Below are 121896 nucleotides of genomic sequence, written 5' to 3'. Positions count from 1 at the left end.
GTTAAGGTATGAAAAAACAGAATTCCTCCAGTCAACCATCCTGATGCTTGAGATCCAACCAGAGCCTGGAAGCAGTGGTCCCACTGGTCCTGTTTGGCCCCCTGCAGCCTACCTGCCCCTTTGTGGGCAGAAAGCCACTGATAGCTGTTCAGGGCTTTTCTTACACCCGGGCTTCCTCCCACCTGTGCCCCTGGTGAGCCAGACCCAGAGGTCTGGCACCGAGGCTCAGTGGGGTTGTGCCAGGGATACAGGGCTAAGAGCCTGATTTGACCAGTCCTGGAACCAGAGACCAAAGCTGAAAGGAGGGAGGGAGGGACCCAGGTGGAAACTTGGAACTTTATTAAATACTCATTCACCCATTTGCCACCACCAACCAGAGCAGGAAAAAAAATTATCAAAATGGAATTTTAAAAAACCAAACCAAACAAATGAAACCCAATCCCCAGTATGTACAGGGCTAATTCCCTGCCTCTCTGCCACAGAGAGGACAGGGGGCAACTGGGGGCGGGTGGGGCTGGCCACCTTTTCTCCAGCCACAGGCCCCTGAGCAATTCTGACTATGATGGCAGGAAATCCCTGCTACCAAATGGCCAGGCATCTTGGCAGTCCTCCAGGGAGGTGGATATTGCTGGGAGGAGCAGGGCTGAGCCTGCTCTGCCCCTACTGGGCTGAAGAGCTGTCTGCCCCTTCCCCTGGTGGGCAGTGACCAGTCAGAATAGAGGACCAGTCCCCACAGCAGTCCCAATTGCCGCCTGAGAAGGGGAGTGGACTGAGGGCAGGAAGGTTGTTCTCTGGAGGAAGGAGGGTGGGCACCCAGCTGATTCTGAGGGGAGGATGCCCCAGTGCAGCCTGGTGACCAGCTCGTCCTCTTTAGCTCCTGAGGATGACACACTCCCCCGATTCCAGCTGTTCGGTCTTCCTCTTGGGCAGGGCCCCTGGACCCTTCAGTGAGGCTGTTTTCCTGTCGCCTTCTCACCCTGGAGACCTATGTGGCCACCTTCTATGTGTCAGCCACAGCCCGGGCTCTTGGAAGCAAGGATGCCTGTGTGGCATGGCACCTCCTCCAACACGGTGTGGGACCCAGTCCCCTGGGACTCAGCAGCCGTTCTCTGGCTCTGTAGCCTCCAGGGTCACGGCCCCTTGCTGCATGGCAGCGGTGGCCACACTGATGGCCTCCTCTAAGGTCTGCTGCTCCTCCAGCTGTGGAGAAGGGGATGAAGGAAGGAGAGAATGAGACACTCCCCACTACAGTCTAGTGTCTACTTTTCTGAATCCCCTCCATCCACTCAGTGCCACATCCTGAGCAGTTAGTAGGGCCCCAATTAACAGGAAGTTCATGGACTAGAGTCCTAGCAGGCTAAGCGTGGCCAGGGAGCCACAGAATGGTCCATGGTCAGAGAGTTGGGCCTGATCACAGAAGGGAATGACTGGCTGGAGGGGACCTTAGTCATCATCTACTTTAGCCCCACTTGTTTTCCTGATGAAGAAACAGACACACGGAGAGACAAGGGGTTTAAATGACCACGTGTGTTGCCATTGAAATTATTCTAAAGGCCAGAGGGGGCTTCACCACTCTGCTTCAGTCAAGAAAGAGCCTGAGACAGGTGTGTGGATGCAGGCAGAAAGGGATTTGTCTTCTGAAATGAGCTCTTTTTGAGCCGAATGCCCTTCTCTTCAACATCTCCACCTCATTCATTTCCCTCCCATCCTTATTCCTTTCTCAGGGTATTGGACCTCTACACCCACCTGCACCGCAATGTGCGTCCCGTTGGCTGTGGCCAACAGTGCCACCTGTTGGTGATGAAGGGATGCTACACTAGAGTCTTCGGCCACCACAGCCCCAGAGGTAATGATTGTAACCTGAAATATAAAAGAAGGTTTTCCTAACCCACCTACATTACTCTCCCTCCCCCAATCCAAATAAAAATGTCTTAAGCAAGGTGGCTAGGAACAAGCCAGAAAGGGATGGATAAAACCACTATAGGTCAGATTAATTAGCACAGGGCTCAGAGCTTAGTGAGATGGTACTTTTCTCTTACAGGCAACTTAATTTAGGGATTTTTGAATCATAGAAGGTTAGAGCTGTCAAAGGCCCAAAGATCATTTAATCCCCTCATTTGGAAATGGACTGGTCCATGGAAAAGTGACTTGCCCATGATAGCAAAGCCAAGCAAATTAGAAGTAGATCAAGATTTAGAAACTGTCTCATGACCCCCCGTGAAACGCTTTTCAAGAGGAGAGTTGCTGATGGCCCAGAGGAGCCGCGGGGGGAGTCTTGGTCCTGTAAAGAAGGCATGACTAAGTCAGCCTGCACCGTAACACCCACCCCACACAAAGGAAGGACAAGAGAACAAGAAACCCCAAGCAAACCGCCTGGTCATACGGGCTGTGTCTGCGTGCCATCAGCGCTGACCATGGTGACCGTATGTGTGCCAGATGTGGCAAGGTCATCGTCCTCACTGGGTATGGTGAGGGTGGTGCTGCTGTGCTGGGTCACCATGCTGATAGCGCTCCCCAGGGCCTGCAGGTCTTCCGGGGACAGGCTGACCTGCCGATAGGAAGGAAGATGAGCTGGCAGTGCAGCGGAAGGTTGTGTGAAAGCCCCTAGGTGGACATACCTGCTCTCCCAGACAAGGGTAACTCACCAATAAGCTAGCCAATTAGCTTCAAGTTATAGAGGTGTAGGGGGACAGGGACAAGCGAGTAAAACCGGTCTCAGGTTGCAAAAAGCTGGCCACTTCTATTTACCACTACTTTGCCTTGGGGCTCTGCTCCATGCAGTTTGGGGTCTCGACCCAATTTAATCCTCATGTCAACTCCAAAAGACAGAAGTGCACTTAACAGTGAGGGTGCTGACAAGGGTCATGTTATACTGCTGGCTAGAAACTCTAGCTTCCAGACCCCACGCCACGATCTGGCCCCCACATCAACATGCTTCTCTTGAGAAGGATATCCAAGTGTCTCACTCAGACGATCAGGACCTGTCAGCCTCCATGTAAAGGGGAAGCTAGTAACTGCGCTCTCAAAGTTCCAGAGGTTGAGGTGAAAGCATGAGGAGAAGAGGCTGGCTTACAAGACTGGCTATCCTCAGCCTCAGCTCCCTGAGATCCACAAGGCTAAAAAGAGAAACTGGGTAGAGGTGGGGCTGTCAGAACTTCGGGACTCCCCAGAGAGAGAGAGAGAGAGAGAGAGAGAGAACCAACCAGAGCGGCCCACCGCACTCCTACCCCAGGGCCTGTACCTGCTGGGCACCATCCTGAGTGATCAGAGCCACCTGGGGGGCCCCGTCCTCCTCGGTCACCATGGCCACTTGGGCTGGGATGGCATCACCTTCTTCTTTCACCTCCGAAAGGTAAGCAATGCGCGGTCGTTTGGGTGGCAGGCTCTCCTCGGCTGCACACGCGGCTAGGAGAGGAAAGCCCAGGCTTACATCTGCCACCCGGTGGCCGCGGGAGGCCTGGCTTGTCCCCACTCTCACCTCCTATCCACACCCCTCACCCTCGAGCTGCTGTTGCTCATAAAGGGCCTGCTCGCTCTCCTCCGTGGCCTCCAGCTCGCCGTGGGCGCTGCGCTTGTGCATGGCCAGGGTGGAGGTCTGCCGGTACGTCTTGCCGCAGGTGCTGCAGGTGTAGGGCTTGCAGTGTGTGTGCACCACATGGTGCTTATACAGGCTCGAGTACTCGGTGAAGCGCTTCCCGCAGCCTGGTACCGTGCAAACGTATGGCTTCTCCCCTGGGGACACTGAGCTGTGAGGGGGGTGGGAACTGGGGCTGGCAAGGGGAAAACTAAGGGGATGGGAGAGGGAAACAGGGCTGGTGGAGCGGGAGCCAGAGGGAGGGAGAGGGACTGACACCCAGGACTCTGAAAAGACACAGCTGGAGATAATGGCCAGTGGAACACAGAGGGGACAGAAGTGTGGGACCACTGAGCCCAGAGATGAGGTAGGGAGAAAATGGGGAGATGAGGGAAGGCTGGGTGAGTGAAGGCACTGGCGGGGGCCGCTGGGGGCTTGGAAAGTTGAAGGCTGTCAACAGAAGAGGCAGGAGATGGGGGTAACCGATGTTATCAGGTGTGATGGGAAAGTGAGGGGACACATGTGGCCGAGAGGTGACACAGAAGGCTGGATGAGGGATGTGACACTGGGGAGGGTGAGGATACACAGGAGTCATATGGACAGTGGAGGCGGTGAGGAGGTAGGGTGACATTTCACTCTGCTTTTCCCCCCTCACGACTGACCCTGGCCTTTCCCCAAGGGCTCAGGTGTGGGGAGCAGGCAGGGAGCTGAGAGAGCTAGCTGTATGTTGGACTTAACCAGGGAGGAACCGCTCACTTCAAGTGAGACCGTGGTTCTGGAGATATGGCCGGAACCACAGAACCCCCTCTCCCCGCCCATGGGCCAGCCTGGACTGGCCAGCAGAAGGGCTCTGGGCTAGGAGCCGAGACCATTTCTCAGGTCAGAAAGCCTGTGGTTGAGGGGGCTGGGGCCTCAGAGGGGGTGCTTCTCGCATGCCAGCTGGCCCACCTGTGTGGATGCGCACGTGATTCTTGTAGTTGGTGGCGCTGGTGAAGCCCCGGCCACAGTGGGGCTCGGGGCAGGTGTAGGGCCGCTCGCCTGTGTGGGTGCGCACATGTACCTTGCGGATATTTGATGTGGTGAAGGAGCGGCCACAGCCCTCAAAGGGGCATCGGAATGGGCGTTCACCTGTGGAAATGGGGTGGGTGAGGGGGACCGCTCAGGAAGGGAGGTTGTGCCAGAGTGAGGAGCTCCAGGTCCAAATGTGAACAGGGCAGGGCCCAGCCTACCAGTGTGGGTCCGGACGTGCTTCTGCAGGTCTCCTGAGGTCTTGAAGGCCTTGCTGCACAACTCCTCTGGGCACTTATATGGCTTCTCACCAGTGTGGGTGCGCACATGGCTCTTCAGCCCATATCCTGTCCACATGTGGGAGGGAGGGATGAGAAGAGGCTCTGTGGGGCCTCATCCCCCTCATTATCCTAATTCAGAGGTTCTCCACCTTAAGGTCTGCTCCAGCCCTCCTCAGGCACAAGAAGCCTATGTCGACCTCTCTCCCAACCCAGCCTGGGCACATAAGAGGGGCTAGAAAAGCCCACACTTTCCTCTTCAGGGGAGCCAGTGCCAGTCTAGAACAAGGGTCTGAGAGCTACGGCTAAAGGTTTCAGAGGGGAAATGAAGGCCGGACAGATGCAATGGACCAAATACCCCACAGCTGATGCAAGAGGCGGGGGTCTCTCTACCAAGCCCCCAGGCTCCTTTGGCTGGCCTGGCTTATGCTGCCTCTCACTTCCATAACCGGGTTTCTTCCAGAGACGGCACCCTACAAGACAGAGTGCTCTGACAGCAGTCTCTCCAGGAAGGCAGGAAATTCCCAAAGCAAATCTAGAACTCTCTGTCCTCAACGGGAAGCAGGCCACCTTTAGTCTTCTTCCAGGTAAGTTACCTGTGGCAAAGGCCTTTCCGCAGCTGGGGAAATCACACCTGTACGGACGGTCACCCGTGTGAGCTCTTTCATGCACCTGTGGGGACAAGCAACCATGGGATTCAGAGGGACGAGGGTAGGAATATGCTCTTTGGTTTTCTTTAGGGCTCAGAGCATCAGTACTGGCCACTACCTTTACTTTGCCTCTTTAGCTGAGAGGCCACCTCCTCCAGAGGGCACTCTCTGATTCTCTTCCTTCCTGCACATGTGTGTCACAGGCCCCTGGGCTGACATTTCTGTACACTCATACCTTCCTTCCAGTAGCCAGTGAGAAACTCGAGAGCAAGGACTCGTTCTAGTTAACACAGGAAGGTGAAATTACAGCCTGGGCGGGGCAGGGGGGAACAGCAAGGCTGAAAGCTGTGTGTGACAACCTTACCTTTAAGTGATGAGCAGTGGTGTAGAGACGCCCACAGCCCTTGTAGCCGCAGCGGAATGCTCTGTCCCCAACCTGCTGTCCTTTGCCGTTATGGGGAGCCTGGCTGTCATGCAGAACCTGAGGAAAAAAATCTTGAGGTTCCTGTATGTATTCTCTCTCTTCAATGATGAGAGGGAAGAGGTAGGATATAGGGCCCAGCTGACAGCTCATAACCCAATAAATAGGGTTAAACCTGCCAGAGGGAGAAGGGCAACCTGGGATGACAGATCCAGACAGACAGGAAATACACAATGAAGCACCCTACAGAACAAACAGGGCTGGCATGTGAAGTCACCTCCCTAATAGATAGAGGGAGGGCTAAATGTCACAGGGGCATGACAGCTATGGAAGAAAGGGCATCCCCTAGACAACTAGGGTAAGGTGGCCTTTCAGGCCACCCCCGAGTGAGGCTGAGATTCAGCAGCCCCCACTTTTGGCCACACACACTTCAGAGGCCACAGTTCTGGACAGTGTTATCCTCTGATGGGAGGAGACCCCTCCCTCCCAGTGGGAAACCTGTGCTCAGAACGGGCATTCACAAGGGGCCTGCTGTGGGGATGAACTCACCTGGGCTCACCAGAGTGAGGTGACCATAAGCAGCAAGCTGCAGAAGTGCCCAGGGCAGGCCAAGGCAGGGGCCTGCAGGTCCTCGCCAGAAGTCTAAGCTCTAACTATAGCCCCCAGCTGACGGGCAAGTCCTTCTCTGTCATGTCTACTGGGAACATTGCTAAAGCCACCTGCTTCACACCAGCCTCGGGCCTCAGGGAGCCCTCACTGCTCTTCTGCTTTTCTGGGCCAGATCCTGTAGGGAGTGTCCCTTAGTATTTGTTTCTGGGACACTTTGGCCTTCCCGGGAGCACCCGAAACAGAACTCTGGAAGTTATGGGGAGTAGGGGGCAGATGGGTGAGGCCAAATTCATGGCAAGGTCTGTCTAGTCAGCTCCAGGTCTGGAGGTCAAGCAGATGACAAAATTTCATGGACACTTAAGCAGCTGGTGAGTGGTGGGGGAGTGTCACAGGCAGCCAGGCCTGCTTGGCGGGCTAACCCACTCAGGTGTTCGGATTTCCCATGTCTCACTTGCTCTCAAGGGAATCAAGGAACTTCAGGGTTGGAAGTGACCTCTGAAGTCATCTAGCTCTATCTCATCCTCCCAGAGGAACGAGCTGAGGCCTAGGAGTGGAATGACTTGCTCAAGGTTAGACTAGGCAGAGGCAGAGCCAGCATGGATCTCAGGGCTCATGACTCAAAGCCCAGCTGTCTTTCTAACAGCAGCAAGTCTCAAATATGGCTTCTAAAATACACCACAGGGAACGGTGGCAGGAGTGGGCATAGCCCTAAGTGGTCCGCTCTAAACTTTTGTGCTTCATTTTGAAAAGACAAGAGAATTTCTTCTCCTTTAACACAGCCACATAGTTTTATTATAAAAACAACTCACCCCAGTCTTTGGGTAACACTAGTGCTCCAGGGAGCCCCACTGTGTCCACCCTGAGGCTCTACAGCTCATTCTAGCGAGGCTGCACTCCAGTTTGGCATGCTCAGAGATCTCTGTGCCCTCTTCCCCCATGGGCAGGACCCTAGCTCCCACGGAGAGAGCGCTGACTGTTGACACTGGGAGAGCCAAGATCCTTTTCCCTCACAGCTAAGCTACTGTGTGGGCCTTGTGTTCCAAGAAGCTCAGGTGCTCTGTTGCATCTGCCCTTGTCGTTGCCTACTGAGGTTATTTTTCCAAATGGCTAAGTGAGTTGCAGAGAAGAAATAAATACCAGAACATCTGACCTCAGTGGCCTGGAAAACTATTAAAAGTCACGGGCAAGGGCATTCTCAGTACAGAGGATTATTACAACAGCAAAAGTGAAGCTGGGTCTAAATTGCCACTATACAGACGGCACCAATTCTTAAAGCCGCCTTCCCTCTGCAGAAGCATCATAAGCCAGGGCAAGTGTCAACAGCTGTTGGTGGCCCCATGTTATGCACACCCTGGATGGTGATGTGAGAGATGAGTCAGGGAGGCAGGGTGGAGGGACAAAGGGGGTAGCTCAGGCCATGCCCAAGCACAGGATGGCCCTCGTCCCCTAGGGTGGTGGCAGTTTTGGCCAAGGGAGCTGATGGGCAGCATCAGGCTTTGTGAGCTCACCTTGCTGGCATACTGCTCCAGGGCCACCACTGTGTCTGCGCCGAAGCCCTCATCGTCCTCTGCAGCCAGGTCCTCCAAGCCCACCTCTGTCTGCACGGCCAGGATGGCGCTGTCTGACGGCACAGCCACAGGGTGATGAATGTAGGCAGTGGAGCCGTCTTCCAGCTGGACGGCCTCCAGGGCACTGGGGTCATAGCCCTCTGCAGGGAACACGCGGTTAGCCCAGATGCTGCACAAAGGCAAGAGATACAGCTGGGACCCTGGCTTTAAGGTAACGAGAGGTACATATACCAAGGAAGGTTTCAGCATCTCCTGGTCCTTCACCTTGGTGATTCACTCTGGCTGGCCCTCCTTCTGGGGCCACCTCTCCTGAGGACAAGGTCTCCTATGGGGCACTGACTGGGAACTCACAAGGTCCATGAGGACCTGAGGGGACCATCATCATCTTGGCCTAGATGACCCTAAGAACCTCCTAACATCACCTCCTCTAATTCCCTCCAGGCAGCACAGCATCCAGAGGGATCTCTGCAGGACACATATGAGATCGTGTTATCAGATGGTTCAACCACTTCCCACTGGTCTCAGGATAAAGACCAACAATAAAGCCCTTATCTTGACACGCAAGGCCCAGTGCACTGGCCCCCGCCTCTCTCATCTTACCCACCCCCCTCCTCTACCTTCTGGCCTTCAGCAGTTCCTTCAAACATGACATTCTTCCTCCTCCCATCTCTGAGCCTCACACGCTGTTCCTTCCTTCTCTTGGGAGTACAGAACCCTCCCTGCCATCCCTCTTCCCCCAGCTAAGTCTACCCTTTAGCTCTCAGCCCAAGCATCACTTCCTCAGAGAAGCCCTCCCTGAGCTGGATCTCCACTTGGGATGATCTGTTCATTGGTGACAGCATGTCTCACTTCTGTTTCCTACACTAGACTCTAGAAGAGCAGGGACTGTGTCTGCCTTTGTCCTCTCTTGTACACTCCACACCTAGCACAATGCCTGGCATGCAGTACTTGCTCAAGAAACTACTTGTAGAAGGAATAAACCGTTATTCCTCATTACCTTAGAGGCTTCATTTTTTTTTTTTTTTAATATTTATTTTTGAGACAGAGCGAGAGACAGAGTGCAAGTGGCAGAGGGACAGACAGAGGGAGACACAGAATGTGAAGTGGGCTCCAGACCCCAAGCTGTCAGCACAGAGCCTGATGCGGGGCTCGAACTCACCAACAGTGAGATCATGACCTGAGCCGAAGTTGGACGCTTAACCGACTGAGCCACTCAGGCGCCCCAGAGGCTTCAGTCTTAAATGTCAGTTAAGTTTTTATTCTTGGTCTTGGATCATGTCCTTGGGTCCTGTTTAAAGCCCTAAGACTTTGTGGCTGTGCTAGAGCTAAAGCTGCTATTGAGGCCCATGCTATTGAGCCCCGAGGCTCAGTTTCCCAGAGGCAGAAACAGCCGCTGATATAGTCTGGACCAGGGAAGGTAAGCGAGACCAGGGAGGGTAGGCGAGACAGCTAATCCAGGTGAGTTTAGGACTATAGCCCCGACCTCTGCCAATTATGCCACCCTCCCTTCCTGCCACTCACGGTGACTGTGACCCCACCTTTGGGTGTGCGGTGTATGTAGGCCATGCTGCCATCTTCCAGCTGCACAGGTTGTCCATCCTCAAAGGAAAGAGGTTCTGTAATGAGAGCAATGCTTGCCTTTCTCTGGAGCTTGGTGCCTGGGAAGGGTCCCTCAGTGGGGGCTGCCTGGCCTCCCTCCATCCGGCAGAGGTGCTTTGGCGTGCTCTCACCTTTCTGCACCGTCACTTGGTGAATGTATGCAGTGGTCCCATCCTCGAGCTGGATCACCTGCCCTTCAAGCAGCTTCTCTCCTGTGAAGGTGGAAATGGAGAGAAGGAGATTAGGCCCCAAAGAGGTGGGAGGGACACCTGCCTGCTTCTAGAAGAGGCCTGCTTGAGGCATAGTCTGCCTGTCTAAGCACAGGTAACATGTCCCCTGCTCCCTGCCTCCCTGGGCCTGGGCCCCAGAGGTACTACACATGAAGACATCTCACCACGAGGAACCTAACAGCTTCCAACAGAATCCTTTCTTCTTACTCAAGGAGGAGCAACTTCATTTATTATTCTATCCATGCCCGGTGAAGTGGGGACTTCCAACCTAGTAGTAAGTTTCTGAGACTGATCTAGAGAACAAAGAATGCCCTGAAAAATACATTCCTCGTCTGCCACTGTGGCACCATGCCCAGAACTAGACCTTCTAATAAGGCAGTATAGCTTAGTGGTTAAAAGCAAGAGGCTTTGGGGGCGCCTGGATGGCTCAGTCGGTCAAGCATCCGAGTCTTGGTTTCAGCTCAGGTCATGATCTCCTGGTTCGTGGGTTCGAGCCCCAAGTAGGGCTCTGCACTGATAATGCGTGCTTACCTGCATGCACTCTCTTTCTCAAAATAAAGAAATAAAAAAAAAGAAAGAAAAAAGAAAAAAAGCAAATGGCTCTGGAACTGTCCAGGCCTCCTGGGTTTGAATTTCAGCTTTGCCTCTTAACAGCTTAATAGCTGTGTGTTCTTAGACAGTTTATTTAACCTCTCTGTGCCTTAGTTTCCTTCTCTTCAAATGAGGATTAAAAACTGTGTCTTCACTGGGTTGCTGTGAGGGTTAAATGAGTTAATGAGTAGAAGACAGTGACAGGAACATGGTCAGCCCTCAGTAAGTCTGTTTTTATCATCATAAACCCAATCTGCATTTTTGAAGGAACAGAAAATAAAGCAACAGGGAGCTTATGTGTGAATGCAGCTGTCATGCTACTGTGTATCCTCTAGGTCTTATTCCATTGCTGCTGTGGGGAATGTCTCCTTCATTCACCTCTGACATTTTTTCTTCTTTTCTCAAGTAGGCTTCGCACCCAGTGTGGAGCCCAGTGTAGGGCTTGAACTCACCACCCTGAGAACAAGAGTTGGATGAGTAACTGACTGAGCCACCCAGGCGCCCTGACCTCTGACATTTTCCTTTCAATTTTCTTATAAAAAGAAAAACAAACCCGACTCACCTAAGGCAACCAGCAAGCAGTATAGAATGTAGCAAGACTCCAGAGTTCCTGAGATATTTCCCATCTGTTATCTCAGATACTTACTGGGGAGCACCTCTAAGAGCAACGAACTCTTCTGTTTAGAAGTAGAATTAGGCCTCTCCTCACGTCCAGTGAATTTCCAAGGGGACGAGGGGGAAAGAGTGAGAAAGGGAGGAAGGGATAGGGAAGAGTTCATGCCAAGTGGTTTGCTTATTCCTTTCTTCCCGAGCTTCAGGTTTAGGAATTTGAGTTCTTATGATGTGGGAAAAGGATGAGGCAGCTGCTTCTGGCCCAACTCTCTGCTGCCTCCCCCGTCAGAAGAATCCCCAAAGTTGCCTCCACACTGAGTCTTCTCGGGTCTGTAACCAATAGTTCTACAAGCCAGCCAAAGGCAGGTAAGGCAGAGACAAAGGTAAGAAGTAGGAGAAAGGCAGTTAGGGTGAGGGAGTGGGATCCCCCACTTCCCTTCCACCAGGAAGCCATGGGCTTCCCCGCATCTAACACTTTATCTGTTGTGGCAAGGGCACCGCACTTGGGGTTCTGAGAGCATTAGCAGAACTTCTGCTAGTACAGTGGCTATTGCTTCAAGGCAGGAGACAAAAGGTTGAGGAGAGTTATTGGAGAAAAGGTTTCAACCTAGAATCACCTCTCATACCAGAGACAACAATGGGGAGAGCCAGGGGCAGGGAGAGCAGTTCACATCCCACCTCATATCCCATTATGGAGAGGTGACCATATGTTCCTGTTTGCCTGGAACGGTTTCAGTGCATTTTTATTCATAGCACACTCTTCCACCCTCAAAAGTGTTGGGCCTGAATAACACGTTTTATGCCTACCCTAATTACAGATAAGTCTCATAAAATTTCAGGGCTTCCTGCTGCCTAAGCTGGACTCAGAAGGAGCTGCCTGCCAACAAAGATGAAAGCACCCTGGTCAAGAGCTTCAGAGGAGCTCACCAGGGAGAGAGATGCCTTTTAGAACAGTGTGGTTCCAGCTCCAGAAGGCCAGCGCGACCCTCAGGAGTGTGCAATCTGTTGTGTGTGAGTCTGCGTACACACACGTGCACACATTGCAGCACCGTGCAGGAGCCAGAGAACAGGGACGGGAGAAAGCTATAAATGGGGAGGTGGGGGAGGCAAAGAGACCCAGACATAAGAAAAGAGGGTGGCTTTTTCAGGCCAAGTGCGGCCACTTGCTTTTTATTCATTCACTCGACCATTAATTCATAGCAGAAGACCAAGTCACGAGAAATAATTGGGTCTGTGCAGCAGCCACAGCCATGTCTATACTTCCTAAGTTCTTCCATCCCACTGAGACTGTAGCGGAGGGGCAACATCTGTGATGGGAAGTCTGCAAACACACAGTTTTGGGCTTCAAAAGTATTCCAGGCACACCTGGGTAGCTCAGTCCATTGAACATCTGACTTCGGCTCAGGTCATGATTTCATGGTTCGTGGGTTCAAGCCCCACATTGGGCTCTGCACTGACAGCATGGAGCCTGCCTTGGGATTCTCTCTCTTCTTTCTCTGCCCCTCCCCGACTTGTGCTTTCTCTCCCTCTCAAAATAAATAAATAAACTCTAAACAAACAAACAAACAAAAAAAAGGTATTACAGGAGCACCTGGGTGGCTCAGTTGGTTAAGTGTCCAACTTTGGCTCAGGTCATGATCTCAGTTCGTGAGTTCAGGCCCCGCATCAGACTCTCTGCTGTGAGCACAGAGCCTGCTTCAGATCCTCTGTCCCCACCTCTCTGCCCTTTTTCTGCTTGTGCTCTCTTTAAAAAATAAACATTAAAAAAAAAAAAAATATTCCAGACAAGTTCCACTCTCCAGAAAACAAAGCCAACCAGACCCACACATCATAGACAGTTCTTGACAAACAACCTTTCCAGAAGGCAACCCTTCCCCCCATATTGTCATATGGAAAGAGCTTGCTGATGAGATTAAGGGGCCTCTTTGTCGTCATCAGGAAGCAGACAATTTAAAATAAAATTAACAAACAATTTATCTGTACACTTGGAAATTAAAACACACTTTCACAATGTATTGAAACGAAGGAGGGTGATGTTGTAATGACAGTCCTTCATGAGGATGTTCACAGAGTCTAAATTTATTTTGAGAGAGAGTGCGCTCGCATGCGCGAGAGCAAGTGGGGGAGGGGCACAGAGAGAGGGAGACAATCCCAAGCAGACTCCTTACTGTCAGTACAGAGCCAATGTGGGGCTCGAAATCACAAACCATGAGATCATGACCTGAGCTGAAGTCAAGAGTTGGATGCTTAACTGACTGCGCCACCCAGGCGTCCCCCCGCCAATCACAGAGTCTAGAAGAGGCAAAATAAAGGGTAGGAACAAGGCAATGTTTGCCCAGTGCTGTCCAAGGCAGGCCATCTGGTGGGCCTGAGAATGCAGGTGGGAAAGGAGGCTGTCATGACTGTGCATAGGCTCTGCCCTTCAATGGCAGTCAGTTCTCACTCCATGTCCACCTTGATTTTCAGTTCCTTGAGAATTGAATTTCAGGTGAATCCAAATTTCAGATAAACAATAAAGTCTTTTTTTTTTAGTGTTTAGTGTTATTATTTTACTATTTTTAAATATTTATTTATTTTTGAGACAGAGAGCAAGCATGCGCAAACAGGGGAGGGGGACAGAGGATCCAAAGCGGGCTCTGCAGTGATAGCAGAGAGCCTGATATGGGGCTCAAACTCACAAACCACATGGCCTGAGCTGAAGTTGGATGCTTAATTAATGGAGTCACCCAGGTGCCCCTATTTTACTATTTTTAGTATTCTGTCCCATGTTTACAAATATCCATCCCATTCAGTATTTGGTACATACTTGTACTACCAAATTATTCATTGTTTATCTGTAATTCAAATTTTTTATTTTATTTTTTAAATATTTTTATTTATTTTTGAGAGAGAGAGGGAGAGAAAGAGTGCAAGTGGGGGAGGAGCAGAGAGAGAGGGAGATACAGAATCTGAAGCAGACTCCAGGCTCTGAACTGTCAGCACAGAGTCCCACACGGGGCTCGAACTCAGTGACCCACGAGATCATGACCTGAGCCAAAGTCAGACGCTCAATGACCGAGCCATCCAGGCTCCTGTTTATCTGCAACTCAAATTCAATGGTATACCCCGTATTTTTATTCCTGGAAACCTGAGTGGGGCCTAAGGCATGAGATCTATAACTGGGTGTCCCCCTCTGTACCTAACCTTGCTTGAAATAAAATAAACTGCTTCTAGAAAGTACTGAGAAACTGGACAGGGAATTATTTGAAGAGCAGGAAGTTATAACCACCACTGTGTTCATTCGTTTCCACAGGTTTTATGAACTACTCTTCACATGTAAGGAATCCTGCCTTCCAGAGGTCTTGGTTGCTGCAGCTGGGCTAGTCTGATTTTCTAGGCTGGCCTGCCTGGATGGCACTTTATTTTAAAGCGTTCCCTTTTTGCCAATTACCTCAAGAAATCCTCATGCAGAGTCAGTTGTGGCATGCAGGTGGGAGGACAGAGTGGGGGTAAGACTCTTAGAAGGGGACACTCCTCTCCAGAGGCTGGGGGAAAGGGCAGGATTCTGAGGTACCTGGAAATACGCACCTTTGACAGCTTGCTGGACATAGGCTGTCGTTCCATCACTGAGGGTCACCGTCTGCAGCCCCAAGCTCTCCATGGCAAACTGCTACTTGTATACTCAGACATGAAGTTGGCTTCTGGCCAGCACCAAGAGCCACAGCTGAGGTCAGAGATTTCCTTCTGGGTCACAAGTCTGAGAAAATGGACAGTCAAATTATGAGTTGTATACCTTCCTCCTGCTACAAGGATCTACAAGGAAAGAGTGGATGAGGCCAGCCAAGAAGAAAAAGAGATGAATTCTTCCAAGTATACAACCGTGTTGGTTTTTTATGAAGAAGGTTCAAAACATACCTATTTAAGAATTCTTAAAGTTGAGCACACAACAGAAGCACACCAAACTGTTTGTAAAACCCACTTTTTTTTTTCTTTCTGAAGTTTACTTATTTATTTTGAGAGAGGGAAAGAATGAATGGGGGAGGGGCAGAGAGCGAGGAGAGAGCAAGAATCCTAAGCAGGCTCTGCACCAGTAGTGCAGAGCCCAAAGTGGGGCTTGAACTCACGAACTGTGAGATCATGACCTGAGCCAAAGTCAGACACTTAACTGACTGAGTCACCCAGGTCCAGTCGAAACCCATCTTTAAATTCACTCTCCTCAGAAGGAAGCCCCATTGAAGGCAGGCTGCCAACCCCAAGCTGCTGATTCTCTCTACACATTCCGACATCTCTCCCACGCTCAGATCTATCCATCCACTGGCCTTGCTGGCCATCATCAGTGAATATCTCACAGGCATCACTAACAGAATGAGTCCCCAACAGAACTCACAATGGGCTCCCCAGAACTGTTCCCCTTCCAGTATTCCCTATGCCTGGACTGGCATCTCTGCCCACCCAAAATCGGTGGGGTCATCCTTGATTCTTCCTTTTCCCTCAAAAATCTCGATACACCACTATCTGCCACCATACACAAAAATTAACTCAAAATGGATTAAAGACTTGAATGCAAGACGTGAAACCATAAAACTCCTAGAAGAAAACATAGGTGATAAGCTCCGTGACATGGTCTTGGTTCTAATTTTTTTGGGTCTGACACCCAAAGCAAAGGCAACAAAAGTGAAAATAAATAAGTGGGACTGGATCAAACTAAAAAGTGTCTGCACAGCAGAGGAAATCATCAACAAAATGAAAAGGCAACCTACCAAATGGGTGAAAATATCTGCAAATCATATATCCAATAAGGGGTTAATACCCAAAATAAAGAACTTATATAAGTCAACACCAAGAAACCAAACAATCTGATTAAAAAAGGGCAGGACCTGAATAAACATTTTTCCAAAGAACACATCCAGATGGACAACAGGTACATAAAAAGATGCTCGACATCCCCAATCACCAGAGAAATGCAAATCAAAGCCATAATGAGATCTCACTTCATACCTGTTATAATGGCTATTATCAAAAGACGCAAAATAACAAGCGTTGGGAAGGATGTGGAGAAAACGGAACCCTTGTGCACTGTTGGTGGGAGTGGAAATTGGTATAAAGTGGAAAACAGTATGGAGCTTCCTCAAAAAATTAAAAATAAAACTACCATATGATCCAGCAATTCCACTTCTGGATTTTTATCCAGAGAAAATAAAAACACTAACTTCAAAAAAAATAAAAGCATCGAGCATTATTTACAATAGCCAAGACATGGAAAATACTTAAGTGTCTATGGATGGATGAATGGATAAAGAAAATGTGGAGCATATATAAAATGGGATATTATTTAGCCATAAAAAAAGGAAATCTTGCCACCTGTAATAACATGGATGGACCTAGACAGTATTATGCTAAGTGAAGTAAGTCAAAGACAAATACCGTATGAGCTAACTCAGAAGTGTCTTTAAAAAAAAAGACCCCAGGGGCGCCTGGGTGGCGCAGTCGGTTAAGCGTCCGACTTCAGCCAGGTCACGATCTCGCGGTCCGTGAGTTCGAGCCCCGCGTCGGGCTCTGGGCTGGTGGCTCGGAGCCTGGAGCCTGTTTCCGATTCTGTGTCTCCCCCTCTCTCTGCCCCTCCCCCGTTCATGCTCTGTCTCTCTCTGTCCCAAAAATAAATAAAAACGTTGAAAAAAAAATTAAAAAAAAAAAAAAAAAAGACCCCAAACACCCAAACTCATAGATACAGAGAACAGATTGGTGGTTGCCAGAGGCAAGGGTCCGGGGTGGGCAAAATGGATAAAGAGAGTCAAAAGGTACAAACTTCCAGTTATAAAATAAGTAAATCACGGGGATGTAATGTATAGCATGATTGACCATAGTTAATAATAATACTGTGTTGCGTATTTGGCAGTTGCTAAGAGAATAAATCTTAAAAGTTCTAAACACAAGAAAGAAAGTCTGCAATTATGTATGGTGAGGGATATTAACTAAACTAAATGTGGTGATAATTTCACAATATATACGAATATTAAGTCACTATGTTCTACAACCCAAAACTTAGTATAATGTTGTATGTCAATTACACCTCAATTAAAAACAATTTTAAAAAACTTAAGAAGTATATGTACCTATTTCAGGTGAGTATCACCTCTCACATCTTGACCATTGTTAAGAGCCTCCTGAAGTATGTCCTCAAATAAACTCTTGCCTGTTTCCTATTCACTTTGTAATACTGTGTCAGAGTGCCCTTAAAAAAAGTACAGGGGCACCTGGATGGCTCAGTCCATTAAGCATCCTACTCTTGATTTCAGCTCAGGTCATGATCTCATGGTTTGTGACTTCCAGCTCCACCTCAGGCTCTGTGCTGACAGTGCGGAGCCTGCTAGGGATTCTCTCTCCCTCTCTCTCAAAATAAGTAAACTTAAAAAGAAAAAAAAAAAGTTCAAGTCTACACCCGCTACTTCCTTGATCAAACTCTTGAGTAGCTTGCTATGGTCCTTGGACTCCACCTTGTCAGCATGGCTCCCAGCCATGATAAATCCCTGCAGCCCTGGGCGCTACCTCTTCCTGGTACTCACACTAGAGTCGCCTACTTCGGTACTTATCACTACCTCTTTAACATTTGTTGCCCACACAAGACTTTGGGCCCCAGCCTGGTTTTGGGTTCACTGTGGGCTCTCCACAAATCCTTGTGGAGTGACTCACCGGGTCCTTGTGTGCAGGGAGGGACGTGCTGTAGCGTCCTGCTGGCAGGACTTCCTTTGCACTGGCATACAGCCTACTTGAGCCAGAGCCCAGACTTATGAAGCCTTGTTCTAGGTTTAGCAGTGAAGATTCTTATTGCCACCCATCCACAGAAACCCCCTGGACTTGGGATTTGGACTGCCTACTTGATTCTCACTGATTTCAATTAGTGCTGCCCAAACTGTTTTCACATCAGGGCACCCAGAGAGAAGGATATTTGTATATGGCGGATGCTGCTACTGGAAGCCAGGAGCAACCAGCTGGGGTTCTGGCAGCCCCAAGGCTGAGCGGGTCAACATTTTTACATGACTATAGCCTACTTGTGACACACCTGTTGGGATGTTCTCCTTTAGACTTGGTGTCCCCACTATGCATAAACATTTACTGAATGGGCCAAGGTACTACTAGCAGTAATAGTGAACAGTGCTGTAGAGCTAACTGTGTACTAGGCATTTTATATATAGTAACTCATTTAATCCTCACAACGATCCTGTAATTAAATAGTATTATCCTCACTTCATAGTTGAGGGAATTGAAGCCTAAGACACTAAGTAACTTGGCTCAAGGTTGCACAGGTAGTAAGTAGGAGAAGAGGATTTTGAATCCAGGCTATCTAGCTCCAGAGTATGCTGCCATATACTCTACTCTGTAGCCTAGTACCGAGGTTTTTAGACGGGCGTTTTTAGGTCTGGCGACCTGAAAACACTTTTTTGGCATGTGAGCTTGTGCATTTTTCTGAAAAGAAGGGAGTTTAAGATTGTCATGAGAGTCTTACAGGGATTAAAGGTAAAGCACCACTGGTCTAGATGGGAATTCTGACATCTGACCCATATTATCTGGTCTACTAGGTTCCTGGCAGTGACCCCAACCTTGCCCAGAGCCATGATAACCACAAGCTCTGGTCCTGGCCTCTCTTGGTCTGCTCCATGACCCTCGACCTTCAGAGTCTTAAGCAGGGAGAGAAATTCTTTTGGTACCCTGCTTCTGTTAACAGCATTGTCAGAAAAAGGATGCATAGGAGACCTAGGTCTGGAAACAAAGCAGATTATGGGTTGAAAAGGGATTACAAAATGGCCTCAAATCTTTATGGCTGGCTCCTGTGGCTGCTGCTGCACTAGGTGGTTTAATTCAGCACATCTGGACTCTACTGAGACATTCTGAGGAAAACCTGTGGCACGGTTAAGAACGCAGGTTCTGGAGTCAGACAGCCTGGGCTCTAACCCAGGTTCTACCTCTTTGAAGCTGTGTACCCTTGGGCAAGTAACTGAACCTCTATGAGCTTCAGATTCCACTTGTAAAAAAATGGGAATAATAGCACCTTCACAGGTTGCTGTAAGGATTAAATAAGGTCACATATGTCAGCATTTAGCACAGTGCTGCCACATAAGAAGTACCCAAGAAAAACTGGCTCTGCGGAGGGGATGGAAGAAAAACCTAAAGAGAAATGCTTTTGAAGCAATGGGTATTCTTAAACGTAGGCAAATAGTGGAAAGAGCCCTGTACTAGGAATCTGCAGAAATGGTTTCTAATCTCAATTCTTTTTTTTTTTTTTTGAGAGAGGGAGAGAGTGCACGGGCACACGAGCAGGGGAGGGGCAGAGAGAGGGAGAAAGAGAGAATCCCAAGCAGGCTCTGAACTGAGAACACAGAGCCCGATGCGGGGTTTGAACTCACGAACCATGAGATCATGATCTGAGCTGAAATCAGGAGTCAGATGTTTAACTGGATTGAGCCACCTAGGTGCCCCTATATTAATTAACTCTTTCAAAATCTTAAAAATAACCCTACACAGAAACAGGTACATTATTTCCATTTTATGGATGCAGTGACCGAGGCTTAGAAGTAATTTATTCCAAGGTCCCACAGCTAGTAAGTGCGGAAGCCAGGATTCAAAGCCAGACTGGCCGGCCCCAGAGTCCATACCTCTCAATATCTGGTGCATTTCTTCCTTCTGCTAATATAGTGTGACACAATGTCAGCACTCAAAACACTTGACTATTGATTGTTTAACTTTCATCTCACCCACTGTAACTTAGACCCAGTCCTCCTGGACCTGACCACAATGGAAAAAGGGAATAGCTGGTAGCCACATTTCCCAAAATAACGCTTCTTAGACTCAAAGAAAACAAATCTCCACTCTTTTACATGTTCTCATGTGCAGGCTAAATATTCAATTTTCCTCCTTAAGCCCATAATATAAACCTTTAAAACAGTCAACTCTTGCTCTTTAACTTTTCCTGATCTCCGATGCTGCCTTCCAACAGAGCCTGACTGCAGGTGGTGAGAAGGTGTTTTGTGGCTGCCAGGCATATACAAGTGTTTGATTGCCATTTTTCTCCCTTGCCTTTGTGAATCGATGCTCTACTCTGAATCCTTCTGTGCCAGTACTGAACTAACAACAATGATACTGGCAGGGCCAAAGAGAGGCTTCTCACTGTCTCAGGATGGCTGTGACTGAGCATTTCCTGCCTGCACTTGACATTTCAGATTCCTAACTCCTGTGGCCTTTTGAGAAAGGATGGAGGGGGAGCAGGGGCAGCTGCTCTGTTTTCTCCTTGTAGGGTATAAGGTTTGCCAGCCCCCCAGTGACCTAAGCTGGGTATTAGGGAGAGACAGACTGGGGGCTGGGGGAGGGGTGGATAATAGCCATGATAAAGGGTAGAAATGAAAAGGAAGTACTCCTGGGGTGCCTGGGTGGCTCAGTTGGTTAAGTGCCTGACTCTTGGTTTCAGCTCAGGTCTTGATCTCAGCTTTGTGAATTCGAGCCCAGCACTGCCAGCACAGAGCCTGCTTGGGATTCTCTCTCCCTCTCTTTTGCCCCTTCCCACTTCTCTATCTCAAAATAAATGAACTTAAAAATTTTTTAAAGAAAAGGAAGTATTTTGGACTCTACCAGAACTTGCAGCCAGCTTCTGTTTGTTGACTTTTTAAAATGAACATGGGACACCTGGGCGGCTCAGTCAGTTGAGTGTACGACTTCGGCTCAGGTCATGATCTCGCAGTTCGTGAGTTCAAGCCCCATATTGGTTCTCGCTGCTGTCAGCCCCATGTCAGGCTCACTGCTGTCAGTGCAGAGCCTGCTTCAGATCCTCTGTTCCCCTCTCTCTGACCCTCCCCGGCTTGTGCTCTCTCAAAAAGAAATAGAACATACAAAAAAAAAAGAACTTAACCTGGCTCTGATGCAGGAAATAGCCCTCTGGCTTCATAATATATAAATGTTTCCTAATGTAAAAACATAAATTATAATTTATCTGGAAGAGATAACATTTGGAAAAGCTTTTCAGATGCTTTGGATCTTTAGGTCTTTCCACGAAACAAGATGTGCTTCAATTATCTCCTCAAAGCAGAAAAATAAGAGTTATGAAAGACAGGAAACTAAACAGTAGCCACATATTTGTTTCTCCACTTTGGCACGGTTCAGATCTAATCTGATCCACACGCAAGCTAGGCTTCGCCTTGACTACAGACACCTGTTCACTATTCCATCATTTTCTGCCAGTCCAAACTCCTCGGACATTTGAAATAAGGCTTTCTGTACTCTGCTTCAGCCAGCCCAGAGGACAACTGTATTTAAAGCCAAAGAAAGGAAAAAAAAGAAACAAAATATTTACTTGGCAAGAGAAGAATGTTCAACTTTGGGGGGAAGAAAAGACTTAAGTTTCGCTCAGAAAATTCCTCATTTGGAAATAAAAGTTCTCAGAGAGGAAAAAGTGACATTAGGTTGGAAGAGACAGAGGCTCAGCAAGTCAAGTGGCAAACAAATTAGAACCAGATTTGGAAGAGCTGTAGTAAAACGATTCAGTATTTGTTATTATAGAAAAAGACTTCAATGCACACACAAAAACCTTGGTGAAAGAGGCTTGGTTCTGTGGGTTTCCAAACACTAAACAGAAAACAGGAAATTAATAACAGAAACTTGCACACATTTAAAACATCAGCTAAACATCTCTTTGCAAATGGCACAGTGATTTTAAAAGCCCAAATCACTTTTTAGTGTGGTTCCTATTTAGCTACTACAATTTTATAGATTTGAATTAGTCACAGAAAAGAGTAATTAGGCAAAACGGATTATTTTTAATTCCAAAAGGGCAATGAAAATGCAGACCCCTTTACTGCAGAACAGAATTCATTTAAACTAAAACAGGTAACTTAAAAACCTAATTTTCAGTCATAAGTTTAAGGAGAATTTTAACATCTTAGCTTGTAAACACCCAACACAGAATCACGGCTATTTCAAATCCACCTTTAGTCCACTGAAAAAATTCCAGAATAAAGTCATTTTGGAGGGGGTGTACTAAGGGTGTACATTATACCAATATGCAAATTAATACAGATATTATCAAGTTACACCGGACTTGTTTCTGGAATTCAGCCTGGGGTCACTGCTGGCTTGAGAAGGGCTATTTGAAAATGAAACATGCCATCAGCCATCAGGAGGAACTGGATCATCATAGTTATTTAGGTACATAGTGTTATTTAAAAAACATCACCCTGGGACAAAAAGGTTAAATTTATGCCATCAGTTCATCAAAATGGAACAATACCCAAATCTCAACTAGGAAGAGAAGGTAGTTTTAGCTTCTGAATCGAAAATCAAGGCAAAAGAAAGTTAGGTTTAAAAAAAAAAATCAACATTAGGGGAAAATATTGAAGAAAGAAAACGTAAGACATGATATTAAAAACACATGCAACTTAAATATACACTTAACAATGGTTAAGATGGTAAATGTTTTTTACATGTATTTTACCACAACAAAAAAAAATTGGGTGGAAAAAAAAAACACACGCAGACATATACAAACCTCCAATAACAGTCTCAAATTCCCACTAGACAAATAAGGCTATAATATGAATTCACATAAGCAAAAACACTAATAGTAAATAAATAACACAAAAAAGGTTCACTGTCATTAGTAATTAAACTACAAGAAAGAATAATCATGGTGGTATATATTTACTCCATTACCATAAATCAAAGTATTAATATCCAGTAGACAATGAGATACCACTACATGCCTATCAGAATAGCCCAAATCCAAAACAGCAATAACATTAAGTGTTGGCAAGGATGTGGAGGAACAGGAACTTTTATTCATTGCTGGTAGGGATGCAAAATGGTACCGCAAAACAGTACTCTGGAAGACAGTTGGGCAGTTTTTTACAAAATTAAACAGTCTTACCAAATGATCCAGCATTCCTACTCCTCAATGAGTTGAAAACTTATATCCACAGAAAACTAGCACATGGATGTTTATAGCAGCTTTATTCATAATTGCCAAAGGCTGGAAGCAACTAAGATGTCCTTCAATATACAAAACTGTGATACATCCAGACAATGGAATATCATTCAGTGATAAAAAGAACGACTGGGGCACCTAGGTAGTTCAGTTGGTTAAGCATCTGACTCTTGATTTTGGCTCAGGTTATGGTCTCAATGGTTGTGAGATGGAGACCCATGTCAGGCTCTGTGTTGGGCCTGGAGCCTGCTTAAGATTCTCTCCCTCTCCCTCTGCCCCTGCCTCCACTTGTGCTCACTCGCTCTCTCTGAAAGAAAGAAAGAAAGAAAGAAAGAAAGAAAGAAAGAAAGAAAGAAAGAAAGAAAGAAAGAAAAAAGCCACTAAGTCATGAAAAGACATAGAGGAAACTTAAATGCATTTTGCTAAGTGAAAGAAGCCAATCTGAAAAGACTACATACAGTATGTTTCCAACTACATAACTTCTGGAAAAGGTAAAACCGTAGAGACAATAAAAGTATCAGTGCTTGCCAAGGGTGCAGGGGGAGAGAGGAAGGATGCACAGATGGAGCACAGGGCATTTTTAGGGCAGTGAAATGATTCTGTAGGATACTGTAATGGTGGACATATATCTGACGTTGTATATTTGTCAAAACCCATAGAATATATAGCACAAAGAATGAACCATAATGTAAACCATGAACTTCAGTTAATAATAATACGTCAATACTAGTTCATCAATTGTAGCAAATATACCACACTAATGCAAGATGTTAATAATAGGAAAAACTGGGCACCGGGGCAGGGAGGGGAGTATATGGGAACTGTCTGCATTTTCTATTCAATGTTTCCATAAACCTAAAAATGCTCTAAGCAATAGACTCTATTAATAAAAACAAAAATCCAAACATCAGTGTTGGCAAGGTCAGGAGGCAGGCACAAATGTGCATTGGAGATGGCACTAGAGACAGCTCCAGGCTCTCCAGGGCACAAACCATCAATGCTTAACCCCACCAGGGGTTAACCCCACGAGGAAAGGTTCAGAATCTGAGATCTAAGAACCTCATCTTCATAGTTTATTCCACAAAGAGAATGCACAGAAAACAGCACTACTTGCACAGGATGCTTAAGCCTTTTAAATAAGAACCCTGAAGCCCATCTGGATTAATGGAAGAAAGTCAACAAACTAACACTAAGTAGTGAGACATAAGGTTGAACATTCACTCAGTTTCAACTTGCAGAAACCTTAACTCCAAGTGAGAGGAGAGGAAAAGAGGCCAAAAAGAAATGGACAGGGTATAACCTTAAAAAAAAAAAAAAAAAAGTCACTGGAATGGAAAGATACCAGCATGGAGTAGAGAGGTGCTTCTCCATTGGACACTAAACACATTTGCTTGGTTATCAGCTCCTCCCTCTTGGGGTTTCCTTTTATTCTTCCCACAGCCTGCCCATCACTAGCTGTACCTCATCCCTCTGATGTCCTGCAGAAAAAGACATTCCTCCTTTAATTCATGCAGTCTAAGGACTAAGGTAGGGAACTTCTTCCTCTAGAATTTTCCTTCTTTCTAACCACAAGAGGTCTAGTAGTTGTTTTTAAATGTGGTATTCCTCGGGGTGCCTGGGTGGCTCAGTCGGTTGAGTGTCCGACTTCAGCTCAGGTCATGATCTCACAGTTCGTGAGGTCGAGCCCCACGTCGGGCTCCGTGCTGACAGCTCGGAGCCTGGAGCCTGCTTCAGATTCTGTGTCTCCCTCTCTCTCTGCCCCTCCCCTGCTCATGGTCTGTCTCTCTCTCTCAAAAATAAACAAACATTAAAAAAATAAATAAATGTGGTATTCCTCAAACTGGGCTGTGTTGTGCTTTGTATGTCTTGTGGCATAGAGTGTCATGGTGGGGCCCTATCATTCAGTATCCTATGGTGATCTCTGGGGAATCTGTATATTCTTCACTCAGAGCAATGTCCATGAGGCTGTGGGGAAACAGGCAGAGTCTTACCTTGCTGGGGACGGGTGGGGAGGGGCAGAGTATACATGGGTACGAACTCTGTGTAGGGCAATGTGGCAGTATCAATCAGAAGTACAAATGTGCCTACCATCTGACCCAGCAGATAGGTCATGTATGACATGTATGTATGTATGTATGTAGACAGAACATGTGGAAAATGGCACAGGTCTAAGGTTCGTCATGGCATCCCTGTATGCAGTAATAGCAAAAACATTAAAAGCAGCATAAATGTTTATCAATATGGAATTTCTATACTATGTAGACATAGTTAAATGAGGAAGGTCCTTACATACAAACACGCAAAGATCCCCAAAACATATTAAATTAAAAAAATGGCAAAATATAAAACAATGCCTTCTGTATGTTGCCACTGGCATGCAAAAATCTGTAGAAAGACAATCAAGAAATTACTAAGTAGGGTTGCCTGCAGAAGGGTAGCAGAGTGACTGGGGAATAGCAATGGAAGGATGACTTTTCACTGGACTTACAGACCAAAAAAAAAAAAAAAAAAAGTTAGCCTCATGAATGTTAAATACACAAATGTATTTATATGTTAAATAAACAAATATAAATAAATGAACAAAAAAAGAAACTCTGGAAGCATGCTTTGCATTCCTTTCGTTGGCTACAGGAATATCTACGGTTCTGCATTTGTGAGGGATGGCTAGTCCAGTGCTGACAGCATAGATTCTGTTATACAGCTTTGCAGCAAAACCAAACCTGAAACCTTAGCTTCACGGCTCATGGATCGTATGGGAAGGTGACCAAGCTGAGCATGAGGCAACAGCAAATCTGCACAGGATCTGAGAACAGGTTGGCTCTAGCACGTGTGTCCCCAGCCTGGTTACAAGGGTCAGTCTGGCTGAAGTGGTAGCTAGGCAGGGGCTGCCTTTCTCCCTCACTGCTTCTGTGGCTTCAGACGGTACTTCTTAGGTTGAGAGGACAATTTTCTCAGACAGAGAGAACTCTGGTCTCAGGTACACCCTTGACATCTAAGCCTCAGGTCAGTTCCACAGTCTCAAGGAGCCCCCAGGTCCTTGGTTCTTATCGTAACTGCATGGGTGTCAGGCTTTATCAAATACCCCAAAGCAGCAGGGACTCCCAACAAATGAAGAGCGATACAGTGAGAAATAGTACCAAACTAACAAGTTCTATCTGTGCTTCTCGGAGATGAACCATTTACTGAGGGCAAGCCAGGGGTAAATGTTAACCCAGAGGCACTAGAAGAAGTGCTCTGACTTCCAGCTGGTGACAATCTAATGTGCTGTGAGGCTTTGAATGTCACATTCAACATCACAGATCTTTGCCGATTCTGAGCTGTAAGTGAGGAGCCTAAATAGGCCCTTCACTTCTACCGGAAAAACAAAGACAACCGTGAGACCCTCACATCAATACATAGTTCTCTACCTTGACTGAGCGCTGCCAGGGCAAGAGGCATCCAAGGTTTCGTCAGTAGCTTTTGGCCACAGTTAAAGACAATAGCTTCTGCTGCACTTGGATTTGTATCTCAGTGGTTTTTTCCACTCACCAGGACAAAATTTCCCCATTCTGTTAAATGAAAGATGATGATTACATATCTACTCTAAACAAATTTTGTGGGTGATCTGTCAGTGAAGATGGGCTGTATCCTGTGCTCTTGTTTAGCTGGTCAGAGACTCTCCTTACAATATAAACACTGACATCTAAATGATACATGGATAAACATGGCACAGCGACTATGCTTCCAGATGCAGTGAAGGGATTACTCTGCCACGGTATGTTTTCCTTAAATTGGACTCTTCTAGGGGGAAAATAACACACTCCTACTTTCTGTTATACTGCTTATAACTTGGCGTAATCAGCACCTAACAAAGAATGTGTCCACAACTGAGCTCTTTGCTCAAATTTGAATCCTAAATCAGCTCCACTTACTGGGAATTCATTCTAATTGAAACTCTCAAGGCTGGATTTGAAACCATCTACTCCAGAACCACGAGCTCCTTAAGAGAAGATCCCAACAGAAGAGTAAATGTTGAGTGAAAGAATGAGGGAGGGAAGGAACGGAGCCCCACTGCCTTAGCTCTGCCCCAGCTCTGCCCCAGCCCCAATGACCACTTGGCCTCACTTGGAACATCATCTTGCTTCATCTCTGACATCCACGTTCACTGTTTTCCCAGACCCAGGTCAGTAACAGGCTTTCCCTGGCTCATGTCACACCAGACCACTGGTGTCTGGCCTGTTTCCTCTGCACTTAGCAGCGAAGCTGCACCAGGCAGCTGGTCTGTACTGTTCGACGAGGGCACAGCTGCATCTTCTCCATCACTGTATCCTCTGTGTCCAGCACATGGCAGGCACTCACTGGGTATTACTTTAGCAAAGGAAGGATGGACTCTTACCACCAACACTGCTAGCTGGATTAGGGCTCAGCAGTTTTCAAAATGCTCTTCGATGTACAGATATGTTATCTTGTTTACTCTGAGCACGAATTCGTGGACTCTCACAATGGGTGTGGGCTGAGAAGATGGCTTGTTTCTAGTCTAATGCAGGCATTCTGCAGATGAAGATATGGAGGCCAGAACTGCTGAAGTTCCAAAGGATCACGCAGCTAGCAGGTGGCAGAGCCAGGCCTCACTCCTGAACTGCTAGTGTTCTACTGTACTGCCCTGTCTCTTGCTCAGGAACAGTGTTCTTTCAGTTCTCAGAAGAGCAGAAATTTACTCATGTCTAACAACTTGTGTATCCAGTGGCTTATGCAACATCTCCATGCCCAAAAAGCACCTGAAACTTGCCACACTCAAAAGTTAGTTCCTTATCTATCCCTTCTCACAACCTACCCCTCCTCCTGCTTCCCCATTTCACTAAATGATAACTCCATTCTTCAGTTGCTCAGGCCAAAAAGGAGAGAGCCATCCTCAACTTCTTCTCTGTTTCTTTTACATGCCATATCTAAGCCATCAGCAAATCTGGTGGCTCCTCTCTCTCTCCACACACACACACACACACACACACACACACACACACACACACACAGCCAGAATCCAACCACTTCTCACTTTTCCACTGCTTTACTTTGGATGCAAGCCACCAACTTCTCTTGCCTGGACTCTTGGAATAGCCTCCTAACCAGTTTCCCTCCTTCCACTCTTGTGTTCTATGGGTCATTCTCAGCAATGCAGCCAGAATGATCCTGGATGTCAGATCACATCACTCATCTGTATAGAGCCCTCCAATGGCTTCCCTCTCACAATGCACAAAATCTTCATGTGACTTGCCACCAATCCACTCATGCTCCCACATCTCTCCTGCTGTTTCCCCTCTCTTACACTACTGCAGCCATACTGGCTGGCGCCTTCATGTTCCTCGAATGTACAGTATACGAGGCATACTCCTGCTCTGGGGCCTTTGCACTTGTTGTTCCCTCTGACTGGAACACATTTCCCCCAAATATATGCTTGGCTCACCCTCTTAACTTTTTGGCTCAAATGTTACCTTTTCAGTGAGAACTTCCTTAACCACCCTATTTAAAATTTAACACTGACTCCAGGAACTCTCTCCCTTCTCTGCTTAATTTTCTCAACATAAATTTTACTTGTTATTTGTTTTTGTATGCCTGTCCCCAACAGGTGAGCTTCTTAAGTCCAGGAACTTTGTTTTATTCACTGCTCTGTCTCCAGGTACTAGAAAAGTACCAGGCCTCTAGCAGGGAGTCACCAAACATTTGTGGAATAATGAATGAATGAGTGAATGAATGAACATCCATACCTTTAAGATGTCCCAGTAATCTAAAGGCCTTAGGCCAAAAATGGAAGACCCTAGTTGAGTTCTGGTCTCCCGTTCACCTCCCCCCACTCCCTTCACCTTCTCACTTCCAGGGCAATAGGTGCTGGTTGCCAGCATGTTACAATTCCTGCGCCACCAAGTACAAGATTCTGCAGGGTGCTGATTTTTGTTTTTAGCGCCCTATCTCACAAACAGAAAAGGTCAGGGATAGGTTAGACTAAATATACTACTTAACCTAGATAATAGTACTGACTCAGTAACATTTGCGTTGAGGTGTTTTCCAGGGAACAGTGCTAAATTTGCACTTGTTCAACTAGCTTTTTTTTTTTTTTCCAACTTTTATTAGGGATTTCAAACATACACAAAACTAGAAAGAACAGTGTAACGTATCCCATGAACCCAAATCCACAACTTCAGCAATTACCATCATTTTGCCAATCTGGTTCCCCCTATTCCTGGACTGTCTTTGCAACCCCCAGTAAAAATTTCACATTGCTGTTTTCTTGAAAACTGGTCTGTATATAACAGACCCTGGCCTTGTAACCACTGTATTCTATCAACAGCGGCAACCAATCTCTCTAGTCTTACCAAACATACAGCGAAAACAAGTACTTACACCCATTCCCTTTTGCAACCAATGACTAAAAAAGGAAGTGTCTAAATTCCAGACTGTTTAAATCAAGGGACTTGCCCATTATGCGTCTAGAGGGATTTGGGGAGGGGGGTTGTTGTGGCTACAAAATGAACATAGACGCAAACTGTTTTTACTTGTTTGTATCTGACGCAGAATTTCTGGGTTCATTCAATCCAGTCAGTATTACTGACTACTTCATAATACAGACACTAGATTAAGATGATATTAGATAAAGAAAACCCAGCCTCTACTCTGAAGGAAATCACAGTGGAACCAGGGAGTAGGTTGAGAAGTACACAAATAACTAAGATCCATGGCAGAATACGTCCTGTGCCCTAAGAAAGATTAAACAAGCCTAAGGCAAAAGCTTATTTTTAAAAATCAATTTGGGAGCACCTGGGTGGCTCAGACTTTGGCTCGGGTCATGATCTCCTGGCTCCAGAGCTCGAGCCCCATGCTGAGCTCTCTTCTGTCAGTGCAGAGCCTGCTTTGGATCTTCTGTCTCCCTCTCTCTGACCCTCCCCGCTTGCGTTCTCCTTCCCTCTCTCTCACTCTCTCCCCAAAATAAATAAATCTTAAAAAAAAGATCCATTTGTAGACCCCAGGGTTTACCCTTTCCTTAACTCTAGTTTTACTCTCTGCTGTTATGTATTATTATATAGCCAACAAGAATATTGTAGAAGACCTGGGAATTTGGTGACCTACAGAAAAGACTCTTGGATGTGGTCTTTAATGTCACATTTTGCTATTCACCATCCAGTCTTCTGGTGGGAGGGCACTTGAAAGTCCTCCCAGAGCTGAGGAAACAATGGGGCTAATTCAATGCAGGCAGAAACCAACTCCAAAGCATTCTACCCTGAGGGCATATATACCAAGCCACTTCAGAAACAGAACAGGATGATGGGAGTGTGTCCAGGAGACGAGGCTGAATCAATTCAGAAGGGTCTCCAAGATCTCTCTCTCTCTCCTTGCTACCTAAAGGACTGTGATCGTGGTGACCTACAATCAGAAGTTCCCAGAGAAGAGTGTAGTTCTTTGGACTAACCAAAGGGACCAGTGAGGTTTGGCTGCACAGTGCTGTGTGAGAAGGAAGGAGAGCTCAGAGTGGCAGGGTCATTTACGCAGCCCTGGAGTTAGATGCACAGAAGAATGGAAAAGAGGAGTTGGGATGAGAGGGACATTTGCATTATAATCAGTGTTATCAAAATGGGTGAAGTGAGAACAGCTGGGAGAAAAAGAGGAAGGATGGAAAAAGGTACTGTGAGAAGGGGCAGGGATGCAGGGAGAGGAAAAAGGGGAAGATTCTGGTTTGTAAAGGAGATCACTGATGACAATGGGGAGGATGCCATGGGATCTGGGAATATAGGAGGCAGAATCTTAGGGGGATACTGGACAGAACGTGAAGAGGAGGGACCTTAGAATGGGAGGATGTATAGGTTATGAAAGATGGGTTCATGCTGGGATGGAAAGGGCTCATTTCATTGAAACTAGGTAAAGGAAGTCACTAGATAAAGAGCTAGTTAGATGAAGTCTTTGGGTAACAGGACAAGCTGTGGATGGTAGAAAGGAGGCAGCTAGAACACTGAGAAGAGACTGAAAATAGGGAATTATATGACTACTGGGCCAGCGGGTTTTAGAGTATATGAATTCCTGGGGGGAAGGGACTTAACAGTATGAAAGGGTTTGGGGGAGAGTGCGTTGAAGTGGCAGACCCCTTAGGGTGAGTGAGATCATGTAGTAAGGGCTGTGAGAGGATATCTAGACAAAAGGTGAAAAGAGGTATTAAGGTGCAGGGGATTCCAGGCACATGGGGTGCAAAGTCATGAACAATGGGTTGAGGAAGTCACTAAGCCATGAGGCAAAGGATAATAGAGACCTTGGAGGGGGGGGATGGTCACGGAATGAGCTGATGTTGGGCTTAGGAATCATTAGAAAATAAGGAACAAGAGGCTCAGGGTGACCTGGAAAACTGTGCAGGTTTGGGGGCAAGAAAGTCAATGGAGCTAGTGGGTTTTGAAGACCATGGGTTCAAATACCCGCTCTGCCACTTATCTGTCTCAGGTTCTTTATTTACAACCAAACCAAACCAAGAGAAATGGGAAATGGTGGTGGATATAGTAATACCAACTTCTTGGGGTTGTTGCAAGGTAAGTTTAATTTATACATACAAAGCCTGACACCCAGTAGGTGCTTGGCCAATCATAATTAAAGATGTGTAAAGAGTAAGAGGAGAAGGCCATAGCAGAGAGAAGAGAACGGGGATTCCAAGAGCTTGGTGGTAGAAAAATAATGTTAAGGTATGGGCCCTGTCTTCATTGTCTGTTGAATCCCTATCACCCAGGACAGAGTAAGACCCTTAAGAGCTTGTCAGCTTAGATTTAAGGGCTCCCATGGGCCAGGCATGGTGCCAGGTACTTTGCATGCACCATCTCAGGCAAGACTACTATCCTCCCTTAGCAGAGGTTGAAGCTGAGGGTTCTTAGAGGCTAAATGGTATGCCTGAGGTGCCACAGCTGAAGAACCAGAGACTAGAACCAGGTTTCTTATCACATCAATGCCCCTGGCTTTGCAAACATGTTAACTGATGGGGCCTGAGCAAGGGAAATGGGTATGGACTATTAAGAGTGTAGAGGGTCAAGGGAGTGAGGGAATAAGGCTCATGAAGCAAGTAGAACCTGAGGTGAGCTTACAAGAGTAAACTTCTAGGGAGGGTACAAAAATGATTGCAAACAAATATCATCTTGACTGAGAACTGTAGAATTTCACAGCTGGAAGGAAACTCTGAGATCATTTAACCCAACCTTATCACAATACAGACGAGAGGCTGAGGCCGAGTGAGGCAGGGACCTCTCCCAGGTTTCCAAAACACAACGGTGGCAGAGCTGGGACTTGAGTCTGGGACCAGACAGACTCAATCCAGAATTCTTTGATGCCTCCAACCATTACTAGTACTTCATATTCATGTCTACATCTTCCTGGGCACTGGCATGGTGCTGGGGCACTTGTAAGTCATGTGTTGATTGACACTGAGGGGCTGAGGGTGCAGAGAGAGAGAGAGAGAGAGATGTCAGTGGGGGTGATTTTAAGATGAAGCGGGAGCATGGAATGAAGACCATGAGGTTACAGGGCAAAGAAGGGATTATCAGATGTAGAAGGTTATGTAGATGACGACTGGGTGGGAAACTATTGGAGTAGGGCTGAAGAGTTACAAAAAAACGTTTGAGGGGATTCACCAAGTTTGTGGGCGAACACAGGGTAGAACCGTGGGAGTTACCGGACCAATGGTGGGGTTACTGAGAAGGTTGGGGGGGTCACCAAGGAGAGGTACGGGGGTCTTGGATCTTGAGTCACTGGACTAGAACTGAGGGAGTCACTGGGTTGGTGGGTCCCCGGGAAGTGGTGGGGAAATTCCTGGGTTGGCAGAGTCAATGAATAAGAACTGAGGTGAGGTTTTAGGGTCAGTGGGTGGGGGTGTAGGGTCACAGAGGTGAAGGCGGGAGTGGGGATGGGAGACGGGGTGGGGTTTAGAAGTCTTGGGGGAGGAGTCGCAGGGCGGAAAGAAGGGGCAGGGATGCGGGACGGGACCCGGGGTGGGGGAAGGGTCAGGTCGCCGTCTAGCCGCCCGGACGCTAGGCTAGGGCCGGAGGAAGGTGGGCACGCCGGGCTCGGGACCTTCCCGGGGCCCTGCGCCCGCCCGGCCTCCCACCTGGGCACGGTGGACCCACTCTTCCCGCAGCCACCAACCTGACAGCCCCCGAGGGCGACTCCGCCGACAGACCGCCATGCACCGGGCCCTGCCACCAGCGCCGGCCCCGCAACCCGCCTGCGCCATAGCCCGCCCGCCCGCGCGCAGCTTGCCTCGCGCGATATCCAGGTTCCAGGGCCGCCGCACTTTCCTCTCCTCTCCGCGCGCCTCTACCGGGCCCCGGAACCCGTATAGAAAATACCGGGCACGCTCCACCCCGCACCCCCTGCCGCCGCGGCAGCCGTCCTACTTATCCAGGTTCCGGGGCCCTGGAGCCCAGGCGGCTGGGCTCTGAACCGTGCCCCTCAGATCCCCGCCCCGCCCCCCGGCCGGGTGACGCACAGCCCGCGAGGCCGAGCGCCCGGGGAGGGCGTGATGACGTCACGACGCCCCGGTCAGGGCCTGGGCGCGGCTGGCGAGCCAGGTCGTCGCTATAGCAATGGGGAGCCGCCACCTGTCCCGCAGGGGGACTCGCGCACCTGAGGCTTGTGGCGGGAGCGGGGAGGAGACCGAGGCCCCGAGGGCTCCGCGCCGTCTCGTCGGCTGCCTGCGAGCTAGAAGGGCTCTTCAGGAGCCAGGGAGGACAAGAGGGTCAGGTTATGAGGGGAGCTGTTCCCGCGGGTTCCGCTGCCTGCACTGAGGCTGCGGACCTTCTCGGGGCTCAGAGCCCCCGGGCTTCCTCCTGCGCCTTACCAACCCCGAAGTGCTTTAGTGTGCGCAGTCCGCAGGCACTGCCTAGGATCTTCGAGCCAGCCCCCTGAAGGAAGCAAATTGCAGGTATTATTAGCTCCTTCATGAAAAGGACGACATTGAGGAGCCGTGAGGGACTTGCCTCTCCAGGGAGGGCGCCCTGACGGTCCTCGTGGGTTCTCTCACTCTCATTCCCCCGTCAGCCCCACCCTCAGGCTTAAAACCAGCTATTCCCCCCTAGTCGGCTTGCTCCGGGGCGAACGAAACCAAGCCCTTTTGCCATTTCCCCCCTCCCACGAGGGAGGGGCTACGATCGGGAAACTTGCAGAAACCCAAGGGAAAATTCAAAGGGAGTGCGCTTTTGGTAAAACATTACAAGGAATTGAGAGGAGTTAGATAAGGGACTGGTAAAGGTTGCTTCTTAGGAGAGGAATTGGGTGCCTGGAGGAATGAAGTGAGAAACTTTTCCCTCTCTGTCCTTTTAGACTTTAACTTGTGTGGCTTTTTTTTTTTTTTTTTTTTTTTGTATCCTCCCTCCCCTCATCCCCAAAAAATTTAACTTAAGAAAAAAATTTTTTTTCAAAGGAAGTATTCCGATAAACTAGAAACATTTACAAAGTACTGGGTTTGGGGTCTATGGGCGCTAAAGATGCCATTGAGGGCACTGACAGTTTCTTTCCTCCCCTGTGGAGCTTAACCAGAAAGCTCACTTTTCAATTTTAGGCATCCCTCTTCCCTATCTTATTTGCTTTGACACACACAGCCTCTCCAGAGGTGGGACTGGGAGCAGAGTTCTCGGTTTCAGTGGGCACTGAGTGACAATTGATGGTCCATGCTTATAGTTAATAATTTAGCCTTTATATGCCTCTTGGTATAGAAATAAACAACCTGATCACTGTGATGCCCTTTATGTTCCTTTCTGGTGGAAGTTCGGCAAGTTATTTTACGTACCTACAGAGAGAATAAATAGCGTGTCCTGTAGCATAAACTCCTGGTTAGAAATAAAGCGGGGAATAGAACTCAGGTTGTCCTAGTTTGTCCCCCAACTACCTTTTTCCGTTATAAAAAATACATTTGTCTTTTCTCACAATCCATGCAGATCCTAATCTGATTGGCTACTCACCTCTCCTATTATTATACAATGAACAAAAACTCTGGGAAATCAGTGTGTGACTTTGAAGTAATGAGATTCTGATGGCGGGTAATTTCAGATACTCAGAAAACTGGCGAGGAACATATTTTGGAGTGGAGGATTGAAACTCATTTCTAGCAGCTTGCCTATGAGTCCCACCCTTACAAGGTGGGAGCCCCGCATCGGGCTCTTTGCTGTCAGCACGAAGCCCACTTTGGATCCTTTCTCCTCCCTACCCCCACCCCTCCACTGCTCACATGCTCTCTCTAAAAACAAATACAAAACATTTAAAAAAAAAGTTGATAGCTAAATTTTCCATCACAAATTTAAGTACCTGTAGAGGATATAATTTCTGATTTATTATAAATTTTGATGTTTTAAACTAAAATCATTATGTAATTCTTAAGTGTATCCAGTGGACTCCAAATACCCTAAATGTTTGGTGCCTGCCATCATCTATTTAAAAATACATGAACAAGTTCTTTAGCAGAAATTTTATATGGTTCCCTTTCTTCTTGAACTTCTAATTCCATTCACTTCCCATTCAGAACTGTATTCTAATTATATTTGTATGTGTTTTTTTTTAAGTTTATTTATTTATTTTGAGAGAGAGAGCAAGCATGGGGGAAGAGCAGAGAGAGAGGGAGAGAATCCTAAGCAGGCTCTTGCTGTCAGCACAGATGCAGAGAGCCTGATGTGGGGTTTGATCTCACAAATTGTGAGATCATGACTTGAGCTGAAATAAAGAGTCAGATGCTTAACCGACTGAGCTAGCCAGGCACCCCAGTATATTTGTGTTTTAAAGACTTATTGATCACTATCGCACTTCTTTGCAACAAGAATGAGTATAAATTTAAGATTATTGGCTGTGACCATAGTCTTTAATTGTTAAAAAAAAAAAAGTCTCATTTGAATTGAATTGTCATTACAGCTATTACTGGTACACAGTTTATCAAACAACATAAATATATTACATAAATTTATAACTTGTGAAACCTGAAAAGTACAATTTTTATTGAAAATGCATTCCTTGGGGCGCCTAGGTGGCGCAGTCGGTTAAGCGTCCGACTTCAGCCAGGTCACGATCTCGCGGTCCGTGAGTTCGAACCCCGCGTCGGGCTCTGGGCTGATGGCTCAGAGCCTGGAGCCTGTTTCCGATTCTGTGTCTCCCTCTCTCTCTGCCCCTCCCCCGTTCATGCTCTGTCTCTCCCTGTCCCAAAAAAAAAAAAAAATAAATAAACATTGAAAATGCATTCCTTGGGGTGCCTGGCTGGCTCAGTCAGAAGAGCCTGTGACTCTTGATCTCAGGGTCACGTGTTCGAGCCCCACATAGGATGTAGAGATTAGTTATATGAATAAATAAATACTTATAAAAAGATAATGCATCCCTTAATAAGAAATATGGTGTTTCTCAATTCAGGTATTCATGGATGAGTATTATCTAATGATAGAAGAAGATAAGGTGCTACTGTTGCTCAGTTCTCTTTTTTTTATTTTTTTATTTTTATAGACATAAGCATTGAGAAACCTTGTTCATGTAGTAATTGGGAAAGGAAGAGATTTTTTACTGTAATATTCCTTGAGTCTTTGAACTACTTCTAAATTACATGCCAATAGTCACAGTGTTCTATTACCAAATACTATTCTAAAGTACTATCAAAAAGAGTCTTTTAATTTTAGTAAAAGCAAAGAATTGGAAACCACTGAACTTGAAAAAGGTTTTGTTTTCAGTTTCAGTCATGTAAAAATTACTATTAGTTACCTGTTACTTTTTCACTCAGAGGCACCTTGTTAATCTGAGATTGATTTTCACACTCTTTTACTTACCGACACAATTTTGGTAAAATTCTTTTATCTTATTATTAACATGTTTTCAGGATCTTTTTGTTAAGATTTTGAAGTGCAGGGGCGCCTGTGTGGCTCATTCGGTTAAGCAACCGACTTTAGCTCAGGTCACGATCTCACAGTTTGTGGGTTCAAGCCCCGTGTCGGGCTCTGTGCTGACAGCTCAGAGCCTGGAGCCTGCTTCAGATTCTGTGTCTCCCTCTCTCTCTGTTCCTCCCCTGCTTATTCTCTGTCTCTCTCTGTCTCTCAAAAATAAATAAACGTTAAAAAAAATTAAAATATTGAAATGCAGATTCACTTCAATATGGAAAATACCTGCCATTTGTGGAATTAGCAAAGCCAGTCTTCTTTCAAACCAGTCAGCCAAATCCGACTGACTTTCTGTTAGGAAAAAGTCTGCCTTTATTCTTCAGTTCAAATAAATACGTTAATATTCACTTTAAAGAATATTATAAAAATCACTGGGAAATAAATTAACAGCTTATAAAATAGATTACTAAAAACCAGTTATGATTAAAATTATATAGAGCTAATATTAACATTACAAAACTGTAAAAACAGGATAGTACTGTTTCTCATTATGTAATTTGGAATAATGCTGTATAATATGTAGCTAAATCCACTAGTTAATAAGTAAGAAGTAGGACAGAAGGTATGTTATCCCTGTGGCAGAAGTGGGTGTGTGTTTGTGCTGAATTCTGATGTTTGGCTTTGGAGAACAATTAAATAAGAATCATGTTTAAAAATCAGAAATAACTCCAAATAAATTTTTTAGACTTCATGATAAATTTCCTATTATGTATTTAATTAAAAAAAAGTATATTGGCTAGGAAATAATGGTTTGAACAGCTAACAAACAATTTGGTTTTGCTAGTAGGAGGTAGAAAATAGTAAACATTTTATAAGATGAAATAAGAGGATTGGTTGTAATAGAAATGTTTTAATATTATTGATTGAAAAAAGAACCCCTCCCTCCTAATGCCCAGGTTTTTATATCCTGGACCATGCATGGAGATTAAGTGTAGGTGAGGGATATGCCTTTCTTTTGTAAAGTAAGGACTATGCTGAAAGAGCAGGTGGAATGGAGAGTATGCATTAAGTAAGCTGGGCTGGTTCTCAAACAGATTCCTTGGGGGGAGGGGGAGATTTCTAATACAAATTGAGGATCTGGGGGGTACCTCGGTGTCTCAGTTGGTTGAGCATCTGACTTCAGCTCAGGTCATGATCTCACAGCTTGTGGGTTTGAGCCCAGCGTCCAGCTCTGTGTTAACAGTTCAGAGCCTGGAGTGTGCTTTGGATTCTGTGTCTCCCTCTCTCTCCGCCCCTAACCCACTGGCATTCTGTCTCTGTCTCTCTCAAAAATAAATAAACATTAAAACAAAAAAAAGTTGAGGATCTGGAAACTTATTACCTTAAAATGCTCCTCAGATTGATTTTCTTGCCTAGTACCTCTTGGAAGGTCTTCACATACCCTTGGAAAGCATTCCTTGGAAAGTCTTTATGTGCCCATTTTAAAGATTGCTTGATATAGTCAGACCCATACTCTACTGGCTCTGATTATACATTAATCTGGGACAGCATCATAAATGTCATGGGAATAAGGTGGAAGACTTGGTGTTTTTGGAATAAAAGAGGGTTCAGAAAGAATTCAGAGAGGATGGCCCCCAGTTGATGTAGTCATAATGGCCCTGTATTGGTCCTTGGCTTTGCAGTTCTAGAGACATGATTTTATCAGTCCACAAAAGTGATCATGTTTTGTCACACTAAATCAAACTTACAGGAAGTTAATGTATAAAATAGAATGCCAGTGAATTAATTTATACTCTTAGCCACCAGGTAGACTGGATTCTCTCTCCTGTTGGGAAACGTATGTGGAAAGATCAATTGTAATCAGAATCCTAGGAGTACAGTTTTTTTTTTTTTTTTTTTTTTTTTTTTTTTTTTTTAAGAGAAAGAGGGCAAGCAGGGGAGAGAGGCAGAGAGAGAATTCCAGGCAGGCTCCATGCTGTCCTCATGGAGCCCATCACGAGGCTCAAACCCACACACCATGAGATCATGACCTGAGCCGAAATCAAGAGTCAGAAACTTAACCCACTGAGCCACCCAGATGCCCCAAGGAGTACAGATCTTGAGCATGGCTACTGTTATCAAGCTATGATAACCTGATGCATGGCACATAATAGGAGCTCAATAATTGTGAAGTGAATGCACCTATCCTTTACAGGTGCTCATGGGGAAGTTTGGGATTCTAGTAGACCAACCCAACATTTGATTAGGTAGATTTTTCCTTGTTCCTTTTAAATTACTATATCATATAGCTATTAAATCCAGTAAAATTTTATGTCAGGAGATTATATAATTGAAACCATTAAGTTTTATCTGTCCTCTCTGAGCCTGGAAAATGGTACCGTTTGTTTGTAAGAGATTGGACATTCCTGTGGTCTAGTGGTAATGGTGGTATGGCTGAATGATATTTTAAAATTCTCTCTGGTGGCCAAGAGTGTACTGCATAAAAAGAACAACCTTGGGTGACTCAGTGCTGGCATTTTGCTGGAGGTAAGACATCTTAATTAGGGAGCCTGTGGCCTGGCTAGATTTGGGGAAGTGTACTATAGTGAGAAGAAACAATACCCTAAATATCGTATACTGCCTTGAAAAATAGAGAGACAAGCCTTTTCAGATTCCAAAATCATTAGGAATAAGATGGATAAATGAAAAAAAAATTTTTTTAAGTTTATTTATTTATTTTGAGAGGGAGGGTGCATGCATGCAAGTTGGGAAGGGGCAGACAGGAAGAGAGGAGGCCAAGCAGGTTCCATGCTTAGCACGGAGCCCAACTAGGGGCTTGATCTCATGACTAGGAGATCATGACCTAAGCTAAAATCAAGAGTCAGAAGCTCAACCGACTGAGCCACCTAGGTACCGCATGAAAAAATTTTAAAAGTCCTATCTGGAAGCCAGAAGACACTTTGTTTCCTCAAACCTTTTTCCAGCTCTAGGATAAACTACGGAGACAAAGGAAAAGATGTCAGGCTGAGGAGTTTTATTTAGTATTTTAATAATAATAATAAAAAAAGACAATACAGAATCCAAACATTTCTTTTTACAAGTTCAGATACATTTTTTCCCCAAGTGCAAAATACTCTATGAACTGCATCATTTACTGTTTATTGTTGATTGTGTAGGAGATGCTTACTATATTGGCAGCAGTGGAAGGCAGATATAAATACAACATTTTGAGATTTTTTTTTTTTTGCATTAAAAAGAAGCCTCCCACATGATAATGATTATTCTCTGAAACTTCAGTTTAACTCACACAGAAGAATAAAGTTTTCAGTTTGTCCAAACTGCTACAATTTGTGTTGTCTAGATAAGCTGATAATAGAACTGGAAGTTCCATTCTCTCTAATCATATATCTTCTTAAAGGGTTCCTAGTCCAAATAATGGCCCAAGCGCAGGGTGCGCGATCTTTGAGACAGGTCAGATTTAAAGATATCCTTGTGTTGTTTGCTTCCACTTTTCTTTTATTGTGCTTTAGAAAGAAGCCAAGCAGGTTAACATTATTTTCTGCTTATGGTCAGTTATACTCTGTCTCCCTTCCCCTAGTTTGAGCCTGTTATATTGAGGTTAAATAGCGAATACAAAAGTTTGAATGCTCTATAATGTTTTCTGACATTTTGATATACGACCATCCAATCCACTACAGAGTCCCTTCAAACATGAATATGGAGAATACTTCTTACATATAAACAATTTCATTAGGGACAGAGACCATGACTGTATTCCTGAATTTGCAGCAACAAATCTGAGCCTTCATTACCTCAAACTAACTCAATCCTAGGGAAGTCAGAGCAGTGTCTGCCTCTGGGGATTTATAGCCCTGGGGCAGGGCAGCTCAAGTCCAGGCTTTGGTCAGTTCTCTTCTGACTGTGAGAGTTCCCTCACGTTTAGGGAATGGACCAGGCCTAATACGGAAAAAGGGAAGCAGAGAAGTGAAAAGGGATTGCTGCATTGATGAAGATTGAAGTGCCTTTCTGATATGCATCACTTGGTGCTCAGAGCCCTTGCAGAAATGGCTTCCCACTCCCAGACCCAGAGCAGCGCAGGTTTTGTACTAGGATAAATGAGGCCTCACAGTACTGCAGTCCTGTTAACACCCCCTCCTGCAGAGAGGCCTCGGGACTGGTTCATGAAAGTTCCCACGTACACCATCTTCTTCCTTCCCCACACTGGTAAAAACCTCTTTTTCTGTCTGACCTGTAAGGGTCTAGAGAATCCCTGAGTGTTGACTCCTCATTCAGTCCACTGAAGCCCTAGTTTGATGCCCTAGGATTGGCTTCCTCCTAGGTTCAGCAGCAGCTTTGCCTGGATTGTTAACCCCCAAGTGGGATGACCTAAATTAAATGTGGACATTAGCAGGTCATTCCCTGCTCACCAGGATCTGTCTTGACATCAGTTAAGAAGCCTAGTGGTCTATACTTTCCATGCTGTGGAAATCATTTGCAGTTCCCAGAAACCATGGAATAAATTATCGGAGGAAGTAGGTTTATGTGTATATATGGGGTGACAGGAAAGGAGGAGAGCAAGAAGCAAGACCCTGAAGGCATAAATTGGGAACTACTCTGTTTAACTTTTTAAGAGAGATGCAAAATGGTAGGGAGAGAATCAGAAAATTATCCTGGCTTCTGGTGGAGAATTAAGATGGTCAGAGCTGATTCAAGCAGTTTTCATGGCATTTCCTGGGAAGTGTGGATACTTCTATTAAATGACCATTTTCTTGCTTGGAAGTAGGTATTTTGTATCTTTTGCAGAGCACTCTTTGACTCAGAGAGACAAAGGAAGCCAGATATTCCACTCCTAAGAGCCATGGCATTGGCTAATGGATATCAGGGGAACTATCTGGGACATTGGTTACCTACTGCCTAAGGCTGTCTTTGGCTGGTGAATGCTACTGATTAGGTAGTGAGGGGATGGTGTAGGCTTCTTTATTTAGTGTTGCCTCTCCTGGGAGGAGCAGTAGCCTGGACGGTCAATTACAAATGAACCCTAGGAGTTAATTGGTAGCCTTTGATTGAATAGGACTACTTTGATTGAATAGCTTTGGGGGAACTAAAAGGAGCAAATGGGAAATAATTTTATAGGCAGCAGCAGAATGAGGGGAGAATGTGTGCACGATGTGGGCTTGGGCATGGACTTGATTCTTCCTTTTGAAAAGCAGTAATGGAGGAAGCTAGGCTTGAAGTCAACGCCGAGAGGGAATGGCAAACAGGTAAGGTAGGCAGAGTGGCTAAGGTCAGGCAAACTTCATGCCTGGGTAACTGTCCGATTCTTGGTTCCCATAGCCATAGCTTGTCTCTGGCCTCAGGGGCCTGAGTCAGCCCATCCCCAGGGGGTTTGTCCTGTGCACATCGGGGAAAACAGGATGAAGGCAGGGAAAAGATGGAGGCTTTCCCTACTTGGGAGTAGAGAATCACTGACCAATTCATCGGCCTCTACAATCATGAGGTCCATGCTGAATCCATAGAGAGGCATAGAGATGGCAGGATTGGTTTAGCAAACATAGGTCCCACTCCTTCCTGCTCCATCAAGTCCCCAGAATTACTCTCCTACACATCAGGTGCCTCTGAGCTACAGTTCTGAGTTCCCCCAGCTGAGGGCTCGAGAGGTCTGGATGGCCACTGGTGGGGGAGCAGAGACAGATGTTCCAGCACTCAAGGTGTTCATGAGATTCAAAACTTTTTTTCTTCCACTTCAGACATACACTCTTCTCTCTTGGGCAGCTATAAATAGGGTTGTTCTAATAGAGGAAAAAGAAACAAAAACAAAAAACAAAACCAGAAAACAAAAACCCCTCCCTCTAGACAACATAGGAAGACTCAAAATGATTGCACTTATTAGATGTGGACAGGGTGGGCAGAAGGCTCGCCAAGTGTGCACACATTCCTCTTGCTGCCCACAGCCTGGGGCCAGAGGTAGGTGGCTCTGGGCTGGCTGCAGAGCAGGGTCCTCTTTGGTGGAGCCCACAAGCCATCTGGGGCTACAGGGAAAGATAACTCTGGGGCAAGACCCAGGCTGGCTTCTGGTCACAGCCATGTTTCTTTAAGGACAACACTTAGCAAGGGGAGTAGGGCTCCCCCAGGGAGCACTTAGGTAGGGGTGAGGAGATGGCTGGGCCAGGAAGATAAGTAAGAAAAGAGATTAGTGTTTGAGGCTGGCTTCCCAATTGTTCTGTAGGCTAGTTCTTTAGATGATACATTTTCTTCTTTTTTTTTTTTTTTCTTCATTTTTTGGTGATGCTTTAAAACCTGGTTTCTGTCCTGCAGAGAGCTATAGTCTTTCTCTTGGGGAGTGACAGCGGCACATTCAACGTGGTAATGCCTGCTGCTTTTCCTCAGTCAGCTGGTGTCCACTAGCCCAGTGGTCTGGGCCTTTTGTAAGCCCTCATGGATTGGACACCAGGCAGACATGTGGGGGAAGAAGGAGAGGAGCTGTATAGACAAGAAAGCCAGCTGTGTGGGCAGTCCAGGGCTCAGACCATGTGCCCCAGAGGACCGTGCTGGCAATAAGCCTACAAGTCAAAGGCTTCTTTGGCAGAACCCTGGGCGGGGGGCACAGCCAGGGGACATTTTGGCTCCTGACTAGCAAGGCACAACCCTATAATGGCAGAAGCTCTTCTTCCCCCTCCTCATTTCCTACTAGACCCACTTCCTTCAAGGGTTTCTATCACCCTTACAGGCTGATGGGGCCAGGGATGTGAGCTGGTAAAATGGGCAGTGTGGCTGGGAACGGGACACTGTTCTTTCACCCCTCAGGGGGAATAGAGCCAGCACTTAATGGCTTTTCCAGGGGGCATATAGGAAAAGGGAACGCAGTGAAGAGAGAGAGAGGGAGAAAAAGAGAAGCAGAGAGAGACAGGAAAAGGAAGCTAGAGATACAGAAAGGGAGACTGCTTGGTCTATAGTGATTTTTTTTTTTTTTTTCTCCAAAAAGAAAGAGAGGAGAGAATTCCTCATCTGAGGGTGGGGGCTGCTGGCTCTGAGGGCTAAGGAGTCTGGGGGCTTTAAAACCTGGGTCTTGGGCCTATGGGCACTATTTGTAGGGCCTCAGGAAGCTGGAAACTTTGGAGCGGAGTAGCTTGATGAAGGATTTTGGCAGCATCTCCTTGTGTTTCTCTGTATACTTGAAGTAGTTCTGGGGGTGAGCCAGCACCTCGAAGAAGGCCTTGATGAGCTTCTTGTCCTGCAGAGGATGGCAGGTGGTAATGTCAGCCTCAGCATTGGGGGTGGAAAAGAGGAACACCAGCCTCGACTCAGAAGCAGCCCCTCTTGATGCTAAATAGGCATGCCCAGAAATGAACTCTGGATTTTCATCCCCACCATCTGTTCCTCCTGTAGAATCCTATAACCTAGTCATTGGCAGCTCCACCCTTCTATTGCTCAGGTCCCAGTCCTTGGAGTCATCCTGAACTCCTCTCTCTTGCCCACAATCACAGCAAATCCTGTTTATTCCACCTTCAAAATATATCTGGGGTCTGACCATTTCTCACAGTCTCCATAGCTACCACCCTGTCCAAGCCATGTTCTCTCTCACTCGGACTACTGCAGCAGCCTCCTAACTGGTCTCCATGCTTCTACCTACCCTTGTTCTTCTACGGACTGTTCTCCCCTACAGCAGCCAGAGTGACTTTTTGGTTTTTAATTAGATCATATCCTCTTTCTGTTCAAAACACTTCTCTGGTTTCTGTTTTCGCTCAGTAAAGCCAAGTCCCTTGCATGGTCCGTAGGCTGAACATGATCTGTACCCCACTCTTTGTCCTCCATGCTGCTTTGACTTTCGTACTCTGCTGAGCTACACTGGCCTTCTCAAGGTTCTTGAGCATGCCACACTGCTCCCATGCTCCTTTCCTGATCTTCTAATGCGTAGCCCTTTACCTTATTCAGGTCTTTTCTCAGAGGCCTTTCCTGACCATTCTGTCTAAAACAGCAACACGATGTGTGGAGGGCCTCCTAGGTGCCAGGCACCGTGCACCGAGACTCAGATCTTCTGGCTTCTAGGCTAGTATTCTGATTTTTAAAATAAGAAGTGGGGCTTCTAGCCTCTCATCCCAACTTCAATCAAAACAACTCCACTACTTTATGTATTGGAGTTCCACAGCACATGTGAAATAAGGGTTCAGATGCTTTAAAAAATGTTTGAAAAGCATTGCTGAAATTTTTTTCTTTGTAGCCTGCAAGTCCGAAGCAATTTTTGTCATTGTGTCTCTTATTTTGAGGATAGTATAAAAATGATCTTATTAATCATAAAGATAAAACTTTTCCTTGCATTGATCATTTATGAAGGGTAATACTGTGGCTAGGACTGTAGTTTCCTAAGTACGATTTTCTCAAACTGGGATCCACAGACCAGGTGTTTAGTTCATTCTTCAGTGTTGGTAACATTTCTTTTCCTTTAAGACAGATCATATTGAATGGACTCTGAGAAACACTATGCTAGATCTGCTCCTTTTCTGTGGGAACTGAGGAAAGAGGAAGGGAAGGAAGGTACTTAAGCAGAAGTATCTTTCTATACCTCATTTTCCCTGTATTTCTTGGTGAAACAAGTAGGGGACATTTCACTCCTCATCTTCCCTTTCTCTTCCCCTACAGTGTAAGATAGTACAGTCAGATGGGCTTGAACTCATTGGGCAAACTCAACTCTCTGTGCCTCAGTTTTCTTATCTGTAAAGTGGGAATGATGAAAGTACCTATTTCATAGAGCTGTTGTATATATCAAATGAGAATATTCATGTAAGCACTTAGCATACTGCCTGCACATTGTTTATATGGTCATTAAATGCTGGCTGTTCTTGTGCACATTCACTTGCCTTTAAAATCTCCTGGTGGTTTTCAGACGCATAGAGCCGGCCATCTCGAACAATGTCTTCTACTAGCTGCTCATAGTCCTCTGCACAATCAACCAAGAGGAGGGGTTTAGGGGTAGAAACAATTCCTGCTCCCCCTGCTCCCTCAAGACTCATGAGCCTCCCCTTTCTCACCCACCTCCCTGGCATTTGTGCCCTTGCTCACCATCATAGGTGACGTAGGGGATCTGGAAGCCACGAGCACTGTTGGCCTCGCTCGTCTTGAAGTTGATCCAGAGCTTCCTGGAGCGGGCCGTGAAAGCAATGGGGCGCTCATAGGTCTGGCAGGTCTCATAGGTGGTAATGGAGGATGGGGAGGCTGGGAAGGCAAGCAGCAGGTCAGGGAAACAGCAGAGCAGGCTACCCAAGCCCTCCTGGAGGAGGGCTGAGTGGGGGAAGGAGTCATGCTGACAGAGACTCTCCCCCATACATGTACTTCCCCCACTCCCCAACGTACACAGGTCCTCTCCCACTGCCCTCCACTTGTTCCACAACTCCTCTTTGACATCCAGGCACTCACAGAGTGTAAGAAACTTGACATTTAAATGAATGGAATGGCAAAAATGCCAGAACAGGAAAGTGAGACACGTAACACTTTTGGAGTTCTAGTCCCAATGCTGGCATTCTTAACTCTGCTCTCCACCAATCACAGAGCACATTCATTGCTGTTTTCCTTTGTTAGCTTCTCCACTTCCAAGGCCTCCCTTCTCACTGCCCTAGTTCTTCCTGTACCAGTTTTTCCCCTCTCTGTCCCTCCCTCCCAACCAGATTTGAACTGCCCTTCCCTGGCCCAGCCCTGCAGCCACCCACAGTTCTTTCTCATGACGAGGACGTCCCCACACTCATCCTCAGATGGCAGGAAGATCTCGGGTACCACGATAAGGATCTTGCGCTTGGGTGGGGGGTTGATGTTCCAGACGCACTCCACGCCAGCTGGGTAGTTGCCTGGGTAGTTGGGGGACTCGATATAGCCAGTGAACTCACCCAGCTCCCCACCACACTGGCGATCTGTAACCAAGCCCAGATGGACAGAGCAAGAAAGAGAAGGGAAGTCAGTGGGGGAATGGGTTAGGGATGTTGAAGGATTTTGAAGTGGAAACCAGACACTGTAGGCAACTGCTTTCTGTTTCATCATCTTCAAGTTCTGGGTCCACCTTCCTTCCTGCCCTTTTAGTACCTTCTCATCTCACTTCACCTCTCTCTGTCTCCCCATCACCTATCTCCAGGGAGAGGGTGCCATGGGGCCCAGCCCAGCAAGTGGTCTTAAGATTGAGTGGGATGGGAGAGATGGAGGGTGGGGCTTTCCTGCCCATCCACTCCCTAGCCTTGCTCCCTGTTGGTTTACTTGCCCCACCCCCCACCTCTTCCCATGCCCGCTGTTCCCAGACCTCTCTGCCCCTTTTTCCACAGCTTGGGCTGCCACGTACTCTTGCACTGGGCCACACTGGTGGAGCCGTCAAAGTCAGTGCTTGTATTTCCTGGACAGCGGGTGCAGAAGTTCTGACGGAAGTCAGGCTGATAGGAGCCCATAGCACAGCGGATACAGCGATGGATGGTGGTGTTGTAGTAGTGACCAGGGGAGCACTGGACTGCAGGCGAGGGGGAAAGGTAGGCGTTAAGATGGTAGGCAAGTGGGAGTTCTGGGGCATGGGATGAGCAGGACACAGGAGACTGAAGACACCAAAGTTCCTTCCGAGTCCCAACCTTTCTTTGTCATGCCAGAATTGAAGCCTAGGGAAAAACAAACTTACAGAGTGGTTGGCTACCATGCCAATCCTTTTCTTTCAGGCACTGACTGTAGTGCCAAACTTCTAGAAACTCATTGGTAGTATTGAGGGGAATGTGCCACCAGTTCTCCGAAGCAGAGGGGTAAGTGGCACTGTTATTTATTCCCTAATTCCCAGACTTGGGACTGGTGGAGGGTCAGGATGTGTCCTATGAGCAGGATGGTCTGGTTGGTCAGGCAGCTGGGCCTTTCCTAGTTTGGGGAAGATGGTGTGCCAGCATACTCAGGTCTACTCTGAGGACTTGGAGAGTTTTTTTTGTAAGTAGTTAAAGTTGGGGAGTCCCCCAGTGTGTAGCCCATTCACCTTTGGTGTCACAGTCTTGGAAGGAGATGGCCCCCTCATGCTTGGTGGTGAGGCCCCCACCACAAGGGAAGCACAAGGTCCGTCCTGCTTCAGGTTGGTACGTGCCGCGTGGACATGGCTGGCAGGGCTTGAACCCATCAACAGAGTATTGGCCAGGAGAGCACTGACCTGCAATGAATCAAGGGCCCAACTCTGATGGGGATGGTCCTGGTCATCCCCACGGGGTCACCCAGTCTCAGGGGACAGAGACACACAAGCAGGATGTTGACTAGGAGAGTGGTCTGGAGCCTGGGCCTGCCCTTGGGAAATCCCATGCCCATGGGCGTCCCAGTGCCCACCCTACCCCACTCTATATTGTTTGTTCCCCTGGCACCTGCACATGTGGTGACGTTGGTGGCTCCGAGAGGCCCGTGGGCATCACTCCCAGGGCAAAGGTCGCAGGAGAGCTGCCCTTCTCTCTCCTGGAAGGTGCCCGCTGGGCATGGCACACACTGCTCCGTCTGGCCGTGGTAATACGTTCCCTGCGGGCAGCTGACTGAGGGAGAGTCGGCCGTGCTAGCCACCCCGCCCCCCTATTTCCCGCCACCCAGGCCTGGGATTCCCCTTCCCGCTTCCCCAGATTCAAGGAGAATCTCTTTGTCTGGGAATAGACAGAATCCTGCTTGGGAAGATCAGGGGCCAATGCCATGTAAAGGAGGGTTGATGGCCCCTCTGGACATGATATCCCTCTAGATTTCAACCTGGGACCAGGGAGAGGATGATGACAGGCAGGAGGGTCTTGGCTACCTCACAATTTGAGGTACAACTGAGGCCGTAAAGTGTCCTGCTCTCTGAGTCAGGCCCAAGTTGGGCCTTCCCCGTTCCCCTGCTCCCCCGCTCCCCAGCAAGCTCCCTTACCACACTTAGCCCCAGCACGGTGCTGCCCAGGCCTACAGGCCTCTGCTGGCTCAGCTCGCTCCCCAGCTCCTGGGCCCGGCTTGTGGGCTAGTTCATAATCAAGGCCTGCCAGGCGCAGCAGGAAGCGGTCCTGGTTGATGGACTTTCTGAGCATCTTCAGGGACCCTTTCAGCCTCCGTTCCATTCGCTGTCGGAGGCAAGGCAGTCCACAGCCAGCTGGTGATAGATGATGGTGTGAGTCAGGGAAGGAAGAGAAAGTGGCTGTGAGCAGGAGGGCAGGGAGCAAAGCTAGGAGCTAGGAGGGATGTGGTAAGAGAGACTGGCTCCTGGGCTTGGTGTTAGGCATGGTCTGCCCTTAGTACAAACTCTGCCCCTTCCCTTTGCTGCTGAGACTTGTGGTTTCCCCACCTCTGACCCCTTGCTTTCCACCCTCCTTCCTGCAGTGCCCCCAGTCCCACCTGTGGTTTCTTCGGCTCTGACCTCTGCCTCCAGTTCCAGGGTGAGCCGAGTGACTTCCTTGCCTGGAGGGGTCCGGGCCCGCCGGCCCTTGCCCTTCCGAGAGGAGTCACACTTGAGGTGGATAAAGGTGATCTGGCAGTCAGAGCAGGGGGCACCACCTGGGGGAGAGGCCTTGTCAACCCCAGGGGCAACCCCTGGGGACAGAGAAGGCTCTCACTCCCAGCTCTCACTTTCCCACCCTAGCCCAAGCAGACCTCACCAGATCTCCACAACTGTCTCAGTTCACTTTTAAGGTAGGATACCTATTATTTGGTGGAGGGATATCCTGGGACTTCTTCCTTGGGCCCTATGCCTACAAGTGCTTCTTCCCTCTGCTCTGTCCAGAGTTCAGGATGCCAGTGGGTTTTTAGAGATCTCACTAAGCAGAGGAGCTGAGGGGTGGGGGAGGGGTGTGGTGGCCAGACAACCCATTGGAGGGGGGTCCCCAGTCCAGACCTGGTCCCGGGATTCTGCTGGCCTCCTCCGTTTTGCCTTTGTTTCTCAGGTGCAAACGGCATTTGGCATCCTTGATCTTGAAGGAGGCCCGCTGTTTAACCGACAGCACTGCAGCCTCTAGAGGGATGGCAGAAGCTCAGCACAGCCTGGGGGCGCCGAGGGGGGTGGGTACTGCTGTGGAGGGTATTGAGAAGCTGGGCAATAAGCCACGGGCTTGGCTGGAGAAGGATTATGAGAGCCGGGGGACTCAGATGTTAGGGGCAGAGGGAGCAAGGCAAAAGGGCTGGAGAATGACAGAGCAAGGAAGGGGATCCAGGAAAAAGTAAGACCAGGAGAATTAATGAGGAGAAATCGGGGTTAATAAGCAAGAGAATAAGGTGGGAACAAGGCCTCTGGGCTGGTGCTCACCATGGCAGTGGTTGGAGTTTGTGCTGTTCCCGGTGTGGCCAGCTCGGGCTGGAGTGGCCCTGGGGCTGGGGGTGCCACAGCTCACCGTGAAGCCATTCTCAGACTCTGAGAGAAGGGGGCTGTCACAGCTCTGAGCTGCCCGCCCCCAATGCCTACTGGTTGGAGTAATGCAAGGGAAGCAGGAGAGCTACCTGAACAGCCAGCCTTTCCTCCCTGCCAGCCCTACAGCAACCACCTCTATGTACCTGGCAAAAACCGGGCCCGGGAGGGGCAGGTCAGGGCACAGGTGTCCTTCTTGCCAGACCGGTTGCAGCTGAGCATGGCTTTCGAGGCACCAGGACTGCTCTGACATTTGACCGGCTCTAGGAAGGGGAGAGAGACCTGAGGAGGAGAGGGCCTTCCTCTCCCACCCTCTACACTTGGCTGGTTTGGGAAGAGCATTAGCTACATGCAGAACTGTAACTGTAAACAGAGACTGATGAAGGGATTCGTCACCAGAAATTTCACGTCAGTAACTCAAATGGCTACATTCTACTCCCCTACTACCTTACCCCTTCCTTGGCATGGAACTCCCCACTTTCCAGGACCCCAATTCCCACCCCCCAAAAATGTAGTGCCAGCTCTGGCCAGCAGAGGGTGCCGCCCACCTGTGCAATCTTTGCCATTCCAGTGCAGCCGGCCCTGGCCTGCGGGGCAGGTACACTGGTAGCTGCCTGGAGTGTTGATGCAGCCAAAGCGGCAGCCTCCCCGGTTGATGCTGCACTCATCCACATCTGGGGGAAGGAGGAGGGAGACACCAACAATGGTGGGGGAGTAGGAGCCAGGGAGTGGGCAGTGAGTGAGGACCTTTGGTGAGAGTTCCAGGCACTCCAAGATGACTACTGGCTTGAGAAAAGCTCAAGCCTAGGATCTCCTTCCTTTATCTCTGTCCCCAAAGAACGATTGAGAAGCGGCCAAGCTGACAAGCTTTGTAAAGCCTGCCATTCCTTTTTGCCACTGGGGCTGTATTTGAGAGTTCAGGATGGGAGTGGGAGTCAAGAAGCAGCGTTGGGATGGGAGATAGAAATTTTGGAGGTAGGATGCTGTTCCCTGATCTCCTAGTCTCCCGGTTGTCTTAATTTCTCCCATTTATCATGATGGATGCAGACATGGCACATGCACCTGGGGATTGCCCAGAGCCAACGAGCCAAATCAGGAACTCATTCAACTGAAGGGTGTGGAGGTGAGAGGGGACAGGTGGCTGAGGGTCTAAACTTGCTGGCTTACCCCCACAGTGGGTGACACCATATAGCAGGTAGCCATGATGGCAGAGGCACTGGAAACTTCCTGGTGTGTTGACACATACGTGGTCACAGGTTCGATCAAAGGAACACTCGTCTATATCTGGAAGAATAAGGATTCAAGCCACTGAATCTGTCTTGGGGCATTTGACCCTGCAGTCCCTTGCTCAGGTGAAGGACCCAAATGAGGGGCCTTGGCCCTCCCTCATGGCCCAGCCCTAAGATCAGTGATTTAGCAATGCCTACCCATCCCCTGTGCCCCCTCCACTTGTAGTCTTTGGAGTCAGGAACTGTGAGATCTGGTACCTGTGGATCAGGGTCACCACATGTGGTTAGGCAGGTTGGATCCTGCCAAGGATTTGAAGTGGGGTGAAATCCATCCCTCCTTGCCAAAAGCAAGGTAGAGTTGGTCATCAAGAGGAAGGGGTACATTTGCTAATTTGCAGCATGACACTGCCCATGGAGGCTCTCCACAGTGTCTATTGACTTCCCCAGACTCTGGCCCTCTGGCCTCCTTGAAGCTCTCCTAGCCCCAGAACCTCTCCTAAGGCTTTCCCCTTGGCCCAAGTCTGCTCACCCTGGCAGTTCCTCTCATTGATGAGAAGCTTATAGCCCTTCTTGCAGCTGCATTCAAAGCTGCCCACTGTGTTGCGGCAAATGTGGTCACAGCCCCCGTTGTTCAAGCGGCACTCATCTATGTCTGGGAAGGCAGGACAAAGTAGAGAGAACCAAAGGTGATACCACAGGCTGGGGACAGATGAGGAGACAACATCCCTCCCTCCCTCACAGAGACTGAGAAAATCAAGCAGAGCTCTGGGCCTGCCCTTCTGACTCCTCTCTCACTCTCTGGTCTGTTTCTTCCCTGCTCATGGAATCTGTGGCCATTAGGACCAGTTTCTTTCCTGGAAATGAGCCCTCCCAGAAGGGGACAGATAGGAAGCAGAGTCAGGCCTTCAAGGACTGCCTGGAGTAGGAAGCAGGATGGCATTTGAACTACAGGGCTAATTTCTGTCCCTCACTCTGTGTGGATGGCACTTCCACAAAAGGCTGGTGGATAAGGCTTATATCTTCCCTGTTCCTGACCCCTGCCTAGCATAAGAGCCCCGGGCAGTGGGCAACAGGGCAATGGTGGGGGGGGGGGGGCACAGAGAGGTGGAGATTCAAAGTGAGCCCCTCAGAGAGGAGGAGCTAGGAGAGAGCCGGCAGGAGGACCTCCAGGAGAGCCAGTGAGGCTGGGTAGCTGATGGGGGAGGGGCAGGGGCCAGGCAGGGGGCTGGACTGGGAGGTCTGGAGAGGCTCAGGCCTGAGGCGGCTTTCAGCACTAGGAAGGGAAGGGGGGGGGGCGGGCAGTGAGCAGCTTCCTTCCTGAGGTCAAGTTCCCCAAGCTGGTGGCAGACAGGACCCAGGCTATTCACCCTTACTTGGGGGAGGGGGCAGAGAGGGCAGTCTTCCACTTCACTCTTAGCATACCTGTCAACAGTCCTTCCCAGCAGGAAACCTCTCAACTCTGGCTGTCTGACCTGCTGCCCCAGCCCTCCCCGTCTCCCCATCCTTTCTGCCAGCTGTTGGGCCAAAAGACACAAAGAAGGAGCTCAGTCCTCTTTCCAGTCCTCCTTGTGACCAGGGGACACAGACCTGATGAATCATTATTTTCAGTATGGCTACTCTTCCTTTTTCCTCCCCCACTCCACCTTTCTCCCAGACCTGGCTAATTAAAAGGAGGGGAAATAGGATGGACAACATGGGAAATTATACCATAATGATAACTATCATTTGTCAGGTACTGTTCTAAGTACTTAATATATAATCTTTATATAACTGATCTAATCCTTACAACAAGCGCCATTATTATAGTGGAACTGAGGCACAAAGACACTAAGTAACTTGCCCAGGATTGCAGAGCTGGGATCTGAACCCAGGTAACCAGTCTCCAGCCTCAGTGCTTCCACTGCTACCCTATTCTCCCTCTGACCAGTATAGCCTTCCCAGTGGGAAGGTCTGGGGAATGTGGGTTATGAAGGTTATGGAACACATCTGTGACCTTGTACACACATAGCCAGGGCTCAAATATCCTTCTAGATCCAGGGACAAATGAGAATAACATGTTCATTAACCAAGAGGGCTAGGGACCCAGAGCGGGATAGAAATGAGAGTAAGGAAAACAAGGTAGGGTGTGGGCAGCGGGCAGTAAAGGACTGGCTGGACTTTTGTGCCCCTTGAACTGAACTGGGAAAGGTGCACAAGAGACAAGCCTTAGCCATGCTCCCAGTTCTTTCTAATCAGGATAGCCTCCAGGGGGTTGAGGAGGTCCTATAATAGGTACTAGATCTCTGATCCCAGCCTCAGCCCCCTCACCCCTATGCTCTGGTCCTCTGAGAGCCCTTACCTTTGCACGTCTTCCTGTCTGGCTGCAGCATGAAGCCCACAGGGCAGCTGCAGTGGACACCCGTCGCTGCATCGTGGCACTTACTGTCACAGCCCCCATTGTTGACAGCACAGGTCTCTGTTTAGGAGGGAGGTGGGGGATGGTAATGGGGTTATTGGCTTGGAGGAGTCCCAAACTTAAGGGTAGTAGAGAGTGCAGAGGCCTGAGGGAAGGCCTGAGCTGCCTCCCTGTGCTTTAGAAGGAGCACTCAGTGAAGGCTCCCAGCCCCCTTCCTCCCATGGCTCCCAGCCCCCAGCCCCTCACAAGTGCAGCCAAGCAGTCCACTTCCCTGCCCCCTACTTGATTGAAACAAGGTGGACAGCAGTGAGGCAGGTACAAGCCAGAGCTGTCAGGCAGGAATGTGCTGAGGGGGTGGAGGAGGTGGAGAGGGGAGGGTGCAGGGAGGGATGGGAGCTAAGTAAGGGTGGTTCTCAGCCGCCAGGGAACAAGAAGGGACAGATAAAAGTTTCCTCCTCTTTCCAGTGACTATCTCTGTGGTGGTTGGCGGGAGGGGGGTGGGGGGGGTGGTTCATAGTGGGGCAATCTTGGGAAGAGTGAACCTAGTGATTCTGGAGACAGCTGAGGGATTGCCCAGCTGTCTTAAAAAAAGATCCCAGTTCCAGGCCTGACTGCTCATCCTCAGAGGAGAGGCACATATTTGGTCATTTCCCAGCCCCTCCCCAGCTACCTCCCAACACCTCCCAAACCTTCCTTTTAGTTCCAGATGGAGATAAGCTGGCTGTTCTGTTGTTGTTTTTCTTTCCTAATGGGGAGAGATTGTCTAGGTAGGGGAGGGGGCCAAAAGAGAAGAAGAATTCGGAGGAGGAGGCAGGGTGTAAGAAAGTAGATGAAAGAGTTAGAGAACCTCAGAGCTAGGTCTCTTCTATTGCCCCCTCTTGACTGGTAAGACTCCTTTGCTGAGGGGTCAGAATAGAGGGAGTATGGATAGGTCACTCTCCCTATTTTCTGCATTCTGCAGGACATAAACAAGTTTAAACTGCAGCTCAGGAGAATGAGTTGAGCCCAGGGAAAAACCATCAGTTCAAATAGTGCAAGACCCCTCCCCCTTCAGGGACTCTGGAGGATGTGTGGGCCATCCTCTGGGGGCCCTAGAATTCTCCCATTGGAAAGACAGAATCCCAAACCCTCTCCTGGGGAAGAAAGGAGAGTGGTTCTCCAAATCTGGGGAACTGAATGAGAAAAGCACCAGAGAACTATCATCTTCTTAAATCTTTGACTCCTAAAACTCAGGTCCAACCCTTGTCACCAAGGAGACCACCAAAGCAAGGGTTCCAGAAGAAGCCCAACCCTGCCTGTGGGTCCCTGGTCATGCCCCAGTTATTCAAATGCCCAGGTCTGGGAGCAGCCACAGTGGGATTTCTTGTGTGCCACTTACACCTTAGTCTCCTGAAGTTCCCCAAGACCATGGGAGAAACCTGGGAGGGAATGTTGAGTTCAGGCTCCAAGCCTAGCCATTCCCCTCAAGAGTGCTCTTAGTAGAAGGAGAGGTGCCCCAAAGCCCTGGAGCAAGGAGAGGGGAACAGATCCTGTGCTAAGACTAGGTAGGTTCTGAGGGATCCAAGGTGAGGAGCAGCAGAGCTGGCACAACACACATCTCAGGTCAGACGAGGAAGCTGGGTACAGCTGCCCTCCCCTGCAGGGCAGCATTAGCCAGGGCAGGGTTGAGGCGGCAGGATGGCACAGCCTCAACCCTTTGCTCTTCAGGTCGCAGTATGAAACCACAGTTTAATCTGTGCTGATTCTGTGCCAGGCACTTACTAGATGCTCTGCACACACTGTCTCAATCATCTCAGCAACCCCAAAGGAGAAAACTCTTATTCTCCCTGTCTACAGAAGAGTAAACTAAGGATCAGAGAAGAAAGTAGCTTGCTTGAGGTCATATGGTTAGAAAGTGGCAGAGGCAGGATTCAAACTCAGGTCAGTCTGAATTCAGATGTCATGCTTGTACCCATTATGGTGGGACAGAATGGCGAGTGATGCTGGGGCTGTGAGCTGGTGTGGGGGGAACCCAAGGAAGCAGCCTCAAGGAGGGATGGCATCTAACTCTATCCCACCCCTAACTCAGCCACCTAGTGGGCACAACGGGTAAGATGGAGCTGCTGGGTTTTTTTGCTGTGTAGAAGGCAGAGAGAAGGGAGGGGCAGATGGCTGGGAACAGGTGAGGTGTTAGAAGGTGGGTGAGGGAGAAGGTGGGAGGAGGAGAGAGCAGGAGAGGAGGACAGTGACAGGAACAAAGAAAGACAAAACCAACACGAAGGCTCCTGGGCCAGCTCTTGGGGACTCAGGTTTCCTGTCACCCAATGGGCCCAGTACCGAGACTGCAGGGGAGCCCTGCTAATAGGCTAGAGTCCAGTCAGGCTGGGCCCAGTGGGCATGCGGTTAGTGGGAGCCCCAGCGGGTTAGCCCTTCCCCTAGCAAGCCAGTGAGAGCAAGCGGAGAGAGCAGACATATTTACCATTAGAAACGGCCTGAGGGGGGATGTGCTGCTCTAGCCGCCTTTCCCCTGTTTGACATTGTAAAAAAGCTGTTTAGATGCTGGGCAGCAGCCACTGTGGCCCACTGTGCCCCAGCCCCCTCCCCACCCTCCTCCTCCACCCTGTAGACCCAAACCACTAGCCCCAAATGATGAGCCCTGAGACTCCTATGCTTCATTCCCCAGCCTTGTCCTGCCTGGTATCCTCAAAGAAGCCAGGCTCCCACCAGGTGACTGATGGGAAACAGTCTCAGAGAGGGGCAGTCATGGGCCCAGTACCACACAGCATGCCAAAGGCAGAGCTGGGATGCAATCTCATATCTTACAAGCTGCCAAATCCCGAAGGGGCCCACCCTTTCTGCTTAACTGTACTGCCCTCTCAGTCTCCCCACTAAATCTGAATGTCTTGGTGGCCCCAAACAATGATGTTTCCTCCTACCAGGGCTGGGGAGAAACATGAGATCAGGGCAAGGCAAAATAAGTTCTGTTGGAGAAGAGGGAGAGGAACTCGGGAAGGACATAGCCATGAACCCTAGGACCTCCTCCTTTGCTCTCTTCTGCCTCACTTGGCCATGGTCCAGAAGACAGAATGGGTCTTGCATTAGAGAAGAGCTCAAGCTTACAAGGGGCTATTTTCAAAATCAGCCATGCTCAGGACGATCTGAACAGGGGGACACCAGAGGGGGATCTGGCCCCACATTCATGGGTCCCGAGCTCTGTCCTGACACATGCAGCTTTTCTTTGGGGACTGCATGCAGTTTCTTTTGGGAGACTCTGGGGATGTGTGAGTGTGTCCAGGGGATGGTGGAGGGTTTAGGAAGCAGAAGATTTAGGCTTAGGAGGAAAAAGATGAAAGGAGCTGGAACAAACCAGCCAGGAGAAGGTGACAGGAGGACCTAAAAATGTTCTAGGGACTTTGAAGAGTTAGTTCAGAGGGAAACGTGTAGCAGGAGGGGGTTTAATTAAAGAAGTTTAGAACTGTGTGTACAAGTCTCTGAAGCAGGTACTTGAAGGACCCCTTTAAAAAAAAATTTTTTTTTAATGTTTGTTTATTCTTGAGAGAGACAGACAGACAGAGACAGAGCATAAGTGGGGGAGGGGCAGAGTGAGAAAGGGAAACAGAATCTGAAGCAGGCTCCAGGCTCTGAGCTGTCAGCACAGAGCCCGATGCAGGGCTCAAACCCATGAACCGTGAGATCATGACCTGAGCTGAAGTCAGATGCTTAACTGACTGAGCCACCCAGGCACCCCTTTGAAAGACCCTTTTAGCAGCAGCATCTGCTCCCCTGTTCTCATGTCTGGGGGTTAAGGCAGTGCTGTCTACAGAGATGGGCCAGGTCTCTGGAGTGAGATGGGGACACTCATCTCACAGAACCAGTTCGGTTCTGAAGGTGAATATCATGTCTGTAACAAATACACAGAGTGACTGTGTTCACACCTCCTCACCCTCAGCATGTTGTAGCCCATGAGATGAATGGCATCTGTTGGTGCCCACAGACCAAACTTGCCCTTGCCTGGCTCAAGACACAGCCCTTCTCCCTGCCCAAACTCTTCTCTTTCACCTCCCACTTCTCCAAAGGGACACCCTGTCCCTGTTGTGTTTCTCAGCACTCTGTGAGCACACAGTAATCGGCCTTCACAAAAGACCTAAAGGCATAAGGCATTAGGAATTAAACGTCAGGAACTACGGAATTAAGCTCATTTCTGGTACCTGAAAGTATGTGAGGGAAGGCCTAGGAATTCAGGAAAAGGGATCCAGGTGTTAAGAAGGCCCTGGAGCAGGGCAATAGGAATGGAAGGCTGGAGCTGGTGGGGAAGTGAAGGGCTACAGGCAGAGGTGAGAGAGTACCACCGAGATGTGGAGGAAATAGGAGGAAATGAGGGCTAGGGTAAGGGCAGTGGACAGGGGGACACAGCACAGACAGGAAGAAGAAACCTGGAGTCAGGAAACCCCATTTGTCAGTTCCGGGATGGTTGTTCCAGGAGAGAACACTCTCTGCCACCCTCAGTTCCAGAGTGGGGACAGTGGGCTGTGACAGCTCCCATCTTACCACACTAGTCAACCAGGGCCTTTGGTCAGGCTTTCCCAGCTGCATTGCCCCAGCTCTCCTCCCCTTCTCGGGCACAGCCTTGGTCAACAAGCACCTCTGCTAATTAGTCCCAGTTTGACAACACTTTCTCCTGGATAAAGAGGATGGTGGGGCTCCAGGGGTGGGGCAGGAGAACTAATGGGTCAGGGAGGAGAAGAGGGTGAGCCCTGCGATCTCTCAGAGTCATCCCTCACTAGACCTGGCCTCGTCTGGGTCTTCAGTACACTCACCAGTCATTCTGTGCCCAGCACCTGGGTGCCATGCGTTCCCCCTCCCCTGGTTCCCAACCCCCACTCCCAGCACAGGTGGCCTTGAGTTCACCAGCCTCACCCACCGATGCACGTCTTCCCGTCGGTATGGAGCACAAACTTGACATGGCAGCCGCACCGGGGACCCTGCTCTGTGTCATCGCACGTGTGCTGGCAGCCACCATTACCATAGTTGCATGTCACTGTGCAGAGAGGGCAGGAGGCCTGTCAGCTTGCTTTTCCTTGGGTGCCACATATCTGGAGACTGACTCTCATATCTAGTTGCCTCTCCCATGCTCCCTTTTCCTCCCACCTCTTGCTGCTGAGTCCCTACACCCTTCCTCTTCGTTGCTTCTTCTCCCCAACGACCATCCCAATTATCTCACGTTTACAGTCCCGTTGGTTCTTGGTGAGTTCGAAGCCAGGGCGGCATTCACAGGCAATACCCCCTTTGGGTGTCTCCCGGCAAATGTGAGCACAGCCATGGTTCTTGTTCATGCAATTCATTCCTTCTAAAAAGCAAGAGGAGGGAGGTGAGTGCTCTATATCCCTGAATGCCTAGTGGAAGAGGAACTAGTCGGGTAGCTGGGGCCTAGGAAATTGAGAGAATCCACTGGGGCTGCAACACAGACAGGAGACACCAGTCCCTGTCCTGCGCAGAGCTGGGTGCTAATGAGCCATTCTCAGTGATGTATAGGTATTGATACCCAGCCCTCCAAAACCCTGCACGAGCACCCTCTCCTGGAGACAACAAAAAAGTAGTGTCTAATAGTTACATACTAGTGGATTTAGGAAGGACTCAGAAAAATAAAAAACATCTCTTGGGGCATCTGGCTGGCCCACTCAGTGGAGCATGTGACTCTTGATCTTGGGGTTGTGAGTTAGAGCTCCACATTGGGCTCTTTGCTGTCAGCATGGAGCCTGCTTCGGATCCTCTGTCCCCCCCCCTGTCCCTACCCCTCTTGTGTGTGCATTCTCTCTCTCTCTCCCTCTCTCCCTCTCTCTCCCTCTCTCCCTCTCTCTCCCTCTCTCCCTCTCTCCCTCCCTCCCTCTCTCCCCCTCCCTCCCTCTCAGAAATAAACATTTTAAACTGTTAAAAAAACTTACGGGGTGCCTGGGTGGCTCAGTTGGTTAAGCATCTGACTTCAGCTCAGGTTATGATCTCATAGTTCATGGGTTCAAGCCCTATGTCGGGCTCTGTGCTCACAGTTCAGAGCCTGCAGCCTGCTTCAGAGTCTATGTCTCCCTCTCTCTTTGCCCCTCCCCCACTTGCACTCTGTCTGTCTGTCTCTCTCTCTCTCAAAAATAAATGAACATTAAAAGAAAACTCTAAAAAACTCAAAAAAATAAAAGTAAAATCTTTAAAACAAACAAACATGATTTCTCCTCAAAGAGCTTTCAGTCAAACTGGGAAGAAGATAACAATGTGAGTGGGAAGAAATTGGTACAGATTTTTTACTATAGAAATTACTATAAGATTTGCTTTAAAGTAAACTCTGTGCCCAATGTGGGGCTCCAACTCATGACCCGTGATCAAGAATCACATGCTCTACCAACTGAGCCAGCCAAGCACCCCTAATTACTATAATATTTTATTCAACAAATATTTATTAAGCTCCCACTGCACGCAGAGCAGTGTATTAGGTTCCGGAGATACAAAGATAAATTAGACATAGTCCCTGCCCTCAGGGATGTCATAGTCAGTGTTGTGGGGGGGAGGCTGCATCACAGAAATAGACAACAGTATTCCACTATTCTTGCCTCACCCTCCCTATCCAATTCAAGGAATAAGGCATTAGTGAGCCCATCAGATAACAGCAGCTTAGAGCCCAGCCATCTATACTTAGGCACGACATCCACCTTGGGTCTGACACAGAGGATGCCCCATAGTAACCTCAATCCCACACTGATCCCAACCCCACATGGATTCCCCCAGATTTTGCTCCAGCACAACATCTGTCTATGGAGCCCTTAGGATGTGATGGGTTGAGGGACAAGAGAAGAAGGAGCTAGTGGGGTTGAGAATAGAGGATGAGACCCAGGGGGTCCTGAGGGAAAGCTCCCCAGAAGGTAGAGAGAAGCCTGGGAGTGCAGGGGTGGGACCTCTCAGGTCATGGGCTGACCTTCTGGCCGCTGGATGCAGGTGTGCTGGTTGTCGCTGAGGAAGAAGCCCTCCCGGCAGTGGCACTCATAGCTGCCCATCATGTTGACACAGCTCTGCTGACAGCCACCATTGCCCTCGGCACACTCGTCCACATCTGTGTAGGATAGGTGGTTGGTGAGGCCATGGGGTGCAGGCCAGGCTCCAGAGTATGCCCCGAGACTTCAGCACCAAGGGCTGAAACAGTCTTAAGAATCTAGCACACACTTCCCGACTCTAATTCAGCACCCAGCCTCAGGCCAGCAAGTTCTCACCCACTCATCAGCTAATATTTCACTGTTTTTGAAGAGGCCACCCAAAGAGGGCAGAGCTGGGGAGCTAAACAGGTGGAGAGGGGACATTTAAACCTGGCTCACTTAGGTGAAGACTTGCCTCCCTTTCACTCACTTGTCGGAATTGGGTGTGAAGCCAGGGGAAATCAGGAAAGGAGCCAGGGTAAGAGGCACAGAGGTGAAAATAAAGATGGAGACTGGTCAGGAAGAGAAATGGGCAGTTGGTGGCAGCCAGGGAATGAGAGAACCTGGGATCTGTTCTAAGTGCAGGGAGAACTATGGCCATGGTGCTGAGGTCTGAGGGGCAACAATGGGTAAAGGCAGCAAGCCTCAACTCCTCGCAGGGCAGGGACCATTTTTGTGGACAGGCTACGGCCCCATCCTTCCTCTCCTCCCTCCCCATGCCTGGGCTTGCTGCCATAGTCCCTAGCCTTTCTCCTATTTTGGTTTAACAAAACAGTCTGGTAGCTTGGCGAGGAGGGATGGGAGGAGAGCTGCCAGGCCACACCCTAATCACCACCCCAAATCACCACCCTCAGGTCCCAGAGCTAAGCTTATTTGGGGGCTCTCACTTGAATGCCTTGACTCCCTCTCTGTGCTACCTACTGCCCTCCCAAATCCATAGCCCCTCTCTGTCTTCCTTGGCCCAGGAGGCATCAGGGAGATTGGTCTCCAAACAGAGGAGCTGGAATTAGAGCTCCTGAGGCCCTCAACTGCTCCTCTCTTCCCATCCTCTCTGTTGATCCCTGAAACCCTGTCCTTTCCCCCATCTGGCCAAGGGCAGAGGGGCACGGATCCAGCAGGTTCCTGCCTGAGAGGTATACTTTCCTTTGCCTTATTCTTGTCCCTTCCCCCCGTCACTACACCCCTGATTTCTCCCCATCCGTCTTCCACTGTGGCCCATCCTACATTCCATCCTTCCATATGCTCCCTTCTAATCCAACCTTATGACTTTGCTGCTCTAGCCAAGTTCTTTCCTCCAATTCTCAGTGGAGAAACAGACCTGGGGCATGGATGACTTAGGGTTCCCCTAAAAGCCAAAGGAAGAGTTGAGGCTTTGAACCCCAACCCTGGGGGTAGGGTTAGGTAGACCTCTGCTCCCTCTGACCCTTTCCATACCTACTCATTCTCTTATCCCTCTGGCTAGTTTCCCCCCAAACACAGGGAAATAAGACTTGGTGAGAATCAGGGGCCTAGTAAGGTCAAAGGCAACCAAACACCAGAAGCTGATGTTTCCGGTCCTGCAGGAAACTCTCTGTCCTGGTCAAAGTGTCACAGCTTCTCTTTCCAAAGGAGTCCCCAAAGAGGCCCTCACAAATAACTGGGCGGAAAAGTGAGGTCCTTCCCGGTAGCTACAGTGGTGGGAGAGGTGGCCAGGGCTGGGGGGGAAGGGTCCAGCAGGAATCAGGATGTAAAGGCCCGGGTTGGGAGTAGAAGCATGTAAGCCTGGTCCAAAGATGGAATGTGACTGGGTTTAGAGGCAGCTCTGTAGCAAGGAGGCTCTCAGACTAATAGAACGTCAGATAATTCACTGGTTTGGTCAGTTGGGGAGGCAGCCTAGCTGCTTTTCTGGGCATCATTCCTCTTACTTCTCTTCCTTTCCTGGTCTTCTAGTCTTCCAGTCTCCTATTTTTGTTCTGAGAGCAGAGAGGAAGAATTTGGAAAAGGACCCCTGGCTTCACATCTCAATTCCTGTTCTGCTATGGGCTTCAGTTTTTCTGCTTGGGGAAGAATCTGACATGGTCCCAGTAATTTTCCAAAAAGATGTGAGACCAAAGTTGAGTTTAGTGCCCTAGAGATTCTCCTATCTCTGCTCCAGCCCCTGGGATAAAGATCAGGTCAGATTGAGGCCTAAGAAGTGAGGAGAGGGTGAACCTGGAGATTGCAGGATGAGCTGGGAGAAAACCAGCCTCAAGGGCCAGAGGCTTCCCAGGGCCAGGGAAGAAGCATCATCATCATCACCATCATCATCATCATCATCAACAACAACATTCCTCCCATGTATTGAACACCTACTCTGCTAAGGATTGTACAGGGCTCTTTATACATGTTGTCTCATGGTGATTCACCCAACAGCCTTTGAGTGGGATATTACCATCCTCATTTTAGAGATAAGGAAACTGAGGTTCCCAGAGATTTAGTTGATTTGCCTAAGGCCCCACAGATAGTAAGCAGGAGAGCAAGGATCTGGTGCAGCCAAATCACCTTCCACCATGCTCTGCTCTATATGGCTAAACCCACTATTGTCATCTTCTGACCCTTGCCCTGGGAGCACTTGCTAGCACCATCTCCTCTGCTGTTTTTCATCCAGCAGCAGGATTATTTCATCCTCAGTGCCCCATCTCAAAGGGGAGACTGACCTTGTTCTCTATTTTGTGAGAATGCCACTTTCTGATCACCTTCCTCTTCTTGCCTGGGAACTGGGAAGGGCTGAAAACACCTCCTCCCCCACAAGACAGCCCCTGCCCACATCTCCTCTCCCTTGCTCACCCAGACAGTTGTGTCCATCATGTGCCAGGTGGAATCCATCATAGCAGGTGCATCGGTAATTTCCAGGGATGTTGACACAGTCATGCACACAACCTGCATTATCTTCTCGTTCACACTCATCCACATCTGTGAGCAAAGAGGATCTGAGGCAGCTGGACATGCCTCCCACTGTCCACCCCTGTGTTCAGCTTTGTGGTGGTTATGTATGTGTGTGTGTGTATAACCTTCTCTGTGTGTGTTTACATAATTACTTTCATAGCCTGCAAACCATTTTGCATTTTACTATTGTTTATCTAAACTTAAGTCATAAACATTTTCACGTCTCCCCCCGGTCTTTCTAATTACCACTGTACATGGTTGCAGAATATTCCACTGTGTTGCCAAATCATAATTCATTAATCTATTCTCTATTGTTAGATCCCTTCCATTTATTTTACTATTGTAAATAATGCATTAAAGGACATCTCCTGTGTGTTATTTTCTTTGAATTTCCCTTGAGTAGGTTCCCAAGAATAAAATTTCTGGGTCAAAGGGTATAAATACTTTTTAAATTTCCTGCTGGTGTGACAAAATCACTTTTCAATTCATAGTGTCACCAAGAATTAACTAGTGTACCTTGTTCGCTAAAGTGTTACCAACACTGAAGGTCGTAAATTTATTTATTTATTTAAAAAAAAAATTTTTTTTTCAACATTTTTTATTTATTTTTGGGACAGAGAGAGACAGAGCATGAACGGGGGAGGGGCAGAGAGAGAGGGAGACACAGAATCGGAAACAGGCTCCAGGCTCCGAGCCATCAGCCCAGAGCCCGACGCGGGGCTTGAACTCACGGACCGCGAGATCGTGACCTGGCTGAAGTCGGACGCTTAACCGACTGCGCCACCCAGGCGCCCCGAAGGTCATAAATTTAAAATAACATCTCAAGACTGCTTTAATTTGCATTGCTTTAATTATGAGGGGGGAAGAATGTGTTTGTTTATGGTATGAAATTCCCTGGGGGTAAACTGTTCTCATCCTGTGGGTATGGTGTAAGGGTCTAAAGATGGAGGTTCCAATGTCAGGGAGCCTCAGGCCTCAGTCCTGTGATCCTGATTCCCGCCCCCCGGCCAAGCTGTGACGCTGTGAACTATTCCCAGCAGAACCTCAGCTAGGCTATATGGTGCCTTTGAGCAAATGAGAAAATGATGCCCTCTCTGGGAAAAAAGTAGCTGGCCAAGCCCCTTCTCCATGCCCGCAGGGACTGCAGGCCTTACTGTCCTGCACAGTGTGGCTAACTCTGGGCAGTGGCACCCATTTCCACACTCAAGCAGGCCCCCCCCCCTTCTCCAGGCATCCTCCCCGCCTCACCTTTGCAGTGTTTACCATCCCCTGTGTAGCCAGACTTGCAGATGCACTTGTACGACCGTGGGGTGTTCTGGCAGATAGCATCAATGTGGCAGTTGTCGGTCCCCTCCACACATTCGTCCACATCTGGCAGGGGCAGAGGAGGCACTTGAGACCCTCTGTCAGTGCATTCCAAGGGGTGTCTTGAAGGTGGTTCCCTAAGGGCAAAATCCCTTCTCCTCTAATGTAGAGACAGTGACCCCTCCAGAAGCAGGTGCTCTTCCACACCCTTCTGATTTCAGAGTGGGCTGACTCTGTAATTTCAGGAATTCAGAAAGAGCCCCCACTCCCCTCAAAAATACTTAATCCACAATGACAGCTAAAATTCCATCATTTGAAACACTTCTCTTTGATTGAAAAACAAACAAAAAACCCTTGGACTGGGTAGCACACTTACCTTGACTAGAAATGTTCAACTTAGCATGAATTAGTTTACCTCACTTCGGAGCAGGCTTAGAGGGAGGGGGAAGAGAAGAGGCATGGGGACAGTGGCCTCTGGAAAAGTGGCAGGGTCCAGCGGCCCTTGGTAATTGAGGGAGGAAGAAAGGAAGGAGAAGGGGCCACCTGAGAAATCCTCATCTGCCTCACAATTCTGCTTGAGACCAGGCCTGCTCCCACTTGCCCATCGTTGTGCGAAGAATCTTGAGAGGAAAGAAGTTCCATCCTGGAAGATTTCCCTCAGACCCTGTGCTGTCAACCGCAGAGGGACTGGGACCTGGCAGGGGCTGGTATCAGCAATCTGAAACCTGATAAGTGGAGCCCTTGTGACTGTCCAGTTGACTCAGGCTCATCAGTCTGCCTCCCTGAACTCTTCCCTCTAACCCAAGGTGTTCCTCTTGCTCCTGGCTCTCACTCTGGCACAAGGTGCTACTCTACTCACAGAGCTATGTTCAAGGAAGAAGCAGCCAAGATCTAGCAAAAAAGAGGATGGTTCTGAAGGGACCTAGGAAAGAGAATCATTGATTGTCTTTGAGCAAAAGATTCCAACTTCTGAGGCAATATTTTGGTGTACATAAAGCTGAGCTAAAATATGGCTAAATGTTGCATTCAGTTGACAATGTTTTATAGGGTGTTTTTATGAAAGGTACTATACTGAAGGCCATGGAGGCTCAGCAGTGACTCGGCCCAGCCAAAAGGAGAGACAAATAAGTAATATGAAGCAGGGTGTGGTTGAGTGCCCCAAAGACATTAGAGAAAAGAGGAGGGGGTCCTCAACCCTGGCTACACATCATCAGAGTAAACTCCCTAGGAGATGCCCAGCACCATCCCCAGAGGTTCTGGTCAACTAGTCCTCAGTATTTTTCTAAAGCTCCCCAGGTGAGTCCAATGTGCAGCCAGGCCTGACCACCTCTATTAAAAGGAAGATCAGAGGAGGAAGAGATTACTTCTAGCTGTGAACTGGGAAACCCAAGTGTATAAGTAGCAATGTGCAAATAAAGAAATGGGATTTGAAATCAAGACAGTGCATGGGGTGCCTGAGTGACTCAGTTGGTTAAGCATCCTACTTCAGCTCAGGTCATGATCTGATGGTTTGTGGGTTGGAGCCCTGTGTTGGGCTCTGTGCTGACAGCTCAGAGCCTAGACCCTGCTTCAGATTCTGTGTCTTCCTCTCTCTCTCTGCTCTCCCCCACTCGTGCTCTGTCTCTGTTTCTTAAAAGTGAGTAAATGTAAAAAAAAAATTTTTAAAGAAATCAAGACAGTGTAGAATTGCCTGGCTTTTGTTAAAATGCAGATTCTCAGGCCTTACCACCAAGCTATGGAATCCAAATCCTTAAGGTGCTTGATTTATTTTTACTGAACCTGAATGAGTGAGTGGAGTAACTGCTCTCAATTTATAGACACCCATGAGCCCTAGCTTGAAACAGTTAATTGTCTTCTGTTTTCGTATTTCGAGAAGTACTTCAGGGGCAAGGACTGAGGCTTCCTGAGGCTAAGAAGAGAACTGGAATTTGGAAGAGTGCCCCCAAACACCCTGCCTCAAATCTTCTGAGCTTCTATTCAGCTCTGCAATCTACCTTCCAACTCTCTTCGACTGCTCTGCAGTCAGCCGTGCTGGGTGATTCTAACTGCCGTAACTCACACTCTTCACCTCATTCAGGCTCTGTAGTCACGGTGTCTGCCTACTGGCCCACCCTGGGAACTCATGGGAAACACCCTGGGAAAGAACAGAGAAGGGGGGCATGAAGACTAGTTCATAAGAGAGGGCAAGAAGGAGCTCTGTAGAAAGTAAGAGCCTGCATGGAGTATCAGTTGGTTCAACTGATGGAGAAAAAATGGTACCAAGAAATGTACTCTCATAAATAGAGCCTAAGCTCTGGAACCAGTCAATCTCAGATTCAAATCCAGCTCTACCTCTCTAGGGAGGCTTTTCTGATTCTCTTATTTCTTTCTCTTCAAAATGGGGATAATACTGCTCATGAGAGTCTGCGAATAGTTGATAAGCTAATTTGTGTAAAGTACCTAATAACATGGCTGGTAAATAATATGTTCCCAATGTAGAGAAGCTGGTTCTGACAACAGATACCCTAGGACTGTGCTGTCTATATGATGGTAGCCATGAGGCACATATGGCTACTTAAATTAATTTAAAATTCTGTTTATCAGTTGCATTAGGCCAAATGCTCAATAGCCATATGTGGCTAGTGGCCGCCATCAGTGGACAGCACTTCCAACATCACAGGAAGTCCTATTGGAGCACTGCTCTCAGAATTAAGAAGGGGTACTCTTATGCCCGGGGGGATCAAAAAACTTCCTGAGAAGTGGGATTCAAGTAGAGTTTTGGAGGTTGGATAAACATTTGACAGAAGAAAGAGATTTCAAATGTGGCTAAATGTATGAAGAAAGACAAGGCACCCAGAGGTCCTGTCTTTATTGTCTCTCCCTGCATTTATACACACCCTCCATGGTGGGGAAAGTTTGGTGTGTTTTTTTTTTTTTTTTTTTAACTAATTCCAATGTTTGAATTGGAGGCTTGGTTTATATATTCTTATTGGGTCCCTGGAGGAGGGGGGACTGGATGATTGATCGCCCCCTCCTTGTGGTGACCCTTGTAAGTCTTCGAGGCTGGCATGGGGCACTGGACAATCCCAGTGGCTAATAATCATCCTGTCTGTCCTGCTTTGAGCCATCTTCTGTTCTTGCCATCTCTTCCCCAGCAGCCAGCAGGGCAGTTTGGAACCCCATCTAGAAGCTCTCCCTCTGGGGCCATCTCAGAGGTACATGCCTATCTCTGAATCCCTGGGTGCTTCGCTGGAGTCTGCACCAGGCTCTCTGGGCTCTCAGTTCTTTCCTTTGCCTCCTGTTCCCTGCTAACTAGTACCAGAGTGCCCCCGGTGCTGATGGCAGCAAACCCAGGCTTCCTGGTAATGCCTTTAGACTCTTCCAGCACCTGGGCTTCTCCCACCATCCTACCCACAACCTCATCTCCCTGCTCAGAGTGCTTCTCCTTCTCCAGCAAAGAGTCTCTGCTCTGGAAGACTTTATCTCCTACCTACTCCCCCTACAACATCTAAGCCTTCTGCCCCCATCCAAGCATTCACACACATCTCCTTCTTCACATTGGATATGCAGTCCTCCCTTTTCTAGCCATTCTGTTCCCAGCTTCCCAAATCTGGCTCAAAATGGTCTTCCCCAAAGCCCTTCCTGGTAAGCCCTATTCCTAAAGAGTTTCAGGTCCAAGAGGACTCCGTTTGCCTCGGCTCACTTGCTGCCATTGCTAAGTTGCTCTGCTAATGCTGAATGCCGTCTCGTCTGGCATGTTCAACTTTCCTCACTTGGCTGGTTATTCACTGAGGACAGGACCCTTCAACCATTTGAATGGAATCTTTTGAAGCAGTTCAGGCCTAAAATAGAGCTCTGAAATAGGGCCCCAAATTATATCCAGTGTCTCCTCCTTTTGCCAGTCCATTCTTTCAGAGCTCCCTTCACCACATCTGCCCACCCACGATTTGTCCATGAAGGGAATCCCTTCAATACCCATGGGAATAGTCTCATTTCAGCTCTGAGGGTGCAAGTATTTTCTACCGACCTGACAAACAATCGATGCTAGTTGGACATGGATTGGTTTAGACTGGTGATTCCCGACCCTGGCTACACACTGGGATTCCCTGGGGGCCTTTTTAAAAATGTGGATATCTAGGCACTCTTCTAGACCAGCTGCATCTGGATTTCCAGGGTGAGGCTGGGCTGCTGTCTGTCTTCCTTTCCCAACTCAGATAATGTGAACAGATCATTTGCCTGACCTGGGAAGACACTGGGCGCAGCAAGATGACAGAGTGTTTGAGAAAAGGGTTTCTGGAGTGATACTGTGTCAGTTCAAATGCCAGTTCTACCAGTGTCTGTGTGGTCCTGGGCCAGCTTCTGAACTTCCCTGCTCCTTTCTCTGTAAATGGGAATCATAATGATAGTGCCTCCTCATGGGGCTGCCATGAACATCAAATTAGTTAATACTAATCAAGTATTTAGCGCTGCAGCACAGGCATATAGTAAGTGCTCAAAAAGGTCCGCCATTTTTATTCCCTCTCTCCAACTTTCTCCTCAGTATCATTTCTGAACCCATCTCTGCTCCTCCCTTCCCCTTATCGGAGCCCCATTTCAGGCCTGGTGTGGGGAAATGCGGCACCGAGAGAGCATGTGATGGTACAGGGAACTTTGGAGAGACACAGCCCTGAAGGTACCTTCTCCACCACCTGCCCCACCCATGCTGGAAGCTGCCCAAGATGGAGGATGAAGTATATAAGAGGCCAGTTTTAACCAAAAAGCTGCTCTCCACAATCCTTTGTGATTGCTATCCATTTGTGCTTTTACCACCACCCCAGGTATGGGGCTGGATCAAAAGCTGAATTGGGGGAGAGTGGCAGCTGCAGAGATACTACAGATAAGACCTCCCTGCCTCACCCTCTCCTGGCATGAATGCATGGGTCTGTAACTGCAACAGCTTTCCCCAGCACCATCTGACATTTCTTCTGGATTTGCTTCAGCACCTAGCAGAAGGCTCCATAAACTCTGCTCAGTATGGGGAGGACGGGTGGGATATGGGGGTGGCGTACAAAGGAGGAGAGGGCAGACCAGAAAGGGTGGATTATTTGAACATAGGCAATCCTAAAATTCTCTTCTGAGGATGGGGAAGTATACCCCAAAAGGAAAGCAGGAGGACCCTCAAGGAAACACTTCATCTACTTCAAAATTTGGCCCAAGTCCAGCTCAAGAATAACAACAAATGGAAATGAGCAGAATGCAGGCTGCAGATAAGCAGACACCCCTAGGGAAAACCTACCCACCTTTACATTACTACAGTAGTTACCCTACCATTCACAGCAGCTGGGGGTAGTGTGGGCAGATTGGCTGGGCCCAGTGAGAAGGTCCAAAGCAGCCTGCCTGGGGTCCTAATGTGCCCACCTGACTGACATCCTTCTTGCCCAGGCCAGGTTGGCCCAGGGTATTTGGGCTTAGTGCAGGCTCTCTGATCTCCTGACCAATCACTTGTGATACCCTTGCATGCTGCCTTGTACCATTATTTAACTTTTATTTAGTTCACATGTATTACCTTCCTCCTGAAGCCTTCCTGAGGCTGTGGCTTCCGAATCTTTGAAAGCCACATGGCTGCTAGAAGGGAGTTGAACATATTCATTCAGCCACTCAACAAATAATTATTGCGCATTTGCAACATGCCAAACACTGTGCCAGGAGCTGGGCATCCAGCTGTGAACAAGACAGAGTAATATACTTGAGGCATTCAGTAAATATTTGTAAAACAGATGGGTGGATGTATCGGCGGATAGATGGATGGATTGGTGGGGAAGTGGATGAGGTCCATATTTGTGGCATCTTCTCTGTTCTATGTTACTACAAGGAAAAAGCTTTTTATCTTCCTGTGACTACTCCCCCTACTGTTCTAGGTGGAGAGCAGTCCTAGGAAATTTATATTAAATTAAGGGTAAGGGGATAGGAAACTCAGAGAAAGGAAGATACTCACTTAAAGGCATCCATTTGGTGATGCAGAGGCCAGAAGAGACTGGGACCAATGAATCCAGGGTATAGGAATAGGATCCATAGGCTCTCAGGGTCTTCAGATAGTATCTGGAGCTGCTCTGGTGTCTCTTCAGAACATCCTTATTCAATAGATGTTCTCCAGCCTCAGTGTTAACTAGCTCTTGATGACAGGGCACCAGGGTCTACTTGAGACCAGCATACTATTACTGCTCCTGGTTAGTTCTCTTAAACTTTCCTCCATGTTAAGTAACATCCAAAGCAGAACCACCTTTGGCCATGACACCCTAACCTGCAGCCTGCACACACATACCTGTATGTGTGTACATGTACCCTACCTCTAGATCAAAAGGGCAACTCGGGAAACCGGTGGAGCCTGGCTTCCTAGCTGTGGCTTCTCAGGCTGTCTTCCCAATTCGGAACTGGGTGGAGCCTCTGTGACCTCAACTGGAGCCTGGGCCCATCCTCAGCCTGGGCAAAGTGTAGGCAGGGACAAAGAAGGCCTGGAGAGAGTCCAGGAAATCATACAAATGACCCCAAGGAGAGGAGACAGAGCACTTTCTTCTTTTTATGAAAAAAAAAAAAAAAAAAAAAAAAAGTAGGCTTCCTCTTATATAAGCTTAGCCTACTCAGCTGAAGAGCCAGGAAAAGAACTTGGTGCCTGGTGACTGGAGGAGAGTGGGGCTGACCTGAGAGCCTTATCACCATCAAGAGGCCTTGATGAGTTTCTCTCTGAAGTGCCTACCACCTTATCCCTAAACTAGCTCCTTGCTCATCTGAATGTACCCCACATGGACAATAATTTTCTCCTTTTCAGTGTGGACAGATGAAACCAACCCTGAGTCAGAGGCCTTCAGAGGCTGGGTTGGTAGGGGATCCTAGGGGGAGGGAGGAAAGAATAGAACACTGGAGAGACGGGGGCAGGGAGGCAGGTGGTGGGCAAAGGCAGGTTCCAGTTTCATGATTTATCAGTCTGATCTCTTTAAACTGATGGAGAAAATAACGTAAACAACGATGATGTCAGGTGATGCATAATTAGGTGTGCAGAACTTTCACATACGTTATTTCACGTGGTCCTCAAATGGTCCCGTCTCTCAATACATAGATGGGGAACAAGCCCAGAGAGGGAAAGAGCAAACAGCTTGTGCAGAGCCAGACCCTGGGTTTTCTGACTCCTCATTCAGCACTTGCTCACTACGTGCTATTATCTATAAACACCTGAGGGAGTAATCCATGCCTTAGTCATTGTGTCCCCCCCACCCCCCAACCCTGCCCCAACTCAGCACATGGTTCAGCATGAAGCAAGCATCTGATACATAACCATGGAATGGCCTGGAACTGACATCTGGATGTTCCTGGTAGGAAATCAGCAGTAGGCATGTGGGTGCCCGGAGGCTTTGGGCATGGGGGTAGCTGGAGGGAGGGCAGGGCTGAGTGGTGGGCAAGGAAGGAGGGCAGTGCAGTATGGTAGGCACAGACAGATGTGCAATGAGGAAGGGGTGGGCAGTGCGGCAGAGGGCAGGTGTCTCCTGCCCTTGGATTCACTATGCTGGGCCAAGCAGCTGGTTAGAAACAAAAACAAACACCAGGGATACAGGTTCCTGCTGTTAACAGCTTCAAACCGCCAGAGGAAAACTCCAAATAAATATAATTAGAAACTTGTAAAAACGTCCTCTCTGTAAACTTGCTCCCCAGGGTCTAGCCTTTAAGCTCCCCCTTTCTTCCAGTCCCCCTGCCCCCCATGTCCACATATCCCAACACTCTACCCTCACCCAGGGACTCCTTAGATCTGTTTCCTTATTCTGGATCTTCCCTCCAGCCTAGCAGCTCCTACCCAGGTTTTCCCTCAGCTTGTCACCATCAGTGACCAGATGTGGATAGCCCCTAGCTTGGGGCTCCAAAATCCAAACCCCACAGCTCTCTAGGGCTATGGTTACAGCCACAGGGAAACCATAGGTTAAGAGTGAGGGCCACAGTGCCCTATTTAGGAGTCATCTTTTTACCTATAGGGCCGAATCAGTGCATCCAATGGCAACTACAAAACAGTGCCTTGGTCTGAAAAGGGGAGAGTTGTCGAGGCTGGAGCAAAGTACAGAGGGCTAGTGTTGGAGCTGAGAATCTATGATGTAGGACCAAGGACTGGGGCCTAGGGGCCTTGCCCAGATAGTATTCAGTTCCCAGAATACAGACATTTCAGCTCCACTTTCCAATGTTGTTACACGCACGCTCAAACACACATTTGTTTTGTAGGGGCTGTTTTGAGGGGGAAATACTCTACTTAAAGACAGAGAGCTATCAGGTACTTGTGGCCCCAGGAAACTGAGGTGGAGCAAGAAGGGAGGAGTAGCCAAGTGACAGACTCAGGCAGGGAACAGTAGAGTAGGGTCCAGGGAAAAGAGGGCCTGAGTGTCAGGTGAGAAGCCTGCAGAGGCCTGGCTGCAGGACCAAGGCTTGCTATAGTGTCTTCTGCCTTCAGCAGGAAGGATCTCAATGAGATATGCAGAATCTCAGAGCTGAAAAGGACCCTACTGATACTGTAGCCCATTTTACAAGTGAGGAAGAGAATTCTGGTTATTTCCTCAAAGGCCCCAGTCCTCAGGCTCTGCATCTACCAAAACCCACTGGCACCAAATGCCCCAGCACATGCCATTTGGAGCTGGCAGTACGTGGCATGGCAGGAGAATGGCCAGTCTGGTGACAGAGGGGCCAACGGGGGAGAGGGGAGGGTCTATGCCCCCTCTTAGCCCAGGTGACTGTTTCCTGTACCCCTCAAACATCCCTGGGTTGGCAATTGTATCACTTTTGCCCCAAGGACCAGCAGTCCCTGCTTCCAGACTCCTGTCTCATAACTGAGCCTGAAGAAGCTGTCCCCAGGTCTGGGCCTCTTGCGGGCACTGCCAGCCTCAGAGCAGCTCTGCAGTTTCCAGCCCTGACAGGGACTCTTTCTTACAAGTGGTCATGTGCTAGGGGTACGGGACGTCAAAGGAGGCCCACACCCTGACACGCGGGGACCAGAATCGGGAGCAGGGACTGGGGTGAGTTCCGGCAGCGAGCCCCTCCACCTCCATCTTCTCAAGAGGGTCTGAAGCCATCCGTTCCCTTCCCCCACCCTCAATCCAAGGCACTGGACCAAGCCATTCCTCTTCTTTACTTCTCCAACGAAAACAAAACGCACACTGCCCCGCTTCCTTTTTCCTCTCACTGGAGCACTGCGCGCGCGCGCGCGCACACACACACACACACACACACACACGCACGCGCGCGCACACACACACACACACACACACACACACACACACACACACACTGAGTCATGCACACGCACGCTCGCACGCCCCAGTGAACGCACACCTCACATTCCCAAACTCACACCCAGGGCCAGCTCCTTTTACAACAGGTCCCAGCCGCTCACATCTCAAACCGGTTCTCATGCTCTCAGATTCCTGAAGGTTTCCGAAAACAATCTCATTTAGGGGTTGCTGATAACTTTCTTCTTTCTCTGCCTGTAGTAATTCTGGCCTCCGTGTCTTCTGTTCCCCTCTCTCATTCCACCCTGCAGACACTCCAGGAGATGAGGGGGAAGAAGTAGAGAAGTTCTTCCCTGGCCCCAGCCTTTCCCCACCACCCTGGGGGACATGTCACTGAGAGAGGAAAGGTCAAAGGGATTCCTGAGGAATTTCTAAGTAGTCCACCCCCCCTTCTCCACCCTTCTGGAAAAATGGGAGTAGGGGAGGAAGACAGGCTTAGAAGCAACTGATTGAAGATCAGGCTCCAAGAGTGGGGACTGACTCTCTCGCTCTCCCCAGTATGGCCTGGATGGGGCACGGGCAATAGCCGCTGCCGACGGGGCCACCCTCACCCGCTGACACGGTTATGGTTTTCATTTCATATTTTGGAGGGAGGGGCTAGGAGGAACAGTCCCCTCACTGTAAGAGCTGGCCACAGGAGCCTAGGGAAGCGGGGAGGAGAGGAAACAGCCACATTAAAGAGGAAGAGAGGGGTGGGGGAAAGAAAGAGAGAGACACACATACTCCCAGACAGAGACCCGGAGAGACGTACAGAGACAGAGAGACACTGTTTGCTGCCAGAGGAACGCTCTCAGTCCCAGGGATGGTGTTACTTGGAAATTCTAAATACAAGACTTTATCAAAAATTTATCCCTAATGAGAAGAGAAAACAACCAGGTAAACTAAACGGCCAGGCTGGCTCTCCTGAGCCAGCCCTGGGGACAAGTTTTCCCCGGGAGGCCAGGAGACCTTTTCATTCAGCTGTAACTTGAGCCCTAAGCAAGGATTAGGTCTTTTTAACCACTGCTGCACACCCCCCCCCACCCCCCAAAAAAAGCAAAGCAAATTAATGCTTTTAAGTTAACAATTATCTGGGTTATCCAGTCTGTCTACTTTAAAATACAGAGACAGGCACTTGAAAAACACTCAAAACCATGTACCCTCATGCTCACTCACTCGTAGTCACACAAGCTTACCCACCCACTCAATCCACACACAGTTCTCAAAGATACTAAAGTGTACATATCCACGCTTAATAACCAAATCACAGTAGACACTGACACCCAACTACATCACCTGTGGGTGAGCATGGTAAACTTCCCTCTCACACACACACTCACCTGTATACTCAGGGCTTCCTTCCTTGTCTCTCCCCATCCTCCCCATCCCTTTCCACTTTGGTTCTTTGGGAGGATGGAATCTCTGGAGAAAAGGCGCTTAAGTATATAGTACCTGTACTCTACATATAAACACACACCCGCACACACATATACACACTACACCCAGAGGTATAATAACTGTGCAAGGTATTTGCCAAGAGTTTCTATAATTTAAAGAAACCCACTAGAGCTTCCTTTAAAAACATGTGGCATAAGGGCACACCTGCTGGCACTAGTGACACCTAGGAGATATGTTTGGGAGCAAGTGATGACCACAGCACTCCCATCTATGGGTAAGGCTGCTTGTCACTACTTGTCCTTCCTGTGGCACTGGCCTGCAGATTGGGGTCCAGAGATAGCCCTCTAACCCAACAGACCTGTTGTTAGGCAATCTCTGGCAGTCCAGGTTGATATATTTCCTGAATAGCAGCATCAAAGGTAGCTGAAATGACAAGTTTCCACTCTATGCCAGGCTAGACTCAGGGATCAGAAGGAAGGAAGATGCACAGCTAATTGCAGCCCAGTCAGAGTGAGTGTGGCCTGAATAGGAGATAAATAGTGAACAAAACTCTTAGTAAGTTCCTTGAGGGCAGGGGCCTCCACTCTGGCTGCATATCCCCACAGCACCCAGCAGGGTGTCTGATGAAAGAGGAAGCACCTCGGAGGGATTCTGAGTCCTTCTGTCCCTGAACAATGAGCTGATCTCCGCTTGGCACCTGTCCCTTCTAGGAGTCTCCATCAGCCCTGGGAACCCCCTTGAATATACTCTTTGCTCCCCCTTTTGCCCTCAGCCCCCCCAGCCTCACTAGGCCACTACAGACACTGGCTCCAAGTTGAAAGAGGTCCTTATCTTGTCTCTAGATTACTCGAATGAAATCTGTTCCTTCCTTCAGACTAAACTCCCTAGCTAATTCCATGTTATGAGTAAGTCAGCACACACTACAAAAGCCAGCTTTGTTTATGAAAACACAAGCAAATCCACAGTGGGAGAGGGGCTGCTCCCAGGCTGGGGGTGGCAGTGGTCGTGGGCTGTCTGGAAGCAGGATGGGAGAAGAGGCAGTTTGGGGTGGGAAGGGGTGGGGGTGGGGTCTGGTCTGTGACAGCTGAGAATCTCTAGTACTCGGGTTCTGTTAAAGGACAGGTTGGAGGAGGAAGGGGGTGGTTGAAGAGGCAGTGTTTGGGAGAAGAGGATGGCATTGATATGGCACCTTCCTTTTAATGAAGTGGGAGCCTATCCAGTACACAGAGCAGCTTAAGGGCCAGGTGCTCAGTCCCCGGGGACACAGCGACCCGACTGCCAGAGACTCAGGCTTCCCCAACTCCCAAGTTCAACTTTCCCTTCTGGCTCAGCCACTTCCACACCCCAGCTTGGCTTCAGGAGCCCCTGGGACAATAGGCAGAATCATATCCTCCTCAGCAAAGCGTTGCCAGGAGGAATTTTCTTTTTGTCCATATAAATCTCTTCCTGGGTGAGGACATGATGGGGGAAGGGTGCAGCAAGAGGTCAAGGGGGAGGGGAGGCTGTCCCCAAGAGATCTGTAGCCCACCAGCCTGGTTTCTGCCAGCAAAGCCTTGGGACTGGCCAGGCAATGAGCCTGGGGTCAGGGATGGGGGCCGGAGGGCCTCCCTGTCTCTCTGTCTGTAATTCCTAGAGGGATCTGTCAGAGCTCCCCGGCCTGGAATTTTACTTTGTTATTTTAATGCAATTCTGACCTGGATTTAAATGGAATTGGAAACCCGAGGCCTTAATAAATAAATATTATGATAAGAAATGAAAGCCATGCAAGACGAAAGAGATTTCCCCCCAAAGAGGCAGAAAGCGACATTCTTGCTGGGAGCCAGTCAGAAATTTTCTTCTCTTCTTCAGCCCCTTACCATCCAGTGAGAGACGAGCTGGTTTTTCCAGAAAAGATCCTATTTTTCTTTAACATTTTTCTACTGATAAGACAACAACTTGGAAATTTTGTCTGACTTTGCATGAGGGCTGGGGGTGAGGGGAAGAAATACATGGCATGGCTGAAAAGTTTCATTCTCTCAGTCTCTCCAGGCCACAGCTTAAGTTTCTGGCAATGTCTGAGAAGAGAAGATTCTCTCTCAAACTTTTGGAGGACAGGAAGTCTTTCGAAGATGCTGGGGTGGCAATGAAGTCGGGAAGAATTCTGAGGTGCGTGGCGACTTCTGCCCAGGGTCCCCCAAACTTCTCACTGCTCCGTGTCGCTCCTGGCTCCTCCAGCCTTTCGCCCGGGACGCAGCGCCCAGAGGTTAGGTCCCCAGCCGGAGTGCGGGTGCACAGTGCTAGGCTCTGACAGCGGCACGCTCCCCAGCACCTGCCCTGCCCCTCGGAAATCGCACCCCCGCCCTCGGGCCCCGCAGCCCCCCCAGCCCCGCCGCCGCGCGCCCCTCCTTCCTTACCTTGCGCGGCTTTGCTGTGCTGGGCGGCGCGGGCGTGGACCAGCAGGACGAGCAGGCAGAGCCCGGGCACGCGCCCCGAGCCCATGGCTGGAGCTCCCGGGGGCCGGGCGGCCGGGGCCGGTCTCGCAGCCCCCGGAGGGCGGAAGCCGGCCGGGCCCCCGCGCGGCGGAGGGGGGAGGGGAGGGGGCGTCCCGCCGGGGCCGGACCGGGGGCTGCGGGAGCGGGGTGCGGACCGCGGTGCCCTCGGCGGGAGGCTCCCGATGCTGCCGGCTTCTCCCGGCCCGACGTCGGGGAGAGCGAGGCGGAGAGAGGCTGGGGGCGCCCGGCGCCGATGACGGAGGGGAACCCCCGCCCTCTCCAAGCCGGGCTCGACTAGCGGCGGCGGCGGGGCTGCTGCGTGTAATCCCACCCAATTCCCAGCTTCGCCCGGAGAGAGCTGCAGCCGGAGAGCGCGCAGAGCCCGAGCGAGGGACCTGAGAAAGGGGAGGGGAAACGCAGCGCCAGAAACACGCCCTTTCTGCCTCTCTTTCTTCCTCTCTCGCTCCTTCTCCGTCTCTCAGGCTCCGTCTCTTTTTCTTCGCCTTTCTCCTCCTCCTCTTCTTTCTCCTCCTCTCCTCGCTCCTTTTCGTTTTCTTCCTCCTCCCCCTCCTCCTCCACCACCTCCTTTTTCGTGCCCTTTTTTCTTTCAAATGGGGCCTCGGCGCGGCGGCCGCTCCCCCTGCGCTCCCGGGCGCAGCGGCCCCCTCCCCAGGCTGCCGGGCCGCTGCCTGCAGGAATTTACAATCCGGCGCTGGGGGAGCGGGCCCGGTCTCCATGGAGACGGCTTCCCCGGGAGCAGGGAGGTCAGGCGCAGACCGCGCACAATCAATGGATCAATGCAAGCCCCGCTCGGCTCCAGACCAAACAGCACCCGGCTCCGGCTCGTCCTTTCTCCCGGCGGAAAGAGTGGGGGAGCTAGGGTGCGCCCCCCACTCTCGCACGAGATGAGGGCCGTGCGACGCAGGTTTGCACGCACACCTCCACGAGGAGACAAAGAGAGCTCAGGGTGTCGGGGAGGCTGGGGCAGACAGGACCGCACTGGCGCCCAGGCACGTCCGCCGACACAGCCCGACACGCGAGATACAGCCACATAGGACCTCGAAAAACTGAGAGTGACACCGATTTCGGGCCGAGTGACGCCCTTCCAACTCTTACCTCCACCACATCCCCCACCCTCGGGTCTCAGTACCCATTTCTAGTGCTGAGTGCACTTTGAGGACCAAGAAGAAAGTAGACTTGCCCCCCAGCTAAACCTGCCAGCGCCAGGGCAGACTCCCTGGCCGTTAAGGCCTTGGAGGTAGACCACTGAGTCACCCTACCCATATAGAAGTGGGCTCACATGTAGAACACTGTCATGCACTCAGCACAGGGGCAAAAGCTAACCCCCAGGAATATGCGTATGTGTGTAAATACAGACACAAAGATCTGCACAACATACTTCTCCAAGCTTGCCCTCGCAGCTTCAAGATGTGGTCCTAACTAGCCCATTCTTTTTTTTTTTTTTTTAATTTTTTTAATGTTTATTTATTTTTGAGAGAGAGAGAGACAGAGTGCGAGCAGGGGAGGGGCACAGAGAAAGAGGGAGACACAGAATCCAAAGCAGACTCCAGGCTCTGAGCTGTCAGCACAGAGCCCATCCCCGGGGCTTGAACTCACCAACTGTGAGATGGTATCATGACCTGAGCTTAACAGACTGAGCCACCCAAGAGGCCAATAACTGGTCCATTCTTAACCCTTCGTGTCTCCAACTGCGGGGTAACAGAGGAAAAATAAATGATATTTTTAAAAATAAAGGCAAAGGGCATAAAAGCAGTGTCTCCAAACCATGGACACTGTCCATGGATTTATAGACATTTTCTTTTATCTTAGAGGAAAGACCCCTTGAAAGGTGGTGAAGGCTTTCTTAGAGTATGGAGCTTCAGTCAACCTGAGACCATGCCAGGATCCAGGCAGTTACTTATGCTTCAGAGCCACTTTTTTTTTTTTTTTTAAAGAGAGAGGGAGAGCATGCAAGCAGGGGAGAGGGGCAGAAGGAGAGAGAGAGAATCTTAAGCAGACTCTACGCTCAGCATGGAGCTCAACGTGGGGCCCCATCCCACGATCCTGGGGTCATGACCTATGCTGAAATCAAGAGTCAGACCCTCAACTGACTAAGGCACCCTAAGAGCAAATTTTTTGCAGGGAGGAGGACCCTGAGACTCAGACTAACCTCACAGAGGCCTTAGGGTACCCAGGAGGAAGGGACAATGACCAGAATCATCCTGAAAATAACTCAGTTCTTAGACCCTTGACACTGGCAGCCCACATCAGCTAGGTGACAGGTGTGATATGTCAGAGATCTCCTGAGCCCCCAGCGAGAAGAACTGAGCCCTTCCTTCCCTAGGGATTGAGTAGAAAAGTAGGAGGATGGAAACAGGCTTAAGCATTTGAGTTTTTTTTGTCCTGTCTGTATCCTGGGATGAAGATTGCCTTTGGGCAAGTCACATCTCAATGGGCCTCAGTGTATTCTAGAAAACGAGAGGGTGGATTAGCTCCTTGGTGGAAAGGAGACAGTTGCCCTTAGGAAGCCTGGAGGAGGAGGTCTTGAGTATGCCTGCTTGGCATGAGAGATGATGGTTGGGATGGAAGCACACAGATGATGGAAATGGTGTGGAGGCCACAAAAGTTTGGGTCAAATGATCTCCCAGGTCCCTGCCAGCTCTGTCACCCTAGGACTCCCTCCCTCTTTCATTCCATTGGCAAACCCCTCCCCTTGAAGCTGCTTTACGTGCTGCCACCAATTACGTATAGGGCTGGGGGACAAGTGCAAACTTGCCATCCTCTCTGCCCCAAACAAGAGTGGTTAAAAAAGAAAAAAAAGAATTGGAGGTTGCCAGGTGGTGCCTGATCTACATGGGGGGACAGGGAGAGAGCTGAGGAGCCCCCCAAGGCAGGGAAGGGAGATTACACCATGCCTTGCTTTGTCTCTCTGCCTTGCCGTGCACACTCGTGTGAGCTTCTCTGCGTCCCTAGGGAGGAGGGCTCCAGCTCACCCCCCTCTAAACCACAGGTGAGGTGGGCATGAAGAATTCTATAGGGGCAGATTAGTAGGTTATCTCGGACCTTCTCTCTAATTCAGTATGATTTCTTGGTGCCTTGAGTGTGGACGTTGCCCTACCTTAGCTGCTAAGTCTCTGGGAGTTTCAGTGTCTTTAACTGTAGCTTCCTTTTTTTTTTTTTTTTTTTTTTTTTCTCATTTTGCCAGCTTGTCCTCTGCTCCTCTAGGACTGGATGAACTTCCTCCACATCTGGGCAGAAAGGGCAGTTCCCTGCTCTGCTCCCCACCATCCAGTCTGGTTGCAGTCCATCCCCAGCCCTTCAGAGGATTCTGTAGGAGCAGAAGCAAGGCTTATATCACTGGGTACTGTGACCTGGGGGGCCAGTTCCATTGCCCTCTGCCCTGTCCACTTCTGCAGGGACTCACAACTGGGTAGTGATGCAGGAAGATGACAAGAAAGGAATAATGAGATGGCTCTTGCAAGTGGTATTACAAAAGCAATAGCATATGTCGTACCCTCACTGGCAGGAGTGAAATGTCCCTGGGTTCTCTGGGCCTCCAATATTCTCTCAGGCCACAATTTGCTGTCAGGCTGCACTTTCCTTCAGGATTGCTTCTGACATTCCATTTCTGTCAATTTTCCCCTGCAAATGTCTGGGGAGAGGACTGGGCTGGGGAACCCATAGCATATATACCTCGGTTCTGATCCTGCTTAGGGATACCTGTGCTGGGGCTCTGTCACACTCAGGGACTTCCCCTCCCCCGCCAAGTCTCCTTCCATGAGCCTTTGCTTTTTCTCTTGTCTTCTCAGCTTCCTCATCTATAAAATGGGTCCACTGACTCTCCTTGACAGGCAGTATAGTCTAATGGAGAACACATACAGGTCAGAATTAGCCCACGGACAAATGTCGGACCCTACAATTTTCCAGCCATCTATCTATTTTTGTTGAGTTATTTCACTTCTCTGAGCTTCCTCATCTACAAAACAGGTAGGATCACACACGACCTCAAATGTGGGCATGCATCAGTGTCTAACTACATTGGGCTCAAGAGTAAAAGAAATTCTGTGGTTCAAATCTCAGCTCTGTTAACTTTCTAGCTATGTGACTTCAGATAAGTTATTCATTGTCAGCTTCAGTTTTCTCTTCTGACAAAGGAAATAAAACCTCAAAATGTTATGGTGTTAATTCAATAAAATAACGAATGGACTCCCCTGCCCCCCACCTGGCACATAGTAGGCATTCAGTAGGCAATGACTATTGTTTTTTTTTTTTACTACTTCTCAGAAGGAAAAAAATCCACAATGTTTGATAGTAAAGGTACAGTAGTGCCTGGGAAGAAGTAGTTCTGTCCCAGACCCGACTTTGATGCTGCTGGTTGTGAGTACAGCCAATGGGACTCAATTCTCATCACCCCCGGTAGGTTCTGTCACATGTTGTTACTGAGAAGTTTCCAGAAATGCCATGCATTACAACACACTGCGCTTGTCAACAGCACTTTCAAGTTGGAGAATAGAAGGAAATTCCCCTGCCAGGTAGGGTAGTTCCAGAATCCTTCTTTCCCTACCACCATGTACTTCCTACCCTGCGTTAAGAAGGCCCAGGCACTCAAACAAATTAGAGCTCATAGCTACCATTTACTGAGTGCTTTCTATGTGTGCCAGGCACTATAACAGGCACTCCACCACATGTCTATCAGGTAAGAATTGTTATCCCCTTTGTTGATGGGGAAACTGAGGCTCATGAAGATCAGCCCACCCTGATGACTAAGAAGGGCAAAGCCAAGACTTGGGCCCAGGCTAGACTCTGAAGCTTGTGTACCTCCTCCTTCCTATGTGCTGCCTCCTCTGAATCCACAGAGACCTAACACATTCTGGCCACTGTTAATCATTTGGAGCAGGATGAGGGTCACAGACTAGCCCCTTCATACACAAGGGGTAATAGGGCAGTACCCTTGCTCAGAAGGATCATGTAGGAGTACAAAAGACTTTAGCCATCACATTTGTCTGATGATGAGATGTCACATGACTTGCCCAAGGTTAAAAAACATATTTAAGAGGCAAAGCTAGAAGCAGAATCCATGTCTTAACAGACTTTTGACTCTTGGATCACTGCTCCTTGGCCTGTACCCTCAGACCTACCAGTCCTACCGCTTCCAGTTCTAGCCCTTCCTCTTCCTCATGATTTGATCATCATGAATCCTTCCATCAATTGGCATATGGTACTTATCTCATCTCCTCCCCCAGTACACCCTGTCTGAGGCCCTCTAGGGTGTGCAAAAGAAATAGAAAATGTGGGGGCATCTGGGTGGCTCAGTCAGTTAAGTGCCTGACTCTTGATTTTGACTCAGGTCATGATCTCATGGTTTGTGAGATCAAGACCCCGCATTGGACTCTGTGTTGACAGCTTGGAGCCTGCTTGGGATTCTCTCCCTCTCTCTTCCCCTCCCCCACTCTCTCCCTTTCTCTCTCTTCCACTTTCCTGCTCGTGCTCTCTCTCAAATAAATAAACATAAAAAAAAAAAAAAAAGAAAGTCAGGAAACAGAAGTTGATCATCCAAGAAGACTTCATGGAAGAGGAGGGATTTGAGGTGAATCTTGATGATACTTAGAAATCGATGGATAAGATAGAAATATACACAAAAATCAGTGAGTGACAGAGAAAAAAGAGAATACTCAGAACAACTACAAAAAAGAAAGAAAGAAAGAAAAGAAAGAAAGAAAGAAAGAAAGAAAGAAAGAAAGAAAGAAAGAAAGAAAGAAAGAAAGAAAAGAGAGAAGGGGGATCATACCAGGTCAGTGGATAGGTTGACCCTGGTCGGTCCTTGTTTCTCACCTGTCCAGGATGGCTCAGGAGCCATTTGGCCATATAGGCAGATGATGGGAAATAATGCTCTCTCAAAGACTGTTCCAGCCCTGGGATTCTAGGACTAACTTGCTCCAAGGCCCTTAGTCTTGCCTTTACAAGGGAGGTCTACTGACAGCCCTGCCAAGACTCAGGTGGGGAGGGGGAATAGCCTGGTCCAAGCTGCCCATACCTGTTCCAGTGTCTCCTCTGGCCACTTGGGTGGCCTCCTTGGCCCCTCATCCCAGGGTCCTCCCAGTCCTTCCTCCCTGCCTACCCCCACTCCTGAGTCACTTTGCCACCTGCTTCCTCCCCACCTGCTTCCTGGCTGCTTCCATGAAAGAAACAAAAATATCCAACTTGCCAATTGGCATCAACACCATGCATGGTTCCAGACCCCTCCACATCACAAGACAAGTCTCCAAACTGCCCTGAGTTTGTGTTCTGTCCCTCTCTACACAGCTGCTCTTCCAAACTTTGGTTTCCCATCTGCCAGCCTCAGATCCCTGACTTCTCCAATCAGTATCCTCAACTCCTGTTTCATCGAGAAGCCAGAAGCCATCTGGTATGAATATCCTATCCCCCACCCCCCTCTCCTTCTGCTGGGAGAGGGGTCCCTCCTTTTGGCCAAGGCCAATCCTACACACATATGTAAGGATCTCATCTTTTCTCGGCCCTACAGAGATCTGGAGCCGTCAATTATTCCCTCCCTCTCCTGAATCTCTCACTTCAGTTCCTTCTCCTGTAAACACAGTACAACTTGCACCATCCTACAGTAGCAACAACAAACTTCCCCAGACCCTGCTGCCTCTGTCCTTCCAGACTCCTGAACTTCTAGGAGGAGCATACCTGCTCTCCACTTCACGGCTTTCCTTCACCCCTCACCTTAGTGCAGTCTGGCCCAGGGGCCCTCTGACACCCCCTCTGCTAGGTCTCCAGTGACTTCACATCTCCATATCTGGGGCTGCCTGCCAGTCCTTATCTAGCCTGACCTCTCTGCGTCATCAGAGGTCTCGGAACATTTTTCTTCCCCTTCTTGGAGCCTTTCTTTTCCCAGATCTCCTGCTGGCTGCTTTCCCTCCACTGGCCTCTTAAGAGTTTCTAGCTTGGATTTTCTCAATTCTCACACTACGCGACCTCCCTAGGCACTCTTACCCAGGGACAGCAAGGGTGGTGGAAAGAATATTGGCTTTGTGGTCAGACAGTTCTGAGTTTAAATCCCAGCCCCCTCAGTGGGTAAATTTGATCAAGTTTCTTCACATCTCTGAGCTTCAACTTCCTCATCCAGCAAAGGAGGATAAAATTCTTGCAGGTTGTTGGAGGGTTACTGCTGATATGTCTCATGGAAGTCTCAGCACAAAGTAGGTGAGTGGTTTGCTCCAATTGTGGGGCACTATGGCTCCAGCTACCACCAATGTGCTGATGACTTCCAGATCTACATCCTTAACTCCCCCCACCCTTTTCTTCTAGCTTTCATTCTGTGTGTCTGATTTTCAGATCTCTATCTCTAGTTCCTTCTTCCCTCTTCTATCCAGTCCTATATTTCTGCCTACTTATAGCTATTTCCAATGGCATTTCTCAAGACCTCAAGCTGAACTGACACCCAACCAAACTCATAGTTCTTCTCCATACTCTCCCCTGAACTGCCCTCTTCCTGTGACCTCCACCTTGGGGATAATGACCCCATAATTCACTCAGTGATCCCAGCTAGATTTCTCAGAGACCGAAAGGACTCTCTGCATCTAAGAGGCCATCAGATCCTGTGAAACTTCCCTTCAATCCGTCCCTCCTGTCAACCCCTATTGCTACTGCCTCCTCTCAGATACTCATTGTGTCCCCTCTGGACCACTGTCTGACAGGGGTAAATTCTAAACCCTTAGTATGGCATAGGTGGCCCTCTGTGCCAGTCCTGCTCCCTTCTCTTCAATAACATTTTATGTTTCTCTTCTGATCTCACCATCACTATACCCAAGCTACACCATGCCTGGCATATACCTTGTTCTTGCCAGCTGGAAAACCACCACTAACCTTCAAGACCCAGCTTACATGTACCCGTAGAAGGCCCGGAGCTCAATACCCCTGTAATGGCCCTAGCCATGCTGTACTGTAATGGTCTGTTTCCTTTCACTTGTCTTCCAAACCTTTGAGGGCAAGACCCATATTGGTCACCACTGTATCCCCAGCCCGGATCACATAGTTGTGCTCCATGAATGTTTGTTGAGTGAATGAAAGAATGAAGGGATGGTGAACTCATGGGAATCCCGAGGAGATTCAAGGGAATTCCAAGGAACATCCCTTGACCTGTCTCTCTGCCTTCTGCCACCCTGAGAATGCTTTGGGTTCCAACAGGACTGGTGGCAGCAGAGGGTTAAATGGAGGGGCAGTGTGGACAGTCCAAGCTGAAGAAAAACCACAGAGATGCAGCAGGCTGGAGGTAACTCTGGCCAGAGACTTTCAGATTCTAGAAGACAGAGAAGCAGAACTGGAACCTTCCAAGCCAGAGCTCAGGATCTCCCCAAAGGCCAGGGGCCAAGGTGGGTGGGGCTGGGTCCACAGGCAGCTTCTGTTTGAACCCTTAGGAAGTCAACTCAGGAGGTGGAACCCTCATCAGCTTTCCACTGCTTCATCAAAGATCTTTCCCACCAGTGCTTAAAATCCCATCATAAGAGGATCACTCCTTTGATCTAAACCTTATGTTCCTTGGGTCCTAAATACAAATATCACTGTGAGACAGAGTAACAAGATTAAGCCTTTGCCAGGTTAAATCTTTAATTATCAGTTGAAACCTTAACAAAGGTGTGGCAGAGGAGGGGCTATAGGGTCAGTCACTCCTAATGAACTTCCTAACTTTGCTGAGAGCCAGCTCTGCTTTGCTCTCCCTGACCTGTTTCCTTGTGGCTCTCCTCCCCCAAATCCCCACTGGGTTCCCTCCCCAGAAGAAAAGATGGAGAAACAGAGGAGGACCTCTCCATCTAACAGTGTAATTCCTCTGGGTATCCTGGATCAAAGAAAGGATGGGTGGAGGTATTGGGGCAAAGTTCAAAGCATTCATTAACCAATTCATAAAGTGCACTGCTATTTTAAAAAATCAGTTCCCCAACAGCTTCTATTGTATTTTCTGAGAAGGGCTCCTATGGGACTGAGAATACTGTTAGGAGAAGCTGAAAACTTGCAACAAGGACGGGGTCAGAATGTTTGACACCTGTGTGCTTATGCTGAATGTCAATATCCTTACAGAAGTTTGCCTCCCTTGTTTGGCAAGAGGCTCTCCCTTCATGCCACCCCTCTTCCTCTGTCTTAGGTGGAAAGCTGTCCTAGGCATCATGCCAAGGCTGGGTTGGCAAAGCTAAGGGGCATCACAGCGAGGCTGTTATTCCTTGATGTCTCACTTTATCAGTCTGCCGGACGCTGCCGTGCGCTGAACGAGAAAAAGCCCTGGCCCTGACTTGGGGATGCTCCTCCCCCTGATCAGCCTAAAGCTACTGAGGAGTGAAAGGAACTCATTCTAGTCCTCTTCTGCCTCACCCACCCCTCCACGCCCTGGTCCAATCTATTGGGATTGATTGAGAAATTGTGTTGCTTCTCTTTGGGAGACCCAAGCTGTAATACTACCCTTTGCCAGTAGGTGCCGCCATCTAACATACCATCCTTCCAGCCCTTGGCAAATCAGACCTTGGGGAGCCCTACTCAAGGAACCCAGTGCCTCAAACAAATTTGCAAATGGTCAAGTTAAGATGTGGAATTAATTGTATATGTGTTTTTTTATAACCATAGATTCAATTTTTAATGAGTTTGACATTCTTTGTGCACTTACTATGTGCCAGGAACTTAAAGAATATGGGAATTCAGAGATGACATAATTTCTCCTTTCAAGTTCATAATTAGGTAGGAGAGAGAAATTTGCATCTAAATAATTAGACTATAAGGCAGAACATGGTAAATGCCCAAATACAAAGGTGCCAACATAAAATTCTAATGAGGGCACAAAGAAGGCAGATTAATTCCAGCTGGAAGCTTGGGGACGCCCCAGAAGAGAGGGTTTAAAGACGGCCTCAAAGAATACGTAGAATTCCCTTATGTGGAGTTGTGTGAAGGAGGGGGGGGGAGGGTTTTCCACGTGGTGGAAATGGGGTGAGCAAGGACTTGCAGCGGGGAGTGTCTCCAGGGAATTAATAATGTGGTTCAACTAGAGACAAGTATTTAAGGGGACAAGTATTAAGATCTGAAAAGAAAAGGCAGGCCAGACGATGAAGCACGGGTTTCCATCTGATGTTAAGGGGTTGTGCATGGGTCTGGAACCCCTGATGGCTTTAAAGCAAGGCAACCGCATGGCCGGCTCACATCATGAATTGGTTTTATATACTCTGGGCTTTAGGCACTCTGCAGGATTTCTTCAGTGTTAAGCAAGTTTATTTCATCATGGATGCAGAAAGAAAACAGGGGGGAGGGGGTGGGGAAGAAACAAAAAAGTAAAACGGAGGGGAAGAATGGATAGAAGAAAAAGAAAGATGGAGGAGGAGGAGAAAGAGAAAAAAGGAGGAAGCAGCCGGGGAGGAGACCAGGCAGACCCTGCCTTGGGGGCAGGGGAGGCTCTGCTCAGGGGCTGCACGCAGTGAGCTGTTTGGGCTTTTCCAGGCCAGTGGCCTCTGGCTCCAGGCCCTGGCCGACCACAGAGGACAATGTGAGGCGGGTTTGTTTGGTGATGTGTTTTCTGCTGGCCCTGTTTGTTTGTTTTCTGTTTTTCTGGCAGTGTACACGTCTGGGGTAGAGAAAAAGGAGGAGGTCAGGGACGTGGCCGGCATTGACAATGGTCCCGGGCCCAGGAGGCTCTGGGCTGGTGGGATTCTGTAGTGAGAGCTTGGTGAACATTGGAGTTGGATTTTTTGCTGTCCCTGGAAAGGGCCTCTATGTGGGTACCCAGAGCCAGGTGGCCTGCCCAGCCTGGAGATGGTTTGCCCCAAGCTCTTTGTCCCTGTCTTTTTCCACCCTGGCAGGAAAGAATTAGTCCTTGAGGCCTGGGCTCCTTGCCTGTGTAGTCAGGATGTCGTGCTGGGCTGGGGAGCCTGTGGGGGTAGCAAGAACAGCCACTTCCAGCTCAGCGCTGGGCGCCTCAGGGGCGTCCACGAGAGCCAGCCCGCTCCCAAGCCCCCGATGATGAGTCTGGCTTTCTCTCTCCTGTCCCACAGCCCTTGGAAGCCAATCTAACGAGCACTATTAAAGTTAATGAAACGCAATGAGTCCTCCGTTTGCTCAGTTACAACTCTTTACGAGATTGCTCCCTCTTGCTGAGGAGATTCATTTAAGCTGCCTGGGCTTGGCCTTTGTCCCCCTAATTTTTATTGGCCTATTAACAAGATCTGATGCTCTGGGCTCACCAGGAATATCTGGTACTGTGGTCCCAATAAGCCCCATTGGGTCAAATCTCAGGTGGCCTTTTGATTCCAAATTAGCCTAAAAACAGCCCTTATTACCTTTCCTCCCTCTTTTGCTTCCCCACCTCCAAACCCAGTTTTATATGTAGGTACAGCAGGGACATGGGAAGACTTCAGAAGTTAGGAGATGCTTGCCCATCCCCTTTAGAATGTGTCTCCACCCACTGATGGAGTAGTTTCCCCTAGTTAGAACTCCAGTTCCTTTGGCTTAAGGGCTTTATTCCCCATTAAGATGGGAATACAGAACCTTGTTAGTCATTTACTTGTTGGTGTGAATTCATTTGTAAGGTCATGGATAGGCTTCAAGCAGATCTGAGAATCTCCTAAATTGTAAATAAACATTTGTCTCCAGGGTTCATTTTCCCAGAGAGGGGTTTTCTACAGCTTTCTTCAAAGTTTCCATGACACAAACACCACCTCCCCCCGCCTCACCCCCAAAAAGGTGAAAAAAGAAACCTCCATGGGGGTGCCTTTGTGGCTTAGTCAGTTAAATGTCTGATTCCTGGTTTCGGCTCAGGTCATGGTCTGACGGTTTATGGGATTGAGCCCCTCATCGATCACACATCACTGTCAGCGTGGACCCTGCTTGGGATTCTCTCTCTCCCTTTCTCTCTGCTCCTCCCCTGTGCCTCCTCTTGCTCTCTCTTTCTCTCTCAAAATAAATAAACATTGTTTTAAATAAAACAACAACAACAACAACAACCCTCCATAGAAGTGGAAGAAGAATGGTCTGTAGTTGGGACACAAGACTGACTTCCTACCTATATCATCTGCTTGGCCAAACCCACCCCGAGGAGGTGGCCCCCTGCTCCTTTGGAGACGCTTCCTCCAGACCTCCCAGTGTCACCACAGCTCAATCATGTCAGTCCTCAATCTTAAAACCAACCTCAAGTTGGGGGACTGGGGTAAGAGAGCCCTTTAACGCTATGTTGATTTACATGGCGAGGCTGTAATGATAGGTTTACATGCTGCTGTAAATACCCATAAACTCTCTGTAAGTGCTGGGCATCGCGTGCCATCGGTGCCCAGATTCTCGGCAGCCCCGCACAGGCCTGGCACTCAAGAAGTCAGAGAGGAGGAGAGCACTGAGCTGTAGCAGCTGTCATGATAACATCTCAGCTGTGACCATTGAGGAAGAGGGCACAGTTTGAGCTGGTGTCTGTAGTCCCTTGTCTGCCCACACAGAGCAGGTGGCCTATGCACAGTAATGCCTCAGAAGGGCTCCTTCCCCGGCTCAGCCAGTCTGATTGTCCTTGTGGCTTATGGATGGCATTGTCACCGGAAGACCCCTGTTAAAATGCAAAAGGACTGCTCAGGAAGGGGAGTTGGGTCTGAGAGTCTGTTCTTCACACGGTAACCAGAGTCATCTTAAAGCAGGGTTTCACTACCTCAGCACTATCAAAGTTTGGTTGTGGGGGGCTGTCCTGCGCACTGTAGGATGTTTAGTGGCATCCCTGGCCATTACTCACCAGATGCCAGTGGCATACCCTCCCAAGTTTTGACAACCAAAAAAATATCTCCAGACATTGCCAAATGTCCCTTCAGAGAAGGGGGCAAAATTGCACCTCCCTAACCCCAGCCCCATGGAGAATCTCTGTCATAAAGTATAAATCAAACCATGTCACTCCCTCGTGAAAATCCTGCAATGTCTTCCCATTGTTCTGAGCATGAAATCCAGGTGCTTGGTGTGGGCTTCAAGGCCCTCGTAGGCTAGATTTGTGTCCCTCTCCAGCCTCACTCAAGCCCCTCTGCTCTCATCTGCCATCACCCTTTGGTCATGTAAACATTTTTTGACGTACCTAGACAAGACAAGCTCCTTCTTGGACAGAGTGGAAGATGGGGAGACATCACAGATTTGGGATATGTTCACACACATTTATTACAACTTATAAATATTTCACTTACTGAATGGATTACTTTTGTTTTTCCTGTATCCCCCATAAGAATGTAAACTCCATGAGACCAGGAACCTTGTCTGACTTGTTAACTATTGGATCTTCATCATCTTCCAAGGTGCCTGCCTCACAGAATGAGTCCTGAATAACTATCTGTGGAAAGAATGAATGAGGGTGGCAGGGGCTTCGAGAGGGAGAAGGTTTCTTGGGTACATTGAGGCCTGAATCTTGGGCAGGAAGGGTGTAGAGTAGGAAGGGCAAAATGTGTTCTGGGGCAGGGCTTGGGGGGGGTGAAAGAAACAAAGGTCCAGAGAAGGCACAATGGCCTGAATGTGCCACAACTGACCCAGGGGACATACGAGAGCAGACTCTCCTCATGGGGCAGAAGGACAGATGCTGTGTGAATATGGTTTTGGCTCTGAGCGGATTCAGGGGTGAAGAGCTTGAGTCCCTTGATGAGGAAGTGCGGAGAGAAGTCAGCCAGGTTGGAGCCTCGTGAAACGGGAACCAAACAAGGGAGGGTTGTGACTGCTGAGCCGGGAGTCCAGACTTGGCTGTGCCTCTGAAAAGTAATGGTTATTCCTCTAATGGTATCTAACCTTGGTGACTCTGACTGCTCTGATCCCCTCGAGCCCCTGGAACCAACTCTATGGCCGTAACAGAAGTCAAAGGACTGATCAGACAATTGAGCCTAGACCAGTGCAGGAGCCCAGGGACCCAAACAGAAGAGGCCTGGGGCCTGCTTCCATCTTCCCTCCCTTTCTTGATGTGTGGCCTTGCTCCAGGCATCGGACTACGATGGACCTCCGTGTCCTTCTTTTGGAAAACAGAGTTAACAATACCTGCCCCGTTCAGAGGAGAAATGAGGTCATGTTTGTGCAGCATTGTGAGCTCACTGGACACAATGAGTGTATTCTTCTTAACAGTAACAATAATAATCATTACTGCAAATCTAACCAGTGAATATATCTCCCCAAAGCTGGAGTTGGGCCCCTCAGTAGGATAGCAATTAAAGTAAAAAACAAAAAAAAAAAACAAAAAAAAAAAAAACAAGAAAAAAACAACAAAAACCTCTAGATGGGGGAATTTTCCAGCCCCATTTTGATCTTCGGAGTTTGCAGAGTTGATATCGCTGTGGGAGGGAGAGAGAGGCCTGAAGCAATCATTCATTCTATTTCCATTCAATTGTACTCATTGTATCTCTCTTGTCCTTGACTTATCCCCAGTGGGTTTTGCAACTTCTCTCCCTCCTGCATTCCAAGGAGAAAGAGGTCCCTTAGACTCTCCATCTCCACACCACCCAGGGTCCCATTCACTCATGGAAGTGGTGATCTGGCTGTTAGAGATCCTGGCATTTAGGCATTGGCCACAAACTAGCCTGCAAAGTAGGTGGTCCTTCCTGAGTACTTGAGCCTCTTTTCTACCCATCCCACTAAGTAGGCCAATGATTCCCAAACCAGGCTGTGCATTCAAAGCCTCCAGGAGTGGGGCCCATGGATTCTCAGGTGATTCTAATGCAGCCAGCCAGCACCTGTCCGAACTTGGGAATCACCAGGTGTAGTGAAATATTTGTTATGAAACATGACTACAAGGAGCAGAGCAATGCTTACACATAAGTGCTGTTGAAGTTTGGGTCAAGCTGGCAGAAAACCTTCTCTCCTACCCCAATCCGCTAAATGACAGAAAACTCTAGAAAAAAAATTCCTACCCTATTACAGTGTGAGAAAATAAGAGAGAACTATTAGCATATCAGAAATGTTGGATCCCTGAAAGATGAAGAACAAATAGCATCCAAGCTCTAAAGCAATCAGACTAGAGGGAACCAAAGCTAAAACACATGAAGGAGAAGATTGCTGTGGAGGAAAGAATGGTTTGAGGGCTCTAAGCCTGAGACAGCAGACTTGAAATAACCAGAGGAGGCCCCAGGGATGTTCCTTGCTGCTTTATGACGAGTTGGCCCCAACGTTGGGATTTGCCCCAACGTGCTGGGGCTAGAGAGGCAGAGCAATGCTCCAAGTAGCTTCTGACACTCTGAGAGAGAAATGGGGAATCCTCCAGGAGAAAAGCTGTCAGCAGGTGGCTCATCTCTCACCCTGTCAATAACCAGGGACATGCTACCATGAACACAAAGCTGGCAAATAGACATCCTCAAATGCAGTGATGAACAGAACATCATGAATCACTAAAGGTTTAAGGAAAAATAGAACCATGGTTCAGAGAAATTCTAAGCTAGTACTGTCCAATAGAACCTTCTGGGATGATGGAAGTGTTCTATAGTTGAGTTGTCCAAAATGTAGCTACACACCACATGTGGCTATTGAGCCCTTGAAATGTGGCTGTTGTAGCTGAGGAACAAATTTTTTATTTTATTTTGTTTTAATAAATTAGAATTTGTTTTAAAATATTTTATTTTTAAGTAATCTCTATGCCCAACATGGAGCTCGAACTCCCAACCCTGAGAGTAAGAGTCACATGCTCCAACAACTGAGCCAGCCAGATGCCCCTAATAATTTAAATGTAAATAGCAAGCAACTACTGTATTGGATAGCATAGCTCTACACTTAACATAGAAGAGTAAACACCCAAAGAAATGGAGACAATAGAACAAATGACAACACAAAACAGTTTATTTTGGGGCACCTGGGGGTGTCAAGCATCCCACTTCTGCTCTGGTCATGATCTCACAGTTTGTGGGTTGGAGCTCTGCGTTGGGCTCTGAGCTGATAGCTTGAAGCCTGGAACCTGCTTCAGATTCTTTTTGACAGAGAGAGAGAGAGAGAGCAAGAGAGAGCACGAGTGCAAGTGGGGGAGTGGCAGAGAGAGAGAGAAAGAGAGAGAATCCCAAGCAGGATCTGAACTGTCAGCGCAGAGCTCAGTGTGGGTCTTGAACCCACAAACTGTGAGATCACAACCTAAGCAGAAGTCACCAAAGTCGGATGCCACCCAGGCACTCCCAACAAAAACCAGTTTAAGTGAAGAATAATTATTGTCCTATAGAGATTCCAAATAATAATAAATCAACAAGTGGGGGTAGCTGGCTGGCTCAGTTGGTGGAGCATGTGACTCTCAGTCTTGGGGTTGTGAGTTTGAGCCCCACGTTGGGTGTAGAGATTACTTAAAAATAAAATCTTAAAACCCTCAATCAGTGTTCTTAGAAATTTAAATTAAAATTATCAGATTTTCAAATTCAGTAGATGGTCTGAGATGAATTTAATTATCTAGTTATTAGGGAAGGCTGAGCTGAAGAAGTCTCCTTAAGTATAGTGAAAAGAATAAAAAGATGGAAAGTCTGAGAGAAAAAGGTAAGAGACATCTGTCTAATAGGTATTACAGAAAGATAGGACTTCAGAAAATAGAAGAGAGGAAATAATTAAAGAACTAATAAAAGAAAATTTCCCAGGTGTTGAAGAAAGAAATTAATCATTAGATGGAATGTTTCCAGGAAAAAAAGACCCACACCAAGACTTTATAGTGAAATTTCAGAACAACAACAATAAAGAAAAAAAAGGCCTGGAACCTTCCAGAGAGAAAAAGCAGGTCACCAATAAAATAATATTAAATTGGCATCAGACTGGATGTTAAAAGACAATGGGACACTATCTGCAAAGTTCCAAAGGGAAATGAAGTATTCAAGTAGGAAGGGGAAAATTAAGACATTTTTTGTTTTGCAAGGGGAAAATTTGCCACCTTCAGATACTTTAAAGAATTCCTAGGGGGTGTGCTTCAATTTAAAAAGTAGTGAATTCAGGGAAGAGGAAGACGTGGGATGCTGAAACTATGGTGAACAAAGAAACTAGTAAAACTTTTAGTGAACTTTGAGTAACTACTGAGGCATAATGTAAACATCTTAAAAACAATATGGGGGCGGCTGGCTGGCTCAGTTGGTGGAGCATGTAACTCTTTATCTCGGGGTCATGAGTTCAAGCCCCACGTTGGGTGTATAGCTTACTTAAAAAATAAAATAAAATAAAAACAACAGTATGGAATCATAATCTACCCAGATGATCTCAACTTGGGAGGTGACAAATGGAGGAAGAAGAGGAACACTAAAATGTGATAAAGGAGACAGAGTTCCTGATTAGCTCCAGACATTGGTGGAAGAGCATAAGTTACAGATATATGGATTCAAGTGTAAAAGTAACCAACAGAAGATGGAGAATTGGAAAATAAAATTCCAACTATTTAGGGTGAATTAAAAGGGGGGCAAAGAAAACTTAATCTAACAAAAAGAAAAAAGAAAAAACAAAGAGGAAGCATAAAATAAAATAACAGGTTAAGTCTAAAAAATCATTGAAATAATACATGAAAAAAGAGAAAAGTTCTTCTGTTAAAGGCAAAAGCCTGCTGTATGCTCTTGACACAGATGTGTGTGATACTAAATGACAAGAACATTTTGAATATGAACAGATGGGGGAAATACACCAAGCAAATGATAACAAAAATTAAGCAGGTATATTAGCATCAGACAATATGGAATCCCAGGCAAAAATCACTAAAAGAAACAAAGGATATACAGATACAAGATATAATCTTATAAAAAATATATTATTTCTATGATTCTTAATGCAGTTTCAAAATATATAAACACTGATCGAAACCAAGGAAAAATGAACAAATCTCTGGCCCTAGATAAGTCTCAGAAATCTACAGATTATGTAGACAAAAGTCTTAATGAAAATAATGGAGGATTTGAGTGACACAATTAACAAACTGTAACTGGTATATGTTATACCATACAAACCAAGAACACATTTTTTCCCCCAAATACATTTTTAACATTCACACAGAAAAAAAACTCAAAAATTCCCCAAATCCCCTTAACACAATGTATTTTACCAGCCATTTTCTCTGTCCAAAATATGTGAAAATCAGCAAGTAACATTAAAATGTTGGGGCGCTTGGGTGGCTCAGTAGGGTGGGCAACCGATTCTTGATTTTGGCTCAGGTCATGATCTCATGGTTCCATGAGTTTGAGCCCGACGTGGGCTCCATGCTGGCTGCTTGGGATTCTCTCTCTCAGCCCTTCCTCCCCGCCAAACCATTAGAATGGTGGGGTGGGCTGGGGTGGAACTCTGTATCTGTGGTACTTGGAAATGTAAATTCATTCACAGGGAATTCCTTGGAACTCAAAGCCTGGTGTAATAGAGTCTATTCTGATGTATACTTATGGATGGAAGTCTCACGCATGAATGTCACCTGTCATGGTGTCCTAAAGTAGGGAAACATTATTGTGAACCTTTGCTCCTGCGAGTGAAGTCTAAATAAACAGCCTGGTATTCAAACCCCTCCAGAATTGGACCCCAGCCTGCCTTTCCTCTCTCACCTCCCACTCTTCTCCACCACACAGGCACCACAAACTCTTGGCATGCACACCACCTAATGGGTGCTCCTTGGTCCATGACACTCATCCTGTTACTTAACTCTCGCCCTGTCACTTAACTGTTCCACCTGAGTAAATCTCACCTCCTCCCCCTGATTATGCACACCAGCAAACTATGGCTCAAAGGCCCTATATGGCCCAGCCCCTGTTTTGTAAATAAAGTTTTTTTTTCCTTTCGTCTGGGATCAGGGAGGCATTTGGACTCACTCTACCTGAGCGAAAGCAGCAGTGAGAGTTTATGTTGTTATATACACTGTCTTTAAAATGAAAAAATAGGAGGTGCCTGGGTGGGTTGGTCGGTTAAATGTTGGACTCTGGATTTTGGCTCAGGTCATGATCTCACTGTTCATGAGATCGAGTCCCATGTCAGACTCTATGCTGACCGTGTGGAGTCTGCTTGGAATTCTCCCTCTCTCTCTGCCCCTTCCCTGCTTGTGCTTTCTCTGTCTCTCTCAAAATAAATAAAATAAATAAAGAAATAAAAATATTAATTTGTAAAAACCAAAATAAAATGAATAAATAGCAAAGGAAGATTAAAGTGTTTATCCAACACAGTGCTCTGGCGAAATTGGAATTATTATTGTCTCGTGATCTAATTCCTAATTGTTTTTTCTTTCTCTTGGACATCTCCTTTATTTAACAGAAGCTTATAATGTGTTTTCTATGAGTCTGGAATTCTTGTAGGTGTTTTATAAATTTTCACTCAGTTGACTCTCAAGACAGTCCTGCGAGTTAGATGCTACTGTCATCCACCTTGTAGAGATGAGGAAACTGAGGCACAGAGGGGTGAATCAACTTGTGTGAGGACACATTCCTAGTATGTGGCAATTTGGCTCTGGAATCCTCACTTACCCACCATCCTGTGCTGCCTTTCATCCTCAAATGTGACTTGCCTTTTTCCTCTAGGTTAAAAACACATCAAATAATGGCTCAGCTCCCCAGCCTGAGATTAGTACAGTTTCTACTCTATTAAACATATAGAATGGGTGTTGTATGTAAGTGATGAATCGTTAAATTCTACTCCTGAAACCAATATTACACTATATGTTAACTACCTTGAATTTAAATTAAAAACAACTACAACAACACATTGGGATCAGTCACCAAGGAGGGTACATGTAAAGAATGAGCTCCAAGGAGGGGGTGGGTTATGTAGGTTACCGCATCCCCATCACCTACCACAGTGTCTGACACATGGAAGGTGCACAGCAAAAATATTCTGAATGAATAAGCAATCAGATGAATTGATGAATGAATGGATAAGTGTATGAATTAGATATGTATATAAATAAAGTTTTATTGGAACATAGCCATGCCCATTCATTTATATAATGTTTATGGCTGCTTTCCCTAGAGTTGCGTAGTTACAACAGAGGCCATATGGCCCACAAGGCGTAAAATGTTTACAGAAAAGTTTGCTGAACCCTATTTCTTCCTCTTGCTGCCATCAGTAAGCCAGGGCTGGAGAGGAACCCCTATCACTACTTGTTGCATGAAAAATAAATGGTCAAGAATGGCCTGTGCAGGAAATAGCAAGGATGTTCTCTGTGCCCCAGGAATGCCCTGATGAGGGAAGAGGAGGCAGCATTACAGATGGACGTCACCCTTGCAAAAGTGGTTAGAAGGCAGGCTTTGGGGCCGGGATTGACTTGGGTTTGACCGCCAGCTCTGCCATTTACCAGCTGTATGACTTCGGGCAGCTTCCATGCTCTCTTTGAACCTCAGCTTGCTTCTCTGCACCATGGATGATAAAATCTAGAGTAGTTCAAGGCTCAAGCAAGGTAATGTGCAGAAACTATCTAGGATCTAGGGCCCCGATAAACGATCATTCTTTTTCACTGTGGATGCCGAGTACTTTTCAAGGTTGGTCTCTGATTACTACTGGCCAGTTTTCAATGAGCTTTTGTGCCCAGGTAGCTCTTCACAGAGAAGACCACCACTGCCCCCACCCCTTTCTTCCTGCAGTTACCTTCTGTAGCCTTCCAGGTTCTACACTAGCTCTCATCCTGCCCTGGCACTCCCCGATTTCTGGTCCCCTGTACCCATCTCTGCATGTACTCTCCCTTTCTCTGTCTTTCAAGTTATTATTGTTCTCTGGGTGTTTCCTGTGAATCCAGACATCTGCCCAAGCAGATCTGCCCTCACAGGGGGTCCAGTGAATCCTTGAGGGCTGGCCACTTGATTTGATGATGGTGGAGAGGGGTGCTGCTGAGCAGACCCAGCCCAGATCCAGGCCGAGTGGGCCCACACCCACCAGTCACTTGAGTGACCAGACTAGACAGCTTTTGCCTGAAGTTTCTGGACTTGAAACTGCCACCACCAGATAGGCATTCCTTCGTGATTATTCTTACCCTCATGCCATTCCTCTGTTAAAATGCAGGTAATTCCTGGGAGGAGATCACCTGTGTCCAGGTTCTTATCTTGAGTTATAACCTCTACCAATGGTCAACTAATTGTTGGGCTGTTGCAGTCCGAGATGAGATGGTACATCTGCAAATAATTTCAACACTGTGAAGAGAAATGTAGAAGCAAAGGATCATTCTTAGTGTTAAAAGGTGTTAGCAGTTATCCTCGCCATTTCATCACAAATGGCTTTTGAAGTATACTCCTGAGGAACGAATCTCTAATGGTGGAATTCCAGACTACAAAATAAATTTTAAATTGTTTAAGGTGGCAGGGGCAGGTACTTTCACTTTCAAAGCCCACTGCTCCGGTGGTGATCAACTCAGCCAAATTCTAGGCCAGGTGTGACCACTGGAGTTCTGGAGTGGAGAAAAAGGCTACTGAGGCGACTGAGTTGTTGATGCCAAGGTTTAAGCCAGAAAGAGTCTTGGAATCCTCTCATATTACAGATGAGGAACTGAGGCCCAGAGAGAGAGAAGGTTTCTCAGTCATTCATAGTAGGGGAGCCTAAGTAGTAAGCAGGAGCTAAAGTAGCTAGGATGGGTCTGGGGGCCAGGAGGGGTCAGAAGGCAGGATGAAACCAAAGCTGTGTTAAGGGTGAAGCCCTCTTGCCAGTGCCTGCCCTCCTCAGGGCTTTCCCTGTGCGCACCCAGCACAAATAGACAGACGGACAGAAGAGTCCACCCAGGCTGCCCCTCCCCCATCAAGTGCAACTGCTCCTTGCCTGGGGCCACCCTGCCAAGGGGAGGCCTCCCATCCCAGGCCCTTGGCCCATGGAGAGAAAGTCCGAAACAATGCCTTTAAACTGAAAACATTTTTGTCTTTCTCTATGGAACAATGGCCACTAACAACCATGGAACTGGAGCAGAAATGGAACGTGAACCCCAGGGGCCTGGGAGCCTGGAGGGGTGTGGGGGTGGGGAGGGACTTGGGGGACAGAGGTCTGAGGAGAGCCTCTCCCCACCACCTCCCATCACCCCCCCACACACACACACCTCCTGTCCCTCTGAGGCACTTCTAGAGGCCACTGACTTTTCCATTTGGAACACCACTTGACCCCCGCCCCCAAAGTCTCATAGGGCTCTGGGTGGCTGCACAGGCCACCCTCCCACCCACCCCAACACTGTCCTGGGCACTTACCGCAGGAAGGCCAGGAACAGCAATCATGAGACAGCTTAAAACAACCCCCCAAGCCCCTGGAGCCCCTGCTGCAGAGAGGACAGGGCCATGTGGGTGACCCTAAGGCCACTGACTGACCTCCTGTTCCTTCACTGTGGAACCTCCAGCGTTGGGCTCTTTTGGGGGGTAGCTGAGACAACGCGCCCCACTGAGAGTGGGAGATGACGCATTTTTCTGCGACCACAAGCCACTTTTGACGGGTCCGCCCCATTGAGGAGCAACCGAAACCTCATCCCACCCAGCACGGCTTTTGTCTGCACCACATATTTGTCTTATTTGGAAGATTTTTGTGGGTTTTCCCGTCTTTCCCCAGCGCTTACTGCCCTGAGGGGGTCGGAGGCCATGGTGGGGCTGCGGGAACGGGGTAAGAGGCATTCCTGGGGCACGATGCCTGGTGGTCTGCGGCATGGTTGGAAGTGGGGGAGAAATCTGCCCCCCACAACACCCTGTGCCCCAAATGGGCACCCTGGACCCAGGTCGCACGAGGCTCCTGGTCCTTCCTGGGCCTGTTTCCTGTCCATTTTCTCCTCTCAGCCTCCTCAGCTCCTGCTCCTCAGTCTCATTCCTTCATCCCCGAAGCCCAAGGCTGCTTGGCTCCTGCCATCCCTGCTTCCTGGTGGGTGCACCCACCTTCCCTCCTCTTTCTTTCTGCCTATCTGAATTCTGAAGTGTCTCTCAGGGCCTGGTGCCACCTCTCCTCCTCCTTGGTGCTCCCCCTGCACCTCCTCTCCAACCCTTGGCACGGTCTCCTGCTTCTGAACTTCAGAAGTGTGTGTTTTCTATCCCTTTGGTGATTCCAAACGCCCCCTGCCTCTGTAACAGCTGCCCAGTGACATGGAGGACAGAGGCTACAGCTTTTGTTCTTTGGTTCCTCCCCCATCACACCTTATATGAAGCAGTTTGCTCCATTAATATTTGTTTGACTGGGGTTTCTCAAGGGTTGGCCATGGACCAAATTAGAGAATCTCAGTGATGGAAGAGACTTAATCCAATGATCCACTCAGAACTTGAATTCCTGCCAAAAAGTGTCTGGCTTCAGCTTACATGCCTCTAGTGATGGAGATCTCACTACTTCATGTGGCAAACCATTCCCTCTTCTGCTAGCTCTGACCTTAAGAAAGTTCTTTCTTGGGGCGCCTGGGTGGCGCAGTCGGTTGAGCGTCCGACTTCAGCCAGGTCACGATCTCGCGGTCCGTGAGTTCGAGCCCCGCGTCAGGCTCTGGGCTGATGGCTCAGAGCCTGGAGCCTGTTTCCAATTCTGTGTCTCCCTCTCTCTCTGCCCCTCCCCCGTTCATGCTCTGTCTCTCTCTGTCCCAAAAATAAATAAACGTTGAAAAACAAAAATTTAAAAAAAAGAAAGTTCTTTCTCATGTTGAACTACTACCTGCCCCCTTTCCCCACCCTACTCCCAGCTAGACCACATAAATCAATTCCAATCCTCTTGCCTCACGAACACCCTTCAGATATTTGAAGGCAGCAATCTCCTACTTCTGCAGTCTTGTCTTTTCCTGAGGGAAACACCTATTGTCCTAACCTCCAGTGCCCCAGTCCCCCAGTGACCATGGACCTGGAGAGTTCTCCCCCACCCCCACCCCCCTATATAGAGCATTTCCCCAAAGCCCTGTTGAACTCATTCTCCTGACAAAATTTCCTCTCTTTCTGGATCAAAACGAATGCCATAGCTTTCAGATGGGGCTTGCTTCTATGTGGTTATTTGAGATGTCTCAAAGGAAGGACCCATTCTCTCACTATGTTAAAAAAAAGGAAGGAAGGAAGGAAGGAAGGAAGGAAGGAAGGAAGGAAGGAAGGAAAGAAGGGAGGGAGGGAGGGAGGGAGGGAGGAAGGAAGGCAGGAAGGAAGGAAGGAAAGAAAGAAATTGGAGGGCACTGAGCAGCTGCTTTGTCTATTTCTCTGTTTGTCCCGGAGCAGCCTACCCTCGCCTGAGGGGTAGCCGGCAAATCTAGAACTAATTCTACACTGCAGTGGAGCTCTGGCTTTCTACACACCTCAAAGGCTGTCAGGTCATTTCTGTGCATTTTAGTATAGGTATTCCAGAGGGAATACCAAACGTTTTAAACCAAAGAGGTGACTCATGGTGGCATTTCAGGATGGTGAGATATGTTAGGAAAAGCAAGTCTTGTGGTGCCGGGCCTGCCTCTCCCCCCACCTTTGGTGGGTGATGGAGAGCTCCCAGCCCCAAGTATATTTGCATCAGGACCAGACACTTCCCAAGGGGTTGCCCCCTCTAGTGCTCAGACCCCATAATTTGTGCCCATTATTGGAACCTAATGCTTTGCTGCCTTGTATATTTCACCATCTTTCTCAAGTGTCTGTATCTTGTAGCGAGTGAAGGACTCCTTAAGGAAAATGACAGGGATCTTAAAGTATTCTTCCCAATGTTCTGTATCTTGATTGTAGTGGTGCATAAACAAACGTATGCATTTACTGAAACTCATCAAACTATGTACTTAAAATGGTTACATTTTTTTGCATGTGAATTATACTTTGATGAAGGTGGGGCTTTAAAAAAAATTCTTTATATGTTCATTTATTTATTGTTGAGAGAGACAGAGAGAGACAGAGCATGAGCTGGGGAGGGGCAGAGAGAGAGGAAGACACAGAATGTAAAGCAGTCTGTTTGAGCTGTCAGCACAGAGCCCAATGCAGGACTTGAAGTCATGAACCGCGAGATCATGACCTGAGCTGAAGTCGGACGCTTAACCGACTGAGCCACCCAGGCACCCCTGATGAAGGTGTTTTTTTTAAAAACCATGTCCTGCTCATACCTGGATTCATATACACTTGTGGATTGATTTACTGAGTTAAGCTGTACCTAGAGCTGTAGCCTAGATCCATCTTCATTTCTAAACCCAATGATCAGCTTGAGATAGCTCCTCAAACAACATGGCTGAAGTGACTCTGCATTCTCTGGCCTTGCCTCCAACCTGGTCCTCCTACCCAGTGACGCATGCCTAAATCAAGCAGACTTATTCGGTTCCTCACCCAGCCTATCTTGCAGGATTGCTTAAAATGACCATTACCATCACCAGTACTGTTGTGATTACACTTCCCTCATATACCAGCTCTCTACCCAGTATTGCCAATCACGCACCTTGAGAGTTGAAGGTTCCTCTCTAAAACTCTGAATGTGAGGTCACTATGACTCCAGGTTGATTTATCAGACCACGGCTGTTGTTCTGAGCTTCCTAATCACTGTGTTCCAGAAACCATGTGGCAGTGATCTTCTTGCCTGATGGGATACCGTCCCTGGGCCAAGGTTCTAACCATCTTGCCTGAGCTATGGCTCAAGGTGTCTGAGTCCCTTGGATACTGAGCTCTGTTCTTCTGCCCAAGTGCCTAGCTTCTTTGACTTGCCCTGAACTCATGACTGTGTCCTTAAAAAAGAAGATAGGGGCTGCCTGAAGGTAGCAAGGTGGGATAATTTTTACTCGTCTATTTATGCTTTCCAGTCTGTCCTAATGATTCCTGAATAAGTGAATCTGTCTTCCCGACCAGACTGCAAGCTCACTGAGGGCAGAGGCTGAGTCCTAACCCTCTTCATTATTCTCAACTTCTAGTGTGTGCCTAGCACATAGTTGGTATTTGATAAACGTTTACAGAGTGATTAATGAATTGAATTTTATGAAGACTATGGGTGAGATGTTCTGCCTTATCAGACAGTATCCTATCCAGTGCTGATGGAGGGAGACTGGAACTTTATATATGGCTGACTGAACGTGCCTTGGTCCAACCATGTGGGAGGGCTATTTGGCAATCTCTTGCCAAGTGGAAGATGCCCTCCCTAGTCTTTACTCTGTATGTGCACAGGAATGTTGATAGCACTGCTCTATGTAATCATGAAAAGCTAGAAGTGACCTGGATGTCCATCCACAATAGACATTGTGGAAGCCACACAATCAACCACAGCTTCACTCATTCATGTGGATGATTCTTAAAAACATGGGGGTAGATCAAAAAAGAAAGTTGCTGGGCACCTGGGTGGCTCAGTCAGTTAAGTGTCTGACTCTTGATTTCAGCTCAGGTCTTGATCTCAGGGCCATGAATTCAAGCCCTGCATTGAGCTCCATGCCCAGTATAGAGCCTACTAAAAAAAAAGAGAAACAAAGTTGCTGATGGATATATACAGTATGATACCACTTCCATGATCTTTAAATAAATGCAAAACATACTATATATTAGGCCTGATAATTTAGGCTCTGGACTGGCTGAGGGGGGACTCCGGACCCAGTTCACCCCTCTGCAAAGGGTATATGTAATATGTATATATGTCTATGTATATATTTTACTATGTATGTACTATATATTGATATAAGTAATATATGGTAAAGTATAGAGAATAATAAACATGAGATCCAGGAGAATGGTCCCCTCAATGGAGCAGGGAGCAGAGAGAGATATACTTGAGTCAGGTGCACAGAGGTCTCACCAGTATTGGCAAAGTGATGTTTCTCATGTCGGCTGGTATGGGTATGTGGTGTTTGTGATGTCATTCTTTATTCCGTGGTCATTATTATTGCTGTTCCCCAGACATTTGCGGCCCCTTCTCCTTCTAACCACTAGAAGGATTGCACTTCCTGGTTCCCTGTGACTGGCAGAGGAAGCCTTGTCATTAGTTCTGGCCAGTGACTTGTAAACTAGAGTATTAAACTGCCTTTTGAGACCCTCCAGATCTCTCTTCGGCTTCTTGATGGTGACTGTTTTATCAGCTTGGGTCCCTGAGTGATTTCAGGGAGCAGAGCCCCTGGCTCATCCTTGAAGGACACAGAGCAGAAGCAGAAGTATGTTAAGCCACTAAGATATCAGGGTTGTTTGGTATTGCAGCATAGTCTAGAATGTTCTGACCGATATATACCTTTTAGTGTGTCTAGAATATTTCAATTACAAAATGAAATGAGGGGAAACATCCATGACCTTCAGGCAAATGCCAAGATTCGATAATCTCTCCTATGAGAGAGAAGGAAGGAGAAGGAAGACAGAGAGAGAGAAGGAAGCCCTGCAACTCCTCATTTCCATTGATTTCCTTTGAAAAGAAAAGAAAAGAAAAGAAAAGAAAAGAAAAGAAAAGAAAAGAAAAGAAAAGAAAAGAAAAGAAAAGAAAAGGCAGGGGCACCTGGGTGGCTCAGTCAGTTAAGTGTCTGACTCTTGATTTTGGCTCAGGTTGTGATCTTACGGTTGGGTTCATGGGATCAAGCCCTGCTTCGGGCTCTGTCCTGACAGCATGGGGCCTGCTTAGAATTCTCTCTGTCCCTCTCTCTCTGTCCCTCCCCTCCCCACTGTGCCCCCTCTGTCTCTCAAAAATAAGTAAACTTTTTTTAAAGAGGCAATTTCCTAGCTCCCTGTTACCCATTGAGGAATGGCAGTGGGCAAGCTCAGCAATGAATTTGGGTAGACTTGAGGCCGGAGTGTACCTGGCATTTCACTACACCATCCTTAGAAATCGATTGCGCCCCACTGTGCTTTCCACTAGCCGGGGCTCACCTTTGGGAAACAAACCCAGCCATTGCTGGGCATCAGACACCTGTGGGGCAGATTCAGCTTGGCATATTCTCCGGGCTTCTGAGTCCCCCTCCTCCCCTAAGCTGCAGGAACATCAGCCAGAGCAGATACCAGAGATCAGAGAAGACAGGATGTGAAGTTTCCCATCTTACATGCCTGGCAAGAACATGAACCTGGGCTCTTGGGAGCTTGGGGCTGGCTGGCTCTGTCACACAGTCTGGAGCCCACTGATACTTCAAACACCAGCCTCCTGCCTTCTTGCCTCCGGAGGAAGTGTTCCTGGATTACCTTGACTGGAGGGGAGGAGAGAAGGAGCTGCAGGTAATACCTGGATTTCTATGGTGCTTTTCTTCTTAAAGCTTCAAAAGACTTCCCCTACTCTGATCTCCTGTGGCCTTCCCCAGAAACATGGCAAGGAGAGGAAGATTCTTTCATTTCCCAGTCCAGGTGAGGAAATGGGGGCCCAGAGTGGGTAAGCAAATGGCCCGTGGTCACAGAACAAGACATAGATAGGATTCTGGTGGGCAAAAGTCTCTGTCTCCAGACCCCATCTCCCCTACACTGGTCCTAGACCCACTCTGCTGGGCTGGCTGGCCTCTCTGTGTGGGCAGCAGCTTCTGTGCTCTTAGCTGCCCTTGCAGAGGGGCGGACTAGGCCCTGAGTCTCTGCTCAACTGTCCTGGGGCCTGAACAGAGAGGAGGAGGAGGATCTGGGAGAGGCTAAGGTCAGCCTCCACTCCCACAGAGCAGTGACGACAGGTTGGCTGTAAGCCCCACGGTCCCGCCAACTGGGAGGTCAGGCCAGGGAGGCTGCCAGAACACCGGGGCTGAAGAAGGTCCAGATAATGCAACTGGGGTAGCCTCTGTGGGTGGAAATGACATTTCTTGGCTTTAAATAGCTCCATCTCCGGAGCCCCAGAGCCTCGGCGGGGCTATTAATTCCTAGACTCCTGGGGCTGCCCAGCCCCGTCATTCTGTTTGCACAAGCTGTGTAAGATCTTAGGCATTTTTCCTGCCACCCGTCTCCCCACCTCCCTTCAGTTTTCCTGTGTGATTTCAACAAGGGGTTAGTTTATTTCTAGTAGCAGGCCTGGGGTTCCAGCTGACCGCGTACATATTTTGTCCTTCTTACAAGTGACATGGCTCAAATCAACAGCAAACTCTTGAGGCTTTTCTTTGTAACCTGGTGTCTCCGTAAAAGAAAGGTAATGTGTATGTGCACGAATGGCAGAAATAGAGGCCATATCTATGCATGACTGTGTTTGTATATCAGGTTAACTAACCAATTAACCCCCCAGATTGATTGATTGATTGATTGATTTTAGCACTTACTAAGTGTCAGGCACTATGATAGCCCTGGGCACACAGGCTAAACAAAAGTCCTAACTGGTCAAACAACTATTATCACCCGCATGCCTGCCCCTAGTGGTGTCTCCTGGCCTGGTTGGACATCCCAGCCACAAGACCCACGTATCTCTGAATCTTGCCTGTCCTCACCCAGCTGAGAATGAAGAAGAGGAAAAGGCAGATGGGTACAGGAGGTGCTCAGTGCAGAAAATTGACAGATCATGGTAGCTGACTGGCTGGAGAAAGAGAAATCAATGACAAATCAGTGACTGTGCCAAGGTATTTGGCCTGATGACAGAGAAAATTGGAGAATGGACGAGACAGATGCATGGGCTTTGGAGGGGTAGTAGGCCACTTGTTTCAGTTTGCTGATAACAAAGTCCAATCATAGTGGCTTAAACACACAAGGATTTCTTCTCTCACATAAACATCCACAGCTCCATGGACAGTGGAGCAGCTCCCCAGTCCCTGGGGGATCCTCTTATCTTCCTGCTCTGGTCATCCTCAAATTTGCCTCATGGCCCAAAATGGCTACCGGAGGTCCACTCATTTCATCTGAACTCCAGGAAGAGAGAGGGAGGAAGGACAGGAGGACAAAAAGGGCATATGCACCCCCACCCTTTTAAGACACTCACCTGTCACCCTCTGCTTGTGCCTTATTGACCAAAACTTAATCACATGGCTTCATCAAGCTGCCAAGGAGGCTTGGAAGTAGGTTTTTTTTTTTTTTTTTTAGCTGGATGTGCTGCGCAGGACTCTGTTACTAGTGAAGAAGGGAACGACTGATATCAGGAAGCAACCAGCACTTTCTGCTATGGTACTCACTCAATAAGTATGTGTGGACTTGCATTGAATCAGCAGGAAAGATAAGGAATTGTGTTTGGGGGCACGAAGTTTGCAGTGAGGATGAAATATCTTATTTGAAACAGGAGTGGAACGTATGTGAAAGGGAGCTGAATATATAGATTCTCAGGTCAGCCACAGAGAGGTTCCCAGAAAACCATGGCTGGTGAAAGGCCCTGGTTTAGCCTTAGGTCAAGTATACAGCATGGGGGGAGGGGTTGGGTGGAAGAGAGGGAAGAGCACCTTGCAAAAGAAAAAATTGACAGACCACTGTGTGTCATCACTCTGTGCCTTCATCTGGGCTCATTCAGCCTTCCAGTCAGTCTGTAGGATGCTGCAGCTCCTGCCTGTGGATAGCTTTGGAGGGTACCTGTTAAGTACAGTATGCCCTATTCTCTCCTGTGCCTAGGCTGAGAATTTTAAGGACATCCACAGGAAAGATACCCCCCCCCCCCATCTGCTTCTCCCCATCAAGATGCATCCTGCTTAGACCCTGCTTGGGGAATTCTGGGAGCTGAGGAGTAGGGGGCTGTCCCATGGAGAGGGAGTAAGGGCAAGGGAAGGGCTTCTCCCCTTGCTACGGAAAGCCTCAAGAAATTTCTCCCAGGGGATTTGAATCAGTGTTTCTCCATCACACACAATTTTACCCTGCAGGGGACATTTGGCCAGGTCTGGGAACATTTTTGATTGTTATGACTGGGGAAGTAGGGTGTGCTATTGACATTCAGTGGGTAGAGGCCAGAGATGTTGCTAAACATCCTACAAAGCACAGGACAGCCTCCCACAACAAAGAATTATCCTGCCCAAAATATGAATAGTGTCTAGGTTGCGAAACCCTGGTTTATATGAATCTGATCACTGGGCCCACAGGAAACTTAAACAATCCGTTTCACCCAGACCCATGCAATGTCGATTGACATTTAGGCTAACTCTAGGCTTCTGACAGGCCTATTTAAACACCAGAGGAAAGCCTAAACCATGCTTGTCATAATTGACCACCACTTATTGACCATCAACTACGCCTGGGTTCTTTACATAAATTACTGCCACGTTTTCAACAACCATAAAGATGTAGGCAGCGCTATCATCATTATCCCTGTTTCACGGATGAGCAAACTGAGACTCAAAGAAAATAGCAAACAGCTAGTAAGTGACCCCAGGGCCCACTCACTTTTCATTCCCCACATGCTTCTCATATTTGTTACAGTCCCATTACTACATATATCTGCTTATGGTGTCAGCTTTTGAAAGCTCATAATTGGGCATGACAAATGAGGGAGCACTCTACCAACCGATCATTCTGTTCAACCTAGTACCTCTTTCTTCAGATGTTCCAGGTGAACAGGAGTCTCTATGCTTAAAGCATATAAAGATGTGTCAGGAGGATGCAGTTCCTTGAAAAGCAACGCCAAGTAGCCACAAAGCAGATGAAAATATGCCCAAGTTCACGAAGAGGTCAAGGAAGTGCAAAGTAACAGGGAGATACCTCAGGGGGTCCCACCTGTTAAAATCACCAAGCACTGGTGCCATGTCTTGCTGGGTGTGGGGGAAAGGGCATCCTCACTCACTGTTGGCAGGGAGGGGAGGTGTTAGACCTTTCGCAAAAGCAATCTGCACTATCTTCTAAAATTAAACCCAGGGACACCTTAACCCAGCAATCCCACTTCTGGACAGATAACAGATAACGTAACAAGACTTTTACCACACCCTTGCTTATGGTAGCAAAAAACTGGAAACACAGTGGATGCCTGTCACAAGGGGGAAGTTTAATAAATTAACAAGAATGGATTTTATCGTAAGTAATAATAATAATACCGGTATACAATCACAACAGTTCCTATGATATAGAAAAATATGCCTAGCAAGATCCCATTTATGTGCATTTGTGTATATGTAAATACAGAGGAAATATTTGCATATGCTTATACGACCATGGAGAAAAATACAAAAGAGTTCATTCTAGGTTCTTAATGTGGGTTTCTTGGAAGTGGAGACCATACGGGGGTGGGAACCAAGGAAGACTAAAGAAGAAAGGAAAAGGAAAAAAACCGCATTTAGTATTGTGTGTGATATGACCAAATGCATGCACTGATGCAACACTTATAAATGTGTAGGTATCTGATTAAATTAAACTATAAGAACTGTAATTCTCAAACGGGCCAGAGCTGAGGAGGAGGCAGCGTGTTTCCCCTGGCCCGCGGGCTCTCGGCTCCGGCTCCAGCTCGGCTCCGGGTCCCCTGGGGCCGGCGGGCAGAGGCTGCGCGCTCCCGGGAGGCGAGTGGCGGGCTGGCCGGGCTTGTCTCGGCGCCTGCGGGCGCGATGCGCTGCACCTCGTCGGGGGCGCGGAATCCCTCACCTCGAGGGAAGCAGACGCCGGCCGCCCGGGAGACCGCGCGGGGATTTTCCAGCGGGGGCGGAGGCTCCTGAAAGGCGCATTGTCGGCCAGGGGAGGCCGGCGCGGCTCAGGGACGGCAGGGTCACAGAGGCCTGGGGGTGGGAGGGGGGACCCCGGCTGGGCATCCCAGGGCCGCGCCTCGGATCCCCCCTCCCCGCCCGCCCGCCCGCCCGCCACATCGCCCGATTCTCCTGAAGCTCTGCGAGAGAGGCCCGAGGCCCCTGTTCAGCGCAGAGGCGAGTATTACCCGCATGCAGAGGGGGCTGGGAACTCGAGCCCAGCGAGCCACAGGGTTTGTGCGCAGGTCGGCTTCATTTTGGAGCCCGAGGGTGGCTTGGGCAGGCCTTGGGGGTTGTCGGTATTTGTGGCTCCCTCTCCCTGCGGCCTGGGCCTAGCTCTGTGCCTGCCGCACTGTAGGCATTCAACATTTGCACGGTGAATGACAGAGCCTTTGACAGGAGATGTCTGGGGATGACCCCTCTGGTGTCCCCATCCTCTCTCCAGAACCCTGGGCAGCATTCCTATACCATCAAAATCCCAATCTCGACCTGTAGACCTGCGTCCTGCTCCCCACCTGCCCTCCAGCCAGTGTGTGTGTGGGGGGGGGGGGTGACGGGGCAGGGAACTGCCCTGAGGACAGGGTCTGTATCAGATGTGTTTAATCACCTCCCAGAAAAAGAACGACAGCCCAACACACAGTAGGACAGTAGGTATCTGTTACCAAAATTTACTGTGGCACTGCAGAGGAAGAGGACACTTTGAGTCAAGTGGGTCTCTCCATGTCCCTTGAATAAAAATCTAATTAGGTCTTATTCTGCTGTTTGTACCAAGAGAGGAACTTAGAAATGTAGTCTTGGGCCACTCAGGAGACCTGGTGGCAGGAAGGCAGAGGTGTGACAAAACTTGTAGCTTAAAGAAAACAAAAACAGACTGAGTATAAAGTTTAAGAGTTGATGGAGGTGGCCAAGAAGCTTCTCTTGTTCGCTTGCCCTGGGCTGTTTGCCAGAAAAGAGGGAGAAAAAAAAAAAAAAAAGAAAAGAAAGAAACAAAGAAAGGAAAAAAGAAAGCCCTCGTAGGGGTTAAGTGGCTCTAAGGGAAAGATTTTCTACCTGGAACTCAAGCAAGAATTGGGCTACAAATGAAATCTAACTTCTATGACCAGAGAGTTGGCAGGAGAGAAATGTGTGTAGGTGTGCGTGTTTGTGTGTGTAAAAACCCTGGGCTTGGGGTCAAAGTTCTGATTTCAGGATCCGAGCCAAGGTCTCAGCGACTTAGATCAGCCTCTTGACCCAGGGAAATATCCTTGACTTCCCTGAACCTCAGTTTCCTTATCTGTAGCCTGGGGATAATAATCCTACTTCATTTCACCTGACCGTCTCCCCAATGGATGTGTGAGTACCTGTCTCCTTGCCTCCGTACTGCAGGTCCTCAGTAAAAGGCTGTGAGTCAAATGGAATCTTGTATATCAGTGTTTATTGCAGCATTGTTGAAAACATTGTGCTGAGTGAAAAGAAGCCAGTCACAAAGAGACAAATATTATGCCATTCCACGTATGTGAGTTACCTAGAATAGGCAAATTCATCGACTCGGAAAATAGAATAGAGGTTACCAGGGCCTAAGGGGAAGGGAAATGAAGCGTTACTGCTTAATGGGTACAGATTTTCTGTTTGGGATGATGAAAACGTTTTGGAAATAGATAGTGGTGATCGTTGCACAACAGTGTGACTGGAACTAATGCCACGGAATTATACACTTAAAAATGGTTAAAATGGCAAAATTTATATTCTACATATTTTCCTACAATAAAACATTGAAGAAGAAAAAAAAAAAAAAGGCTATGGGGCCCAACTGTGAAAAGAAAGCCCTGTTTTTGGTAGCAGCACTTTTGTGATAGCTCCTAGCTGGAAACAGCCCAAAACTCCATCTAGAGTAGAATGGACACAGTGTTGTCTGTTCACACAATGGAATGCTACGCAGTTGTGAGAATGACAACCACACACAGCGATCAGGGTGCATCTCGCAGATGTGATGTTGAGTGAAAAAGGCCAGACACAGAAGAGGACGTCCTGTATGATTTCATTTATGCAGCGTTCAAAACCAACCAAAACAATCTGTGGTGCAAGAGGTCAGGATAGGGTTACCCTTGGGGAGTGATTACTAGAAGGGAGCACGAGGGGGCTTTTGGGGGCTGGCAGTTTTCTGCTTCCTGATCTCGATGCTGTTACCTGGGTGTGTTCACTTTGGGAAAATGCTCCAAGCTACTTCATACTTATTATGTATATTCTTTTCTGTATTTATGTTTACTTCAACAAAACTTCTTTTTTAGGTTCTGGTTCAAGTCTTGAGTGAAGGCAAGGGTGAACTAGAAAGCAAAACTACAGAAGCCTGATTTACACACTTAATCTGTGCCAAGCCAGAGGGACTATGAAACTAGATTTATAATTCTCTACGCTGCTTGCGATTTATACCGCGCCCCCCTGCCTCCCCCCTGGCCTCCACGAGCTGTTACCAATTAGTTTTTGAACTCTCAACAGCCGACGTTCCATAGCTAGTGCTGCCAGGGACCTGGAGGGCAATGGGGTGCACCCTAGCACCAACAAGAGGCCCTGATCTGCAGGCTCACAGCCTCTGGAGAAAATTCCACCATCGGCTTATAGGTACACAGTGGGCATTCGGCAAATATTTGTGTGTGGACTGTGTCATAAACATTCTTTAAGTACACCCTTGGCATCCCATTTACCCCCATTTAGGGAAGGGGTGTTTGTAGCCCCTGTTTGCAAGGACATAGGGTTTGGGGGCCTAGAGAAGAAGTTGCCCCTTTCCCCAACATCAGGAGTCCACCTTCCAGCTGCCCTACTGGGCACTGTGGGGAGAGCTGATCTAAAACAGTTGACTTGGCTCTGGCTGACCCAAGGTGACTCCTGCTACCAAACAACTCCGCAGTTGGGGTTAGGGGGAGGGAGTAATTTATATTTTTTGCCTGGTGACAAACTGCTAAATAATAGATCTGGCTAGGGTTTTGGTTTCCCCCCACTGGCTTGACCAGTGTGTTGGCCTTATTGACTCAATCAAGCAAGTTATTTCGGCCCTGTGGGGACCCAGAACTTGGTTTCTGCCTTCCCCTCTCTCCTGGGTGTTTGGGCCTCCCCCAGGTGTCTTGTTTGTTTGTCTGCCTGTCTGAGGCCCTGAGGGCTGAAGAAGGCAGTGTGGGCCTTTGCCAGACTCTTGGAGCTTACACGACCTGTGGGCTTTACAGGACCTGGGGCACGAGGCCCTGGGGAAACAGACTCCTGCTTGCAGGGGTGTTCCCCTGCACGTGAGTGGCTGTGGCATTTCCATCTTCTTTCTTTCTTTCTTTCTTTCTTCCTTCCTTCCTTCCTTTCTTTCTTTCTTTCTTTCTTTCTTTCTTTCTTTCTTTCTTTCTTTCTTCCTGATTTTATTTTTTTAGGTGATCTCTACTCCCAACATAGGGCTCGAACCTACAACCCCGAGATCAAGAGCTGCACACTCTATGGACTTAGCCAGCCAGGCCCGTCCATCCTCTTTCTGTTTGTCCCAGCAATACTGTCCTTCCTCTCCCTCTAGGCCCTGCTGCCTTTCTTCCTGCAGCAAATAGCTGGCCATTCTTTTTTTTTTTTTTAATGTTTATTTTTAAGAGAGAGAGAGAGAGAGAGAGAGAGAGAGAGAGAGAGAGAAAGAGAGAACCAGTGGGGGAGGGGCAGAGAGAGAGGGAGAGACAGAGAATCCCAAGCAGGCTCTGCACTGTCATCACAGAGCCCAACGCGGGGCTAGAACTCAAGAACTGTGAGATCATGACCTGAGCCAAAATCAAGAGTCAGGTGCTTAATCTACTAAGCCACCCAGGAGTCCCTGGCCACTCTTGGTTTTAATGACAGCAATAGCAGAAACATAATACCTTATGTGGGAATAGTGTTTTATGGTCTATGAAGCCCTTTCATAGCATCATGTCACCTGACCCTCCCACAACCCTCTGGAGCTGATGCTCTTGGAGGTTCTGGAATTTGCCCAATGTTGGGGACTCATAAAGCTCAGAGCATATCTTTTGATTTCTGGTCCTCTCTTCTATCCTTTCACCCAAGATGCCTTCTTGCCTTTGGAGACTGGGGCAGAGGCTGCTGGTTGCCACCCCAAATCCATTCCCCTTCCTACCTTAGTAAGAGAACCTCAATTTTAGCATTGTGCCCAGGCAAAAGAAAAATTCCCAACCTTACTTGCAGCCAGTAATTTGTGAGTAGAACCTTCAGGAAAACTCCTTAAATGGGGTTGGGGGCATGGACCCTTTTTACCTTTCCTCACTGCCTGGAATCTGACAAGGAGGTGATCTTGAGGAGAAAGCCGTGTACTAGGATAGAGGAGCAGAAATACAAAAGGAGCCTGAGTCTCAGATGACCAGAGAGCCACCATACCAGCTCAAATTTCCCACGTCTTTTACATGAGAGAGAAATATACCTCTGTTGTTTGAGCTGCTGACATACGGTTGTCTATTTGCAGCCAAGTTTAATCCCTACTGATTTGGGGACCCCATTTCTGGTGATACACAGTCTGTCCTCCCTTTCTTGCCCACTGACTTGGAATGCAGGGGGATCCCTCCTTGTAGTCCTCAGCTGTCTCTGTTTGTACCTGCTGTGCCCGGGTCATGAAAGCTGTCTCATGCAGGCACTTTTCTGGGTCCCTTGAACTTGCTGGGAGTTCTGTCGAATGGCCACATGGCAGTTTCTCCTGTGAGTTCCTACAGCCAGGTGATACTATGGTTGGGGAGAACACACAAGAATTCTCAGCACTCTGCAGTTTGCATAGATTTGATTCTTCTGTACATGCTAAGATCTATATGAAAAATAGGGATTTTATGGGGCGCTTGGGTGGCTCAGTCGGGTGAGCATCCGACTTTGGCTCAGGTCATGATCTCACGGTTTGTGGGTTCGAGTCCTACATTGGGCTCTGTGCTGACAGTGGGGAGTCTGCTTGCAATTCTCTCTCCCCATCTTTCTCCTCCCCTCCCCCACTCATGCACACACACTCTCTTTCTCTCTCCCTCAAAATAAATAACTTAAAAAAATTTAGGGATAAACACCCACACTGGAAACCACTGTAAGAGCATAAAGGGCACAGCCTCTCCAGCCAGAAGGACCTGAGTTTAAATCCTCTCTCTGCTACTTATCAGCGACAACCCTGGTCAAACTCCTTAGTCTTGTTAAGCATCACTTGCCTCACCTGCAAAATGGGAATAGGAATAGAACCCACTTGATAGGGTTTTGTAAATTTCCTAGCATGGTGCTGGGCACCTTGTAAGAAGCAGTACATATTAGTTAATATGTCTTCCTTCAATAACAGCTTCCCATTTATGGGGCAGGGATGGTGGTGGGGAGAGTTGAAGTCTTTTTTTTTTAAATGTTTATTTATTTTTTGAAGGACAGAGAGAGAGAGAATGAGTGGAGGAAGGGCAGAAAGAGAGGGAGACAGAGAATCTGAAATGGGCTCCTGGCTCTGAGCTGTCAGCACAGAGCCCGAAGTGGGGCTTGAACTCGTAAACCCTGAGATCACGACCTAAGCCGAAGTCAGACACTTAACTGACTGAGCCACCCAGGTGCTCCCCCCCCTTTTTTTTTAAGTTCCAGAATCATTAATATAAAGTGTTCTGTTAGTTTCAGGTATACAATGTAGTGATTCAGCAATTCTATACATTATTCAGTGCTCATCACAAGTGGCCTCCTTAATCCCGGTCACCTGTTTCAACCATCCCCCCACCCACCTCTCCTCTGGTAACCATCAGTTTGTTCTCTATAGTTATGAGTCTGTTTCTTGGCTTGTCTCTTTTTCCCACTTTGTTCTTTGTTTTGTTTCTTAAATTTCACATATGAGTGAAATCATATGGTATTTGTCTTTGACTGACTTATTTCGCTTAGCATTATACCCTCTAGATCCATCCATGTCATTGCAAATGGCAAGATGTTGTTCTTTTTTTTTTTTTTTGGCTGAATAATATTCCATTGTGTATATATATCACTTCTTCTGTATCCATTCATCTGTCGATGGATGCTCGGGCTGCTTCCATATTTTTGCTATTATAAATAATGCTGCAATAAACATAGGGTTGTATGTATCCTTTTGAATTAGTGTTTTTGTATTCTTTGGGTAAATACCCAGTAGTGCAATTAACGGGTCATATGGTAATTCTATTTTTAATTTTTTGAGGAACCCCCATACTGGTTTCCACAGTGGCTGTACCAGTTTGCACTCCAAGTCTTGAAAGTATTGAAAACAATGGTAGGTACCCAAAGAACCTTTTAATGATGCCCATCATCTTAGTATCCAGGTGTTTTTCATTTCTCCAGCAACAAAAGCCATGTTTGGAGGATCCCTACCAGGGCTAGAGCAGGGGACCAGGAGCTCTGCCAATATTTTCCCAGCTTTGCGCTCCCTGCTGTTAGCCTCTGATCCCGTTATTCCCCTCTCTTGCCTCAGTTTCCTCAGCTGGAACATGGGAGGGTTCAGCTAGAAGCCTGGCTCTCTTTCAGTTTAGGGCATCACCATTGTCAGTCCTGATTCATGTCATCTCTCTGTGCCTGGTTTACCCTCCCCCAAACCACCCCCCCCCCCATGCCCTCTGGACTTGATTTCGGAGTTCCTGTCCCTGTGGCTTGCCTTCCCTTCCTCTGACCAGTTCACCCATCAGTTCCCCTGCCTTCTGGTGACTTTACCCTTTTGAAAGTACTCTCTGTCCCAGCATCATATGAAATGCCCCCATTTTTCTGGGGAAGAGGCAGCACAAAGGTCTGTCTCATCTCTGCAGTAGAGTAGACTTGGTTTCCGATTTTCCCCCCACATAGGTTCAGAGCACTTCTAGTATTCTAGGTCTTGTCCAAAGGGCTTCATGTGTTTCAACTCACATAGCACTAGAAGGGTAGATACTATATTGTTATCATCATCTCATTTTTCCTACTTTTAAAATAAGGAGAATGAGGCACAAAGAGTTTAAGTAACTTGCCCAAGGTCACAGAGCTGGTAAGGGGCAGGAATGCATGTTTGCAGGCAGTCTGGCTCTAGAGACTATGCTCTTAACCACTGTACTAGATGATAATCTGATGTCTCAACTTTGTCTCTTCTTAGTTACGCAATCTTGGGTGGGTTGTTTAACCTGGTCATTTTTGTAAATGCTGAACTATTTGAGAATACGTTGCAGACATCATGATCTTTGCTCTAAATATTTTAGCATTTGTCTACCATGAACAGGTAGAGACCTGTAACCTCATCAACTCAGGAAATTTGCCATTCATACAATACTAGCTTCTAATACAATGCTTATTTTCACATGTCTCTGTCTCAATAATGTCCTTTGTAACTGTTTTCCCCCTAGTATTGGGTCCAGTCAAGGACCATGAGCTGCTTTTAGTTACCATGTTTTAAAAACTTTTTAAAATTGAGATATAATTCACATACCATAAAATTCACCCTTTTAGGTGAATACTTCAGTGGTTTTCTTACTACATTCACAAAGTTGTACAACGATCAGCATTATCTAAAACCAGAACTTTTCCATCACCCCAAATAGAAACCCTGGACCTATTAGCAGTCACTCCTCATTACCTCATTTCCCCAGTCCATTGCAACCACTGACCTATTTTCTGTCTCTATGGACTTGCCTATTCTGGACATTTCACATAAGCTGAATCATACAATAGGTGGCCTTTTGTGGCTGGCCTCTTTCACTTAGCATAAGGTTTTTGAGGTTCATCCATATTGTAGCATGTGTCAGTACCTCATTCCTTTTTTTTTTTTTAATGTTTATTTATTTTTGAGAGAGAGACAGAGACAGAGACAGAACATGAGCAAGGGAGGAGCAAAGAAAAAGGGATACACAGAATCTGAAGCAGGCTCCAGGCTCCGAGCTGTCAGCACAGAGCCCGACGCAGGGCTCGAACCCACGAACTGCGAGATCATGACCTGAGTCAAAGTCCTACGCTTAACAGACTGAGCCACCCAGCACCCCGTTACCTCCTTCCTTTTTATGGCTTAGTATTTCATTACATGGATATGCTATATGTTGTTCATCTGTTCGTCTGTTGATAGCCAGTTGTGTTGTTTCCATTTTTTGGCCACTATGAATAATGCTGCTGTGACATCCACATTTTAGGGTGTAAGCTGTGAACATGCAGAACATTCCCCCATTTGGATTATCTGTTTTCCTGGTGATGAGTTTCAGGTGCCCTGCATCAGCTTTCATAGCCTAACAAAGGGCTTTCTCTTTCTGCTAAGCCCAGCCATGAGCCGACATCTCTGCCCAGCCATGCTGCTGGCAGGTGGCACAGGCTGGTGGAGGCAGAGCTCCCTGCGGCCCCAACAAAGCAGCGCTGTGCTCACTCCCACTGCCCGCAGTCCCTGCCACTGCCCCCCCCCTCTGCCCCGTGGACACAGAACCTCAGAGCTATTTCAGGCCCTTCGTGGTGGACCTGGCTGCTGGGCACAACTGCCTTCCTTAGAGGCATGAAGGTCATTCCCTGGGCTTGGCTCCTTGGGTCTGGTGGCCCAGCCCCTTGCTTCGGGTTCCCACCGACCCCCAGCAGTACCCCCCGTCCTGGGCAACCAGAGTGAGGGAGCAGAATACGCATCACTGGGATGGGCTTCCTGTTGACAAATGCTGGCTTGCGGCATCGGGTGTGGTTAAGGCTCAAAAGAGCATCTATCTAAAAATGGGGCCTTTCTGCTCAATGGATGTGGAGCACGTGTGTCTTTGAGTCATTGCTGCTTCCTTCATACCGGCAAAAACAGCCTTTCTTCCCCTGCTGGTTTCCTCTCCAGGAGTCCCACAGCTATGAAAACCTGGAGTCTTTTCCCTCCTGGACCTCGTCCCCAGATTAACAGCCCAGCTTTCCTGGCAAAATCCACAGGGTGGCAGGGGCTGCGGCACCAGAGCTGTTTGTTTATTCGTCAAAGCAGAGTGAGGGAGGGCTTTTTGAGTCACTTTCTGACTCGCTGTGTGGCTTTGAACAAGCCACTTGACCACTCTGGGCTCCTGTTTTCCCCAGCTGGAAATTAGAGAACGGATGACGCCATTCTTTGCAACATTTATCCACAGACGGAGGTTTGTTTACGGGTGAGATAATGGAGCAAGTGATAGAGATGGGTGAACCTCGGCCTTGGAAGTACAACCATTTGACAATAGGTCAGATCCCCATTTGGCCGTCCTGTGGCTGGAGGTGGTTGTGGAAAGAGCGCGAGCTGTAGGCCAGACATTCCCAAGGTCAAAACTTGTCTCTTGGCGTCTTATAGCTGTGTGGCCTTGGGCAAGTTAATCTCTCCGACCATGTGTATAATGGAGATAATAATAGTTTTTTGGGAGGTAATGGAGAGATTAAAAAAGGTAGCATTTTGGGGCACCTGGGTGGCTCAGTCGGTTAAGCTTCCAACTTCAGCTCAGGTCATGATCTCATGGTTTGTGGGTTCGAGCCTCATGTTGGGTTCTATGCTGACAGCTTGGAGCTCGGAGCCTGGAGACTGCTTTGGATTCTGTGTTTCCCTCTCCCCCCCCCCCCCACTCATGCTCTGTCTCTCTGTCTCTCTCTGTCTCTCTCTGTCTCTCTCTCAAAAATAAATACACATTAAAAAGAATAAAAGAGGTAGCATCTATAAAGTGCGAAGGACAGTTTCTGGAATATTGTAGATGCCAATAAGCCACTGATTGGGAGAAAGTATAATCAGATAGGGAAAAATATACCCGAATCTTCACTCCTCTCTCTTGACCAGTTTCTCATGCTGGGATTCAAGGCAGGTAATTTGGTGCTATTGGGCGAATGGCCCAAAAGTTTTACTGTGCTATCTTTCCTGGGAATGAAGGCCCCTTGTCTCTCACCCTCCTTTTTGCTCAGCCCAGTTTTCACCACCTTGGGAAACAGAACCAATCAGAAATAGGTTTCACAAAGTCCAAGTTACATCTGGAGGGTGAAATGCTGCAGGGTGAGGCGGTGCACCCCCACCTGTGGGGCCCCATCTCACTGGGAGGCTTGTGGGTTCTGGCCTCCCCGGTGGCACGGTTCTGGGTGGGCCACCCAGGGGCTGAGATTTCGGGACTGCCCGGCCACAAATCCTCCCTGTCTTGTGGGCTAATTCTTGATAGTCCTCGAAGCCCATTGACTTAAAGCTTTGATCCTCTGCTGGAGAGAGAGACCCTGGGAAAAGATATCATATAATCCTCCTCAAACATGTGACCCTCAGCACCTGTAAGTGCAGTGACATTGCTGCTTGTCTCTGTGTCGTCGTTCTCCATCTTCGTTTTGGAACAGAACCCCCAAGCCCTGGCTGCCCAATTCGAGCAGGGTTCCTTGACTTTGGCACTACTAAATGTATTAGTCTGGACAATTCTTTCTCGTTGGGGGCTGTCCTGTGCATTGTAAGACATTTATTTGGCAGCATCCCTGGTCTCTACCCACCACTACCCACCCACGTGTGACCCAAAATGTCTCCATGGACATTGCCAGGTGCCCCCTGGGGTGGGAGCAAAATCTCCTCAGGTGGAGAACTGCTGAGTTAAAGACCATGTCTCCCAGCCTCCCTTGCAGCTAGGTGTGGCCACATAATGAAGTCTGGCCGGTGGCACATGATTGGAATACTCAGAAGGGTCAACGTGAGCAACAGCCACTTTCCCTACAGGGAGGCTCTCTCCTTCGTCTTCCCCCTTCCCGCTGCTGGGAATGTTGAACACAGTGTTAGGAGCTGGGGGAAGGAAGCTGTGGGTCAAGGAGGCAGAGTAACGACGGAGGAGCCTGGGTGCCCAGCGATGTGGAGCCACCATATCCACCCTGTCGCTAATACTTAAGGTGCTGCATGAAAGGAAAAAACAAAACAAAGCAACACAAACAAACAAAAAGAACAGCCTCCTATTTATTGGAGCCACTGTCATGTTAGCTTTTGTCACTGCAGCCAAATTATATCCTAATTTCCAGAATGAGTGTATCACCGCCTTTCCTGATAGCAGACAGAGCATGACACAAGAAGTGAGGAGAATGTGAATGTGTAAATAAAGGAGCGAATGACTAAGCCTGCCTCTAAGGAGCCCCTTTAAGTTCCAGGCACTGTGCTAGGGGTGTTTGTGAATACTGCTTCCCTTCCATTGACTGAATCATTTGAGTGACCCTATGGGAGACGGCCTATTATCTGTGTACTTCCAGAAGAGGAGGGCAAAGCTCAGCGAGGTCGAGTGACTCCTCTGCATCTCCCAGCCAGCAAAGGACGGAGCCTAGGTTTGAAAGCCGCCGCTGCGCAGTGCTGCGCCTTCCACTGAGAGACCATGCAGACAGGAGGCTCCAATAAGGATGCCACTGCCTTTGGGAAAACCTGTCACATGGAGCCCTGCTCCTGTCTCTACCCCAACACCGTCTTTCCTCCCTCACGCCCCACATTCAGCCTTGCTCGGCTCTCAGTGGTCCCCCCAGGCTTGCAGGTGACTTCCCGCCTCTGCACCTTTGTTCAGACAGCCTCCTTGGGCTGGGCTGCCTTTAGCACCCTCCCCCATCCCTAAATCTGCT

General features: G+C 48.2%; 2 protein-coding genes across 11 annotated transcripts; both read right to left on the bottom strand.

Moving 5' to 3' along the window:
* Positions 1-317: 317 nt before the first annotated feature.
* ZNF76 (zinc finger protein 76) lies at positions 318-33530 on the bottom strand. Of its 4 annotated transcripts, XM_086706660.1 has the most exons (15): positions 33222-33530; positions 26492-26632; positions 14708-14876; positions 9839-9919; positions 9647-9724; positions 8049-8248; positions 5875-5991; positions 5457-5532; positions 4804-4929; positions 4523-4702; positions 3499-3732; positions 3242-3405; positions 2384-2548; positions 1747-1860; positions 318-1200 (listed from the first exon to the last, which is right to left on the bottom strand). In XM_086706660.1, exons 3-15 carry the CDS (start codon positions 14778-14780, stop codon positions 1096-1098), a joined length of 1713 nt encoding a protein of 570 aa, XP_086562786.1. In that variant the 5' UTR covers positions 14781-14876; positions 26492-26632; positions 33222-33530; the 3' UTR covers positions 318-1095. The 4 variants fall into 4 exon arrangements, with proteins under 4 accessions (XP_086562786.1, XP_025781263.1, XP_086562787.1 ...); XM_025925478.2 differs by lacking the exon at positions 26492-26632; XM_086706661.1 differs by lacking the exon at positions 26492-26632 and having other exon boundaries at positions 33336-33530.
* Positions 33531-39917: 6387 nt separating this feature from the next.
* Positions 39918-78652, bottom strand: SCUBE3 (signal peptide, CUB domain and EGF like domain containing 3). Of its 7 annotated transcripts, none has more exons than XM_086706652.1 (23): positions 78048-78203; positions 64946-65068; positions 63599-63724; positions 60799-60933; positions 59062-59187; positions 58762-58878; positions 56320-56367; positions 53805-53921; positions 51996-52118; positions 51405-51521; positions 50786-50911; positions 50384-50500; positions 50139-50243; positions 49731-49847; positions 49235-49393; positions 48777-48992; positions 48253-48414; positions 47880-48047; positions 47217-47378; positions 46600-46797; positions 45956-46108; positions 45754-45833; positions 39918-44129 (listed from the first exon to the last, which is right to left on the bottom strand). In XM_086706652.1, the coding sequence occupies exons 1-23, from the start codon at positions 78130-78132 to the stop codon at positions 43980-43982; spliced, it is 3030 nt and encodes a 1009-aa protein (XP_086562778.1). In that variant the 5' UTR covers positions 78133-78203; the 3' UTR covers positions 39918-43979. The 7 variants fall into 7 exon arrangements, with proteins under 7 accessions (XP_086562778.1, XP_086562779.1, XP_086562781.1 ...); XM_086706653.1 differs by having other exon boundaries at positions 46600-46734; XM_086706655.1 differs by lacking the exon at positions 48253-48414.
* Between the last annotated feature and the right edge of the window lie 43244 nt (positions 78653-121896).

Source organism: Puma concolor, chromosome B2 (genome assembly GCF_028749965.1).
Source record: "Puma concolor isolate L17-30 chromosome B2, mPumCon1.1.hap2, whole genome shotgun sequence".
NCBI classification, from domain to species: Eukaryota; Metazoa; Chordata; class Mammalia; order Carnivora; family Felidae; genus Puma; species Puma concolor.
Note: the sequence above shows the minus strand (reverse complement) of the source record. Positions and strands in the feature narration are given on the sequence as shown.

What these genes read in the sequence shown, in the direction of transcription:
- ZNF76 (XM_086706660.1), bottom strand. Translation starts at nt 14,780, where the DNA reads ATGGAGAGCTTGGGGCTGCAGACGGTGACCCTCAGTGATGGAACGACA. An exon ending in CGGAAAGGCCTTTGCCACAG is followed by an intron (nt 4,930 to 5,456) that starts GTAACTTACCTG and finishes ACATGTGGACAG; the next exon opens with GATATGGGCTGAAGAGCCAT. An exon ending in CTCAGGATGGTGCCCAGCAG is followed by an intron (nt 2,549 to 3,241) that starts GTACAGGCCCTG and finishes TCCTATCGGCAG; the next exon opens with GTCAGCCTGTCCCCGGAAGA.
- SCUBE3 (XM_086706652.1), bottom strand. Translation starts at nt 78,132, where the DNA reads ATGGGCTCGGGGCGCGTGCCCGGGCTCTGCCTGCTCGTCCTGCTGGTC. An exon ending in GAATGGCAAAGATTGCACAG is followed by an intron (nt 50,501 to 50,785) that starts GTGGGCGGCACC and finishes TCCCCTTCCTAG; the next exon opens with AGCCGGTCAAATGTCAGAGC. An exon ending in CCCCTACGTCACCTATGATG is followed by an intron (nt 45,834 to 45,955) that starts GTGAGCAAGGGC and finishes TTGATTGTGCAG; the next exon opens with AGGACTATGAGCAGCTAGTA.